The following is a 144,179-nucleotide window of genomic DNA, read 5'->3' on the forward strand; positions in this document are numbered from 1 at the left end:
AGACCAACATGCTCCATTGAAAAAAAGAAAACAATGTAAACAACCAGCACCATTTATGAACCAGGAGCTACGAAAAGCAGTGTACAAAAAAAGACAACTGTACAACAGGTATAACAAACAAAAATCAGGTAATACCTGGGAACTCTATAGACAACAGAGAAATCTAGTCAATAAAATAAAGAAAAAATCCATTAAAACATATTTTTACGAACGCTGCATAGGCGGACCAAAAACATCTGATTTCTGGCCTACTATTAAACCTTTTATTACAAACAAAGGTAGCAACTTCACAAAAAATATCATTCTATGTGATGAAGAAAACATAATAAGTGACCAAAAGAAAGTAGCAGAACACTTCAATGACTTCTTTATAAATGTGGCTAAAGATATTGGCAACAACACACCTGCTAATAATAACCATCCAAGTGTTCAAAAAATACATGAAAACAAAACTGCCACACAACAACTAGAATTTAGTGCCATTTCAAATGAATTTGTAGATAAACAACTTAAAAAATTAAACATAAAAAAGGCAACAGGAATAGATGGCATATCAGTTAAAGTTCTAAAACTAGCACAACCAGTTATCACAAAACCAATAACTGAATTGATAAACAAGACTATTAAATCAGCCACTTTTCCAGACAAATTAAAAGAGGCACAAGTTGTACCATTGCATAAAAAGAACAATGTACTTGATGTGGGCAACTATAGACCAGTAAGTATACTTCCAGCAATTTCAAAATTTTTTGAACGAGCAATTTACAACCAGCTAGTTGAATACTTCAATACACACTTTCATCCATACTTATCTGCTTTTCGACCAAAATATGGATGTCAAACTACTCTACTCAGGATTATAGAGGACTGGAAAATGGCACTTGATCAAAATAAGTTTATTGGCTCAATTCTAATGGATCTATCTAAGGCTTTCGATTGTCTCCCTCACGATCTTCTACTGCTTAAGCTTGAAGCATATGGTCTTTCAACTTCCTCATTAAAACTCATTAAAAATTACTTATCTAACAGGAAACAATGTGTACGAGTTGGCTCTAGTCTGAGCAATTGGCAAAACATATACAAAGGAGTACCACAAGGTTCTATTCTAGGTCCTATACTGTTTAACATCTTCATTAATGACATATTTCACTTCACCACAAACAGTTCACTCTACAATTATGCTGATGACAACACATTATCTTATGCAAATAGAGATATAGACACCGTTATCTCCACACTTGAAAAAGACAGTTTGGCTCTGATAGAATGGTTTTCTTCCAATCAAATGAAGGCAAACCCTGAAAAATTTCAAGCTTTGGCAATTGGCAAAAAAACAATGGGCAAAAACATTACATTTGATCTAGCAGGTAACAAAATAAAATGTGAAAAAGAGGTCAAACTATTAGGCATCACCATTGACTTTGAACTAAATTTCAACACGCATATATCAAACATCTGCAAAAAAGCATCCAGACAACTAAATGTATTAAAAAGACTTGGCAAATACTTAAACAAACTTGGAAAATTAACAATATATCACTCCTTTATCATGTCAAACTTTAATTTCTGTTCATTGTCCTGGCATTTCTGCAGCGAGGCCAACACTAAAAAAATTGAAAAAGTACAAGAAAGAGCACTTCGCTTCATTTACCAGGATCACAATAGCACATATGAAGACTTACTTTTAAAATCAAAAATGCCATCACTTAAAGTAAGACGCCTAAGAACCATGGCAATAGAGGTCTTTAGAACACTCAATCATGAAAATCCAGTATACCTCCATGACCTTATAAATATTAAAAAAACAAAATATTCTTTCAGATACCAAAATTTATGTAAATGTTTGTCGGTTATAAAAGCTCAGAGAGCTTATGTTTATTTGTTATATGACATGCCGACTATAAATAAAGCTTTGAATTGAATTGAATTGAATTGAATTGAATTGAATTGAATTGAATTGAATTGAATTGCCATCTATGTTTTTTCAAGGAATAGAAAAACGGGAAAATGGTGATTTACTGTTTTGTAAGGCAACAATTTCATACGATTAAACCAAATATTAGCTATTGAAGTGTTTTATTAGAATTTTATATACTTTTTATTATGTTGCAACTAGATCATTACCGATATCAAGTTAAACAACTTTTAAAAATAAATACAAACTAGCTGTGACTACAAAATTTAGCATATTTGAACAAAAATACGAAAAAATGTGTCGCTACAAGCTAATCATAGGATTTTTTTTGTGTATACATATATGACAAATTATATCTCTTATAATAAACTTCCATTAATTAAAAAAAACGGATCATTCTACTACATAAATGATATATGGGGACATGTAGTTAGAACCCCCTCCCCCCTTTTTGTTCTGGGTTAGAAACCCTCCCTCTTGAAATGGCTGGATCCGAGCTAGTCCATACCCGTAGCCAGGGGGTTCGGGGGGTTAGGATGACCCACCCCCCCCCCTTGAAAACAAATAAGCACTGTTAAAGTCAATGTTCTGTTCGAATTGTGACTGTTAAAGTCGAGTTTGTGGTTCCAACGACCCCCCCTTTTTGGAAATTCCTGGCTACAGGCCTGTAGTCCAAATAATTATGATGTCTCGCAAGGCTTTATTATTTTTTTTCTGTGACGAAGGCCTTTTGTACGGTACTGTCCGTTTCGTTTCCGTTTGGTATCCGTTACGTGTCCGTTATAATATAAGTTAACTGTTGAGACAATGCAATAAACCACACCACACCACACCACACCACAACACAACATACCATAAAACAACATAACATAACATAACACATAACATAACATAACATAACATAACATAACATAACATAACATAACATAACATAACATGACATGACATGACATGACATGACATGACATGACATGACATAACATAACATAACATAACAGTCATACTTATTAAGATAAACACATTAACGTTTTGTTTTCGTAACAGATAGAGAAGATTTAAGACTTAAAAAAAATAAAAAGATAAATGGTTTTAAGGATGTATTCTTCTGACTTTTCAGTCTTGTTGAAATCTCGTTCTTAAATTATTTCCAAAACATATGATAGAAGTGGAAAATATCAATGAACTTTAAAAATATTATAATCAAACATAACTCTGTGAAAGAATTGTGTATTTACCATGAACGGTTTTTGAATAATCCAGTTTTCAAATTTTACGACCATTCAAGTCAGTATTTTTAGTCAAAATTTTGAGAAAATGGGTGAGGGATACAAAAAAAGGTTTTACAACAATAATATACATCCCATCTCATTTTGGTCTTTTCTAATTTCTTAGATATGTATTTTTTCAATCATTTATAACAAAAAAGTTGAATTAATATGCATTTTGTTCTTTAAAATGAGAAAAATCATAAAAATACAAAATTGGCAGTATGGTAAATTTTACACAAAAAAGCATCAAAATATGATAAAACTTTCTTATATTAACACCTACCTATAGTTTTTGTAAGTTAAATTTATTCAGATTGGTCCACTTCATCTTTATGGAAAGTATGAAAAAAAGTGTAATTGTGGAACTGTGATTTTTTTCACGATAATAGCCCAAAAATAGGTAAAAATCGATGAAAAGTGAGAAAATCATCAAAATTGGGCATTTTCAAAGGGCCGTAGCAAAAAAAGAAGCACACCACCATATGATTTTTTCTTCACCAATTGTTTTGTAAGTCTTATAAACCTAAAAATCAGGTTAAGAAAAAAAGTTTAATTCTAGAAATTTTTGGCTCCTCAGAGGTGTACATCCTTAAGTTTTGTCCGTCTTATTTGCAATATTGATTTGGCAACATGAAACTGACACTTTACCTTAAAAATCTGTTATACGCATGTGTATGTGTAATGGAACGTCAACAAAATTGACTTCCTGTGTTCTAGAAACAGAATGTAAACACATTTTCGTCGTTTTAGGTGTTAATACTAGAATTGATATAGTTTTCATGAAATGAAAAGCATTAAGTAAAGTAAAATGAGTTCCACTACACAGACACCAGAAGGAGCGGAAGGTGGGTGTGATGTTCCGCCGAACAAATCTGAGACACCAGAAAACGAAGACTCCACATTTTATGAATGTAACATTTGTCTTGACACTGCCAAAGATGCTGTTGTCAGCATGTGTGGTCATTTGTTTTGGTAAGTATATAATTCCACTGTATATTGTCAATAGGCCTAGTGCAAAATAAAAAAAAGTCAAACATATCTGATTTCACTTGAGAATCGAGATGATAAAATTATATTTGTAATTGGTTATCCAGATCAAGGAGTGGGGATATATCAGCTTTCTGATGATTCTTATTGGCAGTCACTCTTATATGATTTTAAGAAGGCATTCACAGTACCTGTTCAATCATAGTCACTATTTCATAATATTTAACACAGCTTCACCATTGTTGACCTTCAATATAAATGAAGCTGTAACTGTATACAGTTGTACATAGTCCGAGATTACTCTGACGTCCAACGGCTTGTCTGGCAAATCAGCCGTTGGACGTCAGAGTAATCTTGGACTAAGTTGTACATTGTATATCACCATCAGAAGAAGACATTAGTCATGATATTTATTCATTTTTTCACAGTCAATGATTTTTATTTCTGTACTTTTCAATACTACAACAGTACAACACCTACTTGTTTCATCAAACACTTTTACAAGCGACCATGGTGACTTACCTAGGAGTGTTGGGAGAAGAAGAAACAGACTGACCATATTTATTTCATTTTTTTGGTAAAAATTTGTCTTGCATATATGCATGCATGCATTAATATTATATTTTAAATGTTACTGGTACAGTGTCCACAGAAGAAGTCAACTTATTGTCACTCAGATATAAAAAAAAAATAAAAGAATCATGCAGTATTCAATAGCTAGATATGATATAATTCAACCATATCTCTATCTTAAATCAATACATTTTCAGCTGGCCATGTCTACATCAGTGGTTAGAAACAAGACCTAACAGAAAACTGTGTCCAGTTTGTAAAGCTGGAATAGATAAAGATAAAGTAATACCTATTTATGGCAGAGGGTCAACAGATAAAACTGACCCAAGGTAGGTTAAGCAGTAAATTATAGAACATGTAGAATAATCATAATAAAAATGTAATATACCTTGCAAAAAGTCACCTGTAAAATTTTAAAATCAAAGCATGTATTTATGTTGATGATTGTAAATGTGAAGTAATGTTATGTCCAGAAGAAAATCCCAACACTAGAACAGTGAACAAAAGATCTGTGTATATATTAGTAAATGTTAGATCATTTCTCCTTAATATAGTTCAGAAATTATTAAAAATATTGCATCAATTTATCTTCAACAATGTATCTTTAGTTGAATTAAGTATAAATTCTTGTACATTTATCATGTTTATCATGTTTATACAAGTCTGACATAAAGGCTTGTGGATATAATTTTCATGTTTATATTATTGTAGAGAAAAGTTGCCTCCAAGACCCCCAGGTCAAAGAGCAGAACCTGAAAATAATGGAGGGGTGAGTTTAACAAGTTATTCTTTAATTTAACAAGACCATAAATTTACTGATTTATCATCAGTGTTCCAGCTAGGATTTCAAAAGGGCAGGGTGCCAATTCTGAAAAGGGCATTTAACGTGCGTTATGATACTATGAAAAGGGCATATTTCAATAAAAGATGTTAATCAAATATTGTGTTTATTCGTTGAATCACAGGTTATACAAGAACAACATCATTAGCCCATAGAGACTCTATCTCTTACTTTTAAGGCTGAAAAACTTGTCAAGCAGCTTGTCACACAAGTTTTTTTATCATTGCTTGGCACAGTTGAACTTTATATGCAGTATGTTTTGAAAGGTGACCTGTTTAATACTGTTTCTATGGTCTGCCACATTTTACCAGTTTCGCCTTTCTACCACTGCTGTGCTTAATGGCAATACAGCACAAAACAGCTGTGCTCAGTAAATTGCACAACTTTAGGATATATAGCAACAGTGAAAAATTGCATCAAAAATAAAGAATACAGAAAAAGATGACCAAGGCACCCTACCAACACTGCTACTAAGCCCCTCTTTAACTTTTCCCATAACTCAAAATAAATACCTAACCATATATATTCTTAAACAAGAAGTATGTAGACATATTGTAGAATATGTAAATGCTAGGAAAAAAATCAGATTGAGTTATCTTTCTTTATTCGGGTGTGCTCCTTCTTTGGAGGATTATAAACAGCACGTAAATATGATGTAAATATGCAACTTCCGAAGCAAGGTTGTCGGCTCTCTGAACATTCCCTAAGTTCTTGCTTGGAAGTTGGTAAATATGATCACAATATGGCGGCCGTTTTTATTATTTTCGTATCAAAAATGAAGGCAGTCAATGACAAATACGTCTGAATTTTTTGTTTTTTCATGGAAAACAAGTAAAACAATGTTTTCAACGAGTTTATTATGGTTTTCAACTTTCTGTCAATACGTTTCCTCCATGAAACTACGGCAAACATCGCAAATTGTGTCCAAGTTGTTGTACGCACATTTCTTCAAAGATAATTGCTGACTGACCGATTCTATTGAATGAATTAATGTTGATGATCACTAATGACCCATCCGATAAACAGATTACCTATAACAACAGATTATGTCACCAGTTGTAACAGTTGATTAGCTTGGGGTCGTAAAAAAAGTCAAACTTTTCCCCAGGTAAAATTTAGTAATAAGCGTATCATATCAATTATATATACGAACAAATTAATATGCAATCGATCTTCAAAAAAGGCAGGGCGCCCTGGAAACTGGGCGGGCGCCGCGCCCTCTGAAAACGGCCTAGCTGGAACACTGATCATGAGTATTGGAAAATTCATACTTTCTATGGCAAAATGTACAGTCAAATATTAAAAGTGCATTGAACATGTTGAAAGACATTAGATTATGATTACCAATAAGACAATTCTACACCTATTGTTTTAACACATTATTATTCAAACAGAAAGTTTACAAACAATGTGCACACAAGTCATACTAGTAGAGGAAGCTTTAGCAATAGATAATACTGAAATTTGAGAAATTATTTTGTGCATTCATTATTGGGACTTTGAAGCTAAAATGTGATTTTATTTTTTGTGAATTTGAGAAAAATCCAGTTTAATTCATAATTTTTTCTCTCACAAAATTTGAGTTAAAAATTATTGAGATTATAACCCTGTTGCATTTTTCGTAATACATTTGTAATAATAACATTAAAATATATTTGTAATACAAAACATGCAATAATTTCTGAATTTTACAGATAATGAACAAAATAATACATAAAATAATTTTTTTCTAGGCTTTTCCTGGATTTGGATTGGGTGATGGAGGATTCCAGATGTCGTTTGGTATTGGAGCTTTTCCTTTTGGAATATTTGCATCAGCGTTTAATTTTAATGATGGAAGACCTGCTCCAGGTATGTTTGAAACAAATTGATATTTTGTCTCTAGTTACTAACTCATCTTGATAAAAGAGGGACGTTTAAACTAAAATATCCAAAAATAAACTGATAGTATCATGGCTAAAAAAGAAAAACCTCAACAGACAAATAATAGTACACAAAACACAACATAGAAAATATTGACTAAGCTTGCAACACAAACCCCAACAAAAATTGGGAGTCATCTCAGGTGCTCTGGAAGGATAAGCAGATCCTGCTTGATAAATGCCTTGTTTCATGTAAATATTCCAGACCCTATGAGTATTCGGACCGTACACGTACGGTCTAAACTGTATGCATACTTTTTCAAAATACTCATACGGTCGGACCGTATGCGTACCGTCTGACTAATATTCAAAAGTTGGTCAAGTTTATTAGATACAAATGCATATAGCAGATCAACATAAATTATCACTATCACAATTTAAACTATCAAATTAATGTTAAAAAAGTCCAATTGTAATTGAAACAAAAACTTTATTTTTTAACTTTTTTTTAATTCACGCTAATTAAATATGTTAATCTCTTGTATTAAGCATTTCGATCAGTAATACATTAATTGTATTATGAACTAAGATAATGTGGAAGTTCAATTGTTTTAGAATATTTTACAACTTTACCAAAAAATGCAAATGTAAAAGAACATTCATGAACTGCATGCATGAAAATGCTAAAAATATTACGTTACTTGAAATGTGTCACCTTGAGCAGGAGTACCAAAATAGGATTCAGATATACAATTAAACAAATCCATTAGTTCAATTGTTCGTTTGTTCATTTTATCTATCTAATTGTAATAAATTATCAATAACAATTTGTAAAAATTAAAAATAAAGATTGTTTCAATTTAACCCATATGATCAAATAACATGTATGGTCAGCTCGTACTGGACCGTACGCGTATACTCATACGGTTCGACCGTACCCGTATGGTTGGACTGTATGAGTATACGTATACGGTCCCGAACCGTACACATATGGTCCAAATACTCATATGGTCTGGAACATAAATACTTTACTTTTAAATAATTACATTATTATTAAAACTCATTCAAAAGACTAGTGGCAAAGTAAACCCTTCAAAATATTGACATAGAACTGTAAGATTGAATAGGGCCTTCATACATGTATCTCCAAATCTAAATAATCAATTAACTATAATATATCTCTTCAAGTAGGTATAGGGAGGAGTGTAGTGTTTGTGATCTTACTTATTTTGTCATCCAATTTCATAAGTTTAAGGTCTCAAGACTCAATTTTCAACTGTCAAGTAATACACTTGTGTATTTGTGACTATAAAGTCATATATTGATGCAATATATAAAAATATACCACATAAAATTGAGAAAGGAAATGGTGAATATGTCAAAGCAACAACCACCCAACCATAGAGCAAACAACAGCCGAAGGCAACCAATGGGTCTTCAATGTAGCGAGAATTCCCGCACCCGTAGGTGTCCTTCAGCTGGCCCCTAAAATATGCATAATAGTACAGTGATAATGGACGTCATACTAAACTCCGAATTATACACAAGAAACTAAAATTTAAAATCATACAAGACTAACAAAGGCCAGAGGCTCATGACTTGGGACAGGCAAAAAATTGCGGCGGGGTTAAACATGTTTATGAGATCTCAACCCTCCCCCTATACATCTAGCCAATGTAGAAAAATAAACGCATAACAATGTGTACATTTAAAATTCAATTCAAGAGAAGTCCGATGTCAAAGATGTAACAAAAGAAAATAAATAAAATGACAATAATACACATGTTTGATCTGACTAAAATGTGAGAATTGATGACATATCTTAAAGTTCAGAATCTTTGAAAAAATAGTGGATCTAGCTCTCTTCAATTCCAATGCTATACCCTGCAATAATCTATACATACACATTAAAGGTGTGTCACGACCTTTATATAAATCTGGTTGTTGAAATGAATTTGTACTGTTTGTTTAAGTCTTTATTAAAAAAAATACTGGTTTTGCTCTCAAAAAAGGGGAAGTAACTTTTATCAAATTTAATATTTTTCTTCACAGTCTTTATTTAATATTTGGTTGTTTAAGGTTATAACCAGCAAATTTTTGGAATTATTTCATACTGTATATTTTAGGACTTAAAGTTAACAATGTAATTATATGTCAACATTTACTTCACCAGCTCTAAAAGAAGGGACGTAACTTTTATCATGTTTATTTACAGCCTTTACACATATGTACTGTGGATTCATTTAATAATAATGAATCCAGTCATTGACAATATTTAGTTGTTCAAAGGAACAAACAACAAATTATTAGAATTAATCATTACTGTATATGAAAGATTTTAGAAAAGTACACAGTCATAACAGTGTTTTTATATGTGAAAAATTATTTCATTAGGACTAGAAGGGAGATAACTCTTATTCTAATTTAAAATGCTTTCTTTTATTTACAGCCGCACCGGGTTCACCACATCACACAGAGGAACAATTCCTGTCTAAAGTTTTCTTATGGGTGGCCGTGTTGTTTATGTTTTGGCTGCTTATCGCATGATTCTGTTATGAATGGATGATACTAAGATTGAAAGGGCATGTGGTGTGCAGATAGAATGAGTGGACTTGGATGAAAATTAATATATTGATTATATTTAGTTTAGAAATCAAATTATTCTGAAAAGCTACATGTATCGAGAATGTTATAAGGAGACTGAATTTGAAAACCAGTCAAGAAAGTAAATTGAAATTGACTTTTGATTTATTTACTTATTTGCAAAACAATGATTTGTATATTTTGATGTATAAATTCATTTTCAAATTGGTTGATTTCTAAAAAATGAACATTCTTTGTTTATCATATATATTTCTATAATTTATTAACAGGGTAATTTAATATGATTATAATTTGTATCAGTATTTGTTCCTACTAATGCAATATCTTGTCAAATATTTGTGATTTTTTTGCCAAAAGAGATATATGATTTGTTACACATGCAATTTGCAAAAATCGCAGTAATAAACCTGATAAATGCACATTATAATTTTTATAATTTCAGATTTACAGTATGCCCTGCAAGTCAAATGATCTGAGCTGAAACCTTATGTTTCTTTAATATTATATTATGTTATGTTATCCCAACAACCTCCCAACAACCTTATTGTTTATTGTGCAAAAGAGTGTTATTTATATATTCTAAAGATACAACTTACAAATACTAAGTTTACATGTAGGCACACTACTAAGGTCACCTCCAACCCCAAATACATACCAGATAGTTATTTCTAAAAAAAAATTCATATTATATTAAATTTGCTTCAAATGATTTTTTTATTATGCCTAAAAATTTATAAATATAGCTGGACAATTATGCACACATGAGAGTAAAATTATTTTTGATTGAAAACAGGAAATGAAGTTGTGTGCAACATGTGAAATTGCAAGCACTATTATTACAATGATAAGCGGAAACATCATTTTGACAAAACAATAAGCTGGATCTGGGATCAGAACCCCCCATTGAGACCACCTTATATAAATTGATCTATATTGGTATATCCTAGTCTGAATGCTTTGTGAGCTTGTTTCATTTATAAAGGCATTATCAATGGTTTTTTTTGTTTATGGTTGATAAGTTTTGTTGTTATATTTTTCGTATTAAGAAATGAATGGAAACTTCGATTTATATTTTTTCATCTTAAGACATACTTGATTAGAAACTTTGATTCATTAAAATTAACTGTTGTTTTAGAGGTCAATGGTACAATCATGTGATATATTGTATAGAATTTTATTCCTTATTATTTGCTAATAAAACAGTATTACTGTAGGTTCATTATTATTCGTTGGATACAATTTTTGTAGATTTTGTTGATACAGGTGAACCACGAAATTAAATGTTCCAGGACTGACAAATTTCCAATAGACTTGTATGCAGACTTTGGCATAACCACAAAATTAAATATCCACAAACATGTAGGTTTCCTTCATCCACCAAAATTGACACCAATGTAATTACTATGAATCTATAGTATGTGTTTGTTATTTATTATTCTCAGATTAAAATGTTGTGTTTGTGTATGGTACTTTAATGAGAGATTGTTGTTGTCTTTATGCAGAGAATAGATATATATGTGTGTGTCTGTGATAGTGTATTAAAAACAGAAATACCAATAAATATATAACAGAGTGCACTAGCTTATTCTTTTGTTTATTTTTTTTCTCCAGCAGGCAAAATGATTTGAGAGTTTGAAAAATTTAGTGTGATTTGGCATTCAACAAGTTGAACATAGTTTTACCTAAAATATCTGACCCCCTTTATCTGACTTGGATTTTTCCATTGGTGAAAGGATCTCTTTGATAAAAGAGGGACGAAAGATACCAAAGGGACAGTCAAACTCATAAATCTAAAACAAACTGACAAAACCATGGCTAAAAATTAAAAAGACAAACAGACAAACAATAGTACACATGACACAACATAGAAAACTAAAGAATAAACAACACAAACCCCGCCAAAAACTAGGGGCGATCTCAGGTGATCTGGAAGGGTAAGCAGATCCTGCTCCACATGTGCCACCTGTTGTGTTGCTTATGTGATAAAAAATCTGGTTAAGTATAATTTGACACCACCTTCAGGATCAGGAGTTTTACTCCCAAATTTTACTCTTATAAGAGGGTGGTAAAGGGGAAACGGAAACACCCAAAATAAAAATTGCAAAAACTTTGCACGGAAAATAAAAATAAGGAAAATGGAGCAGGTAAAAAACAATTGTATCCATCAATGGAATATGTACTTGAAGTTATTACTCAGCCGTTCTTGGAGATCATGCAGTCATGCTTTACTGACATGAAGACCCTGCAGTCAACTCCAATTGTTTGCTAGTTGCCAATTTGTGGAAAAAAATCATAGTAATCTTAAATAATATCATGGGAACACAATCTCGGGACTCACTTTAAATTAAGTCCTGGTTTACTTATTAATCAAAGGTGGGACAAACAAGATAATTTAAGACACACAACACTGAAAATAAATAAAGGAAAACACGAAGCCACACATCGAACTAAACACATAAGTGATATAAAACATTGATAAAATACAAAAAACATGAGAAATAAAAAGACTGAAAATGTTGCATGAAAATATCCCTTTTTCCATAGAAAAATATTGCAAAAAGATGCTAAGTGTATATCAACGAAAAGGCAACCAAATGCCTTGAAAAAAGTAACACAGTGGTAAACACAAAATATTTTTTAAAGCATTAACATATAAAAGGAGACAAACACTGTCCAGGTTCCTGATTTATTACAAACTGTTGTCAACCTTTAATATAGCCTGAACCACAGGGACAACATTAAAAACAGTTGTTAACCTTTAACATAGCCTGAACCACAGGGACAACATTACAAACTGCTGTTAACCTTTAACATAGCCTGAACGACAGGGACACCATTACAAACTGTTGTTAACCTTTAACATAGCCTGAACGACAGGAACAACATTACAAACTGCTGTTAACCTTTAACATAGCCTGAACCACAGGGACACCATAACAAACTGTTGTTAACCTTTAACATAGCCTGAACGACAGGGACACCATTACAAACTGTTGTTCACCTTAAACATAGCCTGAACCACAGGGACACCATCAAAAACTGTTAACCTTTAACATAGCCTGAACCACAGGGACACCATTACAAACTGTTGTTAACCTTTAACGTAGCCTGAATCACAGGGACAACAGTACAAACTGTTGTTAACCTTTAACATAGCCTGAACCACAGGAACAACATTACAAACTGTTGTTAACCTTTAACATAACCTGAACCACAGTGACAACATTACAAACTGTTGTTAACCTTTAACATAGCCTGACCCACAGGGACAACATTACAAACATTTGTTAACCTTTAACATAGCCTGAAACACAGGGACAACATTACAAACTGCTGTAAACCTTTAACATAACCTGAACCACAGGGACAACATTACAAACTGTTGTTAACCTTTAACATAGCCTGAACCACAGGGACAACATTACAAACAGTTGTTAACCTTTAACATAGCCTGAACCACAGGGACAACATTACAAACTGCTGTAAACCTTTAACATAGCCTGAACCACAGGGACAACATTACAAACTGCTGTTAACCTTTAACATAGCCTGAACCACAGGGACAACATTACAAACTGCTGTTAACCTTTAACATAGCCTGAACGACAGGGACACCATTACAAACTGTTGTTAACCTTTAACATAGCCTGAACGACAGGGACACCATTACAAACTGTTGTTAACCTTTAACATAGCCTGAACCACAGGGACAACATTACAAACTGTTGTTCACCTTTAACATAGCCTGAACTACAGGGACAACATAACAAACTGTTGTTAACCTTTAATATAGCCTGAATTACAGGGACAACATTACAAACTGCTGTTAACCTTTAACAGAGCCTGAACCACAGGGACAACATTAAAAACTGTTGTTAACCTTAAACATAGCCTGAACAGGGACAACATTATAAACTGCTGTTAACCTTTAACATAACCTGAACGACAGGGACACCATTACAAACTGCTGTTAACCTTTAACATAACCTGAACCACAGGGACAACATTTCAAACTGTTGTTAACCTTTATTATAGCCTGAACTACAGGGACAACATTACAAACTGTTGTTCACCTTTTACATAGCCTGAACCACAGGGACAACATTAAAAACTGTTGTTAACCTTTAACATAGCCTGAACTACAGGGACAACATTACAAACTGTTGTTAACCTTTAACATAGCCTGAACTACAGGGACAACATTAAAAACTGTTGTTCACCTTTAACATAGCCTGAACCACAGAGACAAAATTAAAAACTGTTGCTAACCTTTAACATAGCCTGAACAACAGGGACAACATTAAAAACTGTTGTTAACCTTTAACATAGCCTGAACTACAGGGACAAACTTAAAAAATGTTGTTAACCTTTAACATAGCCTGAACCACAGGGACAAAATAACAAACTGTTGTTAACCTTTAACAGAGCCTGAACCACAAGGACAACATTAAAAACTGTTGTTAACCTTTAACATAGCCTGAACCACAGGGACAACATTAAAAACAGTTGTTAACCTTTAACATAGCCTGAACCACAGGGACAACATTACAAATTGTTGTTCACCTTTAACATAGCCTGAAACTACAGGGACATCATTACAAACTGCTGTTAACCTTTAACATTGCCTGAACCACAGGGACAACATTAAAAACAGTTGTTAACCTTTAACATAGCCTGAACCACAGGGACAACATTACAAATTGTTGTTCACCTTTAACAGAGCCTGAAACTACAGAGACAACATTACAAACTGCTGTTAACCTTTAACATAGCCTGAACCACAGGGACAACATTACAAACTGTTGTCAACCTTTAACATAACCTGAACCACAGGGACAACATTAAAAATTGTTGTTCACCTTTAACATAGCCTGAACCACAGGGACAACATTACAAACTGTTGTTCACCTTTAACATAGCCTGAACTACAGGGACAACATTACAAACAGTTGTTAACCTTTAACATAGCCTGAACCACAGGGACAACATTACAATCTGTTGTTAACCTTTAACATAGCCTGAACCACAGGGACAACATAACAAACTGTTGTTAACCTTTAACATAGCCTGAACCACAGGGACAACATTAAAACTGTTGTTCACCTTTAACATAGCCTGAACCACAGGGACAACATTACAAACTGTTGTTCACCTTTAACATAGCCTGAACCACAGGGACAACATTAAAACTGTTGTTCACCTTTAACATAGCCTGAACCACAGGGACAACATTACAAACTGTTGTTCACCTTTAACATAGCCTGAACCACAGGGACAACATTACAAACTGTTATTAACCTTTAACATAGCCTGAACCACAGAGACAACATTACAAACTGCTGTTAACCTCTAACATAGCCTGAACGACAGGGACACCATTACAAACTGCTGTTAACCTTTAACATAACCTGAACGACAGGGACACCATTACAAACTGCTGTTAACCTTTAACACAGCCTGCACCACAGGGACAACATTACAAACTGCTGTTAACCTTTAACATAGCCTGAACGACAGGGACACCATTACAAACTGCTGTTAACCTTTAACATAACCTGAACCACAGGGACAACATTACAAACTGTTGTTAACCTTTAACATAGCCTGAACCACAGGGACAACATTACAAACTGTTGTTAACCTTTAACATAGCCTGAACCACAGGGACATCATTAAAAACTGCTGTTAACCTTTAACATAGCCTGAACCACAGGGACAACATTACAAACTGTTGTTAATCTTTAACATAGCCTGAACTACAGGGACAACATTACAAACAGTTGTTAACCTTTAACATAGCCTGAACCACAGGGACAACATTACAATCTGTTGTTAACCTTTAACATAGCCTGAACCACAGGGACAACATAACAAACTGTTGTTAACCTTTAACATAGCCTGAACCACAGGGACAACATTAAAACTGTTGTTCACCTTTAACATAGCCTGAACCACAGGGACAACATTACAAACTGTTGTTCACCTTTAACATAGCCTGAACCACAGGGACAACATTACAAACTGTTATTAACCTTTAACATAGCCTGAACCACAGAGACAACATTACAAACTGCTGTTAACCTCTAACATAGCCTGAACGACAGGGACACCATTACAAACTGCTGTTAACCTTTAACATAACCTGAACGACAGGGACACCATTACAAACTGCTGTTAACCTTTAACACAGCCTGCACCACAGGGACAACATTACAAACTGCTGTTAACCTTTAACATAGCCTGAACGACAGGGACACCATTACAAACTGCTGTTAACCTTTAACATAACCTGAACCACAGGGACAACATTACAAACTGTTGTTAACCTTTAACATAGCCTGAACCACAGGGATAACATTACAAACAGTTGTTAATCTTTAACATAGCCTGAACCACAGGGACAACATTATAAACTGTTGTTCACCTTTAACATAGCCTGAACCACAGGGACAACATTAAAATCTGTTGTTCACCTTTAACATAGCCTGAACTACAGAGACAACATTAAAAACTGTTGTTCACCTTTAACATAGCCTGAACCACAGGGACAAAATTAAAAACTGTTGCTAACCTTTAGCATAGCCTGCACCACAGGGACAACATTAAAAACTGTTGTTCACCTTTAACATAGCCTGAAAAGGGACAACATTACAAACTGTTGTTAACCTTTAACATAGCCTGAACCACAGGGACAACATTACAAACTGTTGTTAACCTTTAACATAGCCTGAACCACAGGGACAACATTACAAACTGTTGTTATTTTTTTACATAGCCTGAACCACAGGGACAACATAACAAACTGTTGTTAACCTTTAACATAGCCTGAACCACAGGGACAACATTACAAACTGTTGCTAACCTTTAACATAGCCTGCACCACAGGGACAACATAACAAACTGCTGTTAACCTTTAACATAGCCTGAACCACAGGGACAACATTACAAACTGTTGTTAACCTTTAACATAGCCTGCACCACATGGACAACATTATAAACTGTTGTTCACCTTTAACATAGCCTGAACAGGGACAACATTACAAACTGCTGTTAACCTTTAACATAGCCTGAACCACAGGGACAACATTAAAATCTGTTGTTCACCTTTAACATAGCCTGAACTACAGAGACAACATTAAAAACTGTTGTTCACCTTTAACATAGCCTGAACCAAAGGGACAAAATTAAAAACTGTTGCTAACCTTTAACATAGCCTGCACCACAGGGACAACATTAAAAACTGTTGTTCACTTTTAACATAGCCTGAACAGGGACAACATTACAAACTGCTGCTAACCTTTAACATAGCCTGAACCACAGGGACAACATTACAAACTGTTGTTAAAATTTAACATAGCCTGAACCACAGGGACAACATTACAAACTGCTGTTAATCTTTAACATAGCCTGAACCACAGGGACAACATAACAAACTGTTGTTAACCTTTAACATAGCCTGCACCACAGGGACAACATTAAAAACTGCTGTTAACCTTTAACATAGCCTGAACCACAGGGACAACATTACAAACTGTTGTTAACCTTTAACATAGCCTGCACAACAGGGACAACATTAAAAACTGTTGTTAACCTTCAACATAGCCTGAACAGGGACAACATTACAAACTGCTGTTAACCTTTAACATAGCCTGAACCACAGGGACAACATTACAAACTGTTGTTTACCTTTAACATAGCCTGAACTGGGACAACATTACAAACTGTTGTTCACCTTTAACATAGCCTGAACCACAGGGACAACATTAAAATCTGTTGTTCACCTTTAACATAGCCTGAACTACAGAGAAAACATTAAAAACTGTTGTTCACCTTTAACATAGCCTGAACCACAGGGACAAAATTAAAAACTGTTGCTAACCTTTAACATAGCCTGCACCACAGGGACAACATTTAAAACTGTTGTTCACCTTTAACATAGCCTGAACAGGGACAACATTACAAACTGCTGTTAACCTTTAACATAGCCTGACCCACAGGGACAACATTACAAACTGTTGTTAAACTTTAACATAGCCTGAACCACAGGGACAACATTACAAACTGTTGTTAATCTTTAACATAGCCTGAACTACAGGGACAACATTACAAACAGTTGTTAACCTTTAACATAGCCTGAACCACAGGGACAACATTACAAACTGTTGTTAACCTTTAACATAGCCTGAACCACAGGGACAACATAACAAACTGTTGTTAACCTTTAACATAGCCTGAACCACAGGGACAACATTAAAAACTGTTGTTCACCTTTAACATAGCCTGAACCACAGGGACAACATTACAAACTGTTGTTCACCTTTAACATAGCCTGAACCACAGGGACAACATTACAAACTGTTATTAACCTTTAACATAGCCTGAACCACAGAGACAACATTACAAACTGCTGTTAACCTTTAACATAGCCTGCACCACAGGGACAACATTACAAACTGTTTTTTCAATCTTAACATAGCCTGAACAGGGACAACATTACAAACTGCTGTTAACCTTTAACATAGCCTGAACCACAGGGACAACATTACAAACTGTTGTTTACCTTTAACATAGCCTGAACAGGGACAACATTACAAACTGTTGTTAACCTCTAACATGGCCTGAACGACAGGGACACCATTACAAACTGCTGTTAACCTTTAACATAACCTGAACGACAGGGACACCATTACAAACTGCTGTTAACCTTTAACACAGCCTGCACCACAGGGACAACATTACAAACTGCTGTTAACCTTTAACATAGCCTGCACCACAGGGACAACATTACAAACTGTTTTTTCAATCTTAACATAGCCTGAACAGGGACAACATTACAAACTGCTGTTAACCTTTAATATAGCCTGAACCACAGGGACAACATTACAAACTGTTGTTTACCTTTAACATAGCCTGAACAGGGACAACATTACAAACTGTTGTTCACCTTTAACATAGCCTGAACCACAGGGACAAAATTAAAAACTGTTGCTAACCTTTAATATAGCCTGCACCACAGGGACAACATTAAAAACTGTTGTTCACCTTTAACATAGCCTGAACTACAGAGACAACATAAAAAACTGTTGTTCACCTTAAACATAGCCTGAACCACAGGGACAAAATTAAAAACTGTTGCTAACCTTTAATATAGCCTGCACCACAGGGACAACATTAAAAACTGTTGTTCACCTTTAACATAGCCTGAACAGGGACAACATTACAAACTGCTGTTAACCTTTAACATAGCCTGAACCACAGGGACAACATTACAAACTGTTGTTAACCTTTAACATAGCCTGAACCACAGGGACAACATTACAAACTGTTGTTAATCTTTAACATAGCTTGAACTACAGGGACAACATTACAAACAGTTGTTAACCTTTAACATAGCCTGAACCACAGGGACAACATTACAAACTGTTGTTAAACCTTTAACATAGCCTGAACCACAGGGACAACATAACAAACTGTTGTTAACCTTTAACATAGCCTGAACCACAGGGACAACATTACAAACTGTTGTTCACCTTTAACATAGCCTGAACCACAGGGACAACATTACAAACTGTTATTAACCTTTAACATAGCCTGAACCACAGAGACAACATTACAAACTGCTGTTAACCTCTAACATAGCCTGAACGACAGGGACACCATTACAAACTGCTGTTAACCTTTAACATAACCTGAACGACAGGGACACCATTACAAACTGCTGTTAACCTTTAACACAGCCTGCACCACAGGGACACCATTACAAACTGCTGTTAACCTTTAACATAACCTGAACCACAGGGACAACATTACAAACTGTTGTTAACCTTTAACATAGCCTGAACCACAGGGACAACATTACAAACAGTTGTTAATCTTAAACATAGCCTGAACCACAGGGACAACATTATAAACTGTTGTTCACCTTTAACATAGCCTGAACCACAGGGACAACATTAAAATCTGTTGTTCACCTTTAACATAGCCTGAACTACAGAGACAACATTAAAAACTGTTGTTCACCTTTAACATAGCCTGAACCACAGGGACAAAATTAAAAACTGTTGCTAACCTTTAACATAGCCTGCACCACAGGGACAACATTAAAAACTGTTGTTCACCTTTAACATAGCCTGAAAAGGGACAACATTACAAACTGTTGTTAACCTTTAACATAGCCTGAACCACAGGGACAACATTACAAACTGTTGTTAACCTTTAACATAGCCTGAACCACAGGGACAACATTACAAACTGTTGTTATTTTTTTACATAGCCTGAACCACAGGGACAACATAACAAACTGTTGTTAACCTTTAACATAGCCTGAACCACAGGGACAACATTACAAACTTGTTAACCTTTAACATAGCCTGAACCACAGGGACAACATTACAAACTGTTGTTATTTTCTTACATAGCCTGAACCACAGGGACAACATAACAAACTGTTGTTAACCTTTAACATAGCCTGAACCACAGGGACAACATTACAAACTGTTGTTCACCTTTAACATAGCCTGAACAGGGACAACATTACAAACTGCTGTTAACCTTTAACATAGCCTGAACCACAGGGACAACATTAAAAACTGCTGTTAACCTTTAACATAGCCTGAACCACAGGGACAACATTACAAACTGTTGTTAACCTTTAACATAGCCTGCACCACAGGGACAACATTATAAACTGTTGTTCACCTTTAACATAGCCTGAACAGGGACAACATTACAAACTGCTGTTAACCTTTAACATAGCCTGAACCACAGGGACAACATTACAAACTGTTGTTTACCTTTAACATAGCCTGAACAGGGACAACATTACAAACTGTTTTTTCAATCTTAACATAGCCTGAACCACAGGGAGAACATTACAAACAGTTGTTAACCTTTAACATAGCCTGCACCACAGGGACAACATTACAAACTGCTGTTAACCTTTAACATAGCCTGAACCACAGGGACAACATTACAAACTGTTGTTAACCTTTAACATAGCCTGCACCACAGGGACAACATTATAAACTGTTGTTCACCTTTTACATAGCCTGAACATGACAACATTATAAACTGCTGTTAACCTTTAACATAGCCTGAACCACAGGGACAACATTAAAATCTGTTGTTCACCTTTAACATAGCCTGATCTACAGAGACAACATTAAAAACTGTTGTTCACCTTTAACATAGCCTGAACCAGAGGGACAAAATTAAAAACTGTTGCTTACCTTTAACATAGCCTGCACCACAGGGACAACATTAAAAACTGTTGTTCACCTTTAACATAGCCTGAACAGGGACAACATTACAAACTGCTGTTAACCTTTAACATAGCCTGAACCACAGGGACAACATTACAAACTGTTGTTAAAATTTAACATAGCCTGAACCACAGGGACAACATTACAAACTGCTGTTAATCTTTAACATAGCCTGAACCACAGGGACAACATAACAAACTGTTGTTAACCTTTAACATAGCCTGCACCACAGGGACAACATTAAAAACTGCTGTTAACCTTGAACATAGCCTGAACCACAGGGACAACATTACAAACTGTTGTTAACCTTTAACATAGCCTGCACAACAGGGACAACATTAAAAACTGTTGTTCACCTTCAACATAGCCTGAACAGGGACAACATTACAAACTGCTGTTAACCTTTAACATAGCCTGAACCACAGGGACAACATTACAAACTGTTGTTTACCTTTAACATAGCCTGAACAGGGACAACATTACAAACTGTTGTTCACCTTTAACATAGCCTGAACCACAGGCACAACATTAAAATCTGTTGTTCACCTTTAACATAGCCTGAACTACAGAGAAAACATTAAAAACTGTTGTTCACCTTTAACATAGCCTGAACCACAGGGACAAAATTAAAAACTGTTGCTAACCTTTAACATAGCCTGCACCACAGGGACAACATTAAAAACTGTTGTTCACCTTTAACATAGCCTGAACAGGGACAACATTACAAACTGCTGTTAACCTTTAACATAGCCTGACCCACAGGGACAACATTACAAACTGTTGTTAATCTTTAACATAGCCTGAACCACAGGGACAACATTACAAACAGTTGTTAACCTTTAACATAGCCTGAACCACAGGGACAACATTACAAACTGTTGTTAACCTTTAACATAGCCTGAACCACAGGGACAACATTACAAACAGTTGTTAACCTTTAACATAGCCTGAACTACAGGGACAACATTACAAACAGTTGTTAACCTTTAACATAGCCTGAACCACAGGGACAACATTACAAACTGTTGTTAACCTTTAACATAGCCTGAACCACAGGGACAACATAACAAACTGTTGTTAACCTTTAACATAGCCTGCACCACAGGGACAACATTACAAACTGTTGTTAACCTTTAACATAGCCTGCACCACAGGGACAACATTATAAACTGTTGTTCACCTTTAACATAGCCTGAACAGGGACAACATTACAAACTGCTGTTAACCTTTAACATAGCCTGAACCACAGGGACAACATTACAAACTGTTGTTTACCTTTAACATAGCCTGAACAGGGACAACATTACAAACTGTTTTTTCAATCTTAACATAGCCTGAACCACAGGGAGAACATTACAAACAGTTGTTAACCTTTAACATAGCCTGCACCACAGGGACAACATTACAAACTTGTTAACCTTTAACATAGCCTGAACCACAGGGACAACATTACAAACTGTTGTTATTTTCTTACATAGCCTGAACCACAGGGACAACATAACAAACTGTTGTTAACCTTTAACATAGCCTGAACCACAGGGACAACATTACAAACTGTTGTTCACCTTTAACATAGCCTGAACAGGGACAACATTACAAACTGCTGTTAACCTTTAACATAGCCTGAACCACAGGGACAACATTAAAAACTGCTGTTAACCTTTAACATAGCCTGAACCACAGGGACAACATTACAAACTGTTGTTAACCTTTAACATAGCCTGCACCACAGGGACAACATTATAAACTGTTGTTCACCTTTAACATAGCCTGAACAGGGACAACATTACAAACTGCTGTTAACCTTTAACATAGCCTGAACCACAGGGACAACATTACAAACTGTTGTTTACCTTTAACATAGCCTGAACAGGGACAACATTACAAACTGTTTTTTCAATCTTAACATAGCCTGAACCACAGGGAGAACATTACAAACAGTTGTTAACCTTTAACATAGCCTGCACCACAGGGACAACATTACAAACTGCTGTTAACCTTTAACATAGCCTGAACCACAGGGACAACATTACAAACTGTTGTTAACCTTTAACATAGCCTGCACCACAGGGACAACATTATAAACTGTTGTTCACCTTTTACATAGCCTGAACATGACAACATTATAAACTGCTGTTAACCTTTAACATAGCCTGAACCACAGGGACAACATTAAAATCTGTTGTTCACCTTTAACATAGCCTGATCTACAGAGACAACATTAAAAACTGTTGTTCACCTTTAACATAGCCTGAACCAGAGGGACAAAATTAAAAACTGTTGCTTACCTTTAACATAGCCTGCACCACAGGGACAACATTAAAAACTGTTGTTCACCTTTAACATAGCCTGAACAGGGACAACATTACAAACTGCTGTTAACCTTTAACATAGCCTGAACCACAGGGACAACATTACAAACTGTTGTTAAAATTTAACATAGCCTGAACCACAGGGACAACATTACAAACTGCTGTTAATCTTTAACATAGCCTGAACCACAGGGACAACATAACAAACTGTTGTTAACCTTTAACATAGCCTGCACCACAGGGACAACATTAAAAACTGCTGTTAACCTTGAACATAGCCTGAACCACAGGGACAACATTACAAACTGTTGTTAACCTTTAACATAGCCTGCACAACAGGGACAACATTAAAAACTGTTGTTCACCTTCAACATAGCCTGAACAGGGACAACATTACAAACTGCTGTTAACCTTTAACATAGCCTGAACCACAGGGACAACATTACAAACTGTTGTTTACCTTTAACATAGCCTGAACAGGGACAACATTACAAACTGTTGTTCACCTTTAACATAGCCTGAACCACAGGCACAACATTAAAATCTGTTGTTCACCTTTAACATAGCCTGAACTACAGAGAAAACATTAAAAACTGTTGTTCACCTTTAACATAGCCTGAACCACAGGGACAAAATTAAAAACTGTTGCTAACCTTTAACATAGCCTGCACCACAGGGACAACATTAAAAACTGTTGTTCACCTTTAACATAGCCTGAACAGGGACAACATTACAAACTGCTGTTAACCTTTAACATAGCCTGACCCACAGGGACAACATTACAAACTGTTGTTAATCTTTAACATAGCCTGAACCACAGGGACAACATTACAAACAGTTGTTAACCTTTAACATAGCCTGAACCACAGGGACAACATTACAAACTGTTGTTAACCTTTAACATAGCCTGAACCACAGGGACAACATTACAAACAGTTGTTAACCTTTAACATAGCCTGAACTACAGGGACAACATTACAAACAGTTGTTAACCTTTAACATAGCCTGAACCACAGGGACAACATTACAAACTGTTGTTAACCTTTAACATAGCCTGAACCACAGGGACAACATAACAAACTGTTGTTAACCTTTAACATAGCCTGAACCACAGGGACAACATTAAAAACTGTTGTTCACCTTTAACATAGCCTGAACCACAGGGACAACATTACAAACTGTTGTTCACCTTTAACATAGCCTGAACCACAGGGACAACATTACAAACTGTTATTAACCTTTAACATAGCCTGAACCACAGAGACAACATTACAAACTGCTGTTAACCTCTAACATAGCCTGAACGACAGGGACACCATTACAAACTGCTGTTAACCTTTAACATAGCCTGAACCACAGGGACAACATTACAAACTGTTGCTAACCTTTAACATAGCCTGCACCACAGGGACAACATTAAAAACTGCTGTTAACCTTTAACATAGCCTGAACCACAGGGACAACATTACAAACTGTTGTTAACCTTTAACATAGCCTGCACCACAGGGACAACATTATAAAATGTTGTTCACCTTTAACATAGCCTGAACAGGGACAACATTACAAACTGCTGTTAACCTTTAACATAGCCTGAACCACAGAGACAACATTACAAACTGCTGTTAACCTCTAACATAGCCTGAACGACAGGGACACCATTACAAACTGCTGTTAACCTTTAACATAACCTGAACGACAGGGACACCATTACAAACTGCTGTTAACCTTTAACACAGCCTGCACCACAGGGACAACATTACAAACTGCTGTTAACCTTTAACATAGCCTGCACCACAGGGACAACATTACAAACTGTTTTTTCAATCTTAACATAGCCTGAACAAGGACAACATTACAAACTGCTGTTAACCTTTAACATAGCCTGAACCACAGGAACAACATTACAAACTGTTGTTTACCTTTAACATAGCCTGAACAGGGACAACATTACAAACTGTTGTTCACCTTTAACATAGCCTGAACCACAGGGACAACATTAAAATCTGTTGTTCACCTTTAACATAGCCTGAACTACAGAGACAACATTAAAAACTGTTGTTCACCTTTAACATAGCCTGAACTACAGAGACAACATTAAAAACTGTTGTTCACCTTTAACATAGCCTGAACCACAGGGACAACATTAAAAACTGTTGTTCACCTTTAACATAGCCTGAACAGGGACAACATTACAAACTGCTGTTAACCTTTAACATAGCCTGAACCACAGGGACAACATTACAAACTGTTGTTAACCTTTAACATAGCCTGAACCACAGGGACAACATTACAAACTGTTGTTAATCTTTAACATAGCCTGAACTACAGGGACAACATTACAAACAGTTGTTAACCTTTAACATAGCCTGAACCACAGGGACAACATTACAAACTGTTGTTAAACCTTTAACATAGCCTGAACCACAGGGACAACATAACAAACTGTTGTTAACCTTTACCATAGCCTGAACCACAGGGACAACATTAAAAACTGTTGTTCACCTTTAACATAGCCTGAACCACAGGGACAACATTACAAACTGTTGTTCACCTTTAACATAGCCTGAACCACAGGGACAACATTACAAACTGTTATTAACCTTTAACATAGCCTGAACCACAGAGACAACATTACAAACTGCTGTTAACCTCTAACATAGCCTGAACGACAGGGACACCATTACAAACTGCTGTTAACCTTTAACATAACCTGAACGACAGGGACACCATTACAAACTGCTGTTAACCTTTAACACAGCCTGCACCACAGGGACAACATTACAAACTGCTGTTAACCTTTAACATAGCCTGAACGACAGGGACACCATTACAAACTGCTGTTAACCTTTAACATAACCTGAACCACAGGGACAACATTACAAACTGTTGTTAACCTTTAACATAGCCTGAACCACAGGGACAACATTACAAACAGTTGTTAATCTTTAACATAGCCTGAACCACAGGGACAACATTATAAACTGTTGTTCACCTTTAACATAGCCTGAACCACAGGGACAACATTAAAATCTGTTGTTCACCTTTAACATAGCCTGAACTACAGAGACAACATTAAAAACTGTTGTTCACCTTTAACATAGCCTGAACCACAGGGACAAAATTAAAAACTGTTGCTAACCTTTAACATAGCCTGCACCACAGGGACAACATTAAAAACTGTTGTTCACCTTTAACATAGCCTGAAAAGGGACAACATTACAAACTGTTGTTAACCTTTAACATAGCCTGAACCACAGGGACAACATTACAAACTGTTGTTAACCTTTAACATAGCCTGAACCACAGGGACAACATTACAAACTGTTGTTATTTTTTTACATAGCCTGAACCACAGGGACAACATAACAAACTGTTGTTAACCTTTAACATAGCCTGAACCACAGGGACAACATTACAAACTGTTGCTAACCTTTAACATAGCCTGCACCACAGGGACAACATAACAAACTGCTGTTAACCTTTAACATAGCCTGAACCACAGGGACAACATTACAAACTGTTGTTAACCTTTAACATAGCCTGCACCACAGGGACAACATTATAAACTGTTGTTCACCTTTAACATAGCCTGAACAGGGACAACATTACAAACTGCTGTTAACCTTTAACATAGCCTGAACCACAGGGACAACATTAAAATCTGTTGTTCACCTTTAACATAGCCTGAACTACAGAGACAACATTAAAAACTGTTGTTCACCTTTAACATAGCCTGAACCAAAGGGACAAAATTAAAAACTGTTGCTAACCTTTAACATAGCCTGCACCACAGGGACAACATTAAAAACTGTTGTTCACTTTTAACATAGCCTGAACAGGGACAACATTACAAACTGCTGTTAACCTTTAACATAGCCTGAACCACAGGGACAACATTACAAACTGTTGTTAAAATTTAACATAGCCTGAACCACAGGGACAACATTACAAACTGCTGTTAATCTTTAACATAGCCTGAACCACAGGGACAACATAACAAACTGTTGTTAACCTTTAACATAGCCTGCACAACAGGGACAACATTAAAAACTGTTGTTAACCTTCAACATAGCCTGAACAGGGACAACATTACAAACTGCTGTTAACCTTTAACATAGCCTGAACCACAGGGACAACATTACAAACTGTTGTTTACCTTTAACATAGCCTGAACTGGGACAACATTACAAACTGTTGTTCACCTTTAACATAGCCTGAACCACAGGGACAACATTAAAATCTGTTGTTCACCTTTAACATAGCCTGAACTACAGAGAAAACATTAAAAACTGTTGTTCACCTTTAACATAGCCTGAACCACAGGGACAAAATTAAAAACTGTTGCTAACCTTTAACATAGCCTGCACCACAGGGACAACATTTAAAACTGTTGTTCACCTTTAACATAGCCTGAACAGGGACAACATTACAAACTGCTGTTAACCTTTAACATAGCCTGACCCACAGGGACAACATTACAAACTGTTGTTAACCTTTAACATAGCCTGAACCACAGGGACAACATTACAAACTGTTGTTAACCTTTAACATAGCCTGAACCACAGGGACAACATAACAAACTGTTGTTAACCTTTAACATAGCCTGAACCACAGGGACAACATTAAAAACTGTTGTTCACCTTTAACATAGCCTGAACCACAGGGACAACATTACAAACTGTTGTTCACCTTTAACATAGCCTGAACCACAGGGACAACATTACAAACTGTTATTAACCTTTAACATAGCCTGAACCACAGAGACAACATTACAAACTGCTGTTAACCTCTAACATAGCCTGAACGACAGGGACACCATTACAAACTGCTGTTAACCTTTAACATAACCTGAACGACAGGGACACCATTACAAACTGCTGTTAACCTTTAACACAGCCTGCACCACAGGGACAACATTACAAACTGCTGTTAACCTTTAACATAGCCTGCACCACAGGGACAACATTACAAACTGTTTTTTCAATCTTAACATAGCCTGAACAGGGACAACATTACAAACTGCTGTTAACCTTTAACATAGCCTGAACCACAGGGACAACATTACAAACTGTTGTTTACCTTTAACATAGCCTGAACAGGGACAACATTACAAACTGTTGTTCACCTTTAACATAGCCTGAACCACAGGGACAACATTAAAATCTGTTGTTCACCTTTAACATAGCCTGAACTACAGAGACAACATAAAAAACTGTTGTTCACCTTTAACATAGCCTGAACCACAGGGACAAAATTAAAAACTGTTGCTAACCTTTAATATAGCCTGCACCACAGGGACAACATTAAAAACTGTAGTTCACCTTTAACATAGCCTGAACAGGGACAACATTACAAACTGCTGTTAACCTTTAACATAGCCTGAACCACAGGGACAACATTACAAACTGTTGTTAACCTTTAACATAGCCTGAACCACAGGGACAACATTACAAACTGTTGTTAATCTTTAACATAGCCTGAACTACAGGGACAACATTACAAACAGTTGTTAACCTTTAACATAGCCTGAACCACAGGGACAACATTACAAACTGTTGTTAAACCTTTAACATAGCCTGAACCACAGGGACAACATTACAAACTGCTGTTAATCTTTAACATAGCCTGAACCACAGGGACAACATAACAAACTGTTGTTAACCTTTAACATAGCCTGCACCACAGGGACAACATTAAAAACTGCTGTTAACCTTGAACATAGCCTGAACCACAGGGACAACATTACAAACTGTTGTTAACCTTTAACATAGCCTGCACAACAGGGACAACATTAAAAACTGTTGTTCACCTTCAACATAGCCTGAACAGGGACAACATTACAAACTGCTGTTAACCTTTAACATAGCCTGAACCACAGGGACAACATTACAAACTGTTGTTTACCTTTAACATAGCCTGAACAGGGACAACATTACAAACTGTTGTTCACCTTTAACATAGCCTGAACCACAGGCACAACATTAAAATCTGTTGTTCACCTTTAACATAGCCTGAACTACAGAGAAAACATTAAAAACTGTTGTTCACCTTTAACATAGCCTGAACCACAGGGACAAAATTAAAAACTGTTGCTAACCTTTAACATAGCCTGCACCACAGGGACAACATTAAAAACTGTTGTTCACCTTTAACATAGCCTGAACAGGGACAACATTACAAACTGCTGTTAACCTTTAACATAGCCTGACCCACAGGGACAACATTACAAACTGTTGTTAATCTTTAACATAGCCTGAACCACAGGGACAACATTACAAACAGTTGTTAACCTTTAACATAGCCTGAACCACAGGGACAACATTACAAACTGTTGTTAACCTTTAACATAGCCTGAACCACAGGGACAACATTACAAACAGTTGTTAACCTTTAACATAGCCTGAACTACAGGGACAACATTACAAACAGTTGTTAACCTTTAACATAGCCTGAACCACAGGGACAACATTACAAACTGTTGTTAACCTTTAACATAGCCTGAACCACAGGGACAACATAACAAACTGTTGTTAACCTTTAACATAGCCTGAACCACAGGGACAACATTAAAAACTGTTGTTCACCTTTAACATAGCCTGAACCACAGGGACAACATTACAAACTGTTGTTCACCTTTAACATAGCCTGAACCACAGGGACAACATTACAAACTGTTATTAACCTTTAACATAGCCTGAACCACAGAGACAACATTACAAACTGCTGTTAACCTCTAACATAGCCTGAACGACAGGGACACCATTACAAACTGCTGTTAACCTTTAACATAGCCTGAACCACAGGGACAACATTACAAACTGTTGCTAACCTTTAACATAGCCTGCACCACAGGGACAACATTAAAAACTGCTGTTAACCTTTAACATAGCCTGAACCACAGGGACAACATTACAAACTGTTGTTAACCTTTAACATAGCCTGCACCACAGGGACAACATTATAAATTGTTGTTCACCTTTAACATAGCCTGAACAGGGACAACATTACAAACTGCTGTTAACCTTTAACATAGCCTGAACCACAGAGACAACATTACAAACTGCTGTTAACCTCTAACATAGCCTGAACGACAGGGACACCATTACAAACTGCTGTTAACCTTTAACATAACCTGAACGACAGGGACACCATTACAAACTGCTGTTAACCTTTAACACAGCCTGCACCACAGGGACAACATTACAAACTGCTGTTAACCTTTAACATAGCCTGCACCACAGGGACAACATTACAAACTGTTTTTTCAATCTTAACATAGCCTGAACAAGGACAACATTACAAACTGCTGTTAACCTTTAACATAGCCTGAACCACAGGAACAACATTACAAACTGTTGTTTACCTTTAACATAGCCTGAACAGGGACAACATTACAAACTGTTGTTCACCTTTAACATAGCCTGAACCACAGGGACAACATTAAAATCTGTTGTTCACCTTTAACATAGCCTGAACTACAGAGACAACATTAAAAACTGTTGTTCACCTTTAACATAGCCTGAACTACAGAGACAACATTAAAAACTGTTGTTCACCTTTAACATAGCCTGAACCACAGGGACAACATTAAAAACTGTTGTTCACCTTTAACATAGCCTGAACAGGGACAACATTACAAACTGCTGTTAACCTTTAACATAGCCTGAACCACAGGGACAACATTACAAACTGTTGTTAACCTTTAACATAGCCTGAACCACAGGGACAACATTACAAACTGTTGTTAATCTTTAACATAGCCTGAACTACAGGGACAACATTACAAACAGTTGTTAACCTTTAACATAGCCTGAACCACAGGGACAACATTACAAACTGTTGTTAAACCTTTAACATAGCCTGAACCACAGGGACAACATAACAAACTGTTGTTAACCTTTACCATAGCCTGAACCACAGGGACAACATTAAAAACTGTTGTTCACCTTTAACATAGCCTGAACCACAGGGACAACATTACAAACTGTTGTTCACCTTTAACATAGCCTGAACCACAGGGACAACATTACAAACTGTTATTAACCTTTAACATAGCCTGAACCACAGAGACAACATTACAAACTGCTGTTAACCTCTAACATAGCCTGAACGACAGGGACACCATTACAAACTGCTGTTAACCTTTAACATAACCTGAACGACAGGGACACCATTACAAACTGCTGTTAACCTTTAACACAGCCTGCACCACAGGGACAACATTACAAACTGCTGTTAACCTTTAACATAGCCTGAACGACAGGGACACCATTACAAACTGCTGTTAACCTTTAACATAACCTGAACCACAGGGACAACATTACAAACTGTTGTTAACCTTTAACATAGCCTGAACCACAGGGACAACATTACAAACAGTTGTTAATCTTTAACATAGCCTGAACCACAGGGACAACATTATAAACTGTTGTTCACCTTTAACATAGCCTGAACCACAGGGACAACATTAAAATCTGTTGTTCACCTTTAACATAGCCTGAACTACAGAGACAACATTAAAAACTGTTGTTCACCTTTAACATAGCCTGAACCACAGGGACAAAATTAAAAACTGTTGCTAACCTTTAACATAGCCTGCACCACAGGGACAACATTAAAAACTGTTGTTCACCTTTAACATAGCCTGAAAAGGGACAACATTACAAACTGTTGTTAACCTTTAACATAGCCTGAACCACAGGGACAACATTACAAACTGTTGTTAACCTTTAACATAGCCTGAACCACAGGGACAACATTACAAACTGTTGTTATTTTTTTACATAGCCTGAACCACAGGGACAACATAACAAACTGTTGTTAACCTTTAACATAGCCTGAACCACAGGGACAACATTACAAACTGTTGCTAACCTTTAACATAGCCTGCACCACAGGGACAACATAACAAACTGCTGTTAACCTTTAACATAGCCTGAACCACAGGGACAACATTACAAACTGTTGTTAACCTTTAACATAGCCTGCACCACAGGGACAACATTATAAACTGTTGTTCACCTTTAACATAGCCTGAACAGGGACAACATTACAAACTGCTGTTAACCTTTAACATAGCCTGAACCACAGGGACAACATTAAAATCTGTTGTTCATCTTTAACATAGCCTGAACTACAGAGACAACATTAAAAACTGTTGTTCACCTTTAACATAGCCTGAACCAAAGGGACAAAATTAAAAACTGTTGCTAACCTTTAACATAGCCTGCACCACAGGGACAACATTAAAAACTGTTGTTCACTTTTAACATAGCCTGAACAAGGACAACATTACAAACTGCTGTTAACCTTTAACATAGCCTGAACCACAGGGACAACATTACAAACTGTTGTTAAAATTTAACATAGCCTGAACCACAGGGACAACATTACAAACTGCTGTTAATCTTTAACATAGCCTGAACCACAGGGACAACATAACAAACTGTTGTTAACCTTTAACATAGCCTGCACAACAGGGACAACATTAAAAACTGTTGTTAACCTTCAACATAGCCTGAACAGGGACAACATTACAAACTGCTGTTAACCTTTAACATAGCCTGAACCACAGGGACAACATTACAAACTGTTGTTTACCTTTAACATAGCCTGAACTGGGACAACATTACAAACTGTTGTTCACCTTTAACATAGCCTGAACCACAGGGACAACATTAAAATCTGTTGTTCACCTTTAACATAGCCTGAACTACAGAGAAAACATTAAAAACTGTTGTTCACCTTTAACATAGCCTGAACCACAGGGACAAAATTAAAAACTGTTGCTAACCTTTAACATAGCCTGCACCACAGGGACAACATTTAAAACTGTTGTTCACCTTTAACATAGCCTGAACAGGGACAACATTACAAACTGCTGTTAACCTTTAACATAGCCTGACCCACAGGACAACATTACAAACTGTTGTTAACCTTTAACATAGCCTGAACCACAGGGACAACATTACAAACTGTTGTTAACCTTTAACATAGCCTGAACCACAGGGACAACATAACAAACTGTTGTTAACCTTTAACATAGCCTGAACCACAGGGACAACATTAAAAACTGTTGTTCACCTTTAACATAGCCTGAACCACAGGGACAACATTACAAACTGTTGTTCACCTTTAACATAGCCTGAACCACAGGGACAACATTACAAACTGTTATTAACCTTTAACATAGCCTGAACCACAGAGACAACATTACAAACTGCTGTTAACCTCTAACATAGCCTGAACGACAGGGACACCATTACAAACTGCTGTTAACCTTTAACATAACCTGAACGACAGGGACACCATTACAAACTGCTGTTAACCTTTAACACAGCCTGCACCACAGGGACAACATTACAAACTGCTGTTAACCTTTAACATAGCCTGCACCACAGGGACAACATTACAAACTGTTTTTTCAATCTTAACATAGCCTGAACAGGGACAACATTACAAACTGCTGTTAACCTTTAACATAGCCTGAACCACAGGGACAACATTACAAACTGTTGTTTACCTTTAACATAGCCTGAACAGGGACACCATTACAAACTGGTGTTCACCTTTAACATAGCCTGAACCACAGGGACAACATTAAAATCTGTTGTTCACCTTTAACATAGCCTGAACTACAGAGACAACATAAAAAACTGTTGTTCACCTTTAACATAGCCTGAACCACAGGGACAAAATTAAAAACTGTTGCTAACCTTTAATATAGCCTGCACCACAGGGACAACATTAAAAACTGTAGTTCACCTTTAACATAGCCTGAACAGGGACAACATTACAAACTGCTGTTAACCTTTAACATAGCCTGAACCACAGGGACAACATTACAAACTGTTGTTAACCTTTAACATAGCCTGAACCACAGGGACAACATTACAAACTGTTGTTAATCTTTAACATAGCCTGAACTACAGGGACAACATTACAAACAGTTGTTAACCTTTAACATAGCCTGAACCACAGGGACAACATTACAAACTGTTGTTAAACCTTTAACATAGCCTGAACCACAGGGACAACATAACAAACTGTTGTTAACCTTTAACATAGCCTGAACCACAGGGACATCATTAAAAACTGTTGTTCACCTTTAACATAGCCTGAACCACAGGGACAACATTACAAACTGTTGTTCACCTTTAACATAGCCTGAACCACAGGGACAACATTACAAACTGTTATTAACCTTTAACATAGCCTGAACCACAGAGACAACATTACAAACTGCTGTTAACCTCTAACATAGCCTGAACGACAGGGACACCATTACAAACTGCTGTTAACCTTTAACATAACCTGAACGACAGGGACACCATTACAAACTGCTGTTAACCTTTAACACAGCCTGCACCACAGGGACACCATTACAAACTGCTGTTAACCTTTAACATAACCTGAACCACAGGGACAACATTACAAACTGTTGTTAACCTTTAACATAGCCTGAACCACAGGGACAACATTACAAACAGTTGTTAATCTTAAACATAGCCTGAACCACAGGGACAACATTATAAACTGTTGTTCACCTTTAACATAGCCTGAACCACAGGGACAACATTAAAATCTGTTGTTCACCTTTAACATAGCCTGAACTACAGAGACAACATTAAAAACTGTTGTTCACCTTTAACATAGCCTGAACCACAGGGACAAAATTAAAAACTGTTGCTAACCTTTAACATAGCCTGCACCACAGGGACAACATTAAAAACTGTTGTTCACCTTTAACATAGCCTGAAAAGGGACAACATTACAAACTGTTGTTAACCTTTAACATAGCCTGAACCACAGGGACAACATTACAAACTGTTGTTAACCTTTAACATAGCCTGAACCACAGGGACAACATTACAAACTGTTGTTATTTTTTTACATAGCCTGAACCACAGGGACAACATAACAAACTGTTGTTAACCTTTAACATAGCCTGAACCACAGGGACAACATTACAAACTTGTTAACCTTTAACATAGCCTGAAACTACAGGGACAACATTACAAACTGCTGTTAACCTTTAACATAGCCTGAACAGGGACAACATTACAAACTGCTGTTAACCTTTAATATAGCCTGAACGACAGGGACACCATTACAAACTGTTGCTAACCTTTAACATAGCCTGCACCACAGGGACAACATTAAAAACTGCTGTTAACCTTTAACATAGCCTGAACCACAGGGACAACATTACAAACTGTTGTTAACCTTTAACATAGCCTGAACCACAGGGACAACATTATAAACTGTTGTTCACCTTTAACATAGCCTGAACCACAGGGACAACATTACAAACAGTTGTTAACCTTTAACATAGCCTGAACCACAGGGACAACATTACAAACTGTTGTTAACCTTTAACATAGCCTGAACGACAGGGACAACATTACAAACTGCTGTTAACCTTTAACATAGCCTGAACGACAGGGACAACATTACAAACTGTTGTTAACCTTTAACATAGCCTGAACGACAGGGACAATATAACAAACTGTTGTTAACCTTTAACATAGCCTGAAACTACAGGGACAACATTACAAACTGCTGTTAACCTTTAACATAGCCTGAACAGGGACAACATTACAAACTGCTGTTAACCTTTAATATAGCCTGAACGACAGGGACACCATTACAAACTGTTGCTAACCTTTAACATAGCCTGCACCACAGGGACAACATTAAAAACTGCTGTTAACCTTTAACATAGCCTGAACCACAGGGACAACATTACAAACTGTTGTTAACCTTTAACATAGCCTGCACCACAGGGACAACATTATAAACTGTTGTTCACCTTTAACATAGTCTGAACAGGGACAACATTACAAACTGCTGTTAACCTTTAACATAGCCTGAACCACAGGGACAACATTACAAACTGTTGTTTACCTTTAACATAGCCTGAACAGGGACAACATTACAAACTGTTTTTTCAATCTTAACATAGCCTGAACCACAGGGAGAACATTACAAACACTTGTTAACCTTTAACATAGCCTGCACCACAGGGACAACATTACAAACTGCTGTTAACCTTTAACATAGCCTGAACCACAGGGACAACATTACAAACTGTTGTTAACCTTTAACATAGCCTGCACCACAGGGACAACATTATAAACTGTTGTTCACCTTTAACATAGCCTGAACAGGGACAACATTACAAACTGCTGTTAACCTTTAACATAGCCTGAACCACAGGGACAACATTAAAATCTGTTGTTCACCTTTAACATAGCCTGAACTACAGAGACAACATTAAAAACTATTGTTCACCTTTAACATAGCCTGAACCAGAGGGACAAAATTAAAAACTGTTGCTAACCTTTAACATAGCCTGCACCACAGGGACAACATTAAAAACTGTTGTTCACCTTTAACATAGCCTGAAAAGGGACAACATTACAAACTGTTGTTAACCTTTAACATAGCCTGAACCACAGGGACAACATTACAAACTGTTGTTAACCTTTAACATAGCCTGAACCACAGGGACAACATTACAAACTGTTGTTATTTTTTTACATAGCCTGAACCACAGGGACAACATAACAAACTGTTGTTAACCTTTAACATAGCCTGAACCACAGGGACAACATTACAAACTGTTGTTATTTTCTTACATAGCCTGAACCACAGGGATAACAATAACAAACTGTTGTTAACCTTTAACATAGCCTGAACCACAGGGACAACATTACAAACTGTTGCTAACCTTTAACATAGCCTGCACCACAGGGACAACATTAAAAACTGCTGTTAACCTTTAACATAGCCTGAACCACAGGGACAACATTACAAACTGTTGTTAACCTTTAACATAGCCTGCACCACAGGGACAACATTATAAACTGTTGTTCACCTTTAACATGGCCTGAACAGGGACAACATTACAAACTGCTGTTAACCTTTAACATAGCCTGAACCACAGGGACAACATTACAAACTGTTGTTAACCTTTAACATAGCCTGAACCACAGGGACAACATTACAAACTGTTGTTAACCTTTAACATAGCCTGCACCACAGGGACAACATTATAAACTGTTGTTCACCTTTAACATGGCCTGAACAGGGACAACATTACAAACTGCTGTTAACCTTTAACATAGCCTGAACCACAGGGACAACATTATAAACTGTTGTTCACCTTTAACATAGCCTGAACCACAGGGACAACATTACAAACAGTTGTTAACCTTTAACATAGCCTGAACCACAGGGACAACATTACAAACTGTTGTTAACCTTTAACATAGCCTGAACGACAGGGACAACATTACAAACTGCTGTTAACCTTTAACATAGCCTGAACGACAGGGACAACATTACAAACTGTTGTTAACCTTTAACATAGCCTGAACGACAGGGACAATATAACAAACTGTTGTTAACCTTTAACATAGCCTGAAACTACAGGGACAACATTACAAACTGCTGTTAACCTTTAACATAGCCTGAACAGGGACAACATTACAAACTGCTGTTAACCTTTAATATAGCCTGAACGACAGGGACACCATTACAAACTGTTGTTAACCTTTAACATAGCCTGAAACTACAGGGACAACATTACAAACTGCTGTTAACCTTTAACATAGCCTGAACCACAGGGACAACATTAAAAACAGTTGTTAACCTTTAACATAGCCTGCACCACAGGGACAACATTAAAAACAGTTGTAAACCTTTAACATAGCCTGAACCACAGGGACAACATTACAAACAGTTGTTAATCTTTAACATAGCCTACACCACAGGGACAACATTAAAAACTGTTGTTCACCTTTAACATAGCCTGAACAGGGACAACATTACAAACTGCTGTTAACCTTTAACATAGCCTGAACCACAGGGACAACATTAAAATCTGTTGTTCACCTTTAACATAGCCTGAACTACAGAGACAACATTAAAAACTATTGTTCACCTTTAACATAGCCTGAACCAGAGGGACAAAATTAAAAACTGTTGCTAACCTTTAACATAGCCTGCACCACAGGGACAACATTAAAAACTGTTGTTCACCTTTAACATAGCCTGAAAAGGGACAACATTACAAACTGTTGTTAACCTTTAACATAGCCTGAACCACAGGGACAACATTACAAACTGTTGTTAACCTTTAACATAGCCTGAACCACAGGGACAACATTACAAACTGTTGTTATTTTTTTACATAGCCTGAACCACAGGGACAACATAACAAACTGTTGTTAACCTTTAACATAGCCTGAACCACAGGGACAACATTACAAACTGTTGTTATTTTCTTACATAGCCTGAACCACAGGGATAACAATAACAAACTGTTGTTAACCTTTAACATAGCCTGAACCACAGGGACAACATTACAAACTGTTGCTAACCTTTAACATAGCCTGCACCACAGGGACAACATTAAAAACTGCTGTTAACCTTTAACATAGCCTGAACCACAGGGACAACATTACAAACTGTTGTTAACCTTTAACATAGCCTGCACCACAGGGACAACATTATAAACTGTTGTTCACCTTTAACATGGCCTGAACAGGGACAACATTACAAACTGCTGTTAACCTTTAACATAGCCTGAACCACAGGGACAACATTACAAACTGTTGTTAACCTTTAACATAGCCTGAACCACAGGGACAACATTACAAACTGTTGTTAACCTTTAACATAGCCTGCACCACAGGGACAACATTATAAACTGTTGTTCACCTTTAACATGGCCTGAACAGGGACAACATTACAAACTGCTGTTAACCTTTAACATAGCCTGAACCACAGGGACAACATTATAAACTGTTGTTCACCTTTAACATAGCCTGAACCACAGGGACAACATTACAAACAGTTGTTAACCTTTAACATAGCCTGAACCACAGGGACAACATTACAAACTGTTGTTAACCTTTAACATAGCCTGAACGACAGGGACAACATTACAAACTGCTGTTAACCTTTAACATAGCCTGAACGACAGGGACAACATTACAAACTGTTGTTAACCTTTAACATAGCCTGAACGACAGGGACAATATAACAAACTGTTGTTAACCTTTAACATAGCCTGAAACTACAGGGACAACATTACAAACTGCTGTTAACCTTTAACATAGCCTGAACAGGGACAACATTACAAACTGCTGTTAACCTTTAATATAGCCTGAACGACAGGGACACCATTACAAACTGTTGTTAACCTTTAACATAGCCTGAAACTACAGGGACAACATTACAAACTGCTGTTAACCTTTAACATAGCCTGAACCACAGGGACAACATTAAAAACAGTTGTTAACCTTTAACATAGCCTGCACCACAGGGACAACATTAAAAACAGTTGTAAACCTTTAACATAGCCTGAACCACAGGGACAACATTACAAACAGTTGTTAATCTTTAACATAGCCTACACCACAGGGACAACATTAAAAACTGTTGTTCACCTTTAACATAGCCTGAACAGGGACAACATTACAAACTGCTGTTAACCTTTAACATAGCCTGAACCACAGGGACAACATTAAAATCTGTTGTTCACCTTTAACATAGCCTGAACTACAGAGACAACATTAAAAACTATTGTTCACCTTTAACATAGCCTGAACCAGAGGGACAAAATTAAAAACTGTTGCTAACCTTTAACATAGCCTGCACCACAGGGACAACATTAAAAACTGTTGTTCACCTTTAACATAGCCTGAAAAGGGACAACATTACAAACTGTTGTTAACCTTTAACATAGCCTGAACCACAGGGACAACATTACAAACTGTTGTTAACCTTTAACATAGCCTGAACCACAGGGACAACATTACAAACTGTTGTTATTTTTTTACATAGCCTGAACCACAGGGACAACATAACAAACTGTTGTTAACCTTTAACATAGCCTGAACCACAGGGACAACATTACAAACTGTTGTTATTTTCTTACATAGCCTGAACCACAGGGATAACAATAACAAACTGTTGTTAACCTTTAACATAGCCTGAACCACAGGGACAACATTACAAACTGTTGCTAACCTTTAACATAGCCTGCACCACAGGGACAACATTAAAAACTGCTGTTAACCTTTAACATAGCCTGAACCACAGGGACAACATTACAAACTGTTGTTAACCTTTAACATAGCCTGCACCACAGGGACAACATTATAAACTGTTGTTCACCTTTAACATGGCCTGAACAGGGACAACATTACAAACTGCTGTTAACCTTTAACATAGCCTGAACCACAGGGACAACATTACAAACTGTTGTTAACCTTTAACATAGCCTGAACCACAGGGACAACATTACAAACTGTTGTTAACCTTTAACATAGCCTGCACCACAGGGACAACATTATAAACTGTTGTTCACCTTTAACATGGCCTGAACAGGGACAACATTACAAACTGCTGTTAACCTTTAACATAGCCTGAACCACAGGGACAACATTATAAACTGTTGTTCACCTTTAACATAGCCTGAACCACAGGGACAACATTACAAACAGTTGTTAACCTTTAACATAGCCTGAACCACAGGGACAACATTACAAACTGTTGTTAACCTTTAACATAGCCTGAACGACAGGGACAACATTACAAACTGCTGTTAACCTTTAACATAGCCTGAACGACAGGGACAACATTACAAACTGTTGTTAACCTTTAACATAGCCTGAACGACAGGGACAATATAACAAACTGTTGTTAACCTTTAACATAGCCTGAAACTACAGGGACAACATTACAAACTGCTGTTAACCTTTAACATAGCCTGAACAGGGACAACATTACAAACTGCTGTTAACCTTTAATATAGCCTGAACGACAGGGACACCATTACAAACTGTTGTTAACCTTTAACATAGCCTGAAACTACAGGGACAACATTACAAACTGCTGTTAACCTTTAACATAGCCTGAACCACAGGGACAACATTAAAAACAGTTGTTAACCTTTAACATAGCCTGCACCACAGGGACAACATTAAAAACAGTTGTAAACCTTTAACATAGCCTGAACCACAGGGACAACATTACAAACAGTTGTTAATCTTTAACATAGCCTACACCACAGGGACAACATTAAAAACTGTTGTTCACCTTTAACATAGCCTGAACAGGGACAACATTACAAACTGTTGTTAACCTTTAACATAGCCTGAACCACAGGGACAACATTAAAAACTGTTGTTAACCTTTAACATAGCCTGAACCACAGGGACAACATTACAAATTTGTTAACCTTTAACATAGCCTGAACCACAGGGACAACATTACAAACTGTTGTTATTTTCTTACATAGCCTGAACCACAGGGATAACAATAACAAACTGTTGTTAACCTTTAACATAGCCTGAACCACAGGGACAACATTACAAACTGTTGCTAACCTTTAACATAGCCTGCACCACAGGGACAACATTAAAAACTGCTGTTAACCTTTAACATAGCCTGAACCACAGGGACAACATTACAAACTGTTGTTAACCTTTAACATAGCCTGCACCACAGGGACAACATTATAAACTGTTGTTCACCTTTAACATGGCCTGAACAGGGACAACATTACAAACTGCTGTTAACCTTTAACATAGCCTGAACCACAGGGACAACATTACAAACTGTTGTTAACCTTTAACATAGCCTGAACCACAGGGACAACATTACAAACTGTTGTTAACCTTTAACATAGCCTGCACCACAGGGACAACATTATAAACTGTTGTTCACCTTTAACATGGCCTGAACAGGGACAACATTACAAACTGCTGTTAACCTTTAACATAGCCTGAACCACAGGGACAACATTATAAACTGTTGTTCACCTTTAACATAGCCTGAACCACAGGGACAACATTACAAACAGTTGTAAACCTTTAACATAGCCTGAACCACAGGGACAACATTACAAACTGTTGTTAACCTTTAACATAGCCTGAACGACAGGGACAACATTACAAACTGTTGTTAACCTTTAACATAGCCTGAACGACAGGGACAATATAACAAACTGTTGTTAACCTTTAACATAGCCTGAAACTACAGGGACAACATTACAAACTGCTGTTAACCTTTAACATAGCCTGAACAGGGACAACATTACAAACTGCTGTTAACCTTTAATATAGCCTGAACGACAGGGACACCATTACAAACTGTTGTTAACCTTTAACATAGCCTGAAACTACAGGGACAACATTACAAACTGCTGTTAACCTTTAACATAGCCTGAACCACAGGGACAACATTAAAAACAGTTGTTAACCTTTAACATAGCCTGCACCACAGGGACATTAAAAACAGTTGTAAACCTTTAACATAGCCTGAACCACAGGGACAACATTACAAACAGTTGTTAATCTTTAACATAGCCTACACCACAGGGACAACATTAAAAACTGTTGTTCACCTTTAACATAGCCTGAACAGGGACAACATTACAAACTGTTGTTAACCTTTAACATAGCCTGAACCACAGGGACAACATTAAAAACTGTTGTTAACCTTTAACATAGCCTGAACCACAGGGACACCATTACAAACTGTTGTTAACCTTTAACATAGCCTGAACCACAGGGACAACATTAAAAACTGTTGTTCACCTTTAACATAGCCTGAACCACAGGGACAACATTAAAAACTGTTGTTCACCTTTAACATAGCCTGAACCTACAGGGACAACATTACAAACTGCTGTTAACCTTTAACATAGCCTGAACCACAGGGACAACATTAAAAACTGTTGTTCACCTTTAACATAGCATGAAACTACAGGGACAACATTACAAACTGTTGTAAACCTTTAACATAGCCTCAATAAATATAACAAGCTGTTAACCTTTAACAGGTGCTAAATGATATAAATTGAGAAATATTTTATAAAGAAGATGAACGCATGCTTTAAATTTAGGTAGCCTTCAGCAAGTATTGTATAATTTGAACAGATTTTTCAGTTTGTTTATATGTTGTATTGTTACCACTGATCCAGTAAAGCGGATGGTTTAGTTCAAATATCTTTAACCCAAAACATTTTTCTTGTCCCTGTCTATAATCTATAGCTATAACCCAGTAATTGCCATTGGTTGCTTTCTCTTGTATTTGCTTTTTGTTCATTGTTTTGGTATCAATCAGGACAATGGTTATCTTTTCTGCACTTGTTTTCACAATGTCAGGCTTTTATAGATAACAGTTTTGCATGTTTTGGCTCATTGCTGAAGGCTATGGTGTAGTAAGTTCTGTAAATTCAGAAATTATATTAAGGTATTTAATATTGCAGATAATGGGACTGAGTGATAAGTTCAATAACTGGACATCATTGAGATGGGAGCCATCTCTGTGGACCCCGCTGTGAATAGTGTGGTGAAAGATTTGTATTTTACCATAGGACATGGGGTTGTCAACTGAAGTTTTTAACCTTTACCTTTGACATAGGAAGTTGTACATACATTATGACACATCCTCTGGTGTTGGTACATGTCAAGTATAAACTTTAAAAGTATAATGGTTCTCAAGATATAGAACAGAGTTGGGACACAATTTATTACAAAGGGACAGACTGATCACTTATATTACAGCAACCTGCTATTTGTCTGGGCCCTAATAAAAACTTGTACATATCTGGTACATGCATGTACATGTATATGGAGATTTTCCTATGAATCGAATAATGAACCTTACATTTTTTCCTTTCTAATATAAAAATTGCAATAATTTCTGAATTACAGTAATTGTCCTTTGTGTTTTATGCCAAAGTATCACACTGGCAAAGTTGATAACTAATTCAAAATAAAATATTTTAAAATTTTATTAGGAAACATTTAGAAGTTTGATTATAACAAAACATTAAGTCTATCACGTTTTAACAATTACAAAAATAATCTTTACAAAATTTACATGGTATAAAACATACAATTATGCAAGAAATGCTCTCCACAGCTCAATATTAGATAGCACCATATCTTAACAATCTTTTAAAGGCCACACCAATTTTTTTTCGAATGCATTCTCCTAGCAAGTCTGATTAAAGAAAGTCTGATTAATGCTCTGTATATTTTTTTATTTTGGTAAAAAAAATTAAAAAAACAATAACTTTCACCTTTTTTTGGGGGCAGATATCTATTCTAGGAACAACAATTTTGTTTGGTGTGACCTCACTATAAATGTACAATAACTAAATAGGTGCATAAATTTAAAAAAGCAAATGGCAGATTGACAGGAGATATGAGGAAATTATGAACGAAACATCAACCTAACAACAACAATATTCTTAAGAGATTAACATATGAAATTATTCACACCAATTATTATATATATCACGTTGCTTAGATTAATTAATTCATTGTTAGTGTTTAACACCACTTACAGCACTATAAGCTTTTTCATGGTGGCCAGTTTTATTAGTGGAAAAAGGGGGAGTGCATTGTGAGATCCAGCACTCTTCAGAATAAATAATGACAATCTAAGTCAATAAATACATGAGTCAAATGTATCTGCCATGAGTGGGGTTGGAACTCACAATCTCAGTCATGCAGTGTTGATACAGTAGTCATATAGTAGCTGGAAAGCTTGGACCACTAGTCCGCCAGCAATTGTCCAAGTTGTTTTCAATACAGTATTTAGCTGTCTATAGAACACAACATCTGTTCATCCCTCCAAAATCATCATCAATTTTTTATACACAGTAATAATAGAACATTCAGTAAAATAAATTAAATGACACAAATCATGATGGAGTAGATTGTTACCCTCTTATATATGTGTTATTTATACAATATCAATAAACTCTCAGGAGATTCTACAAAGTTTTATTGAAATCCATTCAGTTTTTAGAAGATATGTTGACTATCATGACCATGTAAACAAACTTTGAGATCACTAAAAAAATCCTCTCTTACATGTATTAAAAGAGACAATTGCTAGTGAAATATTTGCATGGGAAAGTATATAAACATAATGTTATACATAAATATATGCTATACTGCTGAAATAATAAAATGGTATAATAGTTACATAGAAATCATTTAATGGTTACAAAATATATGTCTTCGGAGTCTTACATCTTAGGGCTATTCCAAAATTAAAAGCATGGGTAAAGACAGAAGCTGTTTTAAGTCCTGACCATCCATAAAATAGTTCTAAGGAAAATGCAATCATACTTTTAAATTTAAAAATTTATACAAGTTAATACCATTCCTTCTACATAAATTTTGGAACAACCCTGAAGATGTATGTGGAAAAGAACACAACTTTTACCAACAACTCACATCCTATCATAGGTAGCAGTCTATTTTTTATGATATTCTCATTCGTTAGTGTGAAATAGCCACCTTAGCAATAGAATACTCACCTGAACAGTACTAATGACTAGAGAAAGTATTGTTCATTTAAGAATATATGTAAAATAACTTTAAAATATCAACAATCAGAATACAAGTGACAATGATAATTCTAGAACATGTATTTTTTCTTTACTGTAATAGAAAACAAAGGACTGGATATTGGGTATCCATCCATGACACAAAATCAGAACACTTGTACATTATTCTTCTATTAATTTCATTTCAGAATTTCACTACACAAGAGTAAATTTTATTTCTCTTCCTATGTATTCATCTTTAGATTTTTTTTAAAAATCAATGGAGTATTTGATCTTTTCATGTGACACTGATGTCTGAACTTGACTGCCTTTGCAAAGAAACAGGTGATTTCAGTCTTTCAGTAACTGATCTTCTAGATATTATCTGTGGTTGAGATTTCTGACGAACCACTGCAGAAATTTCATTTTGAATACGGCAAATTTTTACAACAAACAAAAACAGCAGTAGCCCTACTACTTCAATTCCTGCTAGGAAAAAGAAATAATTGTCTAAATGGCATTTGAGTTTAATGTCAAACTTCCCACCATTTTCTGTACACGGCAGACGACAGTTTATATTTCCACTATCGTATGGTCCAAACCAATATCCCTGAAAGATGGCCATGGATGCAAATCCTATGAAGCTTCCAACTCCGGTGAATAAATAAAACAATCCCATAATGATACCTTTAGCTGACTTGGGCGCCATCAGGTAGGCAAATTCTAAAGCTGAAATGACATAATGAATCATTCATTTCTAAAAAAAAGTATTAAAGTCATGGAGGTGCATCTAAATTTTTATAGAAATATCATAAAGAGATCTTTTCTGTATGGTATGCTCTTAGAAGGGATATCTGACATATGAGCTTTCTGTGTGTTTATATTTATAACGTAATTCATTTAACTTGACCGGTATGCAGATACTTAATTTCTGACTATTCTAACAATGGATGGTAACTGACCTGCAATTGAGGCAAATACTTCACTGAGTCCAATCAGAGCATACTGTGGTATCTGCCACAAGACTGACATCTCTGCTGCATTATATACAGTACGTCCTACAAGTATATAAAGGGAAGTATTTTGCACTATTTAGACTGATTAAAGCAATGATATTTAAGAAATCCAAGTGAAGTTTTCTTTCTTCAGATTCATTTACTTCATCAGGAATAGATTACGGTAGCTGTATTTGCCAACAGTTTTAGGAATTTTTGTTCTCAATGCTTTTTAACTTTGTATTTTATTTGGCCTTTTCTATTTTTTTGGATTTGAGCCTCACTGCATTATGAGTCTTTTTTTTTAGACTAAACGTGTGTCTGGCATCAATACAAAATTTAATCCTGGTATCTGAGATGAATTCATTTACATGTGAAATGCATCAAAAGGAATCAACCTTATGCAAGTACATATATACATACATGTACATGTAAACGACTCTGATTGGTTTTGGGATAATTAAGTTGAATATTGGTTGTTTTGAAAGGTTCTTATATCAACTTTATTATCAAACACTTACAGATTTTACATTGAGATTTTTTTTATCCAAAATAATATAACATATAAATTTATATTCCTTTGCATAAGGTTTATTTTTCTATCTGATGAAATTCATGTATCATCTTGGGTTCAAACTTCATTTGATGCAGAAAAAAAATTGTATTTCATTGATATTTGATTTCATGAACTTGACTGCATGTACTAGCCTATAGAAATGTGTTGAATATTCCAATTTGTGGATCACCTATACCTTAATTAGGAATCCATGTAAATCTATATCCTACAAATAATAATGAACCCACAGTATACATGTCAACAACAGAAATTCCACAGACCAAATTATTTTTCTTAATAAAAAATGTATTCACTAGTGTGGACAAACATGACAAAGTATAAGTTGCCATTTTTTTTTTACATTTTTTATGAAAAGAAGTGATTTGGTCTAGTGAAAAAAGTTCAAAAATTGATACATGTCTTAAGCTGTCAATTTTAAATTACAGACCCCCTCAAAACAGAAATGTCCATTTTTTTAATTAGAACTGGTAGACTTTTCTATAATTTTGATATTATTGGTCAAATAGTTGTACACTTACACTGTAAAAATCATTTTGAGAGACTGAGCAGGTAAGACTTTTTAATCTGAGAGTATTGTCTAAAAGCATGAAAAGAAAGGCTCTACAAAATAAATGTGTTCTTGGGCCAGAACAATATCAATTACTGTAAACCAACTTAAATTATGCAAGCTATAGAATTTTACGACTTCCACTACTTGAAAATAGCATGAGTATAAATTGTTGTGAATATGTAAAATTTGGATCTTTCTTAATTCAACAACATCTGGGTAAATGAGAAAATTGCCAAATTAAATAGCCGGAAAATAGTCTAGAAAGGGTAAAACGCAAAATTATATATCCGCGAAAATAAACTGCATGGTTTATAGTATATCTTACCTATTTTTTGTTGAGTTGTATGTCTACAGCAAGGGAGACTATCATTTTGATAAACTGACTTCAGACGATAATGTTCTACCACTCCAGCCACACATACTGCTATGGCGGCAATCATCATCCCGAGACTTACACGTAACACAAATCCCATAGGACGTCCTGCCTTGGCTAGCCGTGGATAAATAAAACGATCAAACACTGGTATGAGAATAATGACAAATATAACGTCAAATATTGATAGCCATGCTGCAACAAGCTGAAATAAACAACAAAAATTATTGTTGACACAGAGAAATGTCTTGTCTGTGTATGAGAATAAAGACAAATATAACGTCAAATATTGATAGCCATGCTACAACTAACTGAAATAAAACAATAAAACAATTGTTGACACAGAGAAATGTCTTGTCTGTGTATGAGAATAAAGACAAATATAACGTCAAATATTGATAGCCATGCTACAACTAACTGAAATAAAACAATAAAACAATTGTTGACACAGAGAAATGTCTTGTCTGTGTATGAGAATAAAGACAAATATAACGTCAAATATTGATAGCCATGCTGCAACAAGCTGAAATAAAAAATAAAATTACTGTTGACACAAAGAAATGTCTTGCCTGTGTGTAATTTTGATAGTATATTACAAATTTTGGAATCAAAATGGCATTACACCTTGTGTTCTTATGTCATAATACAACCCTGTCCCCAAATGTGACCTATCAAAATAGACTAACTACTGGGTATGTACTAACATGAGCAACACAACAGGTAGAGCAGAATCTTCTTACCCTTCTGTAGAACCTGAAATCACCCCTAGTTTATGATGGGGTTCCTGTTGCTCAGTCTAGTTTTCTATCTTGTGTACTATTGTTTGATGTATGTCTTTTTTTTTTAGCCATGGCGTTGTCAGTTTATTTTAGATTTATGAGTCTAAATGTCCCTCTGGTAACTTATGACTTATTTCAACAAGTAAGCTTTACAAAAGTTTTGAAGTCAATTAAAAATATGACTAAGCGCACATACATGGCAAAACAAACCAATGATGGAAATGAAATAAGCCAATGCTTTAAATAAAACTGCAAACAAATATAATTGACTAATCAAAAGTATTCCCCTAAACTGACCTGATCACAAACTTTTAGATATTATTGACTTTTACATTCATGCAGATAATGAAATTCGTTACCTAATTGCAAAAATTACATTTTTCTATCATTTATTCAACCTTTCTATTTTCAGGTGAACAATGAATGTTAATCTGCTTTATTAATTAAAGAAACACCAAATTTATAAAGTGCTAATTAAATGGCTTCAAATATAATACAGGTTGTAAGTTAGTACGCCTGTTCCTCTGTGCTGAGAGATGGATATACAATGAGCTGATCAAAGGCGGATTTTGAAGTTTTTCAGCGGGCCTGCCCCCCCCCCTTTCTGGGTAAAAATTGGTTGATTATATAGGGAATTACTGAAGCATGACTAGAGCAGGCCCCCTCTAATGCAGTCAATGGGCCCACACGTATGAAAAATTCTGGATCTACCACTACTGATACCTTTGGAGGTTTGCTAGTGATGTGATCTGGGTCATCATTCCCTGTGGAATTCTGGGGGTTACAGTCAACTGTTACATTGGCACTTTCTACTGGTAAGTTCAAATTCATATGAAGTCCTTGTAGCAGAAAAGTTGTCTCCATCTGCAAGAGAGAAAAAAAAAGAATTGAGATTCTAAATGAATAGTTAATAAACAACAACATTTTAATTGAAGGTCTAAATGTAATTTATAATACCAATATCTGAATTATACATGCTATACAGTATTTACCTGTAATTCAGTGGTTGTCGTTTGTTTATGTGTTACATATTTGTTTTTCGCTCATTTTTTTACATAAATAAGGCCGTTAGTTTTCTCACTTGAATTGTTTTACATTGTCTTATCGTGGCCTTTTATAGCTGACTATATGCGGTATGGGCTTTGCTTATTGTTGAAGGCCGTACGGTGACCTATAATTGTTAATATTGGTGTCATTTTGGTCTTTTGTGGATAGTTGTCTCATTGGCAATCATACCACATCTTCTTTTTTTATATTTAGTAACAAAGTCAGGTATTACATAATGTAATCCTTAGACAACTTCTATAAATCATGCATTCACCTCATTTAAAAAGTCAAATGTGTTATATTACCATAATTACGAAGAGAAAAAAGCCCAAAATATATGATTATTATGTTACCAAAAATAAAGTATCAAGAGAGACATTTTAACAGTATATCCTGTAAGTAAATTTTCCAATAACTCTTATATTGTACCTAATTCTGATGGTTTTATTTCATATGTAAATACTTTTGGTTATGAAATGTTGTTTGTTTAGCAGGTATATAATTCATTTGGTAATTCAATAAAAGTGCAATGTTTTGTAAAAGTACAATGTTTTATAACAATTTACTATCTGATAGTTAAATCAAATCAAGCTTGTTTGGACAAGATTACAGTGATATCCTGTATAAGTCATCAAGTGGATTAAAGAATAAAATATCTTCCCATGATGTATAATTAATGATCGATTGGTTGTTTTAAATACCACTTTCTCTAAATTATGCTGTATCATTTTCCTGAAAAAAATATTCTGATACCTATTTGATGGAAAAAAAATACTGTTGTCAAAATCCAGATTTTCCCAATACTTCAGCCATGTCAGTGTTAAATTTTGATTCTTTTGCAGTATTGATTATTGAAATGTTGGAATCAGCAAATTTAAGTGTGACTTCCATTATTGCTGAACTAGTATACATTATTTTTAGGGGCCAGGTAAAACCCACCTCCAGATGCAGTATTTTGAGGCCTTGGGCTTTTGTTGCGCTTTAGTTAGGGTTGTTGTCTCTTTGACATATTCCATGTTTCCATTTTGAATTTAATTCACTTTCTTTTCATTTTTCACATTCAGTGTTCATAAAATTTAAGATCAAGTGGAAAATGTATGGGGTAGATATATTTTTGTGTAGTACTGGTCCTGGGAGAAGTGAAGAATTTCTATATTTTCACATCCCCAATATTCAACATCACCAAAAGAAGTAGAATTTCTGTATAGATCCTTGATAAAATCTTATAAAAATTATGTCACTCCTACCTGAAAATAAACCATCCAGTAAGGAACCATGGTCAGGAACACACATATGATTTTGAGGACCTTTTTAACCTCATTTACTGTTCCCTCCTGAAAGTTTCCTCCATATCGATACATAGCAAAGTCCAAACATGACGAAGGCTGCTCAATGGCATCATCACCTAAACTGTAGAAAAAACAAATTGTTCTCTCTAGAAATGTCCATTTTTAAAATGTTGCTATTAACTATAATATACAGTGGCTGATCCAGAATTTTTGTCAATTGGGACAACTGACTCCCTAAGAGGGGTCCCACTCCAGTCAGGCTTCAGTGATTCCCTATATAATCAACCACTTTTTTTCCCAGAATAGAGGGGCCCCCTTCTAAATCTACCTCTGATGTATTTGATGTTCCTAATTAGGACAAAATCACAAATATTCAGGTATGGTTGCTGTATATTTCAATAATGTTTAAAATATTTTAAAAGTTTGACTTAATTCTGCAGTTTTGCAATTATATAAACAATCAATAGTATAATGTTATATAAGGGGTTAATATCTGATAAGTTACTCAAATAAAGTTTGTTTGATAAATGTCTAACCTCTATATATATATATATATACATAATACAGATATAGAGTATTCAAATGTTTATTACCTGGATAAAATTTCGTCAAACGGAGAAAATGACCTTAATTTAAGAGTTGATTGTTTGTTTGTTTGTTATGACAGGTCATCCACATCAACAAGAGAAAAGAGATATGGGGTGAATGTAGATGAGACATTGATCCTTAAAAGCATTTGTTTCAATTTTTCAAATCACCAAAGAGAGAGGGAAAGGGGGAGGGGTCCAAATTTAAAATGCTATTGAGTTACAGATTTTATTTTAAGAGCTAGTACATTTACTTTAATTACTATCTAACTGTGTTCTTTTTCTTTCATACATGAGAGGTTAAAAGCAACTTCACTAGCACTGTCGTTGTGAAATTTGGGTAATTATTAGCAGAATGTTCAATGTAGAGTAATGGATACACTTACCTTGAGTTAGGTTTCCGTCTCCAGCAACATTTGGTACATGCTTCACATAAGACTGTGAATATATTCTTAAACACACTGCCTGTTCTTGGTCTGTACACATAACTACAGGAACCTATTACAAACATAAAATAAATATGTTTTAAGACACATTGAAGCATCAATCTGAATTTAGTTTCCAAGGTTTGTGTATTTTAACTTTTTGTATATGTCGAAAGTCATTTTTTTTGTATAACATTTACTTTGTTATTTTTTGCAATAATGTTCAAATAGTGTATATGGTGTAGCAGTGTAGGATCCACTGCTATCTTATTTAATCAAGCATGATATACATGTAAAAACGAAATAGAGAGTGAAATGACATCATTTGATTGTAGATCAACATAGGTCTTAAGTAGAGTAGACAGACAGGACAGTCATTAATGACTAAGATCTTCATTTTGTTCATTTTTTATAGCTGTAACAGTTTCAGTTTCTTTCTTTCTTCTTTAATTTTGCCGAATTTGCCAACACATAAAAGAGGTAAAATGTCATTAAAGGACAATAATTCCTGTTAGGAGTCAACTTGACAATTTCAGAAAGTCAACCTTTTTAATATAGATATCGTTTTGCTCCTCCTTTATTCTGTAATGGAAATAACTCATATACATGATATAAGAGTCAATTGAAAATTTCAACATGCTGATATATAATATATTTGCAGATCTAATTTCTCTAATCGTTTTTTTCTGCTTACATGGTTTTTTTTAATTTTTAACATGAATAATTTACATAATTTATGTAATTTTAGCCAAAATTACACCAAAAATGTTCAAATCACCAATAAAGGCATTGGTCTGTCTACAACATTATTTATGTATGTGTCTGTCCCAAGTCAGGAGCCTGTAATTCAGTGGTTATCGTTTATTTGTGCGTTACATATTTGTTTTTTTACAAACAAAAGTGAACCAACGCCTGGTGAGTCTGTAGTACGGTAGAGTCCTTAAAGTGGATACCCCAGGGTATGCAGGGTCGTTATGATGAAAAAAAACATAAAATGTAGAGAGTCTTATAACAACAACACTTTAGGGACTGCTGCAGAAATTTATTGATTGACATGTTTCGGTGCCTAGGGCACCGTCATCAGGATAAAAACAATACATAAAATCATGTTGAAGTACAAAATCGGGTTGTTAAAATTTTAAATTTTAAATTTAAAAAGTAGGGCGAACGGACTCTCTGGGCGAACGTACTCAGGGCGAACGTACCCAGGTCAAACATGTAATTAGGGCGAACATTCCCGATACCGAGATATAACCACTTTTACAGATTATTACTGGCCATTCCCGATAGTTTGATGAACGAACACATAGTTAAAATTCAACATAGACCACTGATATTTATACCTTGTCCTTTACTCTCGGCGACCGAAACATTTTACAGCATTCCTGACGCGATTGGAAGCAGTACCTCTGGCCAAGGGAAGCCAGTCGAAATGGTACGGAATTGCTGATAATATGTCGTCTATTTTGGGGAAGAAAGTTAACAGAACATTCAGACCACACAACCTATACAGTCTATACACAACCTGACAACTTATTGTATTATTCTTTCCACGATGCAAGAGGACAAACACATGTTGGCAGAATAATTTTAACAAACATTTTCACAACAAAAACATTTTATTTTATTTAAATTTCTTTTTATATATAGTTTATTTACATACTTACAATGAACTTTCACTTTCACTTTCAGTACGTTGCTATTAATAGCGTTACTTTCCATTGTAACATTGTGACGTTTTTAAAATTTTAACAGCCCGATTTTGTTCTGCAACATGATTTTATGTATTGTTTTTATCCTGATGACGGTGCCCTAGGCACCGCAACATGTCGATCAATAAATTTCTGCAGCAGTCCCTAAAGTGTTGTTGTTATAAGACTCTCTACATTTTATATTTGATTTTTGTTCATTTTTTTACGTAAATAAGTCCGATAGTTTTCTTGTTTGAATTGTTTTACATTGTCTTAATTATCAGGGCCTTTTAAAGCTGACTATGCGGTATGGGCTTTGCTCATTGTTGAAGACCGTACGGTGATCTATAGTTGCTAATGTCTGTGTCATTTTGGTCTTTTGTGGATAGTTGTTTCATTGGAAATCATACCACATCTTCTTTTTTATATTAACTCCTGTAAGGAGTTTTCTGAAAATGAAGACAAAGTTGACTTATTTGTAGATGCTGATGATGTCAATCAAAATGTCAATAAAATAAACAACAACAATAATCACTTTCATCTGTTTGAAAATTTTCAGCTAATTGAGTTTACAATATGAATATTGTGGTAACATTTTTTACCCCAGCCCTGGCATTTATTTTCATGGAAACCAACAATTTTTATTTTCAAAAATATTCAAGTCTGCATTTAAGCCTATAAAACAATTGTTTATTTTACAATTGACATTTAAATTTGTGGTTTACCTTTACCCACAAAATCTACAAAAATTAGTATCCGAGGATTCATATTGAATGATTGAACATGTTGAATCTACAGCAGGTAAACTTGGATGTATTAAGCTCTAACAGTATGGTGTTATAATTACCACAAAGGAATACAACAGCTGCCACACCCAGACAAATCAATGCTGACAAGTATCCATCATAAAAACTGTCATGTTGCTGTACGTATGTAATAACTAACAATGCCACCAATGTTCCAACATTAACACACCAATAATACCAATTGAAAAAGGTCAAATTAGCTTGCTGACTTTCACCTTTAACCTGAAACAATAAAATTATAAAAATAATTATAAAAAATATAAAAACCCGCTAAAGTATAACTGTGTAAGGTTAACAGAAAGTTGTTGTCTGTTGAATCTGAAAACGCATCCGTTTACATGGTATAGCTGAGTCATAATGATATAAACCCTGAAATCCAATTGCAGAAATCCTTGTAAATCATGTAAATGCGTTATGTACAAAATGATGTAGTTCATGACAAAGATCATGTGACCAAAAAAATTAACCATAGAACAGATTGATGGACTAACGGATAAGTTGATGGATGGACAAATAGATGTAAAATAGTATACCCCACTATTTTTAAGCGAGGGTATAAGCATGATAAGCGTAATAAGAATAGCTAACTCATATAAACCCTGATGTCAAATTTCTGAAATCCTTTAATGTAGTTCCTGAGAAAAGTGTCAGAAACGAAAAATATTTATGGGCTGGAAGGACAGATGGACTGATGGATGGACTGTCATTGACTGTAGGACTGACAGATGGATAAATGGACTGACAGAGGATAAACAGTAGAGCCTGATTTTTTTAAACCAGGGGTATAATTGTAATATTGAGTTGAATATTTATCATGTTTATCAGGGGGACCTTTTCATGCTTTTAGGACTTTACAAAACTGTTCCCATAATTCTACATATACTGACCCAAAAACAACTTTTAAAGAATGCTTTTAAAACTTCAAATTACTCAAGAGTTTTCTCTTATTAAACATACATGTATACATGTATAACATGTATGAAATAAGCATGATAAGTGCTAGTTAACTTGTGATTTCCACTTATGTTGTTTCCTTATTCATGTTATTTATTATTATTATATGATGAGAAATTTTTTAGTTTGCCGAGAAGGGTTATAAATTTACAATGTAATATGACTGTCACAACTTACATTTGTACTATGTTGATCATCCCCCCCCAAAAAAATTTAAAAAAAATAAACTAAGACCATTATTGCTAAAATGATAAAGTTTTGACTTCTTAGAAAGAAAAATATATATAAAAAAGAAAAAAAAAGAAAAAAAAAGTATATATGTGTTTTTTAAATGTAGAGAATCCATTTTCAAATTTATAGGGTTTAAAAGTCTAATTTTATGTCACAATCTGATAAAAACATGTTTTCTACCAGCATGACCAGTATTGTCTGACATGCCTGAGAGGGTGGTAAAGGGTTATTTTCGTGCAACGTGTTTTGTCATTTTTTTTTCATGAGCAGCCATGAAAAAAAGATTCACTATTCACCCTGTTTCTTTTCGATAAATTTGTAAAAATATCAACATGCAAGAAAATTTTACAAGTTTGTTCAACCAGAAATCACAATTTTTATTTCACGTTCTTTCATGCTGATAGCACACACCCAACCCCTTTTTACCCTACTCATCTGATATTATACACATAATACATGTATACTATAATACTTGAAGTATAAATTTAACTTAACTTTAAAAGTATGACAGGATAAATTTTATTCAAAAAGATTTTTAAAACATTTAGGTAAAAATTTCTTAAATATTATGTAATGCTTATACCTGATCAGCTCCAAAAGGAGCAATATTTGATCTGAAAGGGCCACTTCCAATAGCAATTAGTGTCAATATTCCAAACATCAAGCCAGAACAACTTTCATCAAATGGTGACTTCTGGTGGTTTTGAATGTCCATTAATCCATGTGTTATATTATACATGTTATAATAAGGCTCCGGAGGATTACAAAGTAAATACCGATCTGGTTTAGAAAGTTTCATTTGTGATAACGACAGTAAAAGATAACCAACCAAGTACAGGAGCAAGGACAATAGCAGACTTTTGAATCTGCCCAACAGAGTGTCTGCAATTAAACCTCCAAAAAATGACATCAAATACGAGATTCCAAAAAAATATAATAAAGCATACATAGCGTTGTAAGATGTCCAATCATATGGGTTTGTGTTTAAAAACAACACAAGATTTCCTGCTAAGCTATAGAAAGCTATTCTTTCCAATGTTATTGTCAAGAGAACGGCACCCTCGGCTACTTTCACTTTACATCCTGGTCCATTCGCAGATTGACTAGAATCTTTGTTTCTCCCCGATATAAGGCTTGCATTTTCATCCATAGTTGGTGACAGTCTGCTTCAAACACCTAATTCCATAAAAATATTAATAATCAACTGTTTACACTTAAATTGATAAGCAAATATTTGTTTAATACGATAGTTTTTGATAAACATTTGCACAAATTGATAACCAACTTTTGTCCACCATTTTGAACATCTATTAATAGTCATGTGATTTATGTCACGTGCTATTCTTTCTAAATATGGGGGAAAATCCTGACAGGAACAAGAAAAAAGTTCACGCATTTGTGAAAAGTTGTACATTAGTTTACATGTACGCAAAAACTTATATATTATTCCAAATGTAAAACCATCAAGATAACAAATAAAAACATGTTTCCAAGTGTCAAGTTATTATTAAAAGTCATTCAAACAGGGACAATTTATGAGGGGGAGGACAGGGGTAAGGGAGACAGGGAGAAAGGGGGTAGGAGAAAGGAGAAAAGGTTGGAGAAACAAATAAAATATGAAAAAAAACAATATTTCTCTTTTTTCCGGTAAATTAAAAAAAATAAAATAAGGAGAAGAGGGTAGGAGAAAGGAGAAGAGGGGTAGAAGAAAGGAGAAGAGGGTGGGAGAAGGGAGAAGGGTACCCCCTGTCCTCCCCCTCGTTTATAGAAAGTCCCTGTGCCTTTCTATAGTATAGAAAGTATAGATAGTCCCTGTACAATAGTTCTTTATGCATGTTTAATGTCAAACTAATTATAAATAGATATAGGAAGATGTGGTGTGAGTGCCAATGAGACAACTCTCCATCCAAACAACAATTCAAAAATTAAACCATTATAGGTTAAAGTACGGCCTTCATGTTGTTTTTATTTAGAGACACACATATATGCATATGTCTTCGATTTAATATATTATTTTTATATCCTGAAAGTTGTCTTAAGTATCAGAAGAACGAAGATATTTTTTTTCCAATTATGTTGTGGCCCCAAAGGGCATATATAACCCCTTATGGAAATATAACGGCCCTCTGGCACATAGTTGCGGCAGCAGTATGGCTATGCTGCGGCTTTGTTGCTGCAAACTGTTGCGGCTTCGATGCAGCGATAGCATATTTCGTATGCAAATTAGTTTTCTGGCACCATAATTGCGGCTATATTCTGGCACCGTTGCGGCAATATTCTGGCATCATGTTGCGGCACTGATGCGGCTATAGCGTATTTCGTATGCAAATTAGTTTTCTGGCATTATGATTGTGACGCTGTTGCGGCGCTAATACGGCTATATTCTTGCATCATTTTAGTGACAAAACATGCAAATAGGCCGTGCTTTGTATAAAATGTATTGTGCCAGCAAAAACAAGTTGACAATGCATATATATGACATGCATTCATGCATTATAAATTTTTATGCACAGGCACATAAAATAAATGTCAGCGGTATCTGCATAAAAAATAATGAAAATTCTTAATGTGCCCTCAGTTTAGCATTTAATGTGTTATTTACCAAACTACAAGTATGCAATTGAACTGCTGCAAAAAAAAACCACAAACTTCACCGATACATGTATAGTGAACTCAGATGAGGCCATGTTATTGAAATACACAATGCAAGATTGATCTTTTCTATACATGCAATTACTTGATATGTGTTTACTTACAAGTCTTCAAATCTTCCAAAAAAAAACCCAGCTAGAACACAAAATTCTTCAATACAGTTATAATCACAAGCAACATGGTGGATTTCTAACACACTTTAGTACAGGGAATAGCTAAAAACGCAGGAAATGACATCATCAAATTTTCTGGCTATATTGTGGTGCTCATTACTTTTGAAAGAAATTAGTGTCGCAATAATGCCAGAACAATGCCGCTAGCAGCATCATCCGTCACTACTCCGGCAACAATCCTCTGGCAACCTGATTAGGTTGCAGCTATAAAGCCGCAACGCTGCGGCAATGCTGCAGCAACATTTTCAATTTCATAAGGGACATTACAACATCAATAATTTTCATAATACAACTTTTTTTGGGCTGATCAATGCATTTGAATGGGGACATTTAGTTGGACCCCCCCCCCCCCCCCTCTTTTTGTTAAATGGCTGGATCCGCCCTCAGGACCCGCCCCTGAATACAACAAACAATGATGTATATGAAAAATAATTAATGAGAACTATTAAAGTTCTTAAAAGAATATGTTAGATAAAGAATCTATAATATGTGGGTTTTTTAATGCATTTTAATGCAAGTGTGGTTGATGTTCGTTGATATAGATAGTTTATAAATATGATCATTTATATTCGTTGTTTAATATGGTTGGACAAATCATAACATTGAAAAAAAGGTACTTGGGGGCAGGACTATTTTTTTTCTTTTTTTTCTATTTTACTGTAAAACACGAAAAAATCCGGGGGGGGGGGGGGGGGGAGAGAGAGAAATCCTGAAAATAAAAAACATTCCCGTAAAAAAAATCGCTATTAGCTGTTAATGGTCAGCCAGAACTCTGTTACAACTGATTTATATAAAATCAGTCGGGTAGATCCTGGACCAATTCAGTATATCTTATTATCTTCCTTGTATAGTATATATCTATAGTTATCTAGAATTAGTTATCTCAATGTATAATAATGATTTTATTATACTTACTTTTTCAGCTTTTATTTTTGCACTTTTAAAGAAACTCACACGTGTTAGTAATTTATAGAATGTGTTTTCTAGAAAAAGAATCCCAGAGCTATTCAAGTCTGTGTTCTTTTTAATACAAAAGGTGGTTCACTGAAGCGGTTATACTTGTAGGTTTCCCATGGTTCTAATTTGATTTAATTATTTGAGAATACGACATCTGTTTATAAGTATTCAGATGGTACCAGAGTAGGTATAAAACTAGTTCCTTCCTGAGTCCCTCTATCACAACCTATCTTCTTACCATGAGACATATGATGGGTGCCAATGTAGGATCAGGATCTACTAGCCCTTCCTGGGAGATCACTTGATATTGCACACAGTTTTTTTGGTGGCCGGATCATGAAGCCCAGTCATAGAGTTTATCAGGAGTTTGCATTTTCGTCGTCTGTCTTTTTCAGGCATGGCCTTGTCTGTTTATCTTCGATTACTGATTTTTTAGTTTCCTCTAGCTAATTTCCATCACTATTTTAGTACCTGTAAATTGAATTTCTTTGTTTTCTCTGTCTCATCTCGGCGGATTTTTTTGTGTAAATAAATAAAGTATATTAATTTATTATAAAATCTCAATCTTCATTTGTCATGATTCATGATTTTTTTTATTCATATAATATTTTCAGGTTTTGGAAACTTTGGAAGGTTTTTTACAAGAGTTATAATCTGGGAATGGTAAGTTATAAAAATGACAACCGTAAACAAATTCTGTTTAGTTTTGCGACCAACAATTTACAACATTGCAGCATGAGCTCATTTGGTTTGCGTTTCATTGCATGCTCCCAGTTTAGTTCAACTTTCTATCCAGAAAGTACAGTGCTTCAATATGAATTATTAAAGGCAAAAGTGAATTTCGAAATTGAAGTAAACGTTGGAATATATTGTTCCATACACGTGTCTTCAATGGTACATGTAGTAAACATTCACTTCCTAGTTATCTACCTTTAAGTTTATCGTTCGACTTAAATCTGAGCCACCCTGTGGAAGTGATTTAAAGGAAAGGTAAATGATGTATCCATTGATTAATTATTAACTAAATTATTTGTTAGTCTGACTGGTAATCCCTAAGCGTAAACGATAGAACAGTAAGAAACATAAAACAACAATAATAGACTAGAGTCGTAAAAAGAACGAGATAGAAAATCTGGTAAATCCATTAATATTATATACTTCCTTGTACGGAAAACGTAAAATCAAAGTACTGTTGTACTGTTTGCTCAGATGACAAAAGATCTAGATCGGTTGCGTGACGAATAAAGAATTCATTTCGCTGTGAAACTGATATTTAATTTCATACGTTCAATTTCTTTCAATGCATATTTGATTTGCTCGATTTGTTATAAAGATCTTTCGTATTGACAGAGCCGACAGAAACCATTGAAAATAAGGACTTCACGAAAAGAGTGAAAAAAATGCACAACCTGTGTATATGAAAGACCACAAGCATTAATCCAATCGGTCTTCATCACGGAATTGTCATTGTGGTACACTCCGGGCATATAGTATGCCCCCTTCTATCGGATGTGACTGTTTTATCAATTTGAAAGCAGTCAGTCAATATATACCATCTCAGTTAAGAATAGATGTTTCGTCTAGACTAAATATGTGCAGGTGACCGCGTATTTTATAATCAATTCATCATTTGTCATTGTATACAGTAGTGTATGTTCTCCGTGCACTCAGAACCAACACATCACATAGTTGTTCTTTCACTTAAAACAATAACGTAGCCTGTCTTTTTCATACTTCCATTTTGTATACTAATATAGACTTGTTAATATATAAGAAGTTGAGATACGAGTGCCAATGAGATCACTCGCCATCCAAGTCACCATTTACATGTAAAAGTAAGCCCTTATAGGTTAAAGTACGACCTTCAACACGAGCTTTGGCTCACAAAAAAAATCAAGCTATAAAGGGCCACCGAGATGACTAGTGACAAACAGGAAAACCAACGGTGTTATCTGTATATAAAAAAAGAGAAATGAGAAACAATTATGCTCCGCTGAACAACAGGTTCATGACTTAGAACAAGTGCAAAGAAATGCAGCGCATTTTTACGTTTTAACAGGCGCCAACCTCCAGCTTACCTGAAATAATAGTGTAACACCACAACATAGAAAGACACACAATATACTATTAATTTGTAACTTTCTATAAATAAAAAAGAAGATGTGTTAAAATTGCCAATGAGACAACTTTTCACAAAAGCCCGAATGACACAGAAATGAACAACTATAGGTCACCGTACGGCATTCCGTGAATAATGAGCAAAGCCCATACCGCATAGTCAGCTATAAAAGGCCCACACATGACAATTGTAAAACAATTTAAACAAGAAAACTAATTGCCTAATTGATGTACAAAATGAAAAATAACAAATATGTAAAAACGATAACAAATGAATTACAGGCTCATGACTTGGGACAGGCACATACATAAATAATGTGTCAGGGTGACATATGTTAGCGGGATCCCAATCCCCCTTACCTGCATCAGTGGTGTAACATTACAACATAAGAACGAACTATAAAAAAAAACAGTTGAAAAAGGCTTAACTCATCAGATGGATACAAATAGAAATGTTACACAGAGTGGACGTGACCAACAACGAAAAGACACTTAGTACAGATCTGAGAGTACTCGCAGTTACTGACAGCTAGTTCAAACCCACAAACAGCTAAAAAAAAAAAAAAAAGACATGCACCAAAATCATTCTGAATATTTGTCATCTAACACAAGACCCTATTTACTTTTAAATCGATACATTTCCCGAGAGCCTAAAAATGCTATGTGTCTTAGGTTTTCCACCTGTATCATTGGTGTCTGATATAATTTGGTAATTACTAGCAATTCTTTCTTATATCTTTAGGGAAATGGCGTCAAAATCGTTAGATACGTTTTGTGGAACTTGTGAAAGAAGAAGTAGAAACACAAAAGCAGTAAAGTACTGTACAGATTGTGAGGACGGATTCTGTTCAGAATGCTTAGATTTTCACGAAAACATGAAGGTTGCCACGTCCCATCATATAATAGATATAAAAGTAGTTGACGAAATAACATTCAATATAAGCAAATTCTGCAAAGTTCATTCCGACATGGCTTTAGAATATTTTTGCTCCGATCATGATACACTGTGTTGTCGGTCTTGTATGGCTAGTGATCATCGAGCATGTGACAAGCTACTTCCAATTGAAGTTGCTGCTAAAGGGGTCAAAAGTTCAGCAATGTATGAAGAAATTGTCACTGATGTCGGTACGCTAAATGCCGCTATAATAGAGCTTGGGGACCAAAGGGAGAAAAATATATCATCTCTTGATAATAGCAAGGTGACTGTACAACAAGAGGTGCAGTATTTTCAAAAGAGTTTACAGACACGCATTCAAGAAGTTGGAGTGGCTTTAATGAGTGAAATAGACAAAGTTCATACTGACCTCTCAGATAAAGCAAAAGGTGACATGGACAAGATATGTGATCGCAAAAAACATATACAAAATATTTCTGAACAGTTTGAATCTGTGTCAAAACACGGATCTGATAGTCTGATAGTCAAATATTCATGTTGATAAATAATATCAAAGAAGAACTGAACTGTCATATCAATGAATTTCAAGAATTTCTGTTGTCCCAAAATGCGGTATCTCTCTTGTATAAGAAATCTGTCCGTGGTGAAATCATTTGGGTCAGTGGAAATTAAAGAGGTTTCCTTTGATATAAAATTCAAACCATTTAAGACGCAACAAGCACAATTACTGAAACAACAGAGAAAGCTTCCAACAAAATTCCAGCAAGATACAAAATTTATGGTGCCTAATTGCCAGATTGTTGGCATAGGTGTGACAAAAGACAATAGATTATTCCTGTGTGATAGAATCGGTTCTAAATTATTTGTTCTTTTAGACAAAGGACATAAATTGGCTGACATTCTAGTGGGTGGACGTCAATGGGGTATAACAATGGAAGAAGACAGGAATACTGCATGGGTCACACTGCCTGATACACCGTGCATTCAAGCAGTAGATATTATTAAAATGGAAAAGGGGCGACAAATTAAAGTACCTGGGAAATGTAATGGCATTGCACTCATTGGCGACGACATTGCTGTTGGTGGTAACGGCAAGATATACATTATCAACAAAACTGGTGTGTTGAAGAAGACCATTAAAGTTGAAAGAAGTGATGTACACGCTATATCAGTTGGACAAAATCATCAACTTCACTATGCTCAGGCGGATATAGCAGAATCAAAATTGAAATGCCTTTAGTTAGAGGACGGAACAGTTACATCTATGTCTACTCAATGTACTTATCGCATGGTGGATATCAAGGCAGACATATTAGGAAATGTATATGTCCTAGAAAGGAGCTCAAATGTGAAGCTGTTTTGTATTGAAGATAAAACTCTCAAAACCCTGTTGGGAAAAGAAGATGGGCTGAACAATCCATATAGCTTTGCTTTCAGTACAGATTTGTCCAAGCTTTTCATTTCAAACTATGTTGAAAACAAAAATGTTGAAAACAAAAATAGTGAGATATTGGTCTATGATTGTAATTGAAAAATATGCGTGCAATAACTGGACGTTCAAGCTGATATGAAATCATGCTGTTCGCCAGTCTAATATAGAAAATTTGTATACAGCAACTTAAAAAATGGTTCGATCATGTGCAATACTAAGAACAAGCTGTTTAGAAGTTTGATAAAAAAAACCAAGGGAAGCATTAAGTCTTTTTTCAAACAATAACCAAATAACAAAGTTATAATAATATATTTATCAAGTAGTCTGCTACTTGGCTTTTCCTAAAAGCTTCGCCCTATCTCAACAGCAATTGATCAAACAGTTTACCTCACAAGTGATTGACCAACTGTAAAATATTTAACAAATTGCTTCAGTTAAAGGTTGTTCAATGTTGTTAGTGTGTAGTGATTGCAGTGAAATAAAGGTAATACTTACCACTCGTCTTCAGTAAGTTACCAGTAATTTCCATGTCATAAAATTTCAACAAAATGATAGCTTAGTAAAATCTGAGTTACTGGTTTAAAGGTTTAACTTTAATATGAAAACTTCTATCCCAAATTTTATGAATAACTAGTTCAAAACATTTTGATTGTATGTCAATAATTTATGTCTTTGTTTTCTTACATATTAGTGCGTACTTATATTTTGGATATTTTTTATGTAAAGCAATTACTGTCAAACATCACCTTCCTTCATTTTATAAGTAGTTTGTTAGTAACGTTATTTTCATGAGTATTTTAACTATTATCTTCTGTTTTGAAATGAACAATGAAATTATTTTTAAGATGATTAAGCTTTTAAAAAAAAGCAGTCTGTTAAAAACATGTGATGGGAAACGTAGACACTCTTTCCGAATGGATTAAGGTCGTTGATACAAAGCAGAATTAAGAAACTAAATGGGTATATCAATGCCCATGCTACGTCAATCTTTAAAGACCCAAAGGTTGCAAAACACTCATACCAACTATATGACAAATATGTTGTTGTCCCCGCAGATAAAGCCCTAAACAGTATCGTTTATGTGTGTAAAACTCATTACATTACCTGTTTGATAAACGAATTAGGTATTGACACTTCATTTGGAAACTCAACATATACCCTCACGACAAATACCGACGAGGAAATCCTAAATAATCATAGGTCTGTTCTATGTTCCTTTGGAATTTCAACCAAGGACGAAGAACTGGATCTTCCACCACTGTATTGGATACCTAAACTACATAAGTGTCCTCACAAACAACGGTATATTGACTGGTCTTCAAAGTGCTCCACGAAACCTCTTTCTAAATTATTAACATCTATTTTATCAGCAATCAAAGACGGGTTTCAAAGTTATTGTAAAACTGCCTATTTTAGAGGTGGCGTGAATCAGATGTGGCTTCTTGAAAAATTCCAAAGATCTTTTAGAGTACATACAATATAACCACTTTCATCTTGCAACAGTATTACAACTTTTGACTTTTTTTCACTTTACACAAATATTCCACATTCCGAACTAAAAGACAAATTGAAAGCGTTGTATTTTGCACTGTTTCATAAAAAAAGAATGGCCAACGAAGATACACATATCTTGTCTTAGGGAGAGACTAGTCCATCCTACTTTGTAAAGGATCACTCTGATTCCAACAAACTGACATTATCAAGATGCTTGATTTTTTTTATTGACAACATATTTGTTACGTTCGGAGGAAGTGTTTTTCAACAGACTGTCAGCATTACAAAGTGAACCAATTGTGCCCCTCTTCCTGTCGACTTGTTTCTTTATTATTATAAGGCAGAATTCATACAGAAACTTCTTAGGAAGTAAGATAATAAGTTGACAATATCCTTTAACTCGACTTTCCGCTAAATAGGTGACGTTCTTTCACTAGATAATTCAAAATTTGGTGATTATGTTGAACGCATCTATCCCATTGCACTAGAGATAAAGGATATAACAGATACAGTTAAGTCGGCCTCATATCTTGACTTATATCTAGAAATTGACAATGGGTCCGTTGAAAACAAAACTTTTCGACAAAAGAGATGATTTCAGTTTTCCGATTGTGAACTTCCCATTTCTAAGTAGCAACATTCCAGCATGCACCTACATACGGGGTATATATCTCCCAATTGATACAATATTCCCGTGCTTACATTTCCTATCATGATTTTCTTGAAAGAGTGTTGCTGCTCACAAGGAAGCTATTAAACCAAGAGTTCCAAATGGTGAAGTTGAAATCATCCCTTCGTAAATTTAACGGACGCCATCACGAGTTGGTTGACCCTTATGGTATAACCGTTTCACAAATGATATCGGATATGTTCCTTACGTCGTTACTACAATCCCATTCCCTTTCATGAATGTGACCTACCGAATAAGACTATTAACCGGATTTGTAATCACATAAGCAACACGACGGCTGCCACATGTGAAGCAGGATCTGCTTACCCTTCCGGAGCACCTGAGATCACCCCTAGTTTTTGGTGGGGTTCGTTTTGTTTTTTCTTTGGTTTTCTGTGTTGTGTCGTGTGTGCTATTGTTTTTCTGTTTGTCTTTTTCATTTTTAGCCATGGCGTTGTCAGTTTTTTTTTTAGATTTATGAGTTGAAATAGAACAAAAGAATCGAAGCTCTTAGTTGAATTCGGCAAAACGTTTAGGAATTCTGGTCCTCAATGCTCTTCAACTTCGTACTTTATTTGCCTTTTTTTTGATTTTTTTTTAAATTGTTTTGAATTCGAGCGTTACTGATGAGTCTTTTGTAAACGATACGCGCGTCTGGCGTATATACAAAAATTAGTCCTGATATCTATGATGAGTTTATTTGTTCATGTTGTTAGAAAAGGCGATAAATGCTTACTGTTATTTGTTCTATAGTTACAAAAATATTAAAAGTAAAAAAAAAACAACAGTGAAAATAACAAGTTACAGCTCAATTATGAAGTCTTTTATTTAAAAAGCACCACTTGCATAAGCTGTCAATTTATTTATTACATAGTTAAGCAGAAAAATTAGATATCAAGTCGACGACATTGGTATCTATCAAGTTGGATGTAGAAAATGGATAACCTCTGATTTTTTTTATGAAAAATTACCACGGACGGAGAACATATCAATCTATTAGTTCAGTAATTTTCGAGTTTGTCCTTCCATTATGTGACTCAAGAAAAATTTCTAAAAAATATGTAACAATTGTATAGAAAAGAGACATTCGAGTGCACTTATCTATGTTAGGTTTTGTCTTGAAAACGTATGAAGCAAGAGTATTTGAAACATCGTCCCGCTTCAGATTCTTTTTTTTTATATCAAGACTACAGGTTGACATTATAACTTAACTTTATAACAGTACTAAAAGATGAAATATATGGGTCAAGTGAAATACCTTTCTAATAAATAACAGATGGAACTTGACGACAGTCTTTTAAGTTGGATGTTGAAAATACATATCTTCGAGAAAAACAAATCATTTTTTGTTTGTGATATTTAGGGTTTATAGTCTTCAACAACTGAAATTGTTTAGTCTGCTCTCCCACGAAATATTTTTGATAAGATTTTTTTTAAATGTTTATGAATTTTCGAAAATTCTACCTGACAACCGATCAGACATTAGTTTTAATTTGACTCAATGCAGACAAGAACATTAACTGATGCTCATTAGATAGTAGATACATTTGTCTTTTAACATACAACTGATATATAAGGATCGTAATGGTGCTATGATAATTAATTTATCGGTTTTCAAGAGCTAAATTGGTAGCGCCTCATTCCTACAATGGCTTAAATTTGTACGATCGTAAAAATGAACTGGTGCAATGGGGAGATAATTTTGACGAAGTAGAATCCTGACTGAGGATATATGGTAAATCTATAAATTCTGCAACCTGCATGATGTCAATGTAAATCAACCAGTGTCAGTCTGGTCCGTTTGTTGATATGGTCTAGAGCTGCTAATAAGAAACACATATTCAACTGAAGATAAGGAAAACTTTTTCTTTTCATATTACCTTTGTTTGAGTTCCTTCGGATATATAAATAGTGAATCAAATTATGATTTATTATTTAAAGCGACCCATATCATTAGGGTAGAATTAAGTGTTCTTTAATCTTCCCAAATTTAATTTAAATAGATGGTTACTCAAATTGACAATAAACTGGGAATCTTAAAAAGAAAAAAAGGGAGATTCGGTACGAAAGCCATGACAAACAAAATATTCAGCGAAGTCGAAATGAAGTTGACTAAACAATTATTAGTCACTGTAGGGCTGTCAACAATACGCACAACCCATACTATATGGTCATCTATGAAAGCACGACACAACCAAAGTAATACTGACAATCTGCCAATAAATAAAGGAAACAGTAGTATACCCTGTCATGATTCGGTTGGGAGAAAAACAATCCTGGTTTAAACTAAAACTGAGCATGCTGAGGGAAACACATCAAATTTAAGAGGAACATTACGGAGAAAAAAACGCCAACATACATAGTAACGATATAGTGACGAACTTTTTACTTTCTGTAAGTTTATTAACATTCGATATATGTTCTGGTTTCCTGTTTTTCGAGACATGATATACATCTCAAATTTTTCGTTTCAAATTACTTATATCTGGTAACAAATTTGGTGAACTTCCTCTTACATTTACAGTCATATCAGTGATGTTTCAAATATATTTCATTTGACAAATATTCTGGTTTCCTGGTTTCCTGTTTTTCAAGATTTTATGATAAAAACCTTCGTTTTAACCTTGATATACTCAATTCTGGTTATGAAATTTTGTTTGTTTCCTTATACAGTCATGTTTTAACAATAAAATAAACATTTAACCTATTTTTATTGAGTATTATTAGCAAATGATAATAAAGATCCGAATTTATTAAGTTTCATCATTTTTTCCTGGTAGACTTTTTGTATTATAAATATGAGGCAATCCTAAACACAAAACATTAGAGAACGTTTGTTGTAATTTTAATGGAGTTTAAGCATTGTCTACATATATTGACTTTGCTAAATACTAAGCTTAAGTTTAAAAAGGAGTTATTGAATATAATGTACTCAGAAACTGCTTTTCGTACAAGAAATGGCATGATTGTTAGTAATAAAAAGCTAAACTATTTCAAACAAAACTGCTTATGTTAATGAAAACAATTAAGTTCAAACAGAGAAAAAACATGACAAAAACATGGGGGGTAATTGCAATCTCATTAATTTAGTATTTTGAATTATAAGGAAGAGGTATTTTTTACTTTTATGCCATCCTGTTAGTTTCTCTTCAACTAATGAACTGTGAATACACATTTGATATCTTTCTTTACCTGTTGTTGATCATTCGTTTAAAAGCATAAACATTTTATGTTTGTAAGAATAGAATAAAGAAAATAAAGAGTCTCCCTAAATATAGTTATGTCTGTCATTTCTACATGTTCTAATACTTTGAATAAAGCGTGAATTGTGACAAGCCCAGAGGTCATCACATCAGTCTGGTGACGTAAAAAAAAGCTTGTCATAGTCGTTTTAAAAAATCACTTTTTATTAGATTTTGCATTATTCAAATACTAAATTACTTTCTCCTAAACGGAAAATATAAAACCCTCATGGTATTTGGCAAAATGCTTTCTATTTGTGTTATTCTTAAACGCAGCACTTAATTTTGCATTCCGTTTATTTTAATTCAAAAACATCTGACAAACCATTTCGTAATCCTCGGAGAATATAGAATCGGCCGAGTTGCGACAAATGCTGGCTGATTAACCTAATATAGACAAATCTGACGTACATAATTATAAGTTTTGTATCATCTAACATTGCCATTGCTTGTAAATAGTAAAATCACAAAAATACTCTGAGGAAAATTTGAAACGGAAATTCTGTAATCAAATGTCAAAATTAAATTATAAAACACATCAAACGAATAGACAACAACTGTCATATGCCGGACGTAGAACAGACATTTTCATTTGTAGAAAAAATGTGGATTGAAGCTGGTTTTATAGCTCTAAACCTCTAATTTTCTAAAGAATCGAATCAAATGCAATTATATTTACAACGATGCGTGTTAAAGCAGCCTTGTAGTTAACAAATCTGTATTCAAAACAATCATTCAATCCAATTCATTCGTCTGCAGGCGTAGATGACATTAGCCGTAACTAGCATACTCATTGATGAGTCGTTTTCTAACAACATGCACGTTTTTCATACCGGATTATAAGCCTCGTTTCGTTGATGTGTTAATTCTAATAGTAATTGGAAGACAACAGTAAATTTGAGCATAATTGAAGCATCACTGATGAGTCTTTTGTAGACGATATGTGCGCCTGGTGCAAATATAAAATTTCAATCCTGGTTTCTATGATGAGTTTATTAGTAATTAGGACATTTGGGTTCAAACTTCATTTTGCACAACTTTTTGGAATTTTGAATCCTCAATGCTCTCCAACTTTGTACTTGTTTGGCTTTGGAATTATTTTGATTTGAGCATCTCTTGATGAGTCTTATAGCGTACTATGATCCTGGTATCTTTTGTAACTATATTCATAATGTTTGGTAAGTTTTCTAGAAACTGTATAAGGCTATAAATGTTTGAAACGTATATGACGTATTAAATATTCCTCCTCATCTGGATGAACAAGATCAAAAGGAATAACACAAACATGCTTTTGTTTTTAGTAATTTCAACCATCAAATGCAAATTATTTGATTCTGGAAGAATTCAAAATGTTCAATTTAAGAATTGAAATTAACATAAAAAGAAACAATTATGTCAAAACATCTTTAAACAAACTATTGGAACGTTCAGGTAGCAATACACAGTTAGAAGTTTAGTTTCGCATTATGGCCCCTGTGAATTTTTTAAATATGAAAGTTTTTGTACAATAAAATTTATTTTTAGATAATTGAAGACTAATATAGCCTTCTTAGTGGGTTTATATAAACATTTAGATTGATTTGAACATGTTTTATAGGCCATTTCAATGATTGACAGTACGTATTTTCCTATCCGTACCGTTCATAGGTTCATTAATTATTGTAGTGTTTATCAACAAAGATTTTGCGCTCGATCTTTTCAACTCAATTTTATGGAAAAACGAGCAGGAAGACATATGATTTTTTTTGGACCACTTGATAGATATAAACCTATGGATTCAGGAAAGGTATCACTGTAATTCATTGAAATTTTCCTTTAGACTAAATTTTGGAGACCTTTGTGACATGTTCACCCCCCTTTTTTGCTATATTTTGTATCTAAGAAATGCAGATTGTTGCCATGGTTACACCCAAAAGGGATTATATTTCACCCTTTTGACCATTAGAAATCAAATCTATGGAATATTCTCTTTCTACAAGTAAATACATGCATAACACACATATAAAGCCTTCTTTGTTAGACAGGAGGGGAAAGAGGGTGTTTAAAAATTATGAGTGTCAATTTTGTGTATTGCTACGTTATGGCATTTGACAAAGCAAATAATTGCCTTTTTTTTAGACAAACATACCACAAAAATATTGATATTTAGGTTATAGATACAATTCTAAGGGAGAAACAACCTTTAGTATGACAATATATGTTAGGTTTGTTGTTTATTGTCCTTAGCAACCAATATAGACATTTTGACACAAAGACTTGGTTCCGTTATTAATTGATACTTTATTGGCTACCCCTTGGAAAAGAAGATTGCGCGTTATGTAGAAACCTTAGAAGGGAACGCTTTATATTTTTTCATGCGACTAAATCAAATTTATTATTTTAGCAAGTATAAAGTCACAATTTAGCATGAATTAAGCCCATTTTTTTCCCCGCTGTTATAAATAAATTCAGTATTGGCTAAATTTTAACCAAGGCCTTGGTATGGTAATACACAACAAAATTGGCATTCTAGATCTTTAAAATAGCTTTAACTTGTAAAAGCTGTCTACTGTAAAGGTTACTTTAGGTTTTTAAACAAGGAAAGACAGGCTTAGAAGGTATAGTTTTAGAAAATTGACTAAAAAAGGAAAAAATGCACTTTGACATGGCATGTTTCATAAAATCACTTTTTTGTTGCATTTCAGTGTCAACTGCTAACCTTCATAAAATATTTATTTCTGAACCGATTTTCAAAACTAGCAGGCGAAAATGCTCGTTTTAATTAGTAGAAAACAGAAATCCATTTAAAGTGGAATTGGGAAAAAAAATGTTAATCCTTAAGGTAGCAATACACAGTTAGAAGTTTAGTTTCGCATTATGGCCCCTGTGAATATTTTTAAATATGAAAGTTTTTGTACAATAAAATTGATTTTTAGATAATTGAAGACTACTATAGCCTTCTTAGTGGGTTTATATAAACATTTAGATTGATTTGAACATGTTTTATAGGCCATTTCAATGATTGACAGTACGTATTTTCCTATCCGTACCGTTCATAGGTTCATAAATTATGGTAGTGTTTATCAACAAAGATTTTGCGCTCGATCTTTTCAACTCAATTTTATGGAAAAACGAGCAGGAAGACATATGATTTTTTTTTGGACCACTTGATAGATATAAACCTATGGATTCAGGAAAGGTATCACTGTAATTCATTGAAATTTTCCTTTAGACTAAATTTTGGAGACTTTTGTGACATGTTCACCCCCCTTTTTTGCTATATTGTGTATCTAAGAAATGCAGATTGTTGCCATGGTTACACCCAAAAGGGATTATATTTCACCCTTTTGACCATTAGAAATCAAATCTATGGAAGATTCTCTTTCTACAAGTATATACATGCATAACACACATATAAATCCTTCTTTGTTAGACAAGAGGGGAAAGAGGGTGTTTAAAAATTATGAGTGTCAATTTTAAGTTTTTTTCCTAACTGTGTATTGCTACCTCATGACCAGGTACATGTAACAAAACAACCAAATAGAAATGCAATTAGACTTTAGATCTTTTAATATAAAATATGTTATACCCTCAAATTCCTTAACTTACTGGTAAACATACTAATTGCAATACATTTAATGCTTTAGTTTCGTATCATGATTTCCATGATATAGGTTTGCTGCTTGAAAGGAAATTATGGAGCATTGCTTCCTAAAGGAAAAACTAAATTCATCTTTCACAAAGTTTTAATAACCATTAAAAATATTTTTTTATTTTGTTTTCACAGAAACATATGTGAAATGCATAATACGGTATATTCTAAACTGATAAAGCACAAAAATTAGAGAATTGAATTTGTTTAATTCTTTATAGAATCCTGAATTATAATATAAAAATCTTAACATGACAGAAAACACACAAATTAATTATAAATCCAGACAATGTTTAATTAATCTACGCATTTCATTAAACAGGAATTGATTAAAACGAACCACTTAACTTAATTTTATGAGGGTCTTTACTGGGGTTACAAAGATAAGACAGTAAAACAAAATAGTAAAAATTAGACCAAACAAAAATAATGGGTTTGTTAAAAATAGCTTTAATAGTAAAAGTAAAAAATGGAAAATAATAGATTAAAAATGATGTTCAACCTAAGAAATAGAAAATGAAGACCACTTTCCTCACCCTCCATACGGTTGTTATCAGGAAGTTTTTTTCCCAACTTCTGTACATTTATTATACTTATGTTCACAATAATAACGGAATTAAACAACACATACTAGAAAACTACACATCTACGTTTTCAGGATGGGTTAGAAAAGCATCATTACAAAGTAAGGTTTAGTTTCTGTCTTGTTGATATCATATTATGAATTTAGATATTTCGAAGAAACTGATATCATTAACAGATATATCATGTTAAGGAGGGGTATTTGCGAAAAATACCAGTCGAGAGAATGTTAAATTTCGCGAGCCGTAATGTTAATGTTCAAAAACGCATTGATGATCGTGACGTTACAAGCGTCCAGTCGGATAGAGTATTTTTTGGGCAAATACCACGGCAGAGAGGTTAAAAAAAGGCATATCCTTTTGGTAAATACCCCGGCGGCGTTAAAAATGAACGATATTCATTTGAAAACAGTAAATTGGTGAAAAATACACTAGCTATCAACCAATCAAAATCCAGGATTCTAACATAAGGTGTAATTATACTATAAATTTCTATATTTCGAAGAAACTAATATCATATTTTGAATTTAGATATTTCGAAGCAACTGATATCATATTATAAATTTTAAATATTACGAAGAAACTTATATCATATTAGGAATTAAGATATTTCGAAGAAACCTTTATCATATTATGACTGAATTAAGATATTTCGAAGAAACCAAGTCCTAATCAATCTGGCAATATTGAGCTTGGCTTATATATCAAGGAAATATCAAATACATTGTAGTTATTGCTATTGCGTTGTCGAAATTAAAATGCGAAACATATTTATTATGTTTCTGACGGTGGCAGCATAGACGATGTTGGAAACGATTACTTAAAAATTTTGATTAGTACAGTTTAAAGGGACAACTAATGGTTACCCTATGATATAGTTTCTGCAGTTGTATAAGCATCCACGCATTTCATTTCCATTATTTGAAGATTATTTGACCCTGCCCCGGGTCCCTATGTCATGATCTACTGACTTTATAACTTTTCTTTAGTTTACATGTTACAGTTAGCGATAATTTCGTTGTAAGAGAAACCACTTATGAGAAGTAAATATTGTTTAGTATTCAGTTTTACCTGCAATTTGTACATTCCCCCGTTGATTTTACTTGCTAATATTTATAACTATTTTGATTTGAGCGTCACTGATGAGTCTTATGTAGACACTAATAACACCACTGGGTCGATACCACTGCTGTTGGACGTTTCGTCCCCGAGGGTATCACCAGCCCAGTAGTCAGCACTTCGGTGTTGACATGAATATCAATTATGTTGTCATTTTTATAAATGGCCTGTTTACAAAACTTAATATTACTCCCTAATATTTATAACTATTTTGATATGAGCGTCACTGATGAGTCTTATGTAGACAAAACGCGCGTCTGGCGTACTAAATTATAATCCTGGTACTTTTGGTAACTATTATCAAGAAAAAAAAATTTAGATTAAATATAGATATTGTATCAATTCTCTACATCATTCCTAACTGACTTGACCTTTTGACTGTCGGTATTTCAGAGCTACAAATAATTCTAATGTAGACGAAACAACGTCGTGCGTACTCCACTCTGGTATCTTTGATAACGATTTCTAAAAATATTTAAAACTCATAGTAATTTTGTTTTTTTGTTTTACAGATAGAAAATGGACAGACCTAAGTTAAATCAGGTAATTGTTATAACGATGCTCCTCTCTTTCCATAAAAAAACCCATCCCAATATGATTCGATTTTGTTGTATGAAACGGTATCATCGTTTCATTAAACAAACTGCATAAATATGGTATTCCGAATTCAGATTTGACGTAACATTGGTTTTATTGCAATATTCCGATGTATATCCCTTTCAATATATCTATTTATTTATTAGCATGTTAAACACTCGAGCGAAGAAACTATTTGCAAAAGTAAAAGTTTGAAATCGCCTATATCTGTACTCGTCTGTACTGATTTTTATTGGAAAAATCTGAATTGTCATTTTTTATTTATATGGATCTTGGCTGTATACCAGCTTTGATTATTTGTAATATCTTCAATTTTTCACTTATTCTTACAACATTTGTATAAACTTCAAGATTATAAAAAAACGGTTTTTTTCTAAAGTGAACATTGATTGGTTAAATATTTCTCAGTGTGTTTGAATTTGTTTGATAGCCTTTTGGTCATGACTGTTTGTCTCTAATATTTAAATAACTGTGCATTTGTATTCAGATATCGCAGATCAAATTTATTCGTTCTTTGTGTATTCATACGTTTTTTGATTGAGTTAAGTCTGCTAATTGATATTTTATCGTATGTTTTTATATGTTGTGATGTTATGCTATTGTTTCAGAAAAAGGGAGAAGGTTTGGGCCCATTAAAACGTTTAATCCCGCTGTAAATGTTTGCACCTGTCCTAAGTCAGGAATCTGATGTACAGTAGTTGTCGTTTGTTTATGTAATATATACGTGTTTCTCGTTTTGTTTATATAGATTAGACCGTTGGTTTTCCCGTTTGAATGGTTTTACACTAGTAATTTTGGGGCCCTTTATAGCTTGTTGTTCGGTGTGAGCCAAGGCTCCGTGTTGAAGGCCGTACTTTAACCTATAATGGTTTACTTTTTAAATTGTTACTTGGATGGAGAGTTGTCTCATTGGCACTCACACCACATCTTCCTATATCTATGGTCTGAATTGTATTCGTCATTACTCGTCTCTAGTCTTAACCATACTCGACTGTACTGATTTGTACTTGACCCTTAACTTTTAACTGAGGTAACAACAGCCAACAAAATCAATGAAATTGTATAACCTTATATTAGAAATATATCTATTATTATAATTTGGGATATTTTATATTTAATATTTATCAAAACGGAAACAAAATTAAAGAAATTCATAAAATTGTTTTTCAGATTAGTAATACCTTCTGTAATAAATTCTAAATAGCATTCACTAAAAATTTCAACATCCTGTTTGACTTAAATCGCAAGGCCTTTTGGATTCACCAAATAAGTAAAATACAAGTTTTTAAAAATAGTTATTAAAGGTAAAAAAAATAGGGTATTCGTTTTATACCTGTAAACACACACATGTTCTGAGGTTAACTAATCTTATTAAAGTGCTTCTTGTACGCCATTTCTTTAATTTTGACCAAAACTATTTGAATTTAATTGAAATAAATTCTTACTGTAACTTTGGAACAAATTCCTATTTCAATAGTTTGTCAAGGATTGCTAAGGAAGGTCTATTATCATGATAATATTCAATTCTTGATTGAACAAAACAAAGGTGTCATTTTTCAAATTTATAACGTTGCTTTATTTACTATTTCATATATGTTTTGATAAAATAAAATGCTCACTGCATTATTAAGTAAACTCAGTTGATACCATAAATCTATACTAAGCTTAAGTTAATGTTGAAAATAGCCAAGTAACCATAAAATATGAATGTAGGACAGAAAGTCACAGGACAAAAAGTCTGAATGAACTGTGATAGTAATTACAATATAAAATTGAAATACAAATACAAATACCTTCTTGTTTTGAATTTTTCTAGTTAGTAGAAAACTGTTAGGATAAGAGAGAAAAGAGGGACGAAAGATACCAAAGGGACAGTCAAACTCATAAATCTAAAACAAACTGCCACCGCCATGGCTAAAAATGAAAAAGACAAACAGACAAACAATAGTACACATGATACAACATAGAAAAATAAAGAATACACAACACGAACCCAACCAAACACTAGGTGTGAACTCAGGTGCTCCGGAAGGATAAGCAGATCCTGCTCAACATGTTGCACCCGTCGTGTTGCTTATGTGATTACAAATCCGGTACATAGCCTAATTAAAGTATAGATAAAGTATATAGTACAAAGTCTGAATGAACTGTGATAGTAATTGTTTACAAATACCTCCTTGTTTTGAATTTCCCTAGTTAGTATAAAGTGTATAGTACAATTTCTGTCGAAATGAAAATAACTGTTGAACATTAATGTTCTCTCTCGTATTTCATACTGGAACAAATTGCATACATTTAGTAATTGCAACAAAGAAATGAACAAGAATTATTAAAGATACATTAGTTAAAATACATTATTCCTATTTGAAAATACTGGTTAATGGAATATTGCAAAGAATTCTACTGAAACCAGATGCTAGGGGCCGTTTCAACTTTCAGTGAGATGAAAGTTTTCTTTTGATCATTATAAAAGACCTTCGAGTGATTTTGAGATGCAGAACAACAATACAAGTGCTATTTATGTGTGTTTCTCATATATGTTATGATGGTATGTTACTAAACCCCTAACGGGAACGATTGTGCCTGATATACATATAATGAAGACATAATTTTTCAATCAGTTTAATTGAAGTCTGGAGCTGGCATGTCAGTTAACTGCTAGTACTCTGTTGTTATTTATGTATTATTGTCATTTTGTTTATTTTCTTTGGTTACATCTTCTGACATCAGACTCGGACTTCTCTTGAACTGAATTTTAATGTGCGTATTGTAATGCGTTTACTTTATTACATTGGCTAGAGGTATAGGGGGAGGGTTGAGATCTCATAAACATGTTTAACCCCGCCGCATTTTTGCGTCTCTCCCAAGTCAGGAGCCTCTAGCTGTTGTTTGTCTTGTATTATTTTTAATTTTAGTGTCTTGTGTACAATTTGGAGTTTAGTATGGCGTTCATTTTCACTGAACTAATATATATATTTGTTTAGGGGCCAGCGAAAGGACGCCTCCGGGTGCGGGAATTTCTCGCTGCATTTAAGACCTGTTGGTAACCTTCTGCTGTTGTCTGTTCTATGGTCTGGTTGTTGTCTATTTGACACATTCCCCATTTCTATTCTCAATTTGATTGTTTTGTCGGGTTTTTTGTTGTTGTTGCTTTAGTTGATATTTCATCATATATGAATACCACATGTTCTTTGTTTTTCTATTATATATGTGTTTTTTTCTCTTACAGGAGCTCTTTCACGCAGCTGAAGCCGGAAATTTAATAAAGGTCAGAAATTGTCTTGCCGAAGGTGCAGATATAAACAGCAGATACGGCTGGGTGAGGATAATTTGCTAGACAGCTTAATAAATCAAATAAATTGTAGCCCACGATAATCATATAACATGCAATTGACAGAGAACAATGAATATAAAGAGAATTTCCTTTTATTGTTCCCTAACATTAATCTGCAATTATGATTCTTTTACATTTCATTGTTTATAAGCTATAAATTATGGTTATAACTTACAACAGTTTCTTGCAAATGTAAAAGGTTTATAAATTTTACTCAATGGAGAATAGATTGATGTGTTCTGAATGTTTCTCTACTTTTCATGAATCAATATCGACTTAGTTTATCTTTGACTTACCAATATTTTACCTCTCAAAAATAGTTTTTAAATGAAGGTGTTTGGTTTTACTGTGTTCTCCTCATTTACCATACGTTTTGTTCACCGATAATTGTTTTTAAATATCGTAGTCAGGTCCATTTTCAAGTACAGCAACTTTTTTGTTGGAGTCTTTGTTAGATATTTTGTTAAGTGTATTAAATTTTTAGTCAGTTATAGTATATGTGTAAATATCTGTGAAGTATGTCTTACAGTCTACTGACTCTAAATTATTGTCACATTAACCTAGTATGTACGTTTGAGTTGCTCACGCAATTTTGTAAATATAATGGCTAACAAGTGTACTATGATAAGGATATTTTGCTAGCCATAAAACTTGAGTAAAAGATGGACGAAAGTTACCAGAGGGACAGTCAAAAGTACAACCGTTGAAACTTTTAGGTGCTGTAATCAACCCGATTAAAGGCAACGTGTTCCAAAACAGCTACCATGATATATGAACATTGGCTATAAGGTCATTGTTTGGTCAACACTAACTGATTGACTTTTACATCTTCTTAAGTTCACATTCAAGTAATATTGTTGGCATATAGCTTATAATAACAAGATAGAACAAGCTTCTAAAACTCAGAACTTTGAATATTGACCCTTGGACCATAAAAATGAGGCATAGGTTAGATTGACATACAGTATAACTTTAAACAGTTATCAAAGGTAACAGGATTATAATTTGATACGCCAGGCGAGCGTTTTCGTCCTCATAAAAGAGGGACGAAAGACACCAAAGGGACAGTCAAACTCATAAATCCAAAATAAACTGACAACGCCATTTCTTTAAATGAAAAAAAACAACAGACAAACAATAGTACACATGACATAACATATAAAACTAAAGAATAAACAACACGAATCCCATCAAAAACTAGAGGTGATCTCATGTGCTCCGAAAGGGTAAGCAGATCCTGCTCCGCATGTGGCACCCGTCGTGTTGCTTATATGATAACAAATCCGGCAAATAGTCTAATTCGGTAGGTCACATTCATTAAAGGGAAGGGGATTGTAGTTACGACGTAAGGAACATTTGTGAAACGGTTATTCCATAACGGTCAACCAACTCGTGATGGCGTCCATAAAGTTTACGAAGTGATGATTTCAACTTCACCATTTGGAACTCTTGGTTTAATAGCTTACTTGTGAGCAGCAATCCTCTATCAAGAAAATCATGGTAGGAAATGCAAGCACCGGAATATCGTATCAATTGGGAGATATATACCCCGCATGCAGGTGCTGCTGAAATGTTGCTACTTAGAAATGGAAAGTTCACAATTGGAAAGCTGAAATCATCTCTTTTGTCGTAAAGTTTTGTTTTCAACCGACCCTCGTTGTCAATTTCTAGATGTAAGTCAAGACTCATCAGTGACGCTCAGATCAAAATAGTTGTAAAGCCAAACAAGTACAAAGTTGACGAGCATTTACAATCATATACAAAATGTATAGCGTAGGAACTGTTGCTAGTCATTTCTGAAATAGGCATACATAATTCAAACTCAATATTAACCACTGAACCATGACAATGAGTTCAAGGTAAGACGAAGTATGGTAGACGGACATGCACACTTTAGGGTCACTGAAGAGACATGTATTGTCGAAATGCGCATCTGGTGCAAGAAAATTGGTACCGTTATTTTTATTACTGTCATTCGAGGGAACAATTTGAGTGATCCATTGCTTTCAGTGAATAAGAAACAGAAGAAAGGTAATGAGGTCACATATAAATAAATAAATACCTTCAATTCATTTCACACACCAGTTATAATTGACTTATCAGTTTCAGTACAAATCTTTATTCAAATTGAATAGCATTACGTTAAGTTTTGCAGTCGCCAATACGAATGGTATGTCTTCAATTTATTATTATTTTAGAACTAAAACTACACTGATAGTTAATTCTACTGCTCGAGTTAATTGGTGTTTGTTTCACGTCGCCTCAGTTCAGAAAATTTATATTGTCAACAAAAATTCGATTGATAAAAACCTTTATGAAACTCATGAACTTCTCAATTCGTTGGCCTTACATTTTTATGTACTTTTATCATTTGTATGGCATTGTTTTTAAACCTCTTAAGGTAATACGAACATTGCATCTTTTTTAGTATGATGGTACTCCCTTACACGCAGCTACTAGAGGTGGATTCATCAAAATAGTTAAATTGTTATTAGAAAGAGCAGATATAGATCCAAATAAAGAGGATATGGTATGGGAAAACATTTTTTACAGAATTGTACAACTTTGTTTAATCTTCAACCAAAATCAAAGAAGAAATAAACAGGAAATATTTTTAATCAAAATATAAAAATAAAAAACAAAACAAAACAAAACAACTAGAGTATGAATAGGTTGGTCGAGCAGTATAATTGCTAAATCGTTTGAAACATCGAAAGAAAAGAAAGAAAAATGATGTTAAACATGTTAAACTTACAAAATTCCTAATACATATTAAAAAAGTGAAAGTGATATAATTGACAATTAGACATTTTTCAACGAAATCACAAATGACGTAGAACATGTAGATGTTATCAGCTTCTCTGTTTCTGCTCTATTGTGTTGACAGCTTTACCTACATTATATCATGTTTCAATTTCCGTCACTAAGACCACTTTCTTTAAAATATGTCTTGGATTGAGAGTTCTCTCATTGACACTGATACCACATCTTTAATGAGATCATTTGTTATATTGTCTGAAATCAAACTTTTCTGGGCAAAAAATATTTAAATTAACTCTCGCAGCGATATAATTTGTTTGAGCTTAGACGGCAAAAAACAAACACCAATAACTCAACCGATCAATCATGTCACACCGAGAAATTGTGTGTTTTATTGACCAAGGTTTATTTGAAGGTGGAATGAATGCTGGAATTTACCAGCAGGTTTTCGAAATTCTTATTGGAATCAACTGTGCGCTTCTACTTGTGGACCTTTGATATATATAGGGATTGGTTTGATAGTATGATTGATCAATCGAACAGTCATAAAACTGGATACTAAAAAAATGTCAATGTACTTTTTACTCTTTTTAGTACTGTACATAAGGTTTGAAAAAAGATGGTACAAAAGAAACAGTTCGCATATGTTGATCTGATCAATATGACAAATGACGTAAATGCTAACAGATTGTCTGTTTCAGTTATATTATATGACAGCTTTAACAACATCTGATCTTATTGTGAATGCCTTCACTAAGACCCCTTTCATGAAATTGTTAACATTTATTGTTGGAGTTTGTTTTTGAAGCAGTTCACTGTTTCTCTTGTTGTTTTCCTTTTATAGCTCATGTTTTTCTCTCGGTTTTAGTTTGTGACATTAATTCAATTTCGCTTAATCAATTTAAACTATTGAACACTGGTATACTACTGTTGCCTTTTATTTATACTATGAAGGTGACACACCTTACCATGATTTTGTTTACGTTTTCGTTGGTTGGTGTATAAAACAACGTTAAGTGATATTGGTTATACCATGGGGTCTAGTTTTTGTTGGTTGAGAATGCTTGAGTAAACAGACAGAACGACGGTCCTTCTGGAAAACTGGCAATCTTAATTTAAATACTCATCATCATGAACATGTTTTTGTACACAAGTTTTAAATTTAATTCTAATGTCCGGTTTCAATAAAAATGCGTATTATTAAAAAGGCTTTAATATTATTTTTTTGGTCAATGTTTTTTCACAATGTTTTTGAGGGCTAATACGAAATTGCAATTTCTTTATTTCAGTGTGATGGCGGACCTCCCCTGTTCGCAGCTGCTATTGGTGGATACATCGGTATAGTTAAATTGTTATTAGAAAGAGCAGATATAGATCCAAATAAAGAAAATAAGGTATGAGATAACGCTCTTCAACGATATCGTCCATTTTTGTTAAATCTTCCACCAAAATAAAAGAAGAAGAGTACTAGAAATATTATCAAAAATACAAATCCACAAAAAAGATAGAGTATACATAGATTGGTGGGATAGTATCATTGATTAATCGTGTGAGACATGAAATACAAAAATGATGTTATATTACACATACATATATATATGGGGGAAAACGGAAATGTGGTATGTTTGTCAATCAGACAACTTTCAACTACGTTACAAATTTCATAGATGTTAAAACAGGTTGTCTGTTTCTGCTTTATAATTTTGAAAGCTTTAACTTCATTTTTTTTTGGCTTCTCTAACTGAGACCTCTTTTTTTAAAATCTGTCCGTAATTATATAAAGTGCCATAATGGGAGTGTAAAACCGATTACCACTCTATTCGTTCGTGTATTTGTTTATTCAGATTAACGCCAATGCTATCACCTATGCTATGGCGATCAGTTCTTTTTTGGTGAATGAAGCTGGGGTTTACAAGGAAAATTATCAACCTTAGGCTGGAAAACTAGCAATATCTGTCAATTTAAAAGAATTTCAAATGGGACAATACCCCTAATGGGCCTTGAAATGAGGAACACAAAAGTCACGTGTAAACAAAAAATCTCTGTGTAGTGATATTTGACACATTTCTATGATAAACAAATAACTGAGCTGAACCATTAGTGTTAATTTAGAAAATAAGGGAACACAGAATAAATGTGTAAAAACCATGGAGCTATGAAATGTGTTCAAAGTATTAAAATTTCAAAGAACTTATTGTGTAAAAATTGGGATTTTTTACCATGAGGAGCGACATCGCAAAAGGATTCTCGGGGTTTGCTAAATTACGGAAAAATGAATCACACTTCGTACCCCGAAAATTTAACCACATATGTAAAAATGTCTCAGCTTCGAAACAAGCCATCATACATATACAAGTTTACGATATGGGCTGAGCAACAGAAGAAAACGTTACCATTACGGCCTATGGAATAACAATTGCGCATATTGCCCCATCTTGTGAGAAAGGATCCAGAGATGTCTTAAGCTAATTTCACCTTGTACACCACAGAAAATTGTTAAAATGATGGTAAGTATTTTTTTATTTATACCTAGTTATCATAAATGATTTCAGATAAATAATATTGATAAAGAACAGCAAAAATTCAATAAAATTTTCACTTTTAAATGCATTACTGGCACGGGGCTGAACACTTTTTTTAGGCACAGTCATAACTTTGTTTACCCCCGAGAGATCCGAAATGAATTGTTTATTCAATTGAAAAAGGCAAGAAAAAACTTACATGTAATATAAATAAATTGTAAGTAAACATGACACAATATAGTCTTTGTTATGCAATTATCATTCTGGTCTACAGGAATAGCTTATAATCAAGGGAGATAACACACCTCACACGAGTAAAGTGAGATACATCATACATGTGCTTTTATCCAATGATTTGACCCTGGTCAGTAGATATCATATGCAAATAAACAGAAAAAAAACATGTATATGTATTAAGAAAATCACGAATTACTATTGTTAATGCACACGAGCAAAACACAAGATATTGTCATTTCTCAGTGAAAAAGGGGGAGGGTCAAACCTTCTTGAACACAATATTGCTATTCAACTACATGTATTAAGCTAGTTAGCTACTACTCATTGCTTCTAATATAAACAGTTTAAATGAAGGTGGCTAAGCCACAAAGGAGAAGCATTTTTCTTTCTTTGTGATAAAATTTTCAAGAATTAGATTTTTCTCTCTCAATAATACTTATGTATTTAAATTAAATGATAACACAGTTTGAGTTATTTTTTTTTGTCTTATTTCAGTTCCAGACATATCATTACTTTTAAATATGAGATGACAAACTAAAGGTTTTAAAAAGTCCTGAATAACTGGTAAGCATTTTGATTTATTAGGTAAGCTCTAAATTATTTATTTATGGTATTTGTGCAAATGAAATTACAGTCGGTATGTGAAAAATATGCTTATATGAAAACTGTTGCTATGGTCTTGCTATTAAATGAAAAGGCTTGGTTACTGGTCTTTTCGACTCAACATTTCGAGTTAAATCTTGCGTCAACTGATTCTCATGTAACACTGCAAACTCTATTTAGCACTATTTTGATCTGTCATTATTTAATGCACCATAATACGTGTGATGTCACAATGTTTCCTTTAATACCTCATGTGGATTTCTCACTGATAAAGGGTTTTCACTGAAATACATGTAAAAAGCCTTTTTTTCTCAAATAGAATTATGTGAATGGGCAAGTTTTGAAAATTTGCACTTCATTGCACTCTAATTACATGATAAGAATGACTTTCCCAGTAGTTTTGAGGGGTTTCCACAGTATTATATACCAGATGTCCACTAGTAAGAATAGTTATTTTGCTGGGTTTTTTTTTTATGAAATCTACATTTTTGCATAATTTCTCTGTCAAAATGCACTTTAAGACACAAGAAAATGTTATAGAATGCTTTAATAGGGTCTGTGTATTGTTATTTAAGGTTATCATCAGAAGTTTTGTCCTGGTTTCGACTAGTAAAGGTATACTGGAAGAAATTAATTATACATGCACGTTGTATTAAAAATAAAAGAATATAGCGATAAAAGTGTCATTGCCATATAGTGCTAAAATGACTTTATTTTTTTTCAGAAATGGACAAAAATACACAGATTTATTCAGAATGTCATACCGATGAAGATCATCTAAAAATATTTGGAAAAATCAGAACTATGGATTTCAATATGGGACAATACCCCTAATGGGCCTTGAAATGAGGAACACAAAAGTCACGTGTAAACAAAAAATCTCTGTGTAGTGATATTTGACACATTTCTATGATAAACAAATAACTGAGCTGAACCGTTAGTGTTAATTTAGAAAATAAGGGAACACAGAATAAATGTGTAAAAACCATGAAGCTATGAAATGTGTTCAAAGTATTAAAATTTCAAATAACTTATTGTGTTAAAATTGGGATTTTTTACCATGAGGAGCGACATCGCAAAAGGATACTCGGGGTTTGCTAAATTACGGAAAAATGAATCACACTTCGTACCCCGAAAATTTAACCACATATGTAAAAATGTCTCAGCTTCGAAACAAGCCATCATACATATACAAGTTTACGATATGGGCTGAGCAACAGAAGAAATCGTTACCATTACGGCCTATGGAATAACAATTGCGCATATTGCCCCAAATACACAACACAAAGGGCATGTTTTATGTACACAAGTTATTGGCTTAAAACAGATATACTGTTGTTAGAAAAAAACAGTTCATAAAAACGATTTTAAAATTATTAACCTTGAATTGATGGCCAATGATTTTAGTTTTGAAATTATCATTTCCCTCACCTTAGTAACAATATACCAACTTCACCTGCATATTGAATATACTTTTCCTATCTTATTCGGTAATAAAGAGCTTGCAGCTGCTTCTCAGACTTTGTTACACGTCACCAGTGTATGAGCAGAAAGTTGATGAACCAGGGGTATATCAACGAATTTTGAAATTTTTACCTATTATGTCTGTTTGTTTTGTTCACACATCGTTGTCAATATCATGTAATTTTAAATAACTGTATAACAAGTGAGAAGTTTAGCTAGCTTTAAAACCAGGTTGTATCCACCAATTTTGACATACGAAAAAGCCTGTACCAAGTCAGGAATATGACAGTTGTTGTCCATTTGTTTGATGTGTTTGATGTGTTTGAGGTGTTGGTTTGTCATTTGATAAAGGACTTTCCGTTTTGAATTTTCCTCAGAGTTCGGTATTTTACTTTTTTATACCTTCTTATAATACTATATACATTGCAAGCTTTTTCTTTCAGTATAATGCTACTCCCTTACACGCCGCTGCTAGGGGTGGATTCATTAACATAGTTAAATTATTATTAAAGAGAGCAGATATAGATCCAAATAAACAAAGTGAGGTAAGGATTGCGGTTGTTTGCAGAATTGTTCAACTTTGTTAAATCTACTATAAAAATCAAATAAAAGGAATACATTATATAACATAGATTTTTTGGATGGTAAAGATACACAGATTTTGTTATAAATGGAAAAATTGCCAATGAGACACCTTTCAACTACGTAACAAATGTCGTAGATGTTAACAGATTGTCTGTATACATTTGAAAGCTTTTAACATTATCAGTTATTTCGATTGCATTGACTGAGACCTCATTCTTGAAATCTGCTCGTTATACTATGACTGTGATACAACTTTTAACAATGATATTGTTTGTGTTTTGTTTTGTTGGAATATAAAGATTCGTTAAGTCATAATGGTTATACCATGTCGACCAGTTTTTGTGTAATCTAGAGATTAACAGACCCTCTAAACAACTGGCAATATTGGTCAATCTAAATGGAATTAGATTCGAATATACACCACTATGAACATATTCTACGTAAACAAGTTATAAGCATAAACCACATCAACAGTTTAACAAAAATGCAATTCACAGAGTTTAATGGCACGTTCAGTGATATTTGTTCTACCATATGGACAGAGCACCGGCCTTCTGGAAAACTATCAATATTTTTCAATTTAAATGGGATTTGAAATCTCATCACCAGAAGAATGTTTTGTGGAACTAAGTTATTAATTAATCCATATGTACAGTTGCCACAACAAGGCTATTTGAAATTCATCAATATCGAATTGTTGGTCAATGCTTTTTTGCACCTTTATTATTTGAATGACATATTTTTTATACCTCTATAGAAGAAATGAACATTGTATCTTTTTTGTTTTAGTATGGTGGTACTCCATTACACGCAGCTGCTAGAGGTGGATTCATCAATATGGTTAAATTGTTATTAGATAGAGCAGATATAGATCCAAATAAAGAAAAAAAGGTATGGGATGACGTGTTTTACAGGATTGTCCAACTTTGTAACATATTCCATCAAAATCAAAGACGACTGAAACTGGACAAAATTTTTATTGAAATATGCAAACCCTAGAAAAAAAGATCGGGTTTGGATAGGTTGGTCGAGAAGTATAATTGTTTATTCGTTTTAGACATCGAATAAAAAGGTGGAAATTATGTTAAAATTACAAATATCCTGATACATATTAAAAAAGTAAAAGTGATATGATTGCAAATGATACCACTTTCAACTACGCCACACATGACGCAAATGTTAGCAGCTTTTGTTTTTGGCTATATAATGTTGTTGACAACTGTACTTACATCCTATCATATTACGATTGCCGTCACTGTGACCTCCTTTTTAAAATCTGCCCGTGATGAGATCATTTGTTATACCAAATGTGTATTACCTTGATAATGTTCGTTTATTGGTTTGTTGAGTTTGATGCCACATACAGTAATACTGGCTATGACAAGAGGACAGGGTTTTGTCAGTGGAGGAATTTGGAAGAAACACACAGAACAACTGAACTTTTAAATAACTGGCCCTCCAGTCAATGTAAACGGGATTCTACTACACATCGCCATGTATAAGTTTTATGTACATGATGTACATACGTTATTAATTTAATCCACATTTCAGTATGATGGTGATACTACCCTACACTTAGCTGTTAAATGTGAAAATCTAAATATGGTGCAACTGTTATTAAATAAAGAAGATATAGATCCAAATAAAGAAAATGAGGTACGATATTACGTTTTGTTAAATATGTTATCAAAAGCAATGATGATGATATTTATAAAATGTATACACGTTGTCACAAAATACTTTATTCTTCAGAATGAAAAAAACTTAAGGTATTAAAAATATTCGGCATGCCAAGACATACTTATGTTCACTCTAGTCCTTCAGATTTTATAGGAGGCAAACATGTCAAAGATAGGTAATAAATTGAGATTCGTTTTCTTAGTTTAAGTTTATTATGTACAGAATTCCTGTTGCACAGATAAATTAAAACAAGTATTTATCATTCATGAACGCATGATTATTTATTACTCAGTATAAAAATAAGAATGATTGGTGACTGTAGATGTAGTATTACTGCAAAACAAGATTTACATAGTTAATTAAATTCAAAAACAATTGACGAAATGATGCCGATTATAATGCATTCCATGATGTATAAACCACTTTTTTTTAATCTATAAACAAATCCCGTTTTTCTTTGTATTATATATAACATCATATATTACATGTATTAATGTGCTGTGCTTTTATGAATGACTGAGATTGATAAAAAGCAAAGAATTTTACTAAAGGATTAGTTCCGGTAAAAGCCAATTTCGGCCTCAAACTTCAAGTTCATCTGATAGAAGATTTTGGACACTTTGTAAATACTTAAGTGTCTACTTCAGTCGATTCAATTAGTTTGTGTGAAAGATTTAAACTGAGTTAGTCATTAAAGAAACTTAAATTCAAACTTAGATATGACAAATCTATCAAATATGCCATGATATGTCACTTTGTCGATGTTTTTTGAAACTAAGGGAACTAGCCGCATCCTGGTACAGTCTCAACCTATATATTTGTTATGTATTATCATCAAATACAACTTAAATTTAAATATTAAAAATGAACACAAATGCGACCACTTCCATTTACTTTCCAATAAATAGCTAAAAGTTTACATTGTAACCATTTTGTAAAACTGCTATATTTTGGGATTAAAAAGTGGTCTGACTGGACCTACTCCTAGAGTATATGAATTTCAAGAGAAAAAAATAAGAGCTGATAGATCTAGACGAGCACGTTATAAAGAATGAGTATATCTGATATGTTAGAAATGATTGTTAGTAGCCAAGTGAAGAAAACACATTTATAATATTATAAATATATACTTTGGCTTACGAAACAATCTGTCAATATAGATACTAGAGCAGAACTAGCCCAGGATCACTGATATTCTTTGCCAAAATATCCAATGATGTTAATACCCATTAATTATATGACGCTTACTGTTTTCTAAATGGCTCAGCACATACGGTACATTTTCATGCTTCTCATATGTTAAAAATATATCCAACACAAATAATATAGACATAAAGAACATACAAGAAACTAACTATCAACAAAAGAAGAGTTCATTCTCACGAAATATTAAAGAACAAAAAGATAGCTTTAAAAATATATGCTTTGAAAAATCAAATTCAACTCATGAAAAAAGTGAAATATCCTTGTAAAGTAAAAGTAAGACAAAATATGAATTAGACAAATATATTCTTGAAATTAATTTTGAAAAGATAAAAATATAATGTAAAATGCGAGTAAGTGGCCGTCTCTTGGAAATAGATAGGGGTAGTTTTAAAAACATTTAAAGAGAAAAAGAATTTGTAAATGTCGTAATGTTAATGAGGTTGAAGATGAAACTCATGTTTTCGTAACTGTGAAATTTACAAATCTTTACGGAAACACCTTGGAAATGATATAACAAATATTCATCCAGGATCTATGGAATCATTTAAAATGGATCAATTTGAATTGCTATATAGATTAACGATTTAAGAGCTAGATCACAGAAAGATACAGTTTCATACGGTATTAATGAAGAACTACGTTACGGTTTCGTATATTTCCGTCCAATCATATATGTTTGATTACATACAAAATGGCAAAATGTAGAGAGAAAAAAACAAAATATAGCTTAGAATGCTGAAGTATCAAAAATACACATAACATATAATACTAGTGCAAAACTCTTTTAAGATTTTTTTTGTATATAATTGGTGGCGAAAACGTTTTGAAACTAAAATGAACTAACTTTTGATGTTAATACATGATAATCAAGAAAAGAGGGATAGATCAGCACCATTAGTAGATGCCGACAAAAACAAATTGAGCAATTTCAAACTTAAATTTTAAGACATTTTTATAATTATTATTATCAAATAACTTTACCATTACAATATTTCTATTTTAGAATGGGAAAACTCCCTTTGACTTAGCTGCAGATCAAGAAAATTTAAAAATAATCAAATTGTTATTTGAAAGATCCATCATAGATCCAACAAAAGTATATAAGGTATGGAATGTACTATTCAAAATAATGTTAAACCTCTGCCGGAACAGATTTATACCAACTTTACACATAGACATCAGAGCTTCAGAGCTTAGTTTAAAAAGGACTTGCAGTTTAAAATCAAAATTGATAAGGCTTCCAAATTGAGTAACCTCTTTAAACACAGTTGCTGGTAGACAGCTGTGTTTTTTCAACCCAAAACAAAGATTCAATCGAAAGGTTGCAACTATATCGTATACACCTCACTGATAAAATTGAATATGTGTAGGTGTGACATAAGCTGCAATATTTAAGATCAGAATACTATATTGGTATAAAAACTTCTAAAGCTAGTAATATGAGAAACTGAAACCTTGTATTGTTCAACAAAGGCGTAATTGTGAGCGTTAAACATATGCAGTTTCGCTTTTATCGTTTTTCATTTTAGTTTTTGAAGCCGGCTACATTTTTGAAGTTCCTATCCATGGAATTACAAACTACTTCAAGCATACCTCGGTGTATACAATGGAACGATTTAGTGAACAATCTATAAAAGAGAACAACTGAATTCAATTCATTTCTCTAATACACATATGGTATCATGTCTAACGTGATTTTGGTGTTAATAAATAGAGGTTAAATTGGGTACATAGTGTCATAATAAAATGTTTTCACAAAACGCGCGACATTGAGAGCAGCAACAAAAAAAAACTGTTTGATTTAAAGTTAGAATAATGTGTTCGGGTATAATCATTTTTTTATTATTTTTACGTTGTGAATTAGAACGTTAACCATCCGGCATGTTTTCAACAATATTATACCGTTGTTCAATAGTCATAAATCGATTTAGCAAAACGAATCCGGGTTACAAACTAAAACCAAGCAGTGTTCATATTCATATCATAACAACTTCTTGTGTTCGTGATATATATAAACAAAATGTCAATCCTGGTATTGTCCATTTGACTTTACATATTTACAGTAACAATTTCTTAAAAAAAGATTTTTATAAATTGATATTTTTTTCCTCGATGTATGTTGATATATGATACATCCGAACTCTGGCTATTAATTTCATAATGTTTGATCAAATATTGAAAAAAGATTCCCATTAGGTCTCTATGTTAATTTTATTTTTTGAAACGTTGTTTACCTGATGAAGTCAGTATAAGTAGTGTAACGGCCTTCCAACCGAAACAAAAAGAAATGAGTTTGAAACAAGATCCATCGAAATCTTGATGTCGTTATCTCCAGTGCTCAAGTTTCAAGAAAGAAAAACAAAGTGTCACGTTTAGACAGCTGGCAGCTCTACATATATTCGTTTATATCAAATAAATTATAAAAATCAAAGGATTATACTTTAGTTTCTATATCAAGGACTAATTAGTATTCATGTTGCCAAATATGGTTCGAGACATTTGCACGTTTTCAATTTTTATTTAGCTATTTAAAAACAGCAACCTTGCCCTTTTCAAACTTACCTGAAAGCCAAAATAGCAATACCTTAATAATGAATAATTTTTATTAACATAAAACTGAAATAATTGTGGTCGATCTTTTCAATATTTCTATTTAGCCGTAATTAATACTTGTGTACAATACAATACATTATACATCGTACTACTTTTCTATTTCAGTCAGGTAACACTAAGTTACACTATGCGGCTGCAAATGGACTTTCCAGCATAGTTCAACTGTTACTTGAAAACGCAAATACAGATCCGAACAAAGGAAATAAGGTATGGAATGTAGTTCCTGTCAGAATTGTCCATCTCTGTTAAATCGAAAAAGATAGGGATTTACACTTATGTACACACTTCTTTTATTCGCCAAGATGAATGCATTTAAATCCTTATTAGAAAACATTTGTATTCTTTATAGAGATTCCGTATATCGTACAGTTATAGAAATTCCAATGAGACTAACTGTACACCACTTATCGGGGCCTGTTTCTGTATTGATATCAGTAACAGTAATTCAAAGTTTGACTAAAATCAGCAAAGACTAATCTTAACAACATTTGATACAAAAATGTAATACCACTTTTAAATATCTGAATGATATATTGGCTCTCAATTATAGCGATTTCAGTATGTACACTTAAGACATTCATCATGTTGACCTTCCTTGGATCTTGATACAAAAACAAATTAACGCGAACCTTAGTACCGAGATTTACGATAAAAGAGACGATATTTTATTTCCTATTTCAATTATCCATTTGAGATATTGACGTTCCCTTGTCACTCTATAATGGTGTTTATTTATCTCAACTTGATTTGCTCGTGTGTGTTATACCATTTATGATTTTAACTAAAGAAATATCTGTATAAGTAAACAAATATAACACAAGGGTTTCAGATATTACAAACTAGTGAAAACATGAACTTCATTTAATAATTGGTACAACGACAGCATTCGTAAATATAAATCAACATGCAGTCATCGCATACATTCAGGTATTTAACATCCAATCTTTTATGGTAATATTCTATACAAAGCACAAAACATGTCGTCATTCAACTCAAATGTTAACCCAACCGTCAAACAGACTTGTTAAGAAGGGATATAGTTACGATACTGCTGTTAAGTCATTAAAGATGACATATTTTGGAATTAATATTGATTAACTCATAGGATCTTAGATTCGGGAATAAACACATTTATTTCAAACCAGTTGTTGGCATGACACAGGTTATATTCTTTTTATTTACTTTATGATGATATGATATTTATCCCTCACAGAAGGGGCCGTGCATGATTGTCATTACATGAAGACATAATCTTTTAAACAGTGTATATGTTAGCGGCAATAAGTAAAATTAGGCATTAAGCTTAAATCCTAGGCAATAAGCTAACGCCTAGACATTAAGTAAAATGCCTAAATGATGTTAGGCATTAGTCCTAAATCCTAGGATTTAAGCTTAAATCCTGAAAAATGTGTCCAGGCATTAAGCTTAATGCCTAAAGTATAAATGCGAGTAAATAAAAGACATTTATTCAATTAAATGAAAATTAAACATGTGTTACATAATAATATTACGAAAACTGAAGTTTATAATGTCAACTACTGGAAATAAAATCACAGATAAAATATGTTTTTTATATGAAAACTCATCCGAAATTACTTATAAAACATGAAAACTTGATACATATTTATGTTAAAATCATTTGTTATCACAGGTTGTACAAATGTGGCACTGACTATTGCACTTTTTCTCGTTTTTCTTACATTTGCACAGGTAACTAAAAAAACATTTAGATTTACAAGAATATTTGAAAAATCCTTGACCTCCGGATAATGACTGATGGGTTGCTGCCTCACGTACACTTAAAGTTGTTTCACAATTAATTAATTAATTCACGATAACAAGTTCTGGCCACTTTAATCTTAACTCGGATATGACCAAAGCTGTGAATTTCCGGTCATTGTCACTTTGCAGTACATGGGGCGCCCCAAAAATTGTAAAAATATCAATTAGAATAAACGCCACTCTGATGCACATTTTAAGGTAAGGGCTTTAACGTTACAGAATTGTGTAAGGTGGTCTTGAAATATCATAATAAATTGATAGTTCCCATCTGGGTTTGATTGAAAATCGATGAAATCAATTGTCCTCTACTGTTAAAGTTTTTAGATAAAATGGGTTTCACTACTGCTCCTTTCCCTATATATTTTTTTTTCATATTGCAATTTTCACAAAGTGACAGAAATAATTCAATTGCATCACGAGAAATGTTAGCATATCCATTATTTAGTTGTTATATCATGCGATCTCTGCCGCCATGACCTGTTCTGTATGTGCCTTCTTCCAAAATACCATAGACTTCCTCTAGAAAGACATAAATTTTGAAATTTCCCTCGTCATTCTCGCTGACTTTAGTATCAACCTCTCAAAACCACCAATGTTAAAAATGTCATACCTTCTTAAATTGTAGTAATCTTTTTGTCACTTCTTTTCTGATGATTCCAAAAGTTTAATCTTTGCCAAAAGATCATGGTACTTTACTCTAGGGTATATGCTCCTTGTTTTTCCTAATTCGAATAATCCAGATAAAGAAGTGAAAAAGACAAGATGGCCTGAGAGTATTTAACAAATATTTTAACAAAGAAAATTTACTTATCCAATAAAATGGTATGAGCAAAAAATCATATCTTAATTTTGTCTTCTTTTGACCAGTTCAAACCAGCTTGACCAGTCATTCCAGTGAAGTGTAAACATTTTCAAATAATTATTATAAGGATTATATTGAATCTTCCTTTTTTTATGGGATACAATCTGTTTTAAAATCTTTTTTTTATTTGTTGTACTTCCACAAAAAAGTATGAGTTAATTCTGTTTTAGATACGAAAAGTACTAAAATTTGAAAATTTGTCAGATAAACGTATATTAATATTAGGAATATAATTAAGAAAATACTTTATTTCAAGAAAAATCACTAAAAACACATAAATTCTAAAATTTCACTTATTGCCTAAAATCATGTCCGGCAATAGGATGAATAATCATCACCAAATTTCAGGTATTAAGCTTAATGCCTGGAAATTTCAGGCAATAACTTAATGCCTAGGCGTTAACTTATTGCCTAGGATTTAAGCTTAATGCCTAATTTCACTTATTGCCGCTAACATATATAAGGCAGGGAGCTGACATGTCAGTAACTGATAGTAGTACTTTGTAAAAGTATGTATCACTGTCATTTTGACATCGGACTAGGAATTTTTCTAAACAGAGTTTGACTGTGTGTATTTCTGTGTGTTTGTTTATTTTACATTGGCTAGGGGTATTGGGGAGTTTTGTGATCTCACAAAACATGTTAAACCCATGGCTTTGTATGCCTCAAAGTTTACTGCGACGTCCTCTTTAACTGAAATTGTACTTTTTTTTGTTTAGAGGTTACTGAATCCTGCCCCCGGGGCAGGGATATTTTGGAATATTTCCAATGTCATTTTGAAAAATATATTCAGAACGATCAACCAAACCATGATGGAGTCTTTTTTGTTACATTTAAACTTTTGATTTTTAATTGGTATACATTATTAACACTCACTTGTAACGAGAAAAACCGAAAAGCGTTAGGATCTTTATAATGATCTAGCGGTAATATTTTGGCAATGTTAATACTTTACGTTCATATAAGAGGAGGTCGAAGTTTATTAAAGATGATAAGTGTTTCGATTCACAATACTGGGGTAAAAATTAACTTGCTATACTAAATTGAGTTGATGGATTTCGTTACATCTCAGCCTCTAGTAAGTGTTATACTAGTTATCGTTTAATGCAATTAGTAGTTCCCATGCGCATATATTTGATAACTTTTATAATACAGAATCTGAAAATAATGAAATAGAAATATTTGGTACATAAAACAAAAGTGAATATTTGGATATATAATATATGATTTCGATGGTTCGGTCAATTTGGTGGACAACTTTAACTTCTCGATCCTGTACTCTAAAATTGCACACAATTGTATCAAGCAGAAATCTCTAATATATAATAAAATGGTCATTTGTTAAGTCTTTTAAACTGACAAATAACAGCTTTATAGCTTATCATGTTAATAATAATACATTGAACTACTTGACTGTAAATTAACAATGTGTAAATATCACTTTGATTGTATTGTAATTTGTATGTGAGCGCCTCAGGGAATGTTAGTTTTTTGTAACTTACTGTGTTTACCCATTTTAAATAAAGAATGTATTATTATTATTACTAGATGCAGACAAACAAAATAAGCATTTTAAAACTTTGTAAGACATTATTATAATATTATTATTATTATCAAATAACTTTAACACTGCAAAATTTCCATTTTAGAATGGGAAAACTCCATTTGACTTAGCTGCAGAACAAGAAAATTTCAAAATAGTCAAATTGTTATTTGAAAGAACCGTCATAGATCCAACAAGAGTATATAAGGTATGGAATGTACTATTTGAAAGGATTTTCAACCATTGCCGGATCGGATTTATACCTAACTATCACATAAAATTCAGAGCTTAGTGTATAAAAAGGACGTTCCAGGAAAATTGCAAAGGCATCCAAGTTGAGGTATCCCTCTCAACTCTGTTGCTGGTAGACAGTTGTCTTTTTATAAATCGAAAATAAAGATTCAATTAAAATATTGCAAACATATCTTATACACCTATTATATTACGTAAAACATTTGGAGGTGTAATACCACCATTGATTTCTCTGTTTAGTCTTTGTTACATATGCACTTTTTAAAACATTGTGCATACTTAATTTTTGTTTCAAATAAAGAATTAATTACCATGAGGAAAGTTTTATTCTTTCCAGGACTATAGACAAAAATTCACATGGCATTAAATCCCATATAAGAAAATAATCATCACTGAAATTTAATTAATCCAATTTTACTAGTTTGCACCTGTCCAATTTCAGGAGACTTTTTTTTAGTCTTGTATGATTTTTTATCTTAGTCATTTATATATTTCGAAGTTCAGTATGACGTCCATTTATTTTTAAATGTCCTGTACCAAGTCAGGAAAATGGCCATTGTTAAATTACAGTTCGTTTCTGTGTGTGACATTTTAATGTTGTGTTTCTGTTGTGTCGTTGTTCTCCTCTTATATTTGATGCGTTTCCCTCAGTTTTAGTTTGTAACCCGGATTTGGTTTTTTTTCTATCGATTTATGAATTTCGAACAACGGTATACTACTGTTGCCTTTATCCATTATAACATTATGGCCATGTCACCTCAAGTAACAACACAATCTATAAAAGAAAGTTGCTTAGGAACACCCGATATATGTTGATGATGTTAAAAAAACAATTATGGCGATTAAATATAGGATTAACTTCCTACAACTGCCAAATTCAAGGGAAGATTATTTTCGACCCTCTTTCGTATGTCACCGGATGTGACGTACTATGATTTAGTGTATTACACCTAAAGGAGACTTTATAAAGACTTTTTGTAAACTGAATTTGTTTTTTCCTTTGTTATACTTTTTTGTCAAGCATTACTGTCGAGTTTTACCATAATCAGTTCAATTGTTTTAGAAAAAAATCAATTATAATTTGACTTTTGTGCGGTTAGAGCAGGATTTCTTTGGAAAAAAACACAAATCAAGTCGCATCATGATATAATATTATATGTTTAGCAATGACCAATTCAAGATCAAACATTTCTCTCATCTGCCTACACACAGTTGAATATGACACAAAATATGACTTTAAAGGGATAAATAACCCTATTGGACGTCTGTGTCGTCATTTTAAGGTTTCGTTTTGTCCATTTATACCTCTTATTTTCTCAAACTTTTAGCTTATTATGCCAATAAATCAAGGTTTTGGGTAACTGGAAGAACGTAACATTTTAATTTAGGCTGCATTCCCGAGAGGGATATCAGAAGCCTCCCTTTAAGCGAATAATTTATTGATACTGCCTCAAAAAAAAGTTTCATTTACCTTTCAATAAATGTTTATTCAAGTATTACTTCGGAAAAGTTTTCTATTATAGCTTATTATAAGAAATGAGTAGAAAAACTCAGAAAAAAATCTCCAAAACACTGAATTTGGCTTGATCAGTCTACTAATATTCATGATATAGTCCTATTTCAAGGCAATTATCTCATAAAACGTGTTTTTGAGACTCGATAATCTCAGAATGTTTTCATTTTGTGTAATATTTTACTTTAAAAGCATAAAATTTTAGCATATGAGAGTACTCAAAAGGTCAAAGGTCGTTTACAACTTCCTATATTAGGTATAATATCACTATTGGTTTTTCTCAACTTGTCTTTGTTAAATTTGCACTTTTCAAAATATTGTGCAGACTTTATCTTTATTTCAAATAAAGAAATACCTGGCATGAGTAAAGGTGTTTTTTTTATATAGAAAAAAAACTCCTTAGAAGTTAACCAATCATTTTTCCTTGTGTACAAGCTCTTTAAAAGCAGGAGGTTTGTCATGCCACAAAACTAGGTTCAACCCCCCTTTTTTCATGAAATTCCCTGTACCAACTCAGGAAAATGGCCATTGTTACATTATAGTTCGTTTCTGTGTGTGTTACGTTTCGATGTTGTGTCTCTGTTGTGTCGTAGTTCTTTTATATTTGATATACGTCCTCAGATTAGTTTGTAACCCGGATTTGTTTTTTTCTCTATCGATTTATGAATTTTGAACAGCGGTATACTAATGTTGCCTTTATCTATTAACCATTAAACCCCAAGTTTCCAAAATATTTTGTAGACACACTAAATAAGGAATTAATAATGGTTCGTTTACTACAAAAGTGTAAAATTCTGAAAAGACCAATTTGTATCTGAAATTGCATGAATTTTTACTCGACATATTTTTTTACAAAGTCTGAATTTGAAGATTAGTACTTGATTATACTTCACATATGTCATAACAGTATAAACATTGTCTTAATACTATCTTCATCATCTGATAAGTTTCTTGATTAATCACGACCCGTTCTCGACTGTCTTAAATGTGTCTTGATCAGTGTTGACATATTGTTGACATTCATAATGATGTCTGAATATATCTCGACATATTTTTGACAGTCTAAAATATGTCTGAATATATCTCGACACATTCTTGATGGTCCAAAACATGTCCCGACACTACGTCAATAGTATAAAATTTGCATGAATTGTGTGGTGTTGTGTGTAGACACATTCCCGACAGTTTAAACTTATAATGGTTAACTGCTCATAATGGTTATTTTTTATTGTGTTCGTATTTCTTAGTCTTTACTTTTCTATGTTTTGGTGTTGTGTACTATTTTGTGTCTGTTTGTCTTTTAGTTTTTAGCCATGGCGTTGTCAGTTTAATTTCGTTCTATGAGTTTGACTGTCCCTCTGGTATCTTTCGCACCTCTTTTAAACACTTTCGTATGCTGTTTTGTACTCATGTCTGTTAACTTTAACCTAAACTTAGAAGAATACGAATACAATAAAAGTTGCTCATTATAAACAAGCAAGATATTGGTACAATCATTGTTTATTTACCATGTTGACATTGAATGTTATGCATCAAAAATTAAATATGTCTACAGTATGATTTATATAAACCATTCAGCTAAAATTTATAAGATTTTTTAATCCACTTTTTTTGTTTTACAAACCAAAATTTACATTTGTTTATATCAACTTATTCACATTAATATTTGCTATTTTTTTCATACTAATATTTTTATTTATATAAATACAGTCGAAACTGCTTAAAAAGACTACTAGTATTAAGCAGAAACCTGTATTTTAAGACCATTAGTTTTATGTCCCTCTGTAGTGCATTTTATATAATTTGAACCTGTATTAAACGACCACCTGTATTAAGAGACCACTTTTTTGCTCTACCTTATGTGGTCTCTTAAAAAAGGTTTAACTGTAAGTATATACTTTTTGTTTTTATTGTACTAAGTGTAACTTGAACAGTATATTTTATAGTATGATATAATTACGTAAGTATTTCTGTATTGGCCTGAGGCGAAGCCGAAGGCCAATACAGCTGGCTGAGGACCAATAACAAGGCCAATACAGAAATACATGTAATAGTATCTTTATTAATTAACTGCGGTGTTACAATAATTTTTTTTAATTTCATTTCACAAGAGATAAATATTTTTACCTTGAAGTGGAACTATCCAAATCTCAGTTTCTTTTTATTAGATGCAATATATATAATGATCTGGTGCTGTTTCCATGTGTCTTCAGCATTTTCTCATCTGATGAATTTTTCTACCCTTTCCAGTCACTATAAAGTGTTACAATTTTGATTTAGATTCAACACATCAATAGTAATTGGAAAGGTACTGCCATTGCTGCTGCATGTGTTATGCAGAAACTAATTGAATATATATTTAAAAAAATAGAAGAAAAAAATGATACAACCATCAATAAGTCAAATGACATAAGAACGAAGATTTGCATAATTACAGAATGCATATATGCCTGGTTCGGGTTTAAAAATAAATGACAGTTACTAAAAAAAGCGAAAGTAAACAGGTCCGAGGTCGTCAAAAATGAACTTTGTGATAATTTACTCGTTCCCCAAACCTGAAATAACTGCATCGTTTGCTTTCAAAATGCTTCTTAAATTAATGTGACCGTCTTTAGTCTGAAGTATATGCCATACTGAACTTTACAGCATGTTTATGATGACTAAATGAAAACTGCGTCTTTCAAACAACTGTTTACATTCAGTTTATTTTTATCGGTATAAAAACTAGAGACGTTCCGAAATCCTGTATTTGTGTCAACTCGGCCAATACAGAAAAAAATCCATATTAGCCGAGTTATTCTGTATTGGCCGCGTTTACACCTTATATTGCATAGGCAGTTTTCATCATATTAAGTCCAATAACAGTGTAGTTTATTAAAAAAGAGATATAAAGTCATATAAATATCATGTATGTATATTGTTCATGATTTGTCAATCTCATAATTGTCAAGTAAATTTAAGACATTCAAAATATTCAGAATATATCAAGCCAAACTGAAAAAAATGTCGAGAACCTGTCGGGAAATTTCAAGACACTTTTTAAATGTCGAGAATTCGTCAAGAAATGTTAAGATCATCCTTGGTATTTCAGAATGGTGACACTATTTTACACAAAGCGGTTAGAGTAGGAGAACTCGAAATTGTCCAATTGGTACTTAAAATACCAAATGTAGATCACAATTCCACAAATGAGGTATGCAGTTTTTAATATTTGCATGGGTTGTGAACTTATACAGTGTTATTTGGCCCGATTGTTACACACAAAACCATTAATAAAAAGAAGAATCACAAAAACATACTGAACTAAGTTCCTAATCAAATGTCAAAATAAAAAACTCAAACACATCAAACTAATGGATAACAACTGTAATATTCCTGACTTTGTACAGGCATTTTCTAAAGTAGAAAATGGTGAATAAAACCTGGTTTTATAGCTAGCTGAACCTCGCACTTGTTTTCCATTATCTATTGTTGTACCGGTTCTTTATTTCAGTGATTGGACTATCCTTTACCTTTAAGAAACCATTATTTATAGTACTTGAGAGAGAAAAAAAAGACGTTTAAAACTGAAAATAATAGTATAAACTTTTGCAAGGTAGGGTCGAGCAGATTGACCTGACTATCATATACAATAAACTCATCATAGATAGCAACATATAGCGTAGGAATAGTTATCAAAGGTACCAGGATTATAATTTAGTACGTGCGTTTCGTCTACATAAGACTCATCAGTGACGCTCAAATCAAAATATGTATAAAGCCAAACAAGTACAAAGTTGAAAAGCATTGAGGATCCAAAATTCCAAAAAGTTGTGCCAAATACCTCTTAGGTAATATATTCCTGGGATAATAAAATCCTTAGTTTTCCGAAAAATCCAAAGTTTTGTAAACGGGAAATTTATAAAAATGACCACATTATTGCTACTGATTTTAAAAAAAATAGACATAAACAATAAGAGCTCAATATTAATCACTGAACCCTGAACATAAGGTCAAGGTGAGATGAACCATGGTAGACGAACATGAACTTTACAGAATTACCATGAAAACTTAATATTGATGAATAAACAATGATCATGAGGTCAATTCATTTCTTCCACCAGTAATAATTGACCTATTGGTTTTAGTTAATAGTTTTAACGAAAAAAGCTTAATAAAAAGTTACCTAGTCGCCAATATGAATGATGCGTTCGGTACTGACATGATTTAACAATCTTTTCTAAAATTGTCTGTTTATAATTTTTGAAATTATGAAGAAACTAAGGTTTCAACTCCCTCGGGCAAAGTTGATTTAGATGAATTTGGCTATTTAATTTAGGTATTTTTGTCATATAGCTTTTCAACGGTTTCGGTACTTATACATCTTCGGATTTCAAATATTTGGCTTTTAGCGTTCCTGATGAAGGTAAATCAAGAAAAGCACTTGGCTTTGAGCGTTCCTAATGAAGGTAAATCAAGAAAAGCGCTTCGGATGCATAGAATTATCTAACGTGTTGTATTCAATCTTTTAAACATGTTAAATGTCTTATAGAATAAGAGAAAACTAAAAAACTGAAATTATTTCAAACTTCATGATATCAACAGTGCAACCTTTTTATTTCAGTATGATGATACTCCCTTACACATAGCTGTTAGATTTGGACATCTAAAATTAGTTAAACTGTTACTAGAAAGAGTAGTTATAGATCCAAATAAACAAAATAAGGTAAGGGGTGACGGCTCTACAAGATTGTCCAACTTTGTTAAATCTTCTGAAAATCTTGTCATTGTTATTAGGAAATACAAATCATTCCACCCCAAAATAAAAGGATTAATACGAGTATTAAAGCTAAATCGTTTGAGACTAAAATAATGTTAAAATATAAAAGTCCTGATATATATGAAAATAGGTTTGACGTGCTATCTTATTTCTATTACCTTCACTAAGACCTCTGTCTTTAAATCTGCACGTAATGATATGAACTGGTATAAAATGTGCGTGAGATAACTTATAATGATACTGTGAGTTGGAGAACAAGGCCAAGATCAGGGATATCTTTGCCTCATAAACTTCTTAAGAACAAATCACATATCTAATTAAATAGACATTTAAAAAGTCAGAATGCGAATATATACTTGTATATCAAAGGTTGGAGCTTCTATGTCAGTAAATTAACTCATCATTAACTGCATGCAGTAGTCGTTTGTTAACTTATGTATCATTGTCATTTGTTTCTATTTTTATCTGTAATGACATCTAACTCGGATATCTTTTAAACTGAGTTTTACTGCGCTTATATTGGTGTATGTATGTTTTTTACATTGACAAGAGGTAAAAGGGAGGGTAGTGATCTTAATTATCATGTTAAGCCCCGCAGAATTGTATTGCATATGTGTAGCCAGGAACCTCTTGTCTTTACTAGTCTTATTTGATTTTTGATTTTAGTTCATTTATTGACGTCCATTTAAACTGATCTAATACACAATGTTGTATAGAGGCCAACTGAATCCCGCCCCGGCTGCGGGATTATCTTGCTGCGTTGAAAACCAACTTGTAGTCATCGGCTGTTTTCTGCACTTTTGATGGGTTGTTGTCTCGTTGAGACATTCATCTTTTTCCATTTCAATATCATTTTTATTATAGTGATACAATGAACTTTACAAATATAATAAAATAAGATGTGGTATGATTGCCAATGAGACAACTCACCAGAAGAGACAAAAGAACATAGAATTTTCCAACTATAGGTCACCGTACGGCCGTCAACAATTTACAACGCCCATACCACCCAGTTACCTATAAGAGACCCCGAAATGACAAATGTAAAACAATTCAAACGAGAAAAAAAAAGAACGAAAAACAAAAAGGTAACACATCAACAAACGACAATCACTGAATTACAGGCTCCTGACTTAGGACAGGCACATACATACAGAATAAACATGTTAACGGGACTCCAACCCTCCCCTAACTGAGGACAATTGTTTAACAGTACAACATAAGAACGAACTATAAAAATAAGTTGAAAAAGGCATAACTCATCAGATGGATACAAATAGAAGTACATCTAACAAAACACAGAGTGGATATGGCAGGGTACTTGTATATCCCCACACCATAACGACACCAATTACAGATTTGAGAGTTCTTGCAGTTACTGACAGTTAGTTCAAAGCCACTAACAGATAATAAAAGAATAATGCATCTAACACTAAATTATCAATCAGTACACATCCAACATCCAATAATATAGTGTAAAGACATCATTAACAGTCAGAAAAAAACATGACCTTGTACCATGCCAAGAAATAGGTATCATGTAGAATGTGCATATGTATATAACAATGATATTTAGTTTGCTTTTAATTTTCTGATAACAACATCAACATTAATACCAATAAAAACAGTATTCCATGACCCAATTACAGTGTTGAATTTGACACCTTTTAGAATAACAAATGAATAAGTTTATTTAAAGGATAGATAAGTTTACCAGGATCGTTTCTTAATTTCTTGGCACGGTTAACAACATCTCCGTAAAAACGAATATATGCTATCTCGTTTGAAAAAAAGTTTTCTTCAACCAAACTTCAAAACCAAATCGTAATAGCTATGGAAGAATTTAGTAAAGGTTTTTGGTAATTTGTGATAACGAAATCGGTGGCTTAAAAATTTACCGGTTATACATTTTTCAAAAATAAACAGACAACGCCATGGCTTAAAAAGAAAAAGATAAACAGACAAATAATTGTACACAAGACACAACATAAAAAACATAAAACTTAGCAACACGAATCCCACCGAAAAATTTGGGTGATCACATGTGCTCAAGAAAGGTAAACTGATACTGGTCCACAGGTGGCACCCGTAATGAACTTACTCGCTTCTTTACTGAGTTCAGTCATTAACTGTGGTTCATAACAGTGCAAAAACAAGTCTGTTTTAAAAAGGGGCAATTAGTGCCCATTGGAATATCTACAACCTGTTGGTAAACTTTGATGAAACGTTAATAATTATTGTCAAGTAGAAAATAAGAATATGAAAACTTTTGTTTGATAAGATTGAGTGGAAGTGTAGTGTAAAGAGTAAAAAAATAAAAACTGTCAACAAAACTAAAAGGACAATTAAAAGTATGTAATTTGTTTCAAGCATCAAAAGCTTTTTTATTTCAGTATTTTGCTACTCCGTTACACTTAGCTGCTATCAACGGACACCCCGACATAGTTAGGTTGTTATTAGAAAGAGCAGATATAGATCCAAATATAGAAAATAAGGTAAGTTATGACGTTCTTTACATAGTACGGTGACCAGACCCAATATTTTTTAGATTTAATCGTCAAACATACTATATGGCTATATTATATATCATTAGATTCGGAAAAATAAGTACTATTGAAATATCGATGTCGTCAAAAAGAAATGTGGTAACAGTTTTGCATAAAATGAGGTCAAAGATCAAATTCTGTTTTTATTTTTTTTCTTCCATACTTTCAAAATTTGAAGAAATATATAACAATTTAGGTTAAATTCTCGATACAGATATTTTCTTATAGCAATTGTCAATGAATAATCTCGAAAATTAAAAAAAAAAAGAATAAGATATCGATTTTTTTCTGGAAATTGGCGTTTTTCAAATACTCGTTCTATTACACAAGATCAACACATATTCTGTTAAGATTACAATAGTTACCTTGCCGGCTGACATTCAACCTCATCAATAAATGATAAATATTATTTTAGCTGCATCCTACTGTAATGAAGGCATATTTTGCATAAGATCATTCATAAAATTCATTAAAACTAAAAATCACTCAATACTTCGAAATTGGTTACAATTCAACATTCCATTAAAGAGATCCCCACAACAGAATAATATCTTCGGGTTAATTGTCAAGGAACATGATTTGCAATTTTCTACATAATTCTGACCCTATACAGGATCAAAATCCGGACATATTAGGTTTTGTAGTGAACAAACACATGACTCTTTCACACGCAGATTTTCCTATCAATGAAGACACAAGATTCTGCAAGAATTCGGCTGTAATATGCCCTTTAAAATACACGGGGGTGTAATGCATCATTTTACTCTCGCCAACCGTATTCTCAAGGTGACCGGATAGGGGTTTAGCAATGTGTAATGCGGTCCAAATTTTTAGTTTGAAACGAAGTACGTTAAACATACTGTTTCAGTGCCGTCTCGCAAGAAGTTAATCTGACTAAACTTACATCCTTACTAGTTACAAACTTGAATAATTATTATGATGGAGTGGTTTTAATGAGATAGTTCTGATCATAAACCTTTGAAATTATTTTTTATGCCAAAACAAGGGCTTCATCATTGTCAATATTACCGAAACTCTAAAAACAACTGAAATAGTCGTGCGTGTCCTTTGAAGTCTTGTAGATAATTTGTATACTTACTCCAAATAGAGACGAAGTTGCGTCGCACCCGGTAAGTACATGTGCAGCGGCAATAGTTTACAAATTGTTGGGCTAAGACAGACACATAGATATTGAAGGGGTGAAAATCTCCGCCCATCATTTGCACTGCTAATGTTCCACATCTGCAACCACAACTCGCTTGTGTGTGACCTTTCTTTTTTTTATAGAAGCGAACACACAAAACAATTACAATTGTATAAGAGGTCCGTATGATTGTTTTTCCACTCTTTCACATTTCCCTAACCTCTGTGTCAAATTTTAAGGCATTGGGTATAGGCCTTCTCTTGAGTGCTGAACAAGCTACGACAGCCATGAACAGTGTTGGTATGAATAACTTTGATAATTTCGGAATTAACAAACGTTCTGACTAAGCAAAGCTCACATCAGGTGGAATCTTATGGGATTAGTCAACGTTTTCCTTCTCCCCTCAATAATCTGATACACGTTGATGGAATTTGCAAGTAGTCTCTGTGCGGCGTTCCCTTTCGGCAGACTTTATAGAGTTGTTTGTGTCGTAGCGGTCAAAAATATGTGCTACTATGTGCGCCATAGAAATTCATTGGGACATATTCTTTTAATAGTAAGCTGCAAGGTTGCCGTATGTTTGACCTTTTGTAGCATTAATAAATTGAACCAATGCCATACCATCTCTTATGTAAGTTGTGAGTGATGGTATAAAGGGAGGAAGGGTAAGTGCACAAGAGACTTAAGATTCGAATTGCTTCACAAAATCTTCTCATGGTGCCGTCATTTTGAAAAGGGAATAATGGAATGGGTGCGACAACACATGTTCTGTGATAACATCATCTCTACATTCTGCCGAAATCAGTGCATGTCTAATCACAAGTTATTGATTTATGCGACCTGAAAGTATTTTCCCCGATTATATTTAAGGTTTGTGTTTGACTTTAATTTTGGACTACAAAAAACTCCTTGTGATCTTAAGAAAGAGCACTAGTGATAAAATGTTCAAGCCCTTCTCGACAATTGTTAGCAAGGAACCATGAAACATGCATTTAAGAAGAGATATTGATAAGACATTGAGGGTGGGATTGCACACCAAAGGAATCAGTCATGGATCATTTAGATGGTTCACAATGGAAATAACAAGCTCTTCATTCCTTTTCTTTGCTGTTGGCTGTGTGTCTTCTTGTGAATTTTCATATTTTTCAGCAATTCCATCTCTTTTAAGCATTACACGACTATGGATTATATGAAATGTCTAGTAAGGGTTTTTCTAACAAGCGCAGACTTTTAATTTGTTATGCCTACAGTGCCACCGAATCCGCCCCTTGAGGCTTTTATATCGGTCTTTTCTGTTGTCATGTCATAGTACTGTTAAAATGTCCAGGAATCTGTCTAAAAAGCAAAGTAGCCATCTGTAAAAGGTTTTTTTTCTCAGAAAATTGAAGCATATCGAGTATCCATCTTCGTGCGGTACGGTTGGTTACAAAAATATAATGTTACATTTGAGATGACGATCTCAAATAAGAGACCAATTACCCTCTCGTTCTGTCTAACATTTGACAGCTAAATGTCTACTGCTTCAAGGAACGTGTCCCAGTATGTAAATTTAAGTAATACATCACATCCCAATTGCGTATATGTATCTATAAGAGGCTGCATATGAGCTTTCAATAGCTCCTTCATATGACCGTTATGAATTTTATCTGGCTTGAATTGCTGAAATAGTGCTTCTTAAACAAAAGGATCTGATATTATTGATTAATAAAGGTACAAATGTATGAAATATCATATAAATATTAATTCTTTTACATTTTGCGTTATAATAATAGTAAATTAAATTAGAACGTACTCTATTAAATGCAAAGTATTCGTAGTGTAAAACTTTTACAAAAACTCTCTAATAACGAATTAATTTTGCTAAACTTGTTTTGAAATCGTTAAAATAACACGAATAAGGTGTAACAATAATGTATATAATAACAGAAATCAATCAAGGATGTTATTTTACAATGTTAAATGGTTTAACTTTTCTTACTAGAATTTTCGTTCAAGTAAACTAACGTACTTCAAAGCCCATTTTACGAAAATTGCACCGTACGAGTTTTTGACGACAAGTCAAAATGTTAAGTTTAACCGTTGAACTACCAATACTGTGATTTTCAGCCGTATAGTCCGAATGACAATTAAACTCCTTAAATAAGCGACTTTTCCTTACTCGGTCACCGTACTAACAGGCTTGTCCAACTTTGTTAAATCTTCAATCAAAAGCAGGGAAGAGGACAACTGAAAATAGTGAAATTGTTATTATAATTTACAAATTAACAAAATAGGGTATGAATAGATTAGTCGGATAATATAATTGATATATTATTTGAGACACACAAAACAGGAAATAAATAAAAATTATGTCAACAATTACACATATCCCGATATACTTGGAGGAAAATTCAAAATTGAAAGTCCCTTTACAGTCGGTTGATAGTGAAATCCAATCATTGGTTGTAAAACTGATCAAATGTAGTAGGTTCATAATGATGTTAGATAGAGGGGCTTAATATAAAAATAGGCGGATAGACAAATCAAGTATGAAGTAGAGTAGCTATGCAAACATAGATATTGCAAAAGTAAATTAACAAAAATATAAGGGAAATACAAAACGGAAAATCTCTAATCAATATGCAAAATCCAAACCTCAAATACATCAAACAAATGAAAAACAACTGTCTTAGTCCTGACCTCGTACATGCATTTCTTTTATATAGAAAATGGTCGATTAAACCTGGATTTGTACCTAGCTTAATCATGAAAACCTTCAACTACGTCACAAATGACGAAGATGGTAGCAGCTTGTATTATTGTTCTGAATAATTTGGCAGTATAAGCTTCTACTGGATCTTAATATTTTTCGAATGCCCTCACTGAGACCTTTTTCTTGAAATCTGCCCGTAATGATTTCAACTGTTGTACAATGAATATGTTACTTCTTACGTATACATTGATATTGCTTGTGTCTTGTTTTGTTGGGTTTTAACACCAGTAAGATCGGCTAGATTATGTCGACCAGGGTTTTTTTTATTGGCGGGAATGAAGCTTGAGTAAACATGATTTTCTATAAATTGTTTAATATTTCACTGTGGTATCTTACTTTAACTTTGTTTAAACCTGTTTATTCACTTTTGACCTTATTATTTATCCCCTATAAATTTTATTAACTATGAATTTGCATTCAGGTATCGAAGATCAAATTTATTCGTTCAATGTGTGTTAATTTGCGTTTTTTGATTGAGTTGAGCCTCCCAATTGATATTTTATGGTGTGTTTGTCTATGTTGTGATGTCATACTTAAAAGGGAGAAGGTTTGGTACCATTAAAACGTTTAATCCTGCTGCAAATGTTTGCAACTGTCCTAAGTCAGTAATCTGATGTACAGTAGTTGTCGTTTGTTTATGAAGGTCATACGTGCTTCTCGTTTTTATATAGATTAGTCTCTGACTTTTGTTGATCTTGCATCTTTTTTTACATTTTAGTACATGTATATGATTCAGAGTTTACTGTGACGTCCTCTTTAACTGAAATAGTACATTTTTTGTTTTGTTTAGAGGTTACTGACTCCTGCCCCCGGGGGAAGGGATATTTCGGAATATTTCCATTGTCTTCTGTAAAAAATATATTCAAAAAGATCAACCAAACCGTGATGGCGTCCGTATATGTATTAACGTTACATTTGAACTTTTAACTTTTAAAAGGTATACATTATCAACACTCACTTGTATCAAGGAAAAAACAAATGCGTTAGGATCTTTATAATGTTCTAGCGGCGATATTTTGGCAATTTTAATACTTTATGTTCATATAAGAGGAGGTCGAAGTTTATTAAATTTGATAAGTGTTTCGATTCACTATACTGGGGTAAAAATTAACTTGCTATTAGAATAAGAATACTTTATTTATCCAATTATGGACCCTTGCGGGTTTTAAATTTCATACAATGATTACAATGATTTGTGTTATAACAATGAATTAATAAAATGAAATACATGACAATAGAACACTGAACAGTTATTGCATGCACATGGAAGAGAAAGTTTTATGGGAGACAATCAATTTATGTAAGGATTATTCCCCTTTAAACAGATATGGTGTTTTGGGCTGCATAAAAATGAAATACAGCCCCAACTGATTAGATATAAGGGTATTTTTCTCCCATGTACACACAGCAACCAATTACTAGATATTTATGTATATAATTATATTTCTTTCACAATTGCAAGAATGTGATAAGCACCTTAGAGATTTGACTGCAGTTTATTAAAACATATATAAGCATTTACATATTAATTGATGAAATATGCATACACGTAGATAAAGAAATGTGTATTTAAATTTAATTTTTGAATTTAAAATTTTTATATGGATAAACTAAAAGAGATTTAGCCATTACTAAATTTGGTTGATGGATTTCGTTACATCTCAATCTCTAGTAAGTGTTATACGAGTTATCGTTTAATGCAATTAGTAATTCCCATGCACATTTATTCGAAAAGTTTTATAATACAGAATCTGAAAATAATGAAATAGACATATTTGGTATGTAAAACAAAAATATTAATATTTGGATATTTATGTGATTTCGATGGTACGTTCAATTTGGTCGACGACTTTAATTTCTCGACCCTGTACACTAAAATTGCATACAATCATATCACGCCGAATTCTCTCATATAACAAAACGGTAATTCTAAAACTGACAAAGACAGCTTTATAGCTTATCATGTTAATAATAATACATTGAACTACTTGACTGTAAATTAAAATCTGTAAACATCAGTTTGATTGTATTGTAATTTGTATGCGAGCGCCTCAGGGAATATTAGTTTTTTTGTAACTTACTGTGTTTACCCTTTTTAAATAAAGAATGTATTATCATAATTTATAGATGCAGAGAGAAAAATAATGCATTTTCAAACTTTGATTGTAAGACATTATTATAATAATATTATTATTATTATCAAATAATTTTAACACTGCAAAATCTCCATTTTAGGATGGGAAAACCCCATTTGACGTTGCTGCAGATCAAGAAAATTTCAAAATAGTCAAATTGTTATTTGAAAGAACCGTCATAGATCCAACAAAAGTATATAAGGTATGGAATGTACTATTTGAAAGGATTTTCAACCATTGCCGGATCGGATTTGTACCAAACTATTATATAGAATTCAGAGCTTAGTGTATAAAAAGGACGTTCCAGGAAAATTGCAAAGGCATCAAAGTTGAGGTATCCTTCTCAACTCAGTTCCTGGTAGACAGTTGTGTTTTTATAAATCCAAAATAAAGATTCAATCAAAATGTTGCAAACATCTTATACACCTCTAATATAACATAAAACATTTGGAGGTGTAATCCCACCATTACTTTCTCCGTTTAGTCTTTGTTACATTTGCATTGTGCATACTTAATTTGTGTTTCAAATAAAGAATTAATTACCATGAGTAAAGTGTTATCCTCTCCAGTACTATAGACAAAAAAAATCATAATTAATAAAAAATTTACTAGTTTGCGCCTGTCTTATGTCAGGAGACTTTTCTTAGTCTTGTAAGATTTTTTATCTTAGTTATTTCGAAATTCAGTGTGACGTCAATTTTTTTTTAAATGTCCTGTACCAAGTCAGGAAAAGGGTAATTGTTATATTATAGTTCGTTTATGTGTGTGACATTTTAATGTTGTGTTTCTGTTGTGTCGTTGTTCTCCTCTTATATTTGATGCGTTTCCCTCAGTTTTAGTTTGTAACCCGGATTTGTTTTTTTTCTCTATCGATTTATGAGTTTCGAACAACGGTATACTACTGTTGCCTTTATCCATTATAACATTATGGCCATGTCACCTCAAGTAACAACACAATCTATAAAAGAAAGGTGCTTAGGAACACCCGATATATGTTGATGATGTTAAAAAAAATTACGCCAATGAAAATTTAATATAGGATTAACTTCCTACAACTGTCAAATTCAAGGGAAAATTATTTTCGACCCTCTTTCGTATGCCACCGGATGTGACGTACTATGATTTGGCGGAATACACATAAAGAAGACTTTTTAAAGACTTTTTTAAACTAAATGTATTTTTTTTCTTTGTTATACTGCTTTTTTTCAAGCATTACTGTCAGGTTTTATCATAATCAGTTCAATAGTTTCAGGAAAAAAATCAATTATAATTTAAGTAACTTTTGTGCGATTAGAGCATGATTTCTTCGAAAAATCCAAATGAAGCCGCATCATGATATAATATTATGAGTATAGCGTTGACCAATACAAGATCAAATATTTCATCTCTCATCTGTCTACACACAGTTGAATATGACACAAAATATGACTTAAGGGGGGTAAATAACCATAATGGACGTACTTGTCGTCATTATAAGGTTTCGTTTTGCGTTTCAGAGAGGGACATCAAAAGCCTTCCAATAAGCGAATTATTTATTGTTACTGCTTCAAAAATAAATTTCATTCACCTTTCAATAAATGTTTATTCAAGTATTACTTCTATTATAGCTGATCATACGAAATTAGGAGAAAAACTCAGAAAAAGCTCCCCAAAATTGTCTTGCTCTGTCTACTAATATTCATGATATAGTCCTATTTCAAGGCAATTGTCTCATAAAACGTGTTTTTGAGACTGAATACTCTCAGAATATTTCATTTTGTGTAACATTTTACTTTAAAAGCAGGACATTTTAACATATGAGAGTACTCAAAAGGTCAAAGGTCGTTTACAACTTCCCATATTAGGTATAATATCACCATTGGTTTTTCCCAACTAGTCTCTGTTAAATTTGCACTTTTCAAAATATTGTGCAGACTTTATCTTTTTTTCAAATAAAGAAATACTTGGCATGAGTAAACTTTTTTTGTCCAATACTACAGACTAATAACATTTCATTGCATATACAAAAAAAATCATTAGAAGTTAACCAATAATTTTTTTTCGTGTGTACAAGCTTTATTAACCATTAAACTCAAGTTTCCAAAATTGTCTGTACACACACTAAATCAGAAATTATTAAATGGTGTGTTTACTACAAAAGTCTAAAATTCTGAATAGACCCATTTGTATCTGAAATTGCATGAATCTTTACTCAACATATTTGTTAACAAAGTCTGAATTTGAAAGAAAAGTAGTTGATTGTTCTTTTCATATGTCTTAATACTATCTTCATAATCTGATTAGTTTCTTGATTAATCTCAACCCGTTGTCGACTGTCTAAAATGTGTCTTGATCAGTGTTGACATATTGTTGACATTCATAATGATGTCGAAATTTATCTCGACATTTTTTTGACAGTCTTAAAGATGTCTGAATATATCTCGACACATTATTGATGGTCTACACATTTCCCGACACTATGTCAATAGTATAAAATTTGTCTGAATTGTGTGGTGTTGTGTATAGACACATTCCTGACAGTTTAAACTTCTAATAGTTAACTGCTAATAATGATTATTTTTTATGGGTTTCGTATTTCTTAATCTTTACTTTTCTATGTTTTGTCTTGTGTACTTTTTTTTATCTGTTTGTCTTATTCGTTTCTAGCCATGGCGTTGTCAGTTTAATTTCGATATATGAGTATAACTGTCCCTCTGGTATCTTTCGCCCCTCCACAATAATTGTTTATTTACCTTGTTGACATTGAATGTTATGCATGAAAAATGAAATATGTTTACAGTATAATTTATATAAAACATTCAGCAAAAATTTATAAGATTTTTTAATCTACATTTTTTGTTTTACAAACCAAAATTTATATTTGTTTAGATCAACTTATTCACATTAATATTTGCTATTTTTTTCATACTAATATTTTTATGTATATAAATACAGTCGAAACTGCTTAAAAGACAACTTGTTTTAAGCAGAAACCTGTATTTTAAGACCATTAGTTGTAGGTCCCTCTGTAGTGCATTTCATATAGTTTGAACCTGTATTAAAAAACAGTTTTCACTGTATATATATATATTTTTTTGTTGTTGTACTCAGTGTAACTTGAAATAACAGTAAATTCACAATTTAAAATATTCTAAATATTTCAAGCCAAACTGATTAAAAAATGTCAAGAATCTTTTAAAATGTCGAGAATTCGTCAAGAAATTTACAGATCATATTCAGAATGTCAAGACTATATCGAGTAAATTAGTCATTTCCAACCTTTGGACTTATGTAGTGTTTGAAACACCCAAGATACATGTTTGTGACCTATATTTCTCTTACTGCAATGAAATATAGGACAATTTTCTACAACTGTCAAATTGAAAGGAAAATGTTTTCAACCCTGTTTTGTATTCATTTGGATGTGACATACTACGCCTTGCATACATTCTTGTATAATTCAATATATATTTAACTATGTGTAGCTACATTTTGATCTTTAACAGAAACTAATAAATCATTATACAGTTTAAGTAAGTACATTGACAAATTTTATCCTTGGTATTTTAGAATGGTGACACTATTTTACACAAGGCTGTTAAAAAAGGAGAACTCGAAATTGTCAAAATGTTACTACGATCATCAAATGTAGATCGCAATTCCATGAATCAGGTATGCAGTATTTAGTATTTGCATGGGTTGTGAACCTACATAGTGTTATTTGGTTCGATTATTACACACAAAACCATAAATCAAAAGAAAAATCACATAAAACATACTGAACTCTGAGCAAAATTCTAGTCCCCAATCAAATGGCAAAATAAAAAAACTCAAACACACCAAACGAATGGATAACAACTGTCATATTCCTGACTTTGTACAGGCAATTTCTATGGATTATAAAATAGTGGATTAAACCTGATTGTATAGCTATCTGAACCGCTCACTTGCTTTCCATTATCTATTGTTGTACCGGTTCTTTATTTCAGTGATTGGACTATTATTTACCTTTATGAAATCATTAGTTAACAGGTATAGCTTATAGTATCTGAGAAAGAGAGACAAAAAAAAACGACGTTTAAAACTGAAATTAATAGTATAAACTTTAGATTGACATGTAACCTGACTGTCATATACAACATATAGCGTAGAAACTGTTGCTTATGATTGTTAACAACAGACATAACAATAAAAGCTCAATATTAATCAATGAACCATGAACATGAGGCCATAGTGAGATGAACCATGGTAGACGAACATGAACTTAACAGACTTACCCTGAAAACTTAATATGGACCAATGAACAATGACCATGAGGCCAAATAATTTTTACACCAGTGATAATTGACCTATTGCTTTTAGTTGATATTTTTAAAGAAAAAAGCTTGACGTAAAGGTAACCCAAGTCACCAAAATGAATGATGTGTTTTGAATTTCTTTAAAGAATAAGATTTTTTTTTAAATAAATCAAATAATTTCAATTTCATGATATAAACAGTGCAATCTTTTTATTTCAGTATGATGATACCCCCTTACACACAGCTGTAAGATATGAACATCTACAAATAGTTAAACTGTTTTTAGAAAGACCAGATATAGATCCAAATAAACAAAATAAGGTAAGGGAAGACGTTCTTTACAGGCTTAACCAACTTTGATAAATCTTCCATCAAAAGCAAAGAAGAGGAGAATTGGAAATAGTCAATTTTCTTATTATGATTTAAAAATTGAAAATAAAGGGTATAAATAGATTAGTCGGATAATATATTGCTAAATCGTTGAGACACACACATATCCTGATATACTTCGATGAAAATTCAAAATTGAAATTCCGCAATCAAATGGCAAAAACAATACCTCAAATACATAAAACGAATGAATAACAACTGTCGTAGTCCTAACCTGGTACAGGCATTAATTTATAGAGAAAATGGTGGATTGAACCTGGTTTTATAGCTAGCTAAACCTCTCATGAACACATTCAACTACGTCACAAATGACGTAGATGTTAGCAGCTAGTTTTGTTTTTCTGAATAATTTCGGGTATAAGCTTCTACTGCATCTTAATCTATTTCGATTGCCCTCACTAAGACCTTTTGAAATCTGCCTGTTTTGATATCAGCTGTTATACAGTAAGTGTATGAAAGCTTACCGTGATATTGTTCGTGTATTTGTTTGCTTGAATTAAACACCAGTAATATCGGATAGATCATGTCGACCAGGTTTTTTTTTATTGGCGTGGATGAAGCATGGGTAAACATACAGAACAATCGATATGCAGCTGACAAACTGCCAGTGTTTTCTCGATTCGAAAACACATCTGGATACATGAACACAGCCAAAGTGTGGTATACAATATGTAGGACAAACAGACGGGAGCTTTTTAAACGAACACAGGAGCATCTATACCGCTTCCGAAAACCTAAGAAATACAAAAGTATGATTTAGGAAAACACTATATTAAATTTATTAAATTTCAACCGCTCGAAACGATCCAGAAACAACATGGGCAATCGCATAAACAATTTGAAGATTCCCCTAAAATTATCGAACTGTCTTTGATTAAACGAATTCAAACAGCTTATCCCCTGGTCTAAATGGCAGTATTATTGGACAAGGAAACATATCTACTACTTCTTCTATTGATATAATGATTATTATTGATAAAAGACAACGAAATAATAGGTCTCATGGCAAGTTTGAAAATTGCGTCCAACTGTTTTATCAGATCTTTTATTCATTATGTTTCACACTGAAGATATAGCATCATTTGATCCGGTTCCGGCTATTGAAATGTGGAATATTTCTTGACAGCACTCCAGATGACCCAGTCAGGCACCCTTTGGTCGTCGTGAGGATTGCGATTACGTGGAAGACAATGTTGATATTTTTTCTGTCCTTGATCCCGATTTTGATTAAGAAAATCATTGAGATTATCAAAGCCTTTATCAAAATCAGAATCAAGACTTTCCCTATGTTCCTGTCTAACTTATGTAGACGAAAGCATCACAATAAAATTAAACATCTATCATTTATATTAGTGTGTGTCAAATGAATGTCATTTTTGCAGGACCAGTAGATTTGGAGCCGGACCAGTAGAGTTTTCAGTCCACTGTTCCAACTGGCCAGTACACAAAAAAGCTTAAATTCGACCCCTGAAAGTCAAGTACCCATTAGTAAATTACACGATATTTTTAAGGAGTGTGACACCATCTCTTTCGTCATCCAACTATATGAATATTCGCATATAATTACAGATTTTTGCAACCAAAGGCTGTTCCCGCATATCGACGAACCTGAAGATCATAAACGTCATTTTCTGAAAATTAAAGGGAAATTCCGCGATTTTTTTACTTATCATCTAATTATGTTCATCTTAACATAAAAAACACATTTGCAAAGTTTTAAATTTATATTCCTTCTAATAACGGAGAAAATCAAGTATCTGTAACTTTTTTGGTTGAATTCTCGAGTGGGTCGTGACGTATTAGCCCGATTTATTGAATTCTGGGGGAAAATAAAATCTGTTTAACTCTTATAGCTTATCGACAATATAAGTAATTAAAAGCGCACAGCTGACGAATGGTCGTAGTTATTAACCACAAAATAATAATGAACGAAAATGAATATGGATATACCGTTTTGTATTGATTGAATTAAACTCCTATAAAATTATCTCTAGTAAATGTTTTTGAATAAATTTAATTAATTATTGTTGAGATTTTATTCATAAAATATTTATTGAACATTTTTACTGATATTGAACTGAAAATATTTCAGTTTTATTTACCGTTATGGTTTTGATAATCATTTCAATACAACTAATGTGTGAGCAGAGTGTGTATATTATTTTGTAAAGGTCACTGTATATTTCTCAGCTTGAGGTCAATTCGTTTACCTTGTAGCTATTTAGCCGCAGGTGTGAGTTCAAGCGTACACAGGTATAAATGTTGTTATTTGGAAAGGATAAACAAAAAGGATAAGAAAGAGTATGATGTCACGATGTTAATACACTAAGATTAAATACACGATGAGAATAAAGATTCAATAATTAAATTGTGTAAATTAATTGAAAATAAAATTCAGATTCGTAAATCCGAAAATGTATAAAAATAAAAGAAAACAATTTTTGATTACTTTTTTTTAGCGGCAATTGGCGTAAAGATTCAAATATGAAGTAAAAAATAGTATTTTTAATCTTTAATAAAAACTAAATGCAATATTACCCAATTTGATATACCATTGTACATCTGTTTGGTATCATTGACTTTACCAGAATTTCTTAACTTGTATTCAAATCTGGCTGTGTTTAAATGCTAATAAAACTATTGCAATTTTAAAGTTTTTAATTGACAAAAAAATACAACATACATGATCTTTTTTTAGTTTCTTTTTAACATTTTATTCTTCCATAATTAAATTCATTTGACAATCATTTACACGAACTTTTTGTGAAAAAATACCAAAGCTAAGGCAATATTTTTTTTTAAGGATTTTTGAGGATTTTTTTTTTAATTCTATGATAATATTTGTGCAATGTTGAACATGATAGCCGTCATTAATCCAAATAAGTCATACAGTAGTTGTAATAAAAGTTATATTTTAGTCATGAATAACTGATATTGACGAATTTGGAATAGTTCGTCCATACATCGTTGTTCTTGAAACAATCATTATTAGTATACATGTAAGTTTCCTGACGTATAAGAGCCATTGATGATGAGCTCCAGAGAAAGCAGACTAGTAGAGTTTCGTTCGTTTGTTTGTTGGGAAAGGAGAGGAAATGCAACCGCTTGTACAGATAAACGACTGAATTACCATACAAGCATTTATAGTCAACACAATCAGAAACAGTTCCCATCGTTAGACGGGGAATATGAAGGCTTTCAAGAATGAACAAGTGACATGTCTAACTCGAACAGCTAGAAAACGGACTATCGACATCGACCGCTTGTTCTTGATATTTGAAATTGTATGCATATATACGTATACGTTTATGATAGTGATGAGTTCTTGTGTCTGATAAAAACTAAATTCCTTCATGGTTATATATTGCCATACGTTTATATTGGTTTGTAAGGTGATTACTCAAAATCGTTATTTGAAAATCATGTTTGTGAGATGTATATTCATTTCAATACAGAAATGTCGTCTATATATTTCACAAGTGTATAACACGGAGAAGCTCTGAAGGTACATTACTCCCATATTGTTTGGGTGTGAACCATCGATGTTGACAGCAATATCAAAGAATAAGATGATGGTGGTAGAAAGAACTATGGGCGTCATGTGGCAAATATTACATGCATATCGGACCATTAGTTGTCAATCTGTATGAAAATATTTCCAATACCACCATATTATTGAGAAGGAATCTTACATGCTATACTCTCGTACTAGTATTACCGGGTTCTTGTGGCGTTCACCCTAGACACACATCTTTTTAACGATGTTTAAAAAAAAGACAATTTAATGTCATATTTCCCTATTTTTTAAATATATAAGTCTTTCATCTGACAAGAATACTCCTATTTAGCGGATAAGTAATTTATTCTTTTTTCTGTTATTGAATACCAAGAAAGAAAAAATAATTCTGAAATTAATTTGAAACTTTGATACTCAAAAGTTTCTCAGCAAAATATTCACATCCCTTCGGGATAATTAGTGTTCGTCCAGTGGCATATATAACAATTGTGATGACGAATTCCTTCCTTTGTTCGAGAACAATCTTATTGAAATATAAATCTGTGATTTTACTATGTCCACAACTTTAATGAACCAAAGCAAAAGTTATACATCGACCTGTATTTAAATCAAATTGGTTCTCTTCTTCTTCTGGTATACAATAGTCTATCGACATTCAATGATTACATACTGTTGGCATACGTGGACTAGTCTATTTACAACACTTTTACCCCTATGTATTCAAAATATATGTTTTTTCTTATGTTCAATGTATACATGTATATATTTTAAATTGCGCTATAGTTCCGTAACTTTCTATCCAGTCGTATAAACGAATCGTCGGCAAGTGCGTACATTTTTTTAAATCAATCTTTCTGGTATGTTCCAATCTGTCCTTCGCTTTTGACAATGAGTATAAATTACATTTACATGACTAGTATATTATATCACTTTCGGACACGCAAGACAGAGATGTTTATTATACATGCACCTGATAGGTCAAAATGGAAAGTTATAAGTTATCGGCCGTGTACACTAATCAATACCTACAGAAGTGAAACGATGCATGAACGGGCCGGCATGAACTTGCAAGCCATATAGGAAATCGCTTGAATACCTGGACGTGTCACCTTACACCCCTCACAATACCTTTGGGAGTAATACATTTAGCCATGCGGGTGATCAGTGGAGCGAAGATCCTAATTTTTTGAATAAAGTGTATTACTTTAAAGAATTATGAACGAATTAGATTTTCGAAAACAATTTTCACGGAACACTTATTTATGACTTTGACTTTTTAACTAATTCCAATATCAACAGTTTAAAAATAAACAGACTATATGGTTATTAAAAAAAATAAGAACATTTTCAGTATTATTAAAGTTAGTTAGTCAGATAAAACAACCGTACGATTGACAAGATATCGACACGTAATTACGACTACATCGGTTACTGTAGTTTTGTTTCTTTGTGGTTTATAGACATATCGTGATTTTTATTCGTACACGATAACAAAATGGCGGAACGCAGAATACTGATACTCAAAATTTAAAATCGATGGTGATCTCTTTTCTAGCGGAATAAAACTTTAATATTTATAAATTTGAGCATTTTTATACAGAATGGACATAATATCAATTTTTGATTTTTTTGCGAAGTTTCCCTTTAAATATATTATCAGAGGTATTGATTTTATCAACTTATCTAGTATATTTAATGACTCTACCGTTCAAAACTTAATACCACCCTATTTTGATAACATAGAACCCCCTATAATTCCATACACATACAAAAAACCTAGCAGAAGTTTATCTTTTAATTATATGTCGGTAACATCAGACGTGAATGTAGATAATAATGCTCCCTTAACTTGAAACTGTGAATCGTCGAAGCTTATAAGATATGTTCCCTATGGCCATGTTATTACAGGTGACCTCAATACCGTCCAGGACAGAGAGGTTAAAAAAGTTTTGAAAAAATGACCAAAATATCATCCACCATCTAAAATGGATTGGAAAGAGTGTCGTCAAGTCACCAAAGATGCTCTTACCTCGTTTTGTAAAAAGTGGAGTAAACGGGGAAAATCTGAAAAAAAATCTCTTAATTCTTATTTAAATAAATGTATCAATGTAGTAGAGAAGAGAATATTACATTTTGAACATAATTTAGAAGTAAATAATAGAGTACATAATACACCTATTTCCAGAATAAGAAATAAACTTCAAGAACTTTCAAAGCGGTTTGTGTTTGTACCGGCCGACAGAGCAGCCAACAATGTGGTAGTGCTATGCCGTAAATACTAAACGGACGTTCTAAAGAATAAAATTTTAAATTCTTGTTCATTCAAGTCCATCCGCTCCACAGAGAGTCATATAGTAAACAAACATACCACAAGCACATCATGCCCGTGTCTGTTGTGACGTTTTTGATTTTAACGAACGTAATCTATATATTACTGGTAAATTATTAAACCAGGGATATCGTAACCATAAATTACTTTAAAAATTAAATCTGATGGTTTCATGATTACTTATACATTGCAATTTAATAATGAAAAACTAAACGTTTAATTGATTATCTATATCTATGTAGAGTAAAACATATATGCAAAATTAAAACAAATTAAATTGTGTTGATCATGTTTGACGTTCAAAGTTTGTCTCTATCATCAAGATAGCTGGAATATCACAAAAGTGTGGGAATTTGAATTACTGCCAATCGACCAAATGATATGCTGGAAAAGAGTAAATCGCACGGACTTGTATATTCGTTCAATTTTTTTCTTATTATACATGTTATACATGAATATATAGGACTTTAATGATTAGTAGTTGATTGGTTTTGTGCTTAATGACATTTCAGATGTTAAGCTGTATATTAATACCTTCTTTGACCTTTACTTTGATCATTTGAAAGTATTGAATTAAAAGTCAAATAACAAAAAATACCAAACTCCGAGGAAAATTCAAAACTCACTGGTAACTTTTGCCCCCTCTCTCAAGGCGAATAGTAAAATCAAAATCTCAACATATTTAACGATTTTATAAAAATTTTCATATTTCTGACTTAGAACAGGCATTTTCTTATTCAGAAAATGACGGATTAACCTGTTTTTTTTATAGTTAGCTAAGCCTCTCAGTTGTACGACAATCATATGACAAATCCATTATATTGACAACAAATGGCGAACAAAACAAACAGACATTATAGGTAAAAAGTCAAACTAGGAGTACATCAGTCAAACTTGTGTTATAATCTTAATAACTATAAAACGAAAACATGTGTCAACAAAGAAATTTAACAAAAGGCATATATCTTTTTTCTGTGTGTTGGATTATGTTGGTTTATGTAATGTATCCGTTTTTTTCTTTCTGTAATAATTTTATACTTCAGTTTTATCATGTATAACTTTTATATAGTCAACTTATAAAATTAACTGTTTGCAAAAGTATAAATTATTCTAAATAATAAGGATGTTCTTATCCCAAGCAGAAAAACCCTAGCCGTATTTGGCACAACATTTTTTAACTTTTGATCCTCAGTGCTGTTCAACTTTGTACTTGTTTTTGGCTCTCGAACTTTTGTATCTGGGCGTTACTAGTAAGTCATGTGTGGACGAAACGCATTCTGGCGTATTAAATGTAAAACCTGGTGCCTTTTGCTAGCTATTATTCGTGTGTTTTCTTGTCCAATATGTTCTCCTATTTATTTGTATTGTAGTTCTGTAATGTTATTTTGTTATTTAATGTAATATTTAACATTGCCATGCGGGAGGTTTTGCATGCCACAAAACCAGATTTAACCCACCATTTTTTTCTTTAAAAAATGTCCTGTACCAAGTCAGGAATATGACCATTATTATATTATAATTCGTTTCTGTGTGTGTTATATTTTAACATTGTGTTTCTGTTGTGTCGTTTGTTCTCTACAAAGCTCTGATTCCTTTCACGGATTTGACTATACTTTTTGAACCTTTTGGATTATAGCTCTTCATCTTTTATATAAGCTTTGGATTTCAAATATTTTGGCCACGAGCATCACTGAAGAGACATATATTGTCGAAATGCGCATTTGTGCAGGAAAATTGGTACCGTTAATGTCATTGTTTCCTCTTATATTTGAGTGTGAATTCACATTACTATAAGACGTGTCACGGTACTTTTCTATCCCAAATTCGTGTATTTAGTTTTTATGTTATATTTGTTATTCTCATCGGATTTTTCTAATGCGTAGTTCGTTTCTGTGTGTGTTACATTTTAATGTTGTGTCCTTGTTCTCCTCTTATATTTAATGCGTTTTCTTCAGTTTTAGTTTGTACCCCGGATTTGTTTTTTTTCTATTGATTTATGAGTTTCGAGCAGCGGTATACTACTGTTGCCTTTATATAGACAAAGAACATTAGCAAATAACGTGAGACAGGAATACAAACAATTACCATAGCTCAATAACACAATAACGGCATGCACTCGAAGCGACCCACGTCAAATGAATATTACGGAAAACAGACTTAACAGCCAAAGTAATAATTTACAAAGACAAATAAAAAATTACTGTAACACGTTATTAAGATGATAAACAACGTCAATACCTGGAATACTGTTAGACCATCGTGTATGAATTGAATGGAATATTTATCAATTAAGTCTTTTTGGGGGAATCCACATATGGTTTATACCACTACTCGACAAACAATTTCACAGAGTTTCTGAGACCCTCATTCACTGTGGACGTACTGTTAGTCAATATAATGGACACGTCTTTCGTCAAAAATGCAGATGAGCCGGCAATGTACCGTTGTATGAATGAATCTCATTCATTGAGAAAGGCGATACTTATGATACAAATGATATTATGATTTTCATTAACAAGTCTAAATTAAGTTTTGCTCTTTAAGAATTGTCAGACACTTTTGAATGCAGGTGTACCGTTAAATACCTCTGCAGGGGACTATAAGTCCCCTGGGGTATCATCAGCTCAGTAGTCAGTATTTCGGTACTGACATGATTTAACAATCTTTACTTAAAATTGTCCGTTTATAAATTTTAAGAAACTAAGGTTTCAACTCCCTCAGGCAAAGTTTGTTTAAGATGAAATTGGCTGTTTATTTAAGGTATTTTTGACATATAGCTCTTCAACGGTTTCGGTACTTATACATCTTCGAATTTCAAATGTTTGACTTTGAGCGTTCCTGATGAAGGTAAACCCAGAAAAGCGTTTCGGACGCAATAAATTATTAAACGTGTTGTTTTTTATTTTTTAAACACGAAAATCGAACAAATTAACTTTTTACTTCAGACCAACGGCGACACTCCATTACACACAGCTGTTAGACGTCGAAACCTTAGCATGGTCCAATTGTTATTAGAGAGAAGAGATATAGTTGCAGATAAATTAAATAAGGTATGTCTATGTTTGTTACATTGTCAATAATCAAATCGCATGTCGACACACTGATGCTTTTCACTTTTCCCTCGTTCCTAATTCTTCAACGATTATATGGAGCAACAAAGCAGACACTTAATAATTATGAATTACCCATACTCTCTGCTCATTTACACTAAGACACGAAAGGGTGCTTTTATAGAAACGAGTTATTGATAAATAGTTGAATGTTCCTTTTTTGTTTGATTTGATAGAGTCCATCAGATATTTACAAACACCAACCACTACTGGACGAAAGATTCAGTTTGAATAAAAATAAATAACGTAGCACACCTGTCATCTTTTATGTCGAAATATGTTGGAACTTTCTCGGATGAAAATTGACCTTATCAAACGCACGTGTGCATAAATAATCACGACTTTGACTGTGAAACTTTTAAATACGAAATAAAATATCATTTTGTTCTGTTTTGTGGGGTTCTTAAAGCAAATTAATTTTCAAACATTTCAAGACTTTCTGTAGAAATTTTATCAAACCGTAATAAGTAAATTTGTTTTGATATTCGACATATCGCTATAATTGTTGTATAAGTGTAAACGTGTAATCAATGGGAATATTTTAAAAACTGTAGTGTATTGATTTTAAACCAGGAAAATAAGAAAACATTTGATGTTTTTGAGGCAAGAGATTTGAATTTAACAGAAGATAACAAAACAGAAAGAACAATAACAGACTTAATTAAGGTATAATTGACGTATCAATAGTATATATACATATATGTTATTTTACTACGCTTTTTAATATATTTATGGAAACTGCATTATCAATGAGTTATGTGATAATCTAGATTTGTTGAAAACTACAGAATCAATCAATATGCACTTTGTTGCATTGATTAACGTATGTTTCAAAACGTGGAAACGGATAACAAGTTGAAGAGATGAAGAAAATGGAATGCAGAAACAAAAACTTAAATTATTAAATAAAAAATAAAGACGACTCATTCAAATATTTCAATATTATTGCAAAGAAATTTATTCAGTGTGTTTTTTTTAGCAAAACAAGCATAAACAAACTGAAGACGTTGTGTCTAAATAAATGTTACTAATTTTCTCCAGATGTTTGGATGGGATTCGGTAACTGTGTCTGTTTATGTTCACTTTTCATTTCTTTTTACATGCCTTTTATAGACAAGCTTTTTTCTACCTCTCCTGTTTGAAACTATTACTTATTGACCATTAATTCTGGATTACACAAAATGTAACATATGTGTTATTTAAATTGACATGGGTAGCGTTGTATCAATTATACTGCTGATCAATGTGAGATAGCAACCTACACTTCTTCGAGTTTCAAAATATCTGCCGGCAAAACAAAACTAGGTTCTTGCAACAAGGCTGTAAAATTGATCGTGACTGCTTGTTGTCAGGTCTTTAGTTAGGCCAGTTGTTACTTTAATCACATGACTATATGAGCAACTAAACTATAAAAAAGTCTTATTCTTCTTTCTTTCAGAGTTATATCTTAAGTAAGTATGCTCGTTATGCTAATACACAATGCTCCAAAATATAACCCAGACAAAGTGTTACCTAAAGTCTATCAGTACTAACTATAATATTATATATTTGTTTTTATTTTGTTTTAGGGATACATACTCATTTACTGCTGTACATTTAATATAAAAAAAAACAACATTGAATTGTATTTGCTGCTTAGGTGTTTTATAACTTTTATATAACAAGATAAACAACAATGTTGTGTATCTAAATTGAATAACTAACTTCTCTCTCTCTCTCTCTCCAGAGGGCCAAGTGAGCTTTTCTCATTACTTGACGTCCATAGTCGTCGTCCGTCGTCTGTCGTCCGTCGTCTGTCGTTAACTTTTACAAAAATCTTCTCCTCTGAAACTACTCGGCAAAAATTTAACCAAACCTGGCCACAATCATCATTGGGGTATATGGTTTAAAGAATGTGTCTGATGACGCGGCCAACTAACCAAGATGGCCGCCATGGCTTAAAATAGAACATATGGGTAACAAGTAGATTTTGGCTTATATCTCTGAAACCAGAGCATTTAGAGCAAATCTGACGTGAGGTTAAATTGTTTCTCAGGTCAAGATCTATCTACCCTGAAATTTTCAGACAAATCAGGCAACCCGTTGTTGGGTTCCTGCCCCTGAATTGGTAATTTTAAGAAGATTTTGCAGTTTTGGGTTATTATCTTCAATATTATCTTAGATAAAGATAAACTGTAAACAGCAATTATGTATAGCAAAGTAAAATCGACCAATACGGTCAATTGACCCCTTAAGGAGTTATTGCTTTTTATAGTAAATTTTAAACAATTTTCGTAAATTATGTAAATTTTTGTAAACTTTAACAAAATATTTTCCTTTGAAACTACTGAGCCAAGTTGATTATAGATAGAGAAAATTGTTAACAGCAAGAATGATCAGTAAAGTAAGATTGACAAACACATCATCATCACCAAAACATAATTTTGTCATGAATTCTATTCTCATCATTTATGTATGTCCTTTGTTAAGTATACACAGGCTCTTTGTAGCCTCTAGTTTTTATTTACTTTGCTTTTAAATAAGTGTATATCACTCTCACTTTTTCGATCAATCAATATATATATGTAAAATTGAGAATGGAAATGGGGAATGTGTCAAAGAGACAACAACCCGACCATAAAAAAAACAACAGTAGAAGGTCACCAACAGGTCTTCAATGTAGCGAGAAATTCCCGCACCCGGAGGCGTCTTTCAGCTGGCCCCTAAACAAATATATACTAGTTCAGTGATAATGAACGCCATACTAAACTCCAAATTGTACACAAGAAACTAAAATTAAAATAATACAAGACAAACAAAGGCCAGAGGTTCCTGATTTGGGACAGGCGCAAAAGTGCGGCGGGGTTAAACATGTTTATGACATCTCAACCCTCCCCCTATACCTCTAGCCAATGAAGAAAAGTAAAGGCATGACAATACGCACATAAAAATATACTTGTACTTGCATGTAGAAAAAAAGATAATGAGTTGAATCCGTCACATATATAATTTATCAACAAGATCGTCAGATAGTCTGTTGCTTGTATATATTAGTTTAATAACGTAATAAATGGCGAGCCATTTACACATAAACGGGATACTATTATTTGTATTCTGAAATCAAGTAAACGCTTTTAATATTTAGATAAACTATAAATGGTTCTTTTTTTCAAGCTATTTTGCCTGATTCCTTAGTTCCGACAATTCGTCATTATCTGACATTAAAAAAAAACTAACTAACTACTATGGGATCATTTGGTTTCAAAGGCAGAATTGACACACTTTGATTTACAGAAACACATTTAGCGAGCTTGCGTTTGGTATATGCCGTTTTTGTAAAGTAAACGAAAATAGGCCACTGTATTGCCTTTGTATCTAGTTCACTGATTATAGCTGAGATAAAATACTCTGAAATCGACGCAGACTCATTGGACTTTTCATTTTCTGTCCCTCTGGTATCTTTCGCCACTCTCTTAAAGACAAATTATACTTTGTATTCAATAAATTTAAATAGGTTCTTCCTCTAATGCTTTCTTGAATTTATAATTAAGCATGCACAACTGAAACAGTGTTAATATTGAATTTTCCAATTCTAGAAGGAGAATTGAGAGGCATTGGTATGGAAACAACTGATGATCTAAAGAAGGTCATGAAATTCGGAAGTTTTAAGTGCTACTGGAACAGGGTATATATTGTTGGGCCTTATTTTTCTGGAAAAAGTTGTCTGGCCAAACTTCTGGTTGGGGATGTATTACCTAGTGAACGCAAATCAACGGATGGTATATGGATATATATGGGAATAGCCGGTATGGATGTTAACGGTGAAGAATGGACTATTATTCCGAAAGGTGAAATTTTAAAAAAACAAGAAACATTTGTAACACATTCAAAATTGTGTAAACCTCTTATCGGATCTTCATTTTTAGTTTACACAAATGATAAATAAGTATGAATTAAATGAATAATACAATAACAAACAATGGTTAAAGTCGAACATTAAGAGTTTGACTCTCTATTTGGTATCTGTCGTCCCTCTTTTATATGTATAGGCCCTTATTATGACATATCTGCTTTTATGTGAACTTGAGAACAAAAACATTAGCCAGTAATAATGGAAAGACAATACAAATAAACAATAATCTTCCGTCATATTAGCAGTGAGTGAAAAGTAATAATATAATATTTAACTATGTTTATTTGGAGTTTAACTAAGAATTGAAATGATTAAAATTATCAAGGTATAGCCGAATAATAGTGTAGATTACAATTATTAAATTAAGACATACGGGGATGCGTTCAATATCGTAACTGCTACGTAGCGCTTCCTATATTTTGGCTATTGAACATTTAGCCTGCCTAGGCTACGTATATCTAGATAGCCTAAAAAAAAATCATGCTATCTAGGGAATTCAAAATGGCGTCTGGAAGGTTATTACTAGTGACGTCATTTTGATATGCTAGTTTCTTAGCATATAGTTCAACATATATACATGAAGATATTTATGACATAGCTGCTGTTCTAGCTGCTACGATCTTGAAAGCAACCCAGGTATTGAATTTTCTCTTATGTTGTATATTCAGTTGGTTTCTAACAACATATTGCACAATTACATTTCTTTCAAGGTAAGGCTGTTGAAGAGATACTGGGTAACATGATGAGGACTTTGTCAAAGACTGAGTTTATGGACATAGCAAACCAAACAAGACGCTTAAATGAATCAGAGATAAAGCCTCATAGCAGGCAAATTAGTATGGACAGGAACAAAGTAGAAATTTTTACAGTAGAACACTTTGTTCAAAGTAACGTGCATACAAAACGCATTTTCGAAAGTCCTCCCATGGAAAACTGTGATGATCATGACTACAACTTTCCAGCTTGTGTTCCAGAGCAAAACAGCCAAATATGTGATACTGCTAACGTTTCAAATTTGGAAAGAAAAACAACAGCAGCTGATACAGAAAGCAATGCTTTACGTATTTGTGTTGCAGCAACCAATACATCAGGGTTATTTTTCAAAGAAAACAGAACATCCGATATAAAGGAATTACAATACAGTCAGTCAGAAATGCATCCCAAAAAAAGCAGAACGTCACATTTCCTTTCCGATGAATGCATTCCCTCCGAAATTCAACATAAAGACATCAGAACGTCTGAGTTGATCTCTTCAGAAATGTATTCACCTGGTGTTGATAAAGCAAAGACTATTGCTTCAATTGACACATCAGCAGTAGGTAGCGGAACAGTTGAAACTGTTTTAGAATCAAATAAGTCGAAGAATCGTTATTCAGTTGCAGGAATAAAAATGCCTACTGTGTCATCTTTAAAGCAAAGATTTCATACACTACAAAGATCGACCAAGTCTGAATCCAGTCCTGCCATATCTATACAAAAAGATAGAAGTCAAAGTAATAAATCTGTAGGAGAAAAATTCAGAGAAAAGTTAATGAAAGAAGTAGCCGATGAACTGGCATATGGTCAACTCCATGAAATGGTAATCAGCTCTATACGAGCAGGGAAGTATAAGCAGAATATTATCCCTATTGATATATGGGATTTTGGTGGGCAGAAAGATTACTACATGACTCATCAACTCTTCATCACCAGCAGAGGAATATTTGTTGTGGTGTTCAATGGTAGCCTTAAACTGCATGACCATATGCCTAATTTATCGTTTTTACCAGGACATTTCGGCAAACCAAACATCGCAGGTAAGCTAGACTAAATTAATTTAAAATTGCTGTAAATTAAAATATTCAAAACGGCATAAATATAAACAAAACAGGAATACAATATTTTTTTTAAAGTGTTTATACAACACATTAGTATACAATTCCTAAACAACGACGTGCATAACTGAACGTATAGCATATTCTCAAGTATCAACGATTAACTGCCTTTCGTAGAACGAATACAATATTGATTATAAATTGTTTCCGATTTATATGGTTGTACTTGTATATCATAGAGTTAGTATTGTTATTCTACAGCTTATTATCATTCACCTAGCACTTATATATGTAATTCAATATTGGTCATTTGTCGTGCTATCAATCAACTATCACATATGTCGCTTGTATTGTTGTCAATTTTTCATTTCGGAGACTTGAATAGCTGCCTTTAAGAATGGGGTTTTGCTCATTTTTGCCGGCCATGCAATGACTGTAAGTGTTAAAACTTCTATGTCAATGTGTCTGTTTGTTTAATTCACGCATTTTAAATTTGATGCGACTGTCGTACAGGCGAGAGGTTTAGCGCTATAAAACCAGGTTCAATCCACCATTTTCTTTATTTGAAAATCCCTGTACTAAGTCAGTAATATGACAGTTGTTGTCCATTCGTTTGTTGTGTTTTATCCATTGGTTTTGCCATTTGATTTGGGACTTTCCGTTTTGAATTTTCCTCGGAGTTCAGTATTTTTTTTATTTTACTTTTTGGTACCTGGTAAAGCATTGTCTTCCTAACATACACATTCAAGCTTGTCTTACGTCTCGATTCCTATGATGTTTAGACCAATATTAAAATTGAGAATGGAAATGGGGAATGTGCCAAAGAGACAACAACCCGACCACAGAGCAGACAACAGCAGAATGTCACCAACAGGTCTTCAATGCAACGAGAAATTCCCGCACCCGGAGTCGTCCTTCAGCTGGCCCCTAAACAAATATATACTAGTTCAGCGATAATGAACCCATAATAAACTCCAAATTGTACACAAGAAACTAAAATGAAACTAAACTACCTATGGTTTTAGAATGAAGGATGAAGAACACAAGCGTTTCAATATAAACATATGAAACGTAATAACTCCATATTTAACATGCACGTTTAGCTAGTTCTCACAAAATATTACTACGCTAAAATATGTGTAAGAGTTTATAAAAGAGATTTGTAATAGAAAATCAATTGTGTTTGAGCTTTTGATTTTGCCATTTGCTTTGGGATTTTCCGTTTAGAATTTCCCTCGAAGTGTGTTTTTATTTGTTGTTTTACTTGTATGTTGGACAATGTTGATAAAGGCCCGTAACTAGCGGTATTATTTTCAGCAATCACATCTTACTGAGTTAACAGTAGAACATAACATTGTTATAAGGAATTTTATCAGGATTTTTCGAGTTATATCAATCAAATAATTGAAGACGCATCCTTTAATGCATGTATAAAAGGTACTTGCAACTTTAAATGATGTCAAAACAAGAAGAACAAAAAAATTGTAACTGATTCTCTTGGATTCAATATTATAGTTTCATAATCATTTAGGGACGTTTTGGTATAGAAATATCATCCAGATCTTAAATGTTTCTATACACATGTAATATTCCAGCAAAGCCTGCATATAAAGTTTATATCTCAAAACTCAAGCAATATTCCCAATCATCATGCCATTGTTTTCTTTATAGAAAAAAAGCTGCTTCCTATGAAGCTATTAAACCATACGTTTTGAAAGGTAAAGTTTTTCCTTCAATTTTTTTATAAACGTCATTATTAATTGGTTGCCTATTACGGAATATAAAGACCGAGATATGTTCAAATAGCAATAATCAAAATCCTGTCATCTTTTTCTTTTTTGTATAATACCGGTAGTTGTCGGTTTCCTTTCGGTTTTATAAATTAAATAGTTACTTTGGTATCTTCCTTTTCATTTTGTTACTGTTAACCAACATTTTCGCGACTTTTGGGGTTGAAAAATAACGCGAATATGTAAAACTTGGATCTTTCCTTACTAAATTACATAAGGTAAATAAGAAAATCGTGAAATTGAATACCCGCGTAGTTGTCTTGAAAGGATGAAACGCGAAATAAAGTATCTGCGAAAATAAATTGGTTTACACCATATCCATGTCTAAAGGTGCATTCACACGATACGATTTTCCGTTCGATTTTCATTCGATTTTTACCTGTGCACCTGCTTTCGACTAAAATCGTATCGTGTGAACAGTGAAATCTGAAGTCGAATGTGAAGTCGAAACGTCGTTTTGAAATCGAAACGTACGCTATTTCCATTCGACGTTTCAACTGGAATCGGACCGTGTGAACGCCAAATCGACTAAATTTATCAGTCAATTGAAAAAATCAAGCTTATAAATTTTATCGACAATATTCCGATTTACGCATCATTCTAACGTTTTTAATTCGTACAGGAAACATAGTCATCTTTTGTTCATAAACCTGGCTACCGTTTTACAAAGCCTTCGGAAGTCTACGTGTCATTAGATCCATAACGTTTTATCGGACCATTGATGAAATATCACGTTGTGATTGGTTAAACGCCGTCACGTGGTGACCCCCTATTATAAGTTATATGGTTCGCTACTGACCCCCTACGGATCCATAGAGGGTTAGTAAAATTCATAGGGGGTGAGGCCGGAGGCCGAGTCCCCTATGAATTTTATTCACCCTCTAAGGATCCGTAGGGGGTCAGTAGTTAACCGTATAACGAATTTATCGGACGCTGGACTTTTTCTGCGTCGGTTTGTTGAAAAATCAACAACGAAACGCAATAACATTAAGAGATGACGTCGCCATTAACGCGTCATGAACCCCCTATGAAACATACTAACCCCCTACGGTCTCATAGGGGGTCACCACGTGACGGCGTTTAACCAATCACAACGTGATATTTCATCAATGGTCCGATAAGAGACCGTAGGGGGTTAGTATGTTTCATAGGGGGTTCATGACGCGTTAATGGCGACGTCATCTCTTAATGTTATTGCGTTTCGTTGTTGATTTTTCAACAAACCGACGCAGAAAAAGTCCAGCGTCCGATAAATTCGTTATACGGTTAACTACTGACCCCCTACGGATCCCGTTAGAGGGTGAATAAAATTCATAGGGGACTCGGCCTCCGGCCTCACCCCCTATGAATTTTACTAACCCTCTATGGATCCGTAGGGGGTCAGTAGCGAACCATATAACTTATAATATATATAGTGACAACCATCGTTAATAAATCTTAGGTTTTACAGCCGTTTCACAAAGCCTTCGTAAATAATGATCGTGAATAATAGGTAAATCCTGGCATAATACTTACTACAGTAACTGCTATATTATCGTGTACTTGACTGGGGAACTATGGTTAGACCAAGTTACGAAAAGGGGATGTGCATTGTTCTTATAAATGATAATAACTGGCGGACTTACATGGCGTTAATAGGGCAACAAGTGCTAGTAAATGCAATACATCCCAATTAGCACTTCCAAAGTCAGGAGGAGGGACATTGCATAAATTTGCCTATTCAAGAATTACAAAAAAATAAGGAAGATTAAGTAAGTCTTTCATATACACAGGGGCTTGCACGTTTCTATCCATGGGAAGACACACTATCAACATATCTCCAAAGAATGACGAAGGGCCAGCATTTGTTTGTCGAGAGCAGTACCGTGCATTGAATGATGCAAATCTTAAGTATTAGTTCACTTTTAACTCAACCTATTTTCTTCCCGGCTTTCTTCTAGACTAGACAATGTTCTAAATTAGGCTTTCTATCACGTCCGCGTTCTGATATCTATTTATAAATATGTCACTTCAGGCACAGTGGTAATCGACAAAGCGTTTAAAAGAGGATGTTTGATCCCCAAATAAAAGAGTTCATAATGAATTGATTAATGCAATGTATTTATATCATTTTCTTTTTTACACATAATTCACCAAAACAATATACATAGTTACAATAGTATAAATTGCACCTATTTTGAAAAAAAATTACGTTTTTTTATTATTTAGACAAAAATTTCCTTTTAAGTGTTTATTTTGTAGAGGTATCATTGTTTACACCAATTCAATTTTAATTTTGAAAAATGCCGATTTTAAAAGCTCGCTTGAACTTGTGTTACTTTGTTTAGTGTGTATCCATGGTATCGACCATGAATAAAACTTTGATTTTGAATCCATATTGAATCAAAGAAAAATTGGTCTAAACAGACCTCCAAATGATCCAGGATTCCGTAATGAGGAGTACCCAAATTGCAACGACCATACTTAAATCCAGTTATTGAAAAGTTGAATAACAGATGTTTTGTTCCATTTCTCCAAATATAAAGATTAAAGAATACATTGATAGAACGTCGCTAGCCTATGTATTTTCTTAGATATAAGCATACACTAGATGATGCCCCTGAAATTGCAGTACACCTTAGCAAATGTTGAAACAAAAAGTGGGGACACAGTAAGGATTTGGATACGGCTAATGCATTTAATTCTAACTTTAAAAAGAGATGAAAATTAGGAACATTATGCAAGTGAGGTCAAGTGTGATTTTCAGTAGTATTTTACCCTATAAACGCAACAACCGTATGCATTGACTTTACCGAAAGGGATCAAAATGAACACAATGGAAAATAATCTATCTTAATCGAATGAAAATGAAATCTATACCACTTCCAGTGGCGGATCCAGAAATTTTCTTAAAAGGGGGTCCATTGACTGTCTAAGAGGGGCTCCAGTTATTCTTCAGTGATTCCATATTTAATCAACCATTTTGTTTCTATACAAAGGGGGGTGACCCCCTGCCTCTGGCTTCATCAGGAATCAATTCCTGTTGTATCTCAGAAACCATTGACAACAATCCAAATCATCAAAATAGGTCAAACTTTCTTAGCTCTTGAAATAGTCGTGCCATCTTAAAAAATATAAACTTCTGGATTTCGAGGTAACATTCAGTTAGATATGGGAATGTATGAACTGGGAGTATAGCTTATAGGATCATATTAATACTGAAAATTCGAAAGGACATTTTAAATTTAATCAAATCATGCTAGCTATTTCATGTCCGATAATGTTATGACGTGTAGCGACCTTGAATCTTGGCCAATTTTTTTTAAGGGATTGGAAAGTCCCTTCTTTTTATTTATTCTAAATTTTCCAATTTATAGTTTTGCACAAGCTGGACTATATCAAATTTGCAAAGTTTCGAAGACCTTTAGCATTATATATAAAAAGGCATTATTTTCCCATATTCCCCTAAACCCAACTTTAGTTCGCACATGAATAAAGTTCTTTATTTTCCAATTAAAATATTTCGAAATAAGTTTGAAAAATAAACAACAAATAATTATAAATACTTGAGAACATTATAAATAAGAATATGTGGTATAAGTGCCATTGAGAGAACACCGCATCCAAGTCTCAGCGAATTTAAGCTAACAATTATAGGTCCAAGTACGTCGGACCTTCAACACGGAGCCTCCCTTTGGTTAGCTGATCCAAAACAGCAAAATATAAAGGATCCCAAAATGACCAGTGTACATATACATTTTCAAACAGTAAAACCAATGGTCTAATCTATTTACAAAACGGGAAACAAACCAGATGTTACGCAGGGTACAGTTTTATACGACCGCAGAGATCGAACCCGAACAGTTAGGCAAGTATGGACATAACATTCAAGCTTAGTACATCTCTGAATTTGGATTGTGATTAAATAGTTGACACAAAATAGATTTCTGACACAAAATGAATGAGGTCTAAAAACTTTAAAAAAAAAAAATTGGACATTTTTTTATTATGGTCCAATATCTAAAATCTAAATACAATCATGATTAGATTCAGCATATCAAATAACCCCAAGAACTCGTTTATGATGAAATTAAATAAAGTTCAATTTTGAACCCTTTAGAACCCAATGTTGACCAATTTGACAAAGGTCTCAAACACCAAAAACATTTATACATGGTTAAATTCAGCATATCAAAGAACCCCATATATTCAATTACTTTTGTTGAAATTAAACAAAGTTTAATTTTGGACTCCGCTTTATACCAACTTGAAAACTGGGCCCGTAAACGAAACTATAAGTACAGGTTTAGATTCAGGATATCAAAGAACCCCAAGAATTCATTTCTTGAAAACTAAGTTTGATTTTGGACCCTTTGGACCTTAATGTAGACTTATTTGAAAACGGGACCAAAAATTTAGAATCTAAATACATGATTAGATTCAGCATATTAAATAACCCCATAATTCATTTTTTGATGAAATCAAACATAGTTTAATTTTGAACCCTTTGACCCCTAATTCCTAAACTGTTGGGACCAAAACTTCCAGAATCAATCCCAACCTTCCCATTGTGGTCATAAAACTTGCGTTTAAATTTCATAGATTTCTATTTACTTATACTGAAGTTATTGTGCGAAAACAAAGAAAAATGCTTATTTGTGTCCCTTATTCACAAACCGTTGGGACCAAAACCCCCTTACTTTAAAATTTTATCTATTTCTATTAACTTTAAAAAAGTTATTATCCGGAAACCATCCATCTTCGGACGACGCCGACGACGACGCCGAAAACAACGATGTATGAAGTATGATTTTTTTAAAAGGCGCCAACCTTCTCCCTTATCTAAAAAGTAGTACGTATATGTATGACATTACAACACGGAAAGACGCACTATAGAATATTAGTTAAATATATGACTCAACTCTACCAAAAAAGACGTGAATTACACAAAAAACATGTGCCTATTAAACAAAGACGTACGTGTAGTATTAAATTAAGACACGAAGCAATTTTAACTCGGTTATCTGTTTTAAAGTTCCATTCTTTACTTGTATCGAGTTCTCTTTTTAATCTATATTTTAAATACAAGTTTCATATTTTGAATATTGAAATCGGGTTTAAATTTTCTACTAGCATTAATATTGAGGTTACTTTTTTTTCTTCTAGATCTCAGAAGAAAATAAACTCTGTTACACTAATATAATCGAAAAATTCGAGTGTCACATGATGTCTCTATATGTCGTCTGAATTACAATGTATGTTATTGTTCTGTAATTTAAATATTCACCATGATCCGCAATAAATTTTTAAATGTTATTTTGGCATGCCATACTTGATAGAAGTGCGGACGTGAAAGAAAGCACTCTTCACCAAAACTTCAAAGGATATTACATTCCACGGATATTACATTTCGAGTATTCCGTCTTTTATAAAACATTATACGTGTATCTGAAGAGAGAAGTTGTATTAGAATTACATTTTACACCGATATCAATATGTTGGGTGTAGAATCTATTTTCAAAACTGTGTTTATTTAGAAAACAGAGATAACATGCCGAACAAATTTCTGCATTTTTCACCATTGTTTCTAGTCCAAATAATTATGACGTCTTGAAAGGCTATTATATTTTTTTTCTTTGACGCTTTACTTCGACGTTGATGTAAGGCGTCAAAGAAAAAAAATATCATAGCCTTTCAAGACGTCATAATTATTTGGACTACATTGTTTCAAGACTGATAATCATATAATTTAGAGTATTTTAAAAAGACCACAATTGATATAAATAAAAATTATTCAAGGTAACCTTATAACTCATACTACACTCTTTATGTGCTAAATATTTCGCCAATCTTTTATCTCTTGTTAGTCTTAACGGAAATTACAGGTTTGCGAAGAAACATTTATTACGTTCAGTACGATCTCTATGGTATCCTCAATTAAGATGGTAGTGCAATACTAGTCCAAATAATGCAATACATGTATTAAAGATATTAATATTAAAGAAATATAAAATATCTGATAAAGTAGTAAAAGCTACAGGTATACATAAAAAAATGGCTAGACGAAACAAATATTTTGGAGAATTTAGGAATAGTCCTTGGAAACTCATTATCAAATCACCATTCAGTAAATGACTCAATTATATTTGTTTTAATTTTAATAATACCTGCGTATTAAGATAACTTCGGAAGTGGCTGCGTTTAGAAATATAAAAAAAGCACTTGTTCAAATCTGATGAAAATCGAATGGAAAATCGTATCGTGTGAACAGAACGCTGTACGATTTACCTGTGCGACGGTGTCAAGTCGAATGGAAAATCGAACGGAAAATCGTATCGTGTGAATGCACCTTAAAATGACGTGTTGGTAGTCAATTGACGTATGTTTACTAATATTGGTGATCTTTTATGTTGTCTACGGATAAATTTAGGCATGGATTACCTAATGGATTTAATTGTTAGTCTACATTAGTCATATACCTTTTCAGGTATTCAGATATGCATATCCCTTGTTTGTCAGAGTTGCTGATTAAGTTGCATCATTAAATAAACAAAAAAACACAAAAGACGCAACAGGTTCATGGACATACTAAATTAATCTTTTATTTCTTATTTGAATATTCCGAAAGCAATCAAAGTCTCATACATCTCCATGTACTCGTCCGCTTGTATAAGGTAGATGTCACTCCGATGAAACTTAAGTGAAATATCAATTTGTTTGCACAGGAGGTCAATGTCGGTGATGTCAGACTTTTTGTTTTCGATGGTATCATCCTCTCGAAACTCTGTGTTTTTGAACTGACATTATCAATAAGACATCGTTTTGGAATCACCTGTTGATAAACTTTAGATATTATTAAGAAACTGAGACTCAAACTCCCTTGGGAAAAATCAATTAGGTGAATTTATATATTCGTGTCCGGACTCCTGTTTGTCAAGCATTCAAGCGTTTTTTCGTATTACCATTATTAAAATATTCCAACAATAAGGGTAAGCAGATCCTCCATATTTGGCACCTGTCGTGTTGCTCATGGTAGTACAAAACAAGAAAATTCGGTAGGTCACAGTCGTGAAAAGGGAACGGTATTGCAGTTAAGACACAAGGAACATTACAAAATCAATAAAAAATGAACAGCAATAATGAATGAATGTTCATTTAATGTGTGCAATTGATTTTACACGAGATTCTGAGGACAAATTTAGGAGATCTTCTGATAATGGTTGAAATCATTCTACTGTAGTTCCAATGCCACGTGTTAGTCTGTTGTATATTGTACCCTGAGGCTGATATTAAGCTTTAGCTATGTGTTATCGTATTTAAATTTATTATGTTTTTTGTTGATAATTTCTTTTCAGTTTACCTTCTGCACTGGGTGAACTCAATCCTGACATATTGCAAGCGTTCATATGATGGATTTCCAAAAATAGTGTTCGTTGCAACACATAAAGACAAGATCCGTAAGGTACTGTATTTCTTTGAATGTTGAATTTGAACAATAATACAATAATACCGTAAGTGTCTGCCGTAATATTGAGTTGAAAGAATTAGTGACCTTCTGCTTTTCAAGTTTAACGTGTTTCGCGTCCAAATTCAAACTTAATATGTTAAATGTTTTTTGTGGAATTATTAGGAATGTAGGAATGGTTTGCACTTGATTTTGTTATCTTTGATTGACAAATATCATCTGATTCATTCGTTGTAAATAAAAATAATTAAACGACATCTGTACCAGGTTCACTGATACTTTGAAGTATTTCATCATCAAAACAAAGAATTGAACAACTAAATAGTTATTAAAGGTACCAGGATTATAATTTAATACGCCAGACGCGCGTTTCGTCTTCATATGAGAGGTTTCCACATTTGCTACGTATCAGGTACGGTTGGTACGTAACTCAACCGTTGGTGCTGTTTGGGAGGTTTCACTTAATGCATGAGATTAATATATGTATCATGATAAAAATAGAGAAACAAAATTGCATATCAGTGATAAAAACCTAAATCTTTTATTTTATTACGATTTCACTGCTTCTAGAAAACCTTGCACGTGATTTTATACGATAAAATTAATTTTGTGCAAAAGATAATGAATCAAACAGTCCTTACTGGAACTGAGTTGCCTCGACCTTTATATTCTAAATATAGATTTGCGTTTCTGTGTGGCTATGTTTTTGTTTTCTGTATATTAGTAAAAGGATTAGAATAAAGTATGTTTTCTAATACTTAAATATAATTTGGAATAATTAGAAATGACTTATTAATAATATCTAATATCTTACTTGCACCTTACTGGTGTCGTTAATGACTATATAGACAGATCCAGGGGAAGGGGGACTCCCCTCCCCCTTTTTCGTGGCAAAAATTTGGTTAATTATATTGGGAATCACTGAAGCATGGATAGAGCGCCGCCTCCCCCCCCCCTCATTTTATGAAAAGTTCTGGATGCGTCACTGAACTAGTACACGTGCTAATGGCAAAAATGAGTACGTTGATTTCTCATTAAAATAATTTTTCACTAATTAAGCCATCTTTTCGATCATTTGAGCAACATTTTTTTTTCATAAAACGCAAAACACATTGTAAAACTATCGATCTATCTTTTTCCTTATATTTTGTTACTGAACTTTTTAATAAAATTGTTGATTATATTAATTACTTAAAGAATAAATATAAATTTTATGACACTATCGAAAACCATTTTTTGAGTCGAAATATTTATCCTCAAGATTTTCAAGATTTCAAGATTCTTTATTTCTTAAACACCATAAAGATACAATGGTACAAAGAAGTTCATCAAAAGTCATATAACATAACACAAACACACATGACAAGATGAGATGAAAATATCAAATAATACATGATAAACAGTATAGTAAAGAAGATTGATGATTAACCAGGAAGACTCACTTGAAAAGTTATAACCCTGATAAATTTGCACAGCTTTTTCAACTTATTTTTAATTTTTAACTGAAATAATTTTTCAAATTTTAGTATGTTACATCTGTGCAAGAAAAAAGTATCCAAATATTGTGCTCGAAAATTTGCCAAAGAACTACACTGCAAAGTGTAATGAAATTCATCACCAATCTCGTTACAATGACATAAGTTACAATATCTAAGGTTTCGCTCAATCTTATTCCATCTACCAGTTTCGATGGGTAACTCACGATGTTACATGTACTTCATCGTGTTAGCTTATTATTATTATGTTACTAGACATTGTTATTACATTAATATTTGTAAATATTGTCGCAAGTCAAATAGTGTATTGCACGTGTCTGCGAGTAGTATAAAATAATCAACGAGGGGTAATGTTAAACCAATATCCATCCATTAATCCTTTTGTCGTACAGCATTGCCAGAAAAAACTTCATACAACACAGCGAATTTGTTCACTGATAACGGCAATAATTTGACGCTATATTTACACTAAGTCTAATTCAATATGAATATGTTTTACGGGAAATACTATGTTGCTATGTAATGTCTTTTGCACCATTTACACTGATTTATGGACTCCGAATTAAGGATAATTTTCATCGGTTGGTAAATGGTTCTATGTAATTTGTTCAGGTTTGTATGTACTTGTATCATGAATACGATATTACTTTAAATAGTTAAACTCCAGTTTTTCTGAGTTTTCTCTCTCGGCTTACTGCGAAAAATATATATGAACAGTTGTGTTTTAAAAAAGGGCATTTTTCTAAAATTTATAGACCATATTGATTTCATGAGGGGTTTTTTTTATAAAGAAAAACTTTAAGCCCGACGGTAAAGATAATTGTCCAAAAGGAAGGATGCCAAGTAACTTCGATATCAGCCATATCTCTATGCATAATTGTTTAAATTGAAGATGTAAACGACCTTGTATTTTTAGCTCACCTGGCCCGAAGGGCCAAGTGAGCTTTTCTCATCACTTGGCGTCCGTCGTCCGTCGTCCGTCGTCGTCCGTCGTCGTCGTCGTCCGTCGTCGTTAACTTTTACAAAAATCTTCTCCTCTGAAACTACTGGGCCAAATCAAACCAAACTTGGCCACAATCATCATTGGGGTATATAGTTTAAAAAATGTGTGGCGTGACCCGGTCAACCAACCAAGATGGCCGCCACGGCTAAAAATAGAACATAGGGGTAAAATGCAGTTTTTGGCTTAAAACTCAAAAACCAAAGCATTTAGAGCAAATCTGACATGGGGTAAAAATGTTTATCAGGTCAAGATCTACAGTGGAGATCACTTCTAACCTCTCATTAAATCTGTCAGAATCTGTCAGGAGAACTGTTCTAGGACAGTACGTAGAACTGTCAGCCTGACATCTTTTAGTCAGTTCTAGGTTAGAACTGTTCTACCTAGAACTGATTTGGTCAGTTCTACCTAGAACTGATTTGGACAGTTCTACCTAGAACTGATCCTGACAGTTCTACCCTAGAACTGATTTGGACAGTTCTACCTAGAACTGATCCTGACAGTTCTACTCTAGAACAGTTTTAGTCAGTTCTACTTCTAGAACAGTTCTGATTACAAATTCTACGGCTAGAATTGATTTATAAATTCTAAGGCTAGCATTGATTTATAAATTCTACGGCTAGAATTGATTTATAAATTCTACGTCTAGAATTGATTTATAAGTTTTAAGAACTCTTTGTCTAAATATAAAGGCTTCGGCAAAATAGCGATTAATATTATAAAGAGTTTTGCTATTTTGCCGGTTTTATTTCAAATTTTTCGTCGACAAGAGAACATGTTTAACCCCGTCATATTCTGCATGTATGTGGCTGTTCCAAGTCTGGAGCCTGTTATTCAGTGATTTTCTTTTGTTGATGTGTTACAAAATTTTTTTTTCTTTCATTTTTGAACATAGATTAAGCCGTTAATATTGGGAAAAAGGGGGGGGGGATTTTTATTTCAATTGTTTTACATTTGTCATTTGGGGAGTCAGA

General features: G+C 33.5%; 5 protein-coding genes and 1 long non-coding RNA gene across 6 annotated transcripts; 5 read left to right on the top strand and 1 right to left on the bottom strand.

Moving 5' to 3' along the window:
• The first annotated feature begins 3,863 nt into the window (after positions 1-3,863).
• On the top strand, positions 3,864-11,624 carry LOC134681427 (E3 ubiquitin-protein ligase RNF185-like). The gene is made up of 5 exons (XM_063541052.1): positions 3,864-4,155; positions 4,941-5,072; positions 5,455-5,512; positions 7,318-7,435; positions 9,896-11,624. Exons 1-5 carry the CDS (start codon positions 3,992-3,994, stop codon positions 9,991-9,993), a joined length of 570 nt encoding a protein of 189 aa, XP_063397122.1. The 5' UTR covers positions 3,864-3,991; the 3' UTR covers positions 9,994-11,624.
• A 32,796-nt stretch (positions 11,625-44,420) lies between these two features.
• Positions 44,421-57,624, bottom strand: LOC134681428 (solute carrier family 15 member 4-like). Its single transcript, XM_063541053.1, has 8 exons — positions 56,877-57,624; positions 55,150-55,330; positions 52,573-52,684; positions 51,558-51,720; positions 49,987-50,127; positions 48,437-48,689; positions 46,952-47,047; positions 44,421-46,718 (listed from the first exon to the last, which is right to left on the bottom strand). Exons 1-8 carry the CDS (start codon positions 57,441-57,443, stop codon positions 46,288-46,290), a joined length of 1,944 nt encoding a protein of 647 aa, XP_063397123.1. The 5' UTR covers positions 57,444-57,624; the 3' UTR covers positions 44,421-46,287.
• A 3,064-nt stretch (positions 57,625-60,688) lies between these two features.
• LOC134728034 (transcription intermediary factor 1-alpha-like) lies at positions 60,689-63,629 on the top strand. The gene is made up of 2 exons (XM_063592432.1): positions 60,689-60,738; positions 62,936-63,629. The coding sequence occupies exon 2, from the start codon at positions 62,940-62,942 to the stop codon at positions 63,627-63,629; it is 690 nt and encodes a 229-aa protein (XP_063448502.1). The 5' UTR covers positions 60,689-60,738; positions 62,936-62,939.
• A 10,528-nt stretch (positions 63,630-74,157) lies between these two features.
• LOC134728035 (sex-determining protein fem-1-like) lies at positions 74,158-88,125 on the top strand. Its single transcript, XM_063592434.1, has 7 exons — positions 74,158-74,242; positions 75,770-75,800; positions 79,084-79,173; positions 81,617-81,718; positions 83,238-83,342; positions 87,218-87,319; positions 88,117-88,125. The coding sequence occupies exons 2-7, from the start codon at positions 75,777-75,779 to the stop codon at positions 88,123-88,125; spliced, it is 432 nt and encodes a 143-aa protein (XP_063448504.1). The 5' UTR covers positions 74,158-74,242; positions 75,770-75,776.
• Positions 83,944-86,547, top strand: LOC134682145 (uncharacterized). The gene is made up of 3 exons (XR_010100807.1): positions 83,944-84,455; positions 85,203-85,271; positions 86,035-86,547. It is a non-coding gene; the product is annotated as an uncharacterized LOC134682145 (long non-coding RNA).
• Positions 88,126-90,589: 2,464 nt separating the features above from the next.
• On the top strand, positions 90,590-106,566 carry LOC134728036 (ankyrin repeat and SAM domain-containing protein 1A-like). Its single transcript, XM_063592435.1, has 7 exons — positions 90,590-90,595; positions 91,249-91,350; positions 92,964-93,065; positions 97,152-97,253; positions 103,414-103,515; positions 105,963-106,064; positions 106,531-106,566. Exons 1-7 carry the CDS (start codon positions 90,590-90,592, stop codon positions 106,564-106,566), a joined length of 552 nt encoding a protein of 183 aa, XP_063448505.1.
• Positions 106,567-144,179: the final 37,613 nt, after the last annotated feature.

The sequence above is a fragment of the Mytilus trossulus genome, chromosome 8 (assembly GCF_036588685.1).
Source record: "Mytilus trossulus isolate FHL-02 chromosome 8, PNRI_Mtr1.1.1.hap1, whole genome shotgun sequence".
NCBI lineage: Eukaryota > Metazoa > Mollusca > Bivalvia > Mytilida > Mytilidae > Mytilus > Mytilus trossulus.

Excerpts from the sequence above, each read along its gene's own strand:
- LOC134681427 (XM_063541052.1), top strand. The coding sequence starts at position 3,992 with ATGAGTTCCACTACACAGACACCAGAAGGAGCGGAAGGTGGGTGTGAT. Across the intron at positions 4,156-4,940 it reads ATGTGTGGTCATTTGTTTTG|CTGGCCATGTCTACATCAGT; the intron begins GTAAGTATATAA and ends ATACATTTTCAG. Across the intron at positions 7,436-9,895 it reads TGATGGAAGACCTGCTCCAG|CCGCACCGGGTTCACCACAT; the intron begins GTATGTTTGAAA and ends TTTTATTTACAG.
- LOC134681428 (XM_063541053.1), bottom strand. The coding sequence starts at position 57,443 with ATGGATGAAAATGCAAGCCTTATATCGGGGAGAAACAAAGATTCTAGT. Across the intron at positions 51,721-52,572 it reads AGACGGAAACCTAACTCAAG|TTTAGGTGATGATGCCATTG; the intron begins GTAAGTGTATCC and ends TTTTTTCTACAG. Across the intron at positions 46,719-46,951 it reads AGTATTTGCCTCAATTGCAG|CTTTAGAATTTGCCTACCTG; the intron begins GTCAGTTACCAT and ends ATGTCATTTCAG.
- LOC134728035 (XM_063592434.1), top strand. The coding sequence starts at position 75,777 with ATGGACAGACCTAAGTTAAATCAG. Across the intron at positions 79,174-81,616 it reads TAAACAGCAGATACGGCTGG|TATGATGGTACTCCCTTACA; the intron begins GTGAGGATAATT and ends CATCTTTTTTAG. Across the intron at positions 83,343-87,217 it reads ATCCAAATAAAGAAAATAAG|TATAATGCTACTCCCTTACA; the intron begins GTATGAGATAAC and ends TTTTTCTTTCAG.
- LOC134728036 (XM_063592435.1), top strand. Across the intron at positions 93,066-97,151 it reads ATCCGAACAAAGGAAATAAG|AATGGGAAAACTCCATTTGA; the intron begins GTATGGAATGTA and ends TTTCCATTTTAG. Across the intron at positions 106,065-106,530 it reads ATCCAAATATAGAAAATAAG|CTGCATCCTACTGTAATGAA; the intron begins GTAAGTTATGAC and ends ATATTATTTTAG.
- LOC134728034 (XM_063592432.1), top strand. The coding sequence starts at position 62,940 with ATGGCGTCAAAATCGTTAGATACGTTTTGTGGAACTTGTGAAAGAAGA.